The sequence below is a fragment of the Oreochromis aureus genome, linkage group 11 (genome assembly GCF_013358895.1).
Source record: "Oreochromis aureus strain Israel breed Guangdong linkage group 11, ZZ_aureus, whole genome shotgun sequence".
In the NCBI taxonomy this organism is placed as follows: Eukaryota; Metazoa; Chordata; class Actinopteri; order Cichliformes; family Cichlidae; genus Oreochromis; species Oreochromis aureus.
Genome location: NC_052952.1, coordinates 17,004,931 through 17,140,843, shown reverse-complemented (window position 1 = coordinate 17,140,843; position 135,913 = coordinate 17,004,931). Strand labels below are relative to the sequence as shown.

General features: G+C 39.4%; 13 protein-coding genes across 21 annotated transcripts; 1 reads left to right on the top strand and 12 right to left on the bottom strand.

Moving 5' to 3' along the window:
- Positions 1-2,342: 2,342 nt before the first annotated feature.
- Positions 2,343-4,364, bottom strand: LOC116309639 (C3a anaphylatoxin chemotactic receptor-like; the record flags this gene model as incomplete). The annotated part of the gene is made up of 2 exons (XM_039619513.1): positions 2,343-3,112; positions 4,142-4,364. Coding segments are annotated over 2 exons (993 nt in total), but the record flags the coding sequence as incomplete, so codon positions are not given.
- A 17,275-nt stretch (positions 4,365-21,639) lies between these two features.
- LOC116319801 (C3a anaphylatoxin chemotactic receptor-like) lies at positions 21,640-23,329 on the bottom strand. Its single transcript, XM_039619116.1, has 2 exons — positions 23,295-23,329; positions 21,640-23,195 (listed from the first exon to the last, which is right to left on the bottom strand). The coding sequence occupies exons 1-2, from the start codon at positions 23,302-23,304 to the stop codon at positions 22,135-22,137; spliced, it is 1,071 nt and encodes a 356-aa protein (XP_039475050.1). The 5' UTR covers positions 23,305-23,329; the 3' UTR covers positions 21,640-22,134.
- Positions 23,330-40,274: 16,945 nt separating this feature from the next.
- Positions 40,275-43,316, bottom strand: LOC116335478 (chemokine-like receptor 1). Of its 2 annotated transcripts, XM_039619153.1 has the most exons (3): positions 43,200-43,220; positions 42,816-42,883; positions 40,275-41,840 (listed from the first exon to the last, which is right to left on the bottom strand). In XM_039619153.1, the coding sequence occupies exons 2-3, from the start codon at positions 42,844-42,846 to the stop codon at positions 40,762-40,764; spliced, it is 1,110 nt and encodes a 369-aa protein (XP_039475087.1). In that variant the 5' UTR covers positions 42,847-42,883; positions 43,200-43,220; the 3' UTR covers positions 40,275-40,761. The 2 variants fall into 2 exon arrangements, with proteins under 2 accessions (XP_039475087.1, XP_031615040.2); XM_031759180.2 differs by lacking the exon at positions 42,816-42,883 and having other exon boundaries at positions 43,200-43,316.
- Positions 43,317-54,504: 11,188 nt separating this feature from the next.
- On the bottom strand, positions 54,505-56,616 carry LOC116335482 (formyl peptide receptor 2-like). The gene is made up of 2 exons (XM_039619978.1): positions 56,544-56,616; positions 54,505-56,178 (listed from the first exon to the last, which is right to left on the bottom strand). Exons 1-2 carry the CDS (start codon positions 56,551-56,553, stop codon positions 55,097-55,099), a joined length of 1,092 nt encoding a protein of 363 aa, XP_039475912.1. The 5' UTR covers positions 56,554-56,616; the 3' UTR covers positions 54,505-55,096.
- A 2,051-nt stretch (positions 56,617-58,667) lies between these two features.
- On the bottom strand, positions 58,668-61,038 carry LOC116335436 (formyl peptide receptor 2-like). The gene is made up of 2 exons (XM_031759128.2): positions 61,015-61,038; positions 58,668-60,616 (listed from the first exon to the last, which is right to left on the bottom strand). The coding sequence occupies exons 1-2, from the start codon at positions 61,022-61,024 to the stop codon at positions 59,535-59,537; spliced, it is 1,092 nt and encodes a 363-aa protein (XP_031614988.2). The 5' UTR covers positions 61,025-61,038; the 3' UTR covers positions 58,668-59,534.
- A 7,342-nt stretch (positions 61,039-68,380) lies between these two features.
- Positions 68,381-70,621, bottom strand: LOC116335473 (chemokine-like receptor 1). The gene is made up of 2 exons (XM_031759176.2): positions 70,471-70,621; positions 68,381-69,962 (listed from the first exon to the last, which is right to left on the bottom strand). Exons 1-2 carry the CDS (start codon positions 70,478-70,480, stop codon positions 68,959-68,961), a joined length of 1,014 nt encoding a protein of 337 aa, XP_031615036.1. The 5' UTR covers positions 70,481-70,621; the 3' UTR covers positions 68,381-68,958.
- Positions 70,622-73,620: 2,999 nt separating this feature from the next.
- On the bottom strand, positions 73,621-75,809 carry LOC116335437 (chemokine-like receptor 1). Its single transcript, XM_031759129.2, has 2 exons — positions 75,351-75,809; positions 73,621-75,048 (listed from the first exon to the last, which is right to left on the bottom strand). The coding sequence occupies exons 1-2, from the start codon at positions 75,358-75,360 to the stop codon at positions 74,006-74,008; spliced, it is 1,053 nt and encodes a 350-aa protein (XP_031614989.2). The 5' UTR covers positions 75,361-75,809; the 3' UTR covers positions 73,621-74,005.
- A 153-nt stretch (positions 75,810-75,962) lies between these two features.
- On the bottom strand, positions 75,963-77,812 carry LOC116335456 (chymotrypsin-like protease CTRL-1). The gene is made up of 7 exons (XM_031759151.2): positions 77,689-77,812; positions 77,324-77,427; positions 77,119-77,198; positions 76,956-77,037; positions 76,676-76,856; positions 76,353-76,483; positions 75,963-76,158 (listed from the first exon to the last, which is right to left on the bottom strand). Exons 1-7 carry the CDS (start codon positions 77,732-77,734, stop codon positions 75,997-75,999), a joined length of 786 nt encoding a protein of 261 aa, XP_031615011.1. The 5' UTR covers positions 77,735-77,812; the 3' UTR covers positions 75,963-75,996.
- A 474-nt stretch (positions 77,813-78,286) lies between these two features.
- On the bottom strand, positions 78,287-83,108 carry hsc70 (heat shock cognate 70). 2 transcript variants are annotated; one of them, XM_031759189.2, is made up of 9 exons: positions 82,652-83,108; positions 81,302-81,506; positions 80,936-81,141; positions 80,496-80,648; positions 79,868-80,423; positions 79,559-79,761; positions 79,238-79,436; positions 78,897-79,129; positions 78,287-78,708 (listed from the first exon to the last, which is right to left on the bottom strand). In XM_031759189.2, the coding sequence occupies exons 2-9, from the start codon at positions 81,504-81,506 to the stop codon at positions 78,526-78,528; spliced, it is 1,938 nt and encodes a 645-aa protein (XP_031615049.1). In that variant the 5' UTR covers positions 82,652-83,108; the 3' UTR covers positions 78,287-78,525. The 2 variants fall into 2 exon arrangements, with proteins under 2 accessions (XP_031615049.1, XP_039475162.1); XM_039619228.1 differs by lacking the exon at positions 82,652-83,108 and having other exon boundaries at positions 81,022-81,141; positions 81,302-81,443.
- A 229-nt stretch (positions 83,109-83,337) lies between these two features.
- On the bottom strand, positions 83,338-94,241 carry si:dkey-238d18.4 (GTPase-activating protein GYP7). 2 transcript variants are annotated; one of them, XM_031759191.2, is made up of 10 exons: positions 93,718-94,241; positions 92,355-92,540; positions 92,106-92,224; positions 91,720-91,823; positions 85,536-85,603; positions 85,264-85,410; positions 84,765-84,855; positions 84,461-84,609; positions 84,208-84,346; positions 83,338-84,119 (listed from the first exon to the last, which is right to left on the bottom strand). In XM_031759191.2, exons 1-10 carry the CDS (start codon positions 93,923-93,925, stop codon positions 83,951-83,953), a joined length of 1,380 nt encoding a protein of 459 aa, XP_031615051.1. In that variant the 5' UTR covers positions 93,926-94,241; the 3' UTR covers positions 83,338-83,950. The 2 variants fall into 2 exon arrangements, with proteins under 2 accessions (XP_031615051.1, XP_031615050.1); XM_031759190.2 differs by having other exon boundaries at positions 84,208-84,349; positions 93,718-94,238.
- LOC116335460 lies at positions 90,032-99,521 on the top strand. 3 transcript variants are annotated; one of them, XM_039619230.1, is made up of 10 exons: positions 90,032-91,007; positions 96,452-96,568; positions 96,704-96,764; positions 97,039-97,422; positions 97,522-97,542; positions 97,637-97,678; positions 97,762-97,882; positions 98,227-98,301; positions 98,560-98,638; positions 98,740-99,521. In XM_039619230.1, exons 3-10 carry the CDS (start codon positions 96,704-96,706, stop codon positions 98,812-98,814), a joined length of 858 nt encoding a protein of 285 aa, XP_039475164.1. In that variant the 5' UTR covers positions 90,032-91,007; positions 96,452-96,568; the 3' UTR covers positions 98,815-99,521. The 3 variants fall into 3 exon arrangements, with proteins under 3 accessions (XP_039475164.1, XP_039475165.1, XP_039475163.1); XM_039619229.1 differs by having other exon boundaries at positions 90,036-91,007; positions 97,033-97,422; XM_039619231.1 differs by lacking the exon at positions 97,637-97,678 and having other exon boundaries at positions 90,033-91,007; positions 97,033-97,422.
- A 13,718-nt stretch (positions 99,522-113,239) lies between these two features.
- LOC116335438 (myelin-associated glycoprotein-like) lies at positions 113,240-120,068 on the bottom strand. Of its 2 annotated transcripts, none has more exons than XM_039619072.1 (9): positions 119,998-120,068; positions 119,830-119,885; positions 119,279-119,638; positions 118,642-118,923; positions 114,765-115,025; positions 114,597-114,651; positions 114,291-114,383; positions 114,115-114,178; positions 113,240-114,025 (listed from the first exon to the last, which is right to left on the bottom strand). In XM_039619072.1, exons 1-9 carry the CDS (start codon positions 120,006-120,008, stop codon positions 113,990-113,992), a joined length of 1,218 nt encoding a protein of 405 aa, XP_039475006.1. In that variant the 5' UTR covers positions 120,009-120,068; the 3' UTR covers positions 113,240-113,989. The 2 variants fall into 2 exon arrangements, with proteins under 2 accessions (XP_039475006.1, XP_039475005.1); XM_039619071.1 differs by having other exon boundaries at positions 114,597-114,687; positions 119,998-120,064.
- Positions 120,069-128,100: 8,032 nt separating this feature from the next.
- LOC116335486 (myelin-associated glycoprotein-like) lies at positions 128,101-134,731 on the bottom strand. Of its 3 annotated transcripts, none has more exons than XM_039619069.1 (9): positions 134,411-134,731; positions 132,886-133,248; positions 131,927-132,217; positions 130,003-130,251; positions 129,275-129,535; positions 129,070-129,160; positions 128,492-128,584; positions 128,323-128,386; positions 128,101-128,233 (listed from the first exon to the last, which is right to left on the bottom strand). In XM_039619069.1, exons 2-9 carry the CDS (start codon positions 132,995-132,997, stop codon positions 128,198-128,200), a joined length of 1,197 nt encoding a protein of 398 aa, XP_039475003.1. In that variant the 5' UTR covers positions 132,998-133,248; positions 134,411-134,731; the 3' UTR covers positions 128,101-128,197. The 3 variants fall into 3 exon arrangements, with proteins under 3 accessions (XP_039475003.1, XP_039475001.1, XP_039475002.1); XM_039619067.1 differs by lacking the exon at positions 134,411-134,731 and adding an exon at positions 133,361-133,442; XM_039619068.1 differs by lacking the exon at positions 134,411-134,731 and adding an exon at positions 133,361-133,442 and having other exon boundaries at positions 128,492-128,581.
- Between the last annotated feature and the right edge of the window lie 1,182 nt (positions 134,732-135,913).

Here is a 135,913-nt window from a genome sequence, read left to right as displayed (position 1 = left end):
TGATATTTAAGGTCCAGCAGGTGTCAGTATGGAGCAAAACAGCAACACTGTGTCGACACAGTATCGATACAGTTTGGGGGAATGTGCTGAAACGCTTCACGAGGCCTCATCTACCCATCACTACTTTCTTGTATCCAGGTTCTTCCTTTTTGCTGCCATCCTCCTCTCCTCCTTGCAGGGCCTCGCAGCGCAGACTTGCTGCTAAAACTAAACAGAGCTCCCTGAAAGGCACAGCCAATCACATTGGCCACATTTGTCACATGAGGTAGGAGAGAACATAATTTAACTCTTTCTGCACCGGTGGGTGAATGAGACGTTGACAGATCGGGGTTTTTCTTTTCTTTCTATCGGTTTTGTTTTTCTTTACTCGCAGAGATCAAATTATTGGTGGGGACAATTCAATAATCGCTGGGTATTGGTGGGGACATGTCCCTTCCGTCCATGCCAAATCTACGCCCTTGTTGTGAATATTAATCATCAGGGTAAACGGCCCTGTACACCACGGAGCGAGGTCAGCATATCCACGATATCTTCAGCTCTCTGAGTTAACCCAGTTTCCCAGCTGACTAATCAAACTGTCATCTACGAATAATTCACGGGTCATATCAATATGATTTTCATCGTTCATTCCTTATTACTGCCAACTATTCCAGAGATGTGAAAATCTGAAGCATAAAGAACAAAAAAATAGCAGTCTAGCAACACTGTAACAGAGATGAACGCATCAGTTTGTCACGAATCAAAGTGGAATGAAAGTGATTGGTTGAACAGGTGTTCGTGATCTGTGTTATCTGCGTTTTCATCAGCGTAAGAGACTCAGCAGCAGATTAGAATAACATTTTGGTGATTTAACAAATCACCAAATTAATACACGCAAGAAACGATCAAACCTGTTCTGACAATTTGAGTTTCTATTCCTTCAGCTGGAGACTCGCTGCTGTTTAAATGTTTGAGAGCGAAGATTAGATAGAAAACAAACGTCAAACATAGACACAGTCTGCGTTCACATTTGATATGAGGCCAGCACGTATAGTGGCTGTGTCCTGTTTTAAGATCATATATGTAAAATTGTTGTCTGACCCACTCAGAGTCCGTGGTTACCATGGTTACTGCACAAGCAGCTGTAATTTAAACAGCTGGCACAGCGGAAACTTACCAGCGACATGAGTGTTTATATTTGTCATTGCAAAAGAACTGTCTGAATGGTTAACTGAAGTTAACTTGGATAAATTATAGTTAAGGAGTATCACAGATAACGCCCACGTGAGCTGTGTGACTGTTCACCACTACACTGCAATAAGTAGGCTATTACTGAAATACACGTGCTATATCATAAACTATGATATAAATAGGGAGGTCCTATTAACATGTTTAGTTTTAAAGGACACCTTCCTGCCTTTAGTCTCATTCATGAGCAGTATTAGTTTTCTCCTAACATCCAGAAGTTTGCACGATGTGTTTCATAGTTTGTAACAAGCGTTTGACAGTTAAACATAACATGACCGAAAAAGCAAATAAAAAAAAAAAGAAAAAAAAGAAAAGAAAAGAAAAGAAAAAGAAAAGAAAAGAAAAAAAACCCCAGGATGCATGCAGGTAAACTGAGGGCCTGTTGAGCTGATCGCTGGTGACCTGAGGAAAATGTCAGCTCGTTCTTTATGTTACAGAAGCACAGAGACAGAAGACCAGGCGTAAAGAGACGATCGTTCGGTGAAAATGAAAATCTGCGAATGCAACATGTGAAACACGGAGAGTGGAATACGTAAACAAACCGGTTAACATAACCCCCCCAAGCTGGAACAGCTGCCCCAAGTCCACACAAGCAATCGATTATCTAGGATCGACCTGTCTTGACTTACTTTGCACAGCAACCAATCAAATGTTAGAGAAGCTGCATGGGCAGCGTTAACCCCGCCTACTTAGTTTGATGGGTGAGGCTGACAGATAAAATTATTTCAAGGAGTGAGATGAAGGGGACAAAAGTGCCAAAATGAATTAAATAAATAAATCATTAAATAATTAATTAAAACTGCCAATAATTATTTAAATGTGTTATTAATTATTGCCACATTTAATTAATTATTTAATGGTGTATTTAATTAATTCATTATGGCAGTCACTAAGATTGATCAGAGAGAAATATTAACTTTTCTTTCTTACACTTGAAGAGAGTACTGTGGGACACTCCCTGAAATAATAAGAGCAGTTAAAAGTAAATCTGTGCTTTAACATGAAGTAACATATTAACTCATTAACACAGTTCTGTGCATGAGTGCACTATTTAACTCAGTTTGATTTAGTTAAAAAAAAATTTATTTCAGTTTACATTGCCTGATGTTGAAATCTTAGTCAGTGTTCAGTGTCTCCTCTGTGATCACTTTGCTTTCTGTGAAGGATTTCAAATCAGCCGTGTTCGTCCTGTTTGAAGTTGCAGCAGCGTCTGACTTTCGGAAAGTCTTAAACAACGTTAATGACATGGAGTGAGTGGACATAAATGATATGTGGTCCTCTGCCAGGGCACTCTCAAGTACAAAACATATGGACTGCTGAAGCTTCTTCATGAATTCTTCACACATGAAAACATAGAGGATGGGGTTCAGGCAGCTGTTCAGAAAAGCCAGACTCACAGTCAGAGGACCCATGATTCTAACAATGTTCCTGAGATCTGGGTTATCTTTTAATTCTATAAAGTTGAAAACATGGAAGGGCAACCAGCAGATGAAGAATGTAAAAATGATGGCGAAAATGATTCGACAAGATCTCTGTCGCCTTGTTCTCGGCATGCGCATTGCACGGATGCCAATGGCCACATAAGTCACAAGTATTACCAGGAATGGAATCACAAAGCCCATAAGAAAGCGAAAAGTATATAGACTCCATGTTGATTCCTTGCTTGTAAAATTGTAGTGGCAGGAATGACTCCCATTGCTTTCTGAAACAGTGCAAATAGTGGCATAAGGAGCGCCAAAGACCGCGGCGACGAGCCAGATACCAACACATACAAGCTGAGCTTTGCAGACTGTGCGTTTGTTGTGTGCACACACCACCACCCAGATGGACAAATAACGATCCAAACTCATGGCTGTCAGAGTAAAGATGCTGGCAAACATGTTGACTACATTCACAAAGGTGTTGAGCAGAGATGGGCAGTAACGCGTTACTTGTAACGCGTTACTGTAATCTGATTACTTTTTTCAAGTAACGAGTAATGTAAGGGATTACTATTGCAAAAACGGTAATTAGATTACCGTTACTTTCACGTAGAGAACGCTGCGTTACTGCGTTACTAAAACCGTGATTTTTTTTGCGAGAACGTCTCATGACAGTGACGTGGCGAGTGCGACGTTCGTGACAACAGCTGTCTGCAGATCATAATATATCGAAAAGGGACAGAGTGTAGCATGCAGCATTTAAAGCGTGGAAGTACTGACCTTATTTTGAGTTTGAGTCCATAAAAGTGACAAAAACATTAGTGTCCGTTGTGCGTGGAAGAAAACTTCTTTTTACAGCGAAAAAACCCCTAAACTTCCAAGCAAGCACCGAGTGTACTACGACGTAATGTGAAATTCACAGAGAAACTCATGATTCTTCCACTGACCGCTGCAGCACACCTGCACCAGGGTAAACCTCCTCCGCTTACCCCCAGTCCTGCTTTACAGGTGAAAATAGAGCAACAGGACCGCTAGTCTTTGATTTTATTTATTTTCTGCTGTGTTTTACTTGCATCTATTTGAAAGAGTGAGTGTAAACACAAAAAAATATTTTATGTGCTGGAATGTGCAGAAAATAGGTTTAAATGTTAAACAAATTTCTTCCAGTCAGAGAATGTTGCATATAATTTAATTTTTGCTTGATGCATAAAGTTAAAAGATTAAAACTAATAAAACAAGTTTTAAAAAGAGACTTTTCCATTTGATTACATTTTGTATGATGAATTATGCAGAAAAAGTAGAATTGGGCTGAAAGATCTATCGCTTTATCACCTATTCAGGTTGTAAATCGTGTTTTTAAAAAGTAACTAAGTAACTAAGTAACTAAGTAATTGATTACTTTTGAAAATAAGTAATCAGTAAAGTAACGGGATTACTTTTTGGGGGAAGTAATCAGTAATTAGTAACTGATTACTTTTTTCAAGTAACTTGACCAACACTGGTGTTGAGCTTGCACATGAATTGTCCAAAAGGCCATTGGTGACTCTGAGAGAGAGAAATGATTGAGAAAACCAGGAAGGCCGTGAAGAGAAAATCAGCTATGGCCAAGTTGAGAAACCAAACTTTCTGCATTTTGAAGCCCGTCACGTAGATGACCAAACCATTGCCCAGAGTTCCAACTATAAAAATCACACAGTAGATGACAATGGAGGCTGTTTGTATGTGTGCGGAAGCTGCTTCCAGCCCAGAGGATTGATTTGCAGCTGAACTGATGTTACCTAAAACCAAAGCAAAAAAATGTTTAAGTCTATGAAATCGTATCACCTTTGACCTGATGAAGTTTAAAAGAAATGCTAATATATGTTTAAATGATCTCACCATTCCCCATGTTCCTTTTAGCTGAGAGAGTCTGTCTTCATTCCACGTTGAACTCGATCTTTTGCTGCTTTTATTTGCTCTTGTTACTCCTCCCCCTCAGACTATGCACCAGAGAACAGAAACACCTTTATGTTTCTCTACCTGAATCATCATTTTCTAATTACACTAAAAAGGTTGGACAAACCTTAAAAGAGTAGCATTTATTACAGTGCATTGTGTCTATGTTACATTTTCATTTAGTAACTCTTTGAGGATTTCAAAAATCCTCACAGACACTTTGTCACTCTGAATTATGGATATGAAAAACAAAAAACCAGCACTAGCTGTTTATAACTTGAGTGCTCGATTTATCGAAAATGCAGTAAACAGCAGCATACTGAGAGGCTGCCACCATGAAATATCAAAACAGATCAGGTGAAATATCAATGCTGTGTGGAAGGTGAGAAACTTGTAATCATGTGTTTTCGTCTTTTATAGGATCCCCATTAGCTGTGCTCTAAAGTACAGTAATCCTTCTTGCATGCATGTGCTGCAGATTTTACATGTGTTTGCACATTAGTGATAAGCAACAGTTTCGTTTATCCAGTTTTGCAGGTAGGACTCACTGATGGATCAGCATGGATCGGCTTGCTGGGACTGTGATGAAAAAAAATTCTAGTTTATTCTCACATTTAGATTTAGGGTGTTTGAAATTCACCGCAGAGTTTTGGATAGTCTTTATTTGAATGTCAATATGACATGGTATAGCATGCTCAACTATGTTATCTGCTGACTGTATGAAAATTCCCAGAGAGGCCAGCGCCAGGTGCTTCTTGGAGAAAGATAGTGGGAGTGGCTCTCTGCCCAGCAACAAGGCGGGTGGGAAAGAAACTCTAAGGTACAGGAGTTGCGTGTGTGTGTGTGTGTGTGTGTGTGTGTGTGTGTGTGTGTGTGTGTGTGTGTGTGAAGGTATAAAAGACAAGCTGAGTTGAGTTGTGTGGGTTAGAGGCCACCATCAGACACACTGCTCACCATCAGGCGAGGCAGGCAAATGCTTGGTGCCCCAGACCACTGACAGGTCCTCGAGGGCTGATAAACTTTAAAGTACAGCAATGACCGTCATCGAGGACCTGTCAGTGGTCTGTAGCCCCAGGCAGGTCCTCAAGGGCAGCATTTTACTGCCTTGCCTGAGGGCAGGTACTTCAGGGTTGACAAACTTTAAAGTACAGCATTGGCAGAATGCACGTTGTTCTGAAGAACGCGTTCTTCACATGAACACATTCGACAAAAGTAACCCAAAGGTAATTGTGTATTTTGTGTTTCAATTTTAGGATCCCCGTTAGCTGTGCTGAGTGCTACAGATTTGTTTGCACATTAGTTGTAAGCAGTGTTGGTCAAGTTACTTGAAAAAAGTAATCAGTTACTAATTACTGATTACTTCCCCCCAAAAGTAATCCCGTTACTTTACTGATTACTTATTTTCAAAAGTAATTAATTACTTAGTTACTTAGTTACTTTTTAAAAACACGATTTACAACCTGAATAGGTGATAAAGCGATAGATCTTTCAGCCCAATTCTACTTTTTCTGCATAATCCATCATACAAAATGTAATCAAATGGAAAAGTCTCTTTTTAAACCTTTAAACTTTAAATCTTTTAACTTTATGCATCAAGCAAAAACTTAATTATATGCAACATTCTCTGACTGGAAGAAATTTGTTTAACATTTAAACCTATTTTCTGCACATTCCAGCACATAAAATAAAATATTTATGTGTGTTTACACTCACTCTTTCAAATAGATGCAAGTAAAACACAGCAGAAAATAAATAAAATCAAAGACTAGCGGTCCTGTTGCTCTATTTTCACCTGTAAAGCAGGACTGGGATAGGCGGAGGTTTACCCTGGTGCAGGTGTGCCGCAGTGGTCATTGAGAATCCGCGAGTTTCTCTGTGAATTTCACATTATGTCATAGCGCACTCGGTGCTTGCTCGGAAGTTTAGGGGTTTTTTCGCTGTAAAAAGAAGTTTTCTTCCCACGCACAACGGACACTAATGTTTTTGTCACTTTTTATGGAATCAAACTCAAAATAAGGTCAGTACTTCCACGCTTTAAACACTGCATGCTCATACTCTCTCCGCACTCGATCTATTGTTGATCTGCACACAGCTGTTGTCAGAATGTCGCACTCGCTTACGTCACTGTCATGACACGTTCTCGCAAAAAATCACGGTTTTAGTAACGCAGTAACGCAGCGTTCCTACGTGAAAGTAACGGTAATCTATTTACCGTTTTTGCAATAGTAATCTCTTACATTACTCGTTACTTGAAAAAAGTAATCAGATTACAGTAACGCTGCCCATCTCTGGTTGTAAGCAACAGGACCCGTGTTTCCCTTGGGCAATAGGCCTTGGTATGAGTTCCAACTGCAAATTGGTCCCAGCAGTGACCATACTAAAACCCATTCAGACAGCTGTGATGAAATGGAAGATTGGAGCTGTATAACCTCACTTGGAATGGGAAACCTGGCCCCTCCCCTTGAGGCAGCCCTAGGAGAGAAACTCAAAGACAATTATCGTTTGTTAGGGCTAGAGGGACTTCATTGGGCATAACTAGACAGTAAAATGACCTGGTGACCTACCAATTACTGGGAAAAGCATCGGGCTTAGCTGCATGGGAGGTGTGGTGCAGTGTGCTCAAGGGGCGGAGCTCAGGTGGAGATGATCGGACTAATGAAGTTTTTCCTTTCTAATAGCGAGGCAGGAGAACAGAACAAAGGAGTGTGTGCAGCTGGCTGGAAAGTTGGCTGTCGTGGATGCCGATGCTGCTGTTGGACGAGAGTAGACAAACAGGTGAAGCACAGTATAGCTGTGCGGGGTAGGACAGCTTTAGAAGTGTGATGACATTGTTACACTTCTGGGAGTTGCAGTAGGGATCAAAGATAGATAGATAGAGTTGAGGATAAACCACACATAAACCAGTCCTGTACTCTGATACATAAATGCATATAATTTGTGGTAATGACATTATTGATAAACAGAGCTTTGTGTTGCATTGTTGTTTACCCTGAAAATGTCCTTGATCTGAACTGAATTTGATGTTTTAAAGTGCATTTCAAGTGTACTGTAGAAGTTCACCTCAAGTTTTAGACTTTGTTCACAAGGTGGCAGCACTGTAAAAGAGAGTGGGTACATGTGCACACCGCTCTATGTTAACTTCACGTTTGCTATAAGTATAAGAGCTTGTGTTTGCTTTGGGTAAAGCTGCAGATGGTGGTGAAGTAAGATTGCTGTGTAAAGTAACTAAATATGAATATAACTTTATGAATATAAATTTTATACATATCTCTGTACATTTTTATTTAGGCATATGAATTTCGGTTGCTTATATTTATAGGACCACTTTATGTCTATATTCCTCTTGCTATTAGAGCTGTGTAACACCCAAATTTCTCATTTGTGGGATAACTATTCTATAGTTTCCTGATATCAATTTTAAGAAAAGTGCATAATTTAACAAGATTTTTTTGAGCTCCTGTTGCTAATACACTGCATTTGACACTTGTACTAGAGTCCTGCCATTTCCTCACATGTGCATCAATATGATATAAGTGAACTGAATTCCTCAAAAAAAGGAGCAGCAATAACTGTATTACTGGAAAACTGTGCACAAAATATAGAAAGTAAAAAAGAATTATTCTGTGGAAAAAAGTATCCTATTTGCACTAAATTGATTAATATTATTACTCCATATATTTAAGATGGAACTCCTTTTAAATACTTTATATTCTGTTTGACATCAAGCACAATACTCTGTAAATCATATGCTTGTAGTGGCCTTTCTGTGAGGATTACTTACCTCTGAAAAAAAGCACATTAAAAATAATTATAATAATTATAACAAAACAATAAAAGACTCAACAAACTAATCTGAAAGTTCTGCTGAGTCTTCTCCGTGTCTGTTTTAACAGACTGAACATGCTCCAAGCTGTCGACCCCTCTTCATCATCATCACCCCTTTCCTTGTTAATGTAGTAGAAGTTTTAGAAATGTTTTCACGCTCCATCTTCTCTCCATCTAAGATGTTGGCCATCGTGGTTAGCAAGAGAAAACTCATCTGTTAAATTATAAATCACTGAAATGTTTTTACTTATTAGTGGTAGCTGTTTTCACACGAAGCACAATTCCCAGCTGATCCCAGAGCAGTGAAAGCAGAGCCAGCTTGCCCGTCAGTTACCATCAAGGGCCTGCGGTTTATCCACAATGTGCATGCACAAACTACCAGAAGCTGCTGTCCTCTCCACTCACCCAGATCCAGCCGTTGTTATTGGCACGCCCTAAAAAAAAAAGGAGAGCTGCAGATTGAAAGTCTAGCTGTCAGCCACAAGATGGCAGTAATGTAAAGGCTACATGCACATAACTGACTGACAAGGAGCTTTGTGACAGTACTGTCTGAGATGAAAATCTATCAATATATCACATGACATTTGACCCTTGACCTCTACCTAAAGATCAGTAGATTGATCTGAAGGCAAATGTGATGATAATGTTATTTAGAGATATTTAAAGCCATGTTTCTACTGCATATGAAGCAGAACCAGCTGGGGGACTCTGTGGTTCATTTCTGCTCTCCATACTTTAATAACCTACAAATACATTTTTCAAGGAGTTATTTTCCTTTTTGCTTTTAATTTCAAAGAGATACTTTGTTATGTAGTCAGATTTACATAGTGTGTTCCATTGTGCAAATGGAACAAGTCTATAGTGTATATAGCGTTGTGATATTCTGTTAGATCAACAGGGTGTAAGTCAGGTGTGTAATGCAGACTAACAAATGCAGCATGTTTTTATTCACAGCTTTAAAAATGCATAAAGATCAATAAATGTAAAAGAATAGGTATAAAAATAGAAAATTTATCAAATACAAAATTTCAGATCACATTACATGTTAAGTGTATTGTTTTATTCAAGAAATCAGTAATTGCACAGCTGCAGCACAGCCACATACACTACTAGTCAAAAGTAGTGTATAATGTTTCTATACATTTAGAAAGCACCATGTTCTTTTAAGGTGACTTACCTCATACACACAGTTTAAGTTCATTCAGGTCGTTCAGGTCGTATGTCTATGTATGGTATAGCTGGAAACACACACACACACATGGACAGGCGTATACATTGCTCACACACACATGCTTGCCTTAAAACTGTCATGTGGTTAACTGAACTATGTGTAACCTCTGTTGTCAATAAAAGAGTGAAGCGGGCGCAGAGGTGTTGGAGTTGCTTGGACAGGCGAGTCGCAGCACTGCTCTCCAACACTCCCCTTGCAAGTAAAATGTACACTGGTGTCTGTGTGGTTGCTTTCAGTAACAGGTTCTGTTTACCAGCAGGGTTGACTTAAACCCAACAGATACACAAATTCATAGGGACAATACAGGATAGATAGGAAACCAAAATTTGGGAATATAAATATAAAGAAACAAACGAGGAAACAAATCACTCAATCAAAACACTGGACCCAGAGACCATAATAAAAACCAGTTTAGTAGTTTGTATCGTTGTTGCATTGCTACATCTGCCATTTTGTGCAAGTTAATGCTCACAGTTAGTTAATCTTAAGCAAACAAAAACATACAGTGGTATGCAAAAGTTTGGGCACCCTTGATCATTTTCATGATTTTCCTTCATAAATCATTGGTTGTTTGGATCAGCAATTTCATTTAAATATATCATGTAGCAGATGAACACAACGATATTTGAGAAGTGAAATGAAGTTTATAGGATTTACAGAAAGTGTGCAATAGTTACTTAAACTAAATTAGGGAGGTGCATAAATTTGGGCACCCGTGTTGTTTTATTGATTTGAATACCTTCAGCACTAATTTTTGGAACATAAAATTTGTTTGGTAAGCTCACTGACCCTTGACCTACATACACAGGTGAATCCAGTCATGAGAAAAAGTATTTAAGGTGGTCAACTGCAAGTTTTTCTCCTCTTTGCGTCTTCTCTCGAGAGTGGCTACATGGGAGCCTCAAAACAACTCTCAAATGACCTGAAAACAAAGACTGTTCAACATCATGGTTTAGGGGAAGGATACAAAAAGCTACCTCAGAGATTTCAGCTGTCAGTTTCCACTGTGAGGAACATATTGAGGAAATGGAAGACCACAGGCACAGCTCTAGTTAAGGCCGGAAGTGACAGGTCAAAGAAAATCTTAGATAAGCAGAGGCGGAGGATGGTGAGAACAGTCATAGGCTGCATCCCAATTCAGGGTCTGCAGCCTTAAAGTACGCAGCCTTAATGGTCCACAAGGGCCGCGTGCTCAAAGACCGCTAAGGCCCGGTGCGAGGCTTCTGAAATGGGACGGTCTAGCCTCCGGCCCTCCGTCACATGCTGCCCAGGTTGCCTAGCAACTATGATACTAACCACTGGAAAGGTTTCATACAGCATCGTTTGACAGGAATGAAGGAGAAAATTTGTTTGTTTGCTTTTACATGAGCTTTGTGTGATTTGTTAAGTATCTGAGGCTGAGACCACGGGACTGTAAAATTGTTGGGCTTCATTTCTGTACTGAACAGTCATTCAAAAATTAGTTAGTAAATAACAATTAGCTAATGTTGTTCATTAGACTAAAGTCATCTCACTTTGGCAATGTAAATATAATATGGCCAATATTAAAGTTATTATATTTATCATGATTAGTTATTACAGCAGTGAGCTTGAACTCTGTGTCAAATACTGAGCTTCAGTAAAGATTCAAGTTGCAGTTATTTATATTTCCTATCACCTTAAATCTTCACTCAAAGACAAGTATCTTTGACAGTGTATATATAGATGTATTATATATAAGAGTCAAATATTGTTCTTTTAATATGTTGGCATTACTAAATTTGGCTCAATGCTTACATATATGTGTAAAAAGAAAATGTACGAGCTGTGATAACTGTTTCTAAAATGAAGAGTGGACTGATATATGAAATATCCCTTTATTGGGTGAGAAAATCAGAGCATGTCATAACTGCTTTAAGTCACACAGAATAGATATCAGAGCCTTAAACAGGCTGACTTCTGCTAAATGGGTCAAACTGGGCAGAAAGTATACAAACACATAATATCCTTATAGAATATGATGTAACACTATTAGATCAACTTACCTCAGAATATATAAAGCATATAAACAATTACAGCAATATGATGCAACAAACACAGCAGTACTACTAATCCAAAATACTCAAAGCTTCATAGAACTGAAACAAACATTTATTTTTAGCTCCATTCTGCTGCTGATACATACTTTAGGTTTCTGAATATTAAACTTGTTTCTGCCTTTCATAGTGTGTAACCTGAAGGCCCTGAGTACTTTCTCCCACACTGAAAACACTGGAATGATAACATTATTTGAACATTACCTAATAAGACTGATTCAGGACAGACAGTTAGTTATTGTAAACTTTTCTAGCAGTCCTTCACAAACAGGGAACAGTCTGTCTATTCTCTCCATCTGTCAGCTGCTGCTGGCTCTTCCTCCTCCTCTTCCTCACACACTGCTGAGTTTGTCCTGGTGGATCATCAGGGGTGCAAAGCCTCACAGATGATGTGCAGCAGTGGGTCCCTCAGTCTGTCCTCACTCTGGACACTTGCAGTTGTCACACATGGAAATCAAATGTGTGATAAGCTGCAGGATTCAAACACAAGTGTAACTTATAAATACATGTTCATACTTTTATTCCACAATCAGAGAGAAAGAAACAGAGAGAGAGTGCAGGACAGACAGACAGGTGACAGTCTCAGGTGTACACACTGCTACAAAACAGCACAAGAGAAGGAGGATTTAGTGTTTGTGTTATTAGGAGTGCTAAACAAGAAGAGTTCCCAGATGGTACAGTGGACACATGTGTGACTCCTGTGATTAAAGCATCTTTCTTTCAGCTTAACGAGTGAACCGTCAGCTCGTTCAAACACACGTTAAAGTCCGTTTGGCTCGACACCACCGAACAGAGGCAGCAATATAACCAGGGGTGCACATAAGTGGTCCGCAGGTGCGCATTCGCTGTCAAAATAAAAGACGTGCACCAGATAAGAAGTTGCAACGCGCGTTTGCGTACATAAGATTTTCTGGAGGAGGACGTACATTTGTTCAGAACTCTTAAAGATTTCAAAGAAGCAAGCTCCGTAAGCAATTACTTTGGTGTTCCTCCACCACAAAAGAAGCGCGTATTCTCGGAATTTATCGGAATTTCCGGGAATACACGCTTCTTTTGCACATTAACACTACAGTGAATCCTGCTTGTGCCGTGATATTCAGGAGTGCAAACCGAGCAGCATCACTGACTTTCAGCTTGTTGTGTTTGTGGATATATGACTGACTTTAATTATCCATAAAATCATCACATTCTCTGTAAGATTAAGGTCGACTATTGAACTGCGTATATTTTACAGTAAAGGCTTTAAAACCAAGTTAACGCACAAAGTACTAACGTTGCTAATGGCACATAACTTTGCCGACATATGGCCAACAGTAATGTTTTAATGTTCTTCATTATTAAACATTTGCACATAAGTGACATAATATTCAGTACTTACTTTTAAGAGTTTACTCTTCGGCCGCTCCACTTCAACCGTCTGCCGTTTTTTGGGGCAAAATTATCCACACCCACCGCCACGCTATGAAGTCTGGGATATGTTGGGCCATGAAGTCTACACCGACCCATCCTTCAAATCCGGGGAAATGAAGGACGCATTTGAGGGCCGCATTTCAAGCAGCCTTTGAATTGGGACAGCCTTCGTCAAGTCGCTGTGACGTAATCGGCCTTAAAATGCGGCCTTTAAGGTTGCAGACCCTGAATTGGGATACAGCCATAGTCAACCCACAGACCAGCTCCAAAGACCTGCAACATCATCTGCTGCAGATGGTGTCACTGTGCATCATTCAACTATTAAGCGCACTTTGCACGAGGAGATGCTGTATGGGACAGTAATGCAGAAGAAGCCTTTTCTGTGCACATGCCATAAACAGAGTCGTTTGAGGTATGCTAAAGCACATTTGGATAAGCAAGCTTAAGTTGCTTGAAGACGTTTCACCTCTCATCCGAGAAGCTTCTTCAGTTCTAGGGTCAGCTTACTAGTTTCCATCTAAATATAATATACCATATTTAGACTGAGAGATTTCTGAAACAAATTAAGATACACAGCTCTGCTATCACTTCCGACATAAATGAAGACAGAAAACTAAACAGTGGTGACATTTGTCGGGTTACTGAAGTTGGGCTAGCTGGTATATAATGACGTGATCGCTAGCGACACAGCTATGTTAGCATAACATAAACACAGTGAAGCTGAAGGATGAACTTTTTTCCACTCGATAAGAATTAACATGAGGGTTCTCGATATTTAGGGACAAATGCAACTGCATGGCATGATGCTGTAAACAGACAGACAAACAGACGTCAGTGAGGAGAACAACTGAGATAATCCATCCACAATACGAGGTTAGTCATTAATATGCTGCTGCATGGGCTGGGATGTAGTTGCATCATGAGGTTTTAATAACTCAGCTTTAAAATGAATAGTGGTAATAAAAACCGAGAGAGGCCGACAGTGATCACTGACTGTTTTAAGGGGCTTGTTGAGATTAAATAGAACAAGATACAAAGCATTAAAACATGTTAAAAACACAACAGCCTTAATAAATGCAGAGTTGTTTGGGCCTGGAAGCAGGATTCATCACGTCATCTCTTAAAGACCGGATTACTGTATGATTTATTACTATTACTGAAGGCTACTCACCACCGAGCTAACATTGTTAGCTGGCATTAGCTGAGGTTAGTTCATATATGTGTAGACTGTTAGACAACCTGCTTGCTACAAATAATCATGTTCAGTTCAGTAATAGTAATAAATCACACAAAATAGTACATTCATGTAGTTGACAGCATGACAATATATTAAGCAATCCAAAGTATTCAGAATACGTTACTCACATTGAGTAACTTAAAGGAATATGTTACAAACTACATTTTGGGGCATATACTCTGTAATCTGTAGTGGAATACATTTGAAAAGTTACCTTCCCAACACTTTTCACAAAGGTGTTGAGCCTGCTCATGAATTTCCCCAAATCTCACTGGTGACTTTGAGGGAAAGAAATGATCAAGAAAGTTAGGAAGGCTGTGAAGAGGAAGTCAGCTATGGCCAGGCTGAGAAACCAAACTGTTTCTACTGTTTTTTTGAAGGCCATCACGTAAATAACCAGTGCATTGCCCAGAGTTCCAACTATAAATATCACACAGTAGATGCCAGTGGAGGCTGTTTGTATGTATCTAAAAGCTGCTTCCAGTGCAGGTGATGGATTTGCAGGTGAAGTGATGTTACCTAAACACAAAATGACTTTATTTAGTCTTTTAAGAAATCATATCACCTTTTACCTGATGCAGTTTAAAAGAATATTTGTTCTAAGGTATCTCAACAGGCCCCATGTTCCTTTTAGCTGAGAGAGTTTGTCTTTAATTTGCGATCGTGGCTCAAGAGTTGGGAGTTCGCCTCGTAATTGGAAGGTTGCCGGTTCGAGCCCTGGCTTGGACAGTCTCGGTCGTTGTGTCCTTGGGCAAGACACTTCACCCGTTGCCTACTGGTGGCGCCAGTGTCCGGCAGTGCGCCCCAGGGTGGCTGTGGCTAAAATGTAGCATGCCATCACCAGTGTGTGAATGGGTGGATGACTGGATGTGTAAAGCGCTTTGGGGTCCTTAGGGACTAGTAAAGCGCTATACAAATACAAGCCATTTACATTGGCCTCTGCCTTTTCCTCTTTTATTTATTAATTTTTTATTTTGTCACTGCTCTCTGTAATGAGTTTATGCAACAGAGAACAGAAACACCTCAGAATATGCTCATGCAGCAACTTTCACACCTCCCTAGAAGTGTGAAAGTGGCTCTCTGTTTTATCAGATTAACAAAGAAGTAGATTAAAAAAAACTACGCAGCACTTGCTACTTATGAGCTCAGTTTATCAAAGCACACTGTGAGGCTTTTACTATAAAATATCAATAAAAATTTTAACATCCAATAAAATACTGATTCTGCATGAAGGAACTAATAAATGGAAAATAGGAAACATGTATTCACATGTTTTTGTTTCATTGTTAGGATCCCTTTGCTGGGCTGTAAAGCACAATAAACCTTGCATGCATGTGCTGCAGATTCTGTATGTGTTTGTAGATTAGTTTTAAGAAATATTCATATTGGTTCACCCTTTCTTGCAGGTAGTACACACTGATAGTGGTATGCTAAAGTTTGGGCACCCTTGATAATTTTCATGATTTTCTTTCATAAATCATTGGTTGTTTGGATCAGCAATTTCATTTAAATATATCATATAGCAGATGAACACAATGATATTTGAGAAGTGAAATGAAGTTTATAGGATTTACAGAAAGTGTGCAATAGTTACTTAAACTAAATTAGGCAGGTGCATAAATTTGGGCACCCCAACAGAAAAATTACATCAACATTTAGTAGATCCTCCTTTTGCAGAAACAACAGCCTCCATCACTTCCTATAGCTTCCAAGGAGAGTCTGGATTCTGGTTGAAGGTATTTTGGACCTTTCGTCTTTACAAAACATCTCCAGTTCAGTCACTTCACTTCACTTCACAGTCATTTCACTTCTCAAATACCATTGTGTTTCATGTGCCTTTTGTATTATGTTATAACTTTTATAGTTTAAGCTTTAGTTAGTTTGGTTTGTCTGCTTAGGTTCCTCCCATGTCTGTCTCCCCATTGTGTTGTTTATAGTGTCATGTCCTCGGTGTTTAAGTCTCCCTCGCCCTTTGTGTGTCTCAGTGATGTTTCGTCTCCCTTTGTGTCCCTCTAGCTCTCGTTCCTTGTGTCTCATGTCCCCACTTCCTCTCTCTCACTGTTTTCATCTCCTCCTCTTCTTTACATGTTTCCCCTTGTTTCTCATGCCAGGTCTCCCCTATTTGTCATGTGTGTTCTCCCCAGTCCATCATGTCTTCTTTATGTGTTCCATAGTTATGTCTGTGTCATGTCTCCCATTGTCACTTCCCTGTCCCCTTGTTAAGTCAGAGTGTCTTAGCCTGCTTTTTTCCTGTTTTATTTTGATAGTCTCGTGGTCTATGTTCAGTGTGTTTAGTTTTGCTTCCCCTTTGCCGTCATGTTCGTTTGTATCAGTTCTGTTCCCCATGTGTTTCCACTTCCCCTGATCACCTCGGGTCTGTATATATTGTTTGAATTTCCCCCTGACCTCTGTTGTCACATCTGCTTTTCCCCCGTGGCTCTTTTGAGTTCCTCCTGTGTTTCCAAGGTTTTTCCTAGTATTCTGGGTTTTGTCTAGTTTTTTTTAGTTTCCCCAGTACCTCTGTTTATTTTGTTATTTATGTTTTCCCCCGTTTGGTGTATCTGCCTTAATAAATGACACGCTTTCAGTCAATTCCCGTGTTCATCTCGCTCTGGTCTGCATTTGGGTCCTTGCATAAAATAATCCACACGATCTGCCTCTGCATATCTTGCAGATGGACTGATGAAAACAAAAAAAAAACAAGAGACACTTGTTGGTGTCAATTTTTTGTGAATATAGTAATGTTAAAAAGTATTTTGTCTTTTTTTAAAAATTATTTTGCGCATTTGTCACACTTACATATTTACACTTCAATTACTTACATTTACACTTACACACCCAGCTGAGAGTCAGAGTGGGAACTTAACTTGTTAGCATAATGTAACTTGTTAGTATGAATGTTGTCTGTAGTGTTTCTATAGAAATGCTCTACCACTCGTTCTGCTTTTGTTTGTGGTTTCAGGTTATTTGTGAATTCAGTGCTGTGAAAAAGTATTTCCTTCCTTGACTTCTATTAAATGTTTTTTTTTTTTTTTTCATTTTTGGCACACTTACATTTTTATATTGGCATTTTGTTAACTCACACGTGAATGTTCCAGATGTGCAAAATGCAAAGACTTCTGCTTTTGCAAAGATGCTTTCTGAAAATCAAGTAATCAAGTACATTTGGTTATCAGCATCTTGCCACAATTTTTCTTTTTAACTCCCTTGAAATGAGTACTTAGTTTTTCACACATTGTGTCTGTATTTTGAACGACCTTTGAATGACCTTCTTTACAGCCAATGTCATTATTTTATTTTAATCAGACCCACGAATAAAACCTGTGGATCCCTGGGAACTTCATATTTCAGAAGTATATGAATGATTCCATTAACTTCTAACCAGAATGGTTGTATTTTATCACATGACAATAAGACATGTAGATAATTGGCATTAATCTCTCCAGCACGGTTGTTGTGTTCTAATTTGTTTTCTTTTAATATAAGGTGTAGTAAAGTTTCAGATTAGAGTTTTCCATCCAAATCCTATCCAGCTTCTTGAGCTAGTGGAGCTGAACTGTGTTTTGGACATCAAATGCCAATCACTCTCTGGGATTTCCTTTGCATTTTTTTTTCCCATTTTGAGACTTTTCAAATGTCTCAAAAATATATCTGTTGGTCAAAATACCTCTTGCTGTTATGCCTCTCTCAGTCCACCTGGTGAACGTCTGGTCAGTTTATCCTGATCTGAAGAGGCTGGTGCGTGAAGGCCACAGCAGTAGAGGGCGGTCTTCCTCCAGTTTCCATCTCCTTAATATCTCTGTCCATACTGCTAGTGTTTCTGCTACAGTGATGTTATCCTCTTCCTGGGTTCCGAGCTGTTTCTCTCCCAATCTGGCTTGAGGTGGGACTCTGCTGTGGGTCACTCTACCTCCTTCCATTTAGCAGCATTGTCTGAAGAGCACCAGTAAAAATATTATTCTAAATTCGCTTGAGAAAATTCTCCTGCTCCGTCTCTAACTGCAGTGATTTGAATTTGACCTTTGGCCTGCCTGCCCATAAGAACCTTGATATTTGCTTGTTCCAGCCCATGAACTATGAGTCTGGGATTCAGATTGGTAGAGAGACTGGGGAATATATTCATTGTAATAGCCAGTGGACTGGCCTTGTTTTTTCATTGCCTGTCTCCTTCAGGTATGTAGTAGGTGGAGCTGACCCAATTTCAGATGCAGCACACCTGAGAAGGCCAGTCCCAGTGTATTATAAAGCAACCTGTGTGCGCTCCTTCTGAGTCTTGTTAGGCTCCCTTGGTTTTGTCCTGATATGGTGCATTCAGTCATGTCTGTGTATCATTTAATCTGTTTTTGGGTTTCTTTATGTTATTTCATTAAAATATCTTAAAGCATTTAAGCCTGTGTGTGGCCTCCCACTTCCTACTCACAGCCTTTGGGCCAGGTTGTGACCTCATATTAATCACTTTGATTCTTGAACTCTAAACCACATTTATTGTCAGCCACTTGGATAACTCCCTATTTAAGTTACTGTTAATAGTGGAGTAGTTTGCCACATAAAGTTTGTTCAAGTCTTTTGCATTATTTTATAAATATTTTATATTTTCTAGATCCCACTTTAGTTTATACTTTTGTTTAAGTGATCTGTTTGGAGCACAATTGACACGTACCTGTGTTGTTGTAATGTTAAGTTTACAGCCAGACTTCTGACCAAATTCAGCGAGGACTGTAAAACATTTAGGAACTGCTGAGTCCAGATTTTGGATGTATGTGATGATATCATCAATGAAAAATCCTGTTTTATGTTCTTGTGGTGCTATTCTAATTCCTTTAAGGTCATTGTTTTGTCTGATTTCTTGTGCTAAAGGCTCAGTGACCAAAAAAAAAGGAGAGGGGCATAGGCAATCTATCTGAGAGGGTGCCGTTAATCTTTCCTCCTATTACCCAACAATGGATAGTGAGAACAGCTGAGAAGATCATTGGAGTCTCTTCCCTCCATCACAAACACCTATCACACCATCTTGCATCAGTAAAGCCACCAGCATTGTGGAGGACCCCACACACCCTTCACACACACTCTTCACCCTACTGCCTTCTGACAAGAGGTACCAGAGGATTCGGGGCCTCACTGTCACACTGTGAAACAGGTTTTTCCCCAAGCCGTCAGACTCCTGAACACTCGGTGACTGAACTAACATGCAAACACAAACACACATATTCGTACACGTCACTATCTCAAGCACTTATCTGCACAATCTCATACACAACCGCCCAAAATATGGTACCAATAGAAAGCGCAGGATGTCCCCTTGATCATACAGCAGAACTCGTAAAGATTAGATAATTGCTGCTTGGTGTAGCGGTCTCAGAGTCAGACAGAGGTCAAAATCTAATTGCTGGTTTTAGGAGGATATAAGGTACTAAATCTCACGTTTCGTGGGACTTTTGACTTTTTTTATCAAGGTCAATTAAGATCAAACTCATATTCTTTTATTTTTATTCCACAACAAACTCTATAAAGTAGGCTACGTTTAAAGAACAAAGAAAACAAAATGAATATTTAAAAATTACAGCACTATTTCCTTAAAAGTAAATGCTGCCCAGAGAGTGAGCTGCGTTGGTGAAAGTGTGTGTTCTTTAAGTGCTCCTTGTGTTTCTCTTCCAAGGAATCTGACTTTCTTGTAATGTTTTGCTATTTTTGCCGTTGACCGAGGGATCTTGAGCAATAGGTCTTCAGCCTTCCTGAAAGTCTTTCTTTTGAAATCGGTTGCTTTTTCATTCATTTTAGTTCAGCTGATCATTTTCAGAGGATTTTTAAAGCCATTTAACACTGACTTATGAATCACTAAAGTATAAAAAGGCATCTAGCTCAAGGGATGAATGAGTGTTGTGTCAACACATAACAGACAACTTAGCAACTCATTTTAAATTGTTCCTTTCAGTTTGCAATTTGTTATTCGCAGACTGTCACAAAAATATAATTTGTTTTTATTTCTTTTGTTGGTTCTATGAAAATGTCAATGATGACACAGTTTGACATTCATAAAATTGTATTTTTGTGTGCTTAAAAAATGAGGAACCTGGCTAAATATAGAAAAAAAAGAAGTAGCAGGCCTACAGACTATTTGCAGTCAAATAGTGTTGTACTCTCTTTCAGTGAAAAGTATCTGAAAGTCATGTCCTTAAGAGTTAGGGGAAAAAACAAGCAAAAATCTGACACAAGACATTAGAGATGCATCTGGCCCTTCAGCTGATCATCTATTGTTCACGCTGAAGGCTCATCAGAAACGGTCTCTGTGGAAAGGTGGCTGTCAAGAAGCCACTTTGAAGGTAGGGAAACAGGGAAAAATAGCTGAGGAATGCTGAATTACACAAGAACTGGACTGAAAAATCCATCAAGAACCATACCTCATTAAAACCACTGAAGAACTGTGCATCGCATTGTTACAGGAATGTGTGCATTAATTTGGTGATTTATAAAATGTATAAAAATGTCTTTTACACTGCTAGAATTGCAGCTAGTAGAAGAAAGGGCACAAATGACGAAGACCTGTTCATGTATGTTAAGTGCAGAATGTAGTGTAGGCAAAGTGATAAATATATCAGATACAAAACAGGAATTGTATTTTACAGTTCTGCAGAATCGAAAGGATATGAAACATAGAAAGTTTTGATGATGCTGACTTGCCAAGTGACCTTGTTTACCTCTGGAGATCCTTAGTAACCTTAGTAACCAAACATTACTGATATTTACTATTGCTTTTACAGTTCAATATCTATCCTCATGAAAGGCAAACTTTTAGCAACTTTTTTAAGTAAAAACATTTAGAGTGAATAGTGTAATTGGTACTGCTGCCATATTGAGTCCCAGTGTGAGAAAGGCCTGCACAGTATATGCGTGCAGCAAGATACCTAGAACCAGCTGAGTGACTCTGTGGTTCATTTCCTGCACTTCATAGTGATTTAAATAGTGTGTTCCAAGTCAGATATAGAACACTGTGACATCCTGTTAGATCAGCGGTGAAGCAGGGTGCACATCAGGTTTGTCATGGAGACAGGCAAAAGCATTTGATCAGCATGTTTTTATTCACAGATTAAAAATACATAGATATCAATAAATGTGTAATGACAAATGGCCTGTATTTATATAGCCCTTTACTAGTCCCGCCTAGGGACCCCAAAGCGCTTTACACATCCAGTCATCCACCCATTCACACACTGGTGGAGGCAAGCTACAGTTGTAGCCACAGCTGCCCTGGGGCAGGCTGACAGAAGCGAGGCTGCCATATCGCGCCATCGGCCCTTCTGGCCAACACCAGTAGGCAGTAGGTGAAGTGTCTTGCCCAAGGACACAACGACCGAGACTGTCCGAGCCAGGGCTCGAACCGGCAACCTTCCGATTACAAGGCGAACTTATCGCCCTGGACCCGCCAATGTAATAGATGCAGATACTAATAAATATGGTGTAACAAGATTGAAGATGAAAAAGTAATGTACACAAATAGAAATCTTATTAAATGTAATCTCGAAAAGCCTTAAAAAAATCACACTTTATGTCACATTGATTGTTTTAATAAGTAAATCAATAATTGCATCTTAAAGCTGAAGCACAGCCAGAAAGAGTTTCTGTTACTGTTACTGTGGGATAATTTGCTTTAACATCAAGTAACAAATTAACACACTTTGTAATAGCTGTGCATGAGTGCACTGTTTCAGTCAATTTGACAAGAACGTTTAAAAAATAATGTATTTCAGTTTACATTGCCGGATGTTGAAATCTTATTCAGTGGTCGATGTCGATCACTTTGCTTTCTGTGTAGGATTTCAAATTGGCCGTGTCAGTCCTCTTTGAAGTTGCAGCAGCGTCTGACTTTTGGGCGGCACTGGAAAAGGTTGACATGGAGCGAGTGGACAAAAATGACACATGGTCCTCTGCCAGAGCACTCTCAAGTACAAAGCATATGGACTGCCGAAGCTTCTTCATGAATTCTTCACACATGAAAACATAGAGGATGGGGTTCAGGCAGCTGTTCAGAAAAGCCAGACTCACAGTCAGAGGACCCATGATTCTAACAATGGTCCAGAGGTCTGGATTATTCGCAGCCTTTATTTCTATAAAATTGAAAACATGGAGGGGCAACCAGCAGATGAAGAATGCAAAAATGATGGAGAAAATGATTCGGCGAGATCTCTGTCGCCTTGTTCTTGACATGCGCATTGTACGTATGCCTATGGCCACATAAGACACAAATATGACCAGGAATGGGATCACAAAGCCCATAAGAAAGCGAAAAATGTGGAGACTCCATTTCTGTTCAGGTGTCACAGGATAACCACAGTAATGTGCCCCATGATTCTCCACAAGAGTGCGAAAAGTGGCATAAGGAGTGCTGCAGACCACAGCAATGACCCAGATACCAACACATATGAGCCGAGCTTTGCAGACTGTGCGCTTGTTGTGTGCCCACACCACCACCCAGATGGACAAATAACGATCCAAACTCATGGCTGTCAGAGTGAAGATACTGGCAAACATGTTGACTACAGTCACAAAGGTGTTGAGCTGGCACATGAGTTCTCCAAAAGGCCATCGGTGACCCTGAGAGAGAGAAATGATTGCGAAAATCAGGAAGGCCGTGAAGAGGAAGTCAGCTATGGCCAAGTTGAGAAACCAAACTGTTTCCACTGTTTTCTTCATTTTGAAGCCCGTCACGTAGATAACCAGAGCATTGCCCAGAGTCCCAACTATAAAAATCACACAGTAGATGACAATGGAGGCTGTTTGTATGTGTCTGGAAGCTGCTTCCAGTCCAGATGATGGATTTGCAGCCGAACTGATGTTACCTAAAACAAAATCACTTTATTCAGTTTATCAAAAGGTCATATTATCTTTTAGCTGACATAGTTTAAAAGAAATGCTAATATATGTTGAAAGTTTCTCACCAGACCCCATGTTCCTTTTAGCTGAGAGAGTCTGTCTTTAATCTGCACTGGTCTCTGTCTTTTCCTGCTTATATTTGCTGGCATTACTCCTCCCTCTCAGTTTATGCAACACAGAACAGAAACACTTCAGAATATGCTCATGCACCAGGAAAGGCTGAGTGATATATTTGCTGGATACTATTTACCATTTCTATGATTAAACTGAAAGGTTCAACAAGTCTTAGAAGAGCAGTATTTATTTCACTAAGAGTGTTATCATATTTCACTGAGAAATTATTTGTAATTACACATATATTATATTAATGTTTTCCTTTTGCTGGAAAGTACCCGCTTTCACACCTTTTAGAGGTGTGAAATTAAGAGGTGTGAATGTGGGAAGTCACTGACTGATCAACTTTAACAGTCATGTGTACTAAGAAGTCAAGACAGTGCAGTCAACTGCTGCTTTTCCCACTCTGACTCCCAGTTTGGTGCACCTGACTCAGTAACAACAGACTCTGGTGTGCCTAGCAAGACACACTAAGGTGCTAGCTAAGATAACTATTGTTAAATGTCAAAGTATGGCATTGGGCTCCAAGCATCTGCCTACCTTTGATGGTGGCCTATAGGCACTAAGCAAGTATAAGACATTAGCACCAACAGGTCAATAAAAAATAAATAAATAAATAAATACAAAACATAGATCATAAGTAAATATGGACGGGTAACTCCTTAAAAGTTCACATAAGCAGACACACATTTACCAAGAACTTTACACAGCATTATGACATCATTATTCTCTATGCATGTCAAGCTTCACCCAGAGAAATGCAAACACAGCTTCACAGAAAGGTGGAAGTGAAACAGACAAGATGACCAGTACTATTTTGCTAAAAGTATTCACTCACCCATCCAGATCATTGAATTTAGGTGATCACTTCCATGGCAACAGTGTATATAAGATAAAATAAGATAACCTTTATTAGTCCCACACGTGGGAAATTTGTTTTGAATCAAGCATGTAGCCATGCAGACTGCTTCAGCAAGCTTTCAGGAGCTCAGGGAATTCCAGCGTGGTACCAGACTAGAATGCTACAAACTACTAACAAGTTCAGTCATGAAATTTCCTCATTACTAAACATTCCAGAGTCAGCTGTTTGCGGTATTATAATAAAGTTTAAGCGACAACAGCAACTCAGCCATAAAGTTGTAGGCAACGGAAAATCACACAGTGGGGTCAGTGTATGCTGAGGCAGTTGGTGTGTAGAAGTCACTTTCTGCAGAATCAGTTGCGGCAGACCACAGTCTGCAGCAACTTCAGATGAGCTCAAAAACAGCCTATAGAGAGCTTCATGGAATTTCCATGGCTGAGCAGCTGCTTCCAGGCCTTAGATCACCAAGCACAATGGAAAGCATCAGATGCAGTGCGGTAAAGTAGGCTGGCACTAGATTCTAAAGCAGTGAAGAGTTGTTCTCTGTAGTGACCAATCACACCTCTCCATCTGGAAATTCCACTGACAAATCTGGGTTTGGTGGTTCCCATGTGAATGCTACTTGTCTAATTGCATTGTGGCAAGTGTAAAGTTTGGTGTGAGCCAGGATTTCTCATCCTAATAAATGTGCTTCGGGAAGAATGGCAAAAACTTCCCATAAACACACTCCTAAACCTTGTGGATAGCTTTCCCCGAAGATTTGTAGGGTGGACCTACTTCAAATTAAACCTTATAGTTTGAAGAATGTGATGTCACTCAAGTTAGGGGTTTACAGAGAATACTTTTGGCATTGTAATGTTTCAAAATCTTTACAGCTTAGCCATCACCTTTCTCAATTCTGCCACCTTGTGACCAAAGTCCATAATGTCACGTGAACCTCTGCAGCACACTTGAAATGTACCTTACAACATCAAATTCACTACCAACTTTGAACCCGAGAGAACAAATGTTTCACTTAACTAGAAACTACAATAAACTGTCATTCATACCATCATCGATCCCTACTGCAACTCCCAGAACTGTAACAATAACATCACAATTTTAAAGCGCTCCTCCCAGCACCTTCCTCTCTGGTATGAAATGTGTGATCACTGGACACGTCATCAGGCACTTGGTGAGTGGACTCAAAGGCAGGGCTCACAAAAGAAGTTGAAAGAGTTTATTTACAGATAGATGATGATTGTGAATACACAGACTGGATGGGGACATCCAGGAAGGGGGTCTCGGGGGTCCAAACAGTTTTTGATGTCCTAACATTTGCACATTTGCCACACATATTTCAGATCATTAAACAAATTTTAATATTACATAAAGACAATGTGAGGAAATCATTTTTTATGATTTTACTTTTCAAGGGGGAAATAAAGCCAAATAAACCAACCTAGTCCTGTGTAAAAAAGTAATAACTGGCTTGACACCAAGAACTGTAAGTGTTTCTGAGCATGACTGACTATGCCAAAACATCTCGATCGTATCTAAGTCCAGACTTTGACTAGGCCACTCGAAAACCTTCATTTCCTGTTTTTTAACCACTCACAGATGGGTTTGCTGGTGTGTTTTGTTGTCCTAATGCTACATAACACAAGTGTGTTTGAGCTCCAGGGCATAAACTGATGGTTGAACATTCTCATTCAGGATATTTGGGTGGAGAGCAGAATAAACATTTTCATCTATTGTGCCATGTTTTCCAGATCATGAAGCAACAAAGTCTTACCAGGCAATAACAGTATCAGCTGCTGGTATGGTATTAGTTTTATGGCAGATGTAATGGGATTGAATACTTTCGAAAGGCTCAACTTTTGTCCCATCAGTCCGCAGAATATTTTCTGAGGTCCTAAACAGTGTGACTTAGGCTCTGGCTGTTTAGCTGCATGGAGGTGAGTCCTGGCTCTGCCCGTAATGCAACAAGGAGATAACTGCCCTGGCAAGGGAAAAACAGAAACTGCACCTTGATAAAGGCGGTCAGCTGTACACGAAAACACCCAGCGGAACATAGCGACTCCTCCCCAAGCTTGTTTATAAAGAACTACATGAAGACATTGATCATTTGAGAGCAGAGAGAGTTTTGACCCTCATTCGGGATCACTTTTATTGGCCTCACATGCAGAAGCACATGGAACACTACATAACATAGGCGTGTAGCTGTTTAAAAAACAAGCGGCCCAACAAGCCAACCAGAAGTCCCCTGATCAACATCACTACAGCGTACAGTGTTTGAGATGGTCTCCATTTGTTTATTGCATCTAGAGAAAAGTAAGGGAGGGTATGAATATATCCTTGTGGCAATGGACCACTTTACGTGATTTGCTCAGACTTACCCCTGCAGAAATAAAAGTGCCAAAACAGCTGTAGAAAAAATATTTGGAGATTTCATCTTGAAATTTGGTTTTCCAATACGGCTCCATCAGGACCAGGAAAGAGAGTTTTTAAACAAACTCTTTGCCAAGCTGGGAGAATACAGTTGAGTTAAGGGATCCAGAACCACACTATACCACCCCTGGGGAAATGGCCAGATAGAAAGATTCAGTAGAATACTGCTGGCCATGCTTTGCAACCTCCCAGAGGGAGCAAAGCAGATTGGAAAGCATCTGTGGTAAAGGCGATCCATGCTTATAACTGTATGCGCAGTGAGGCCAGGTTGCTTACTGTTGGTGCTTACAAGTTACCGCTTACTTCCTCTTGTTTTGGCGAAACACCAGACTCCCCATTCACATGATTTGTGGTCTCACAGCTAAAGCCCAAAGCCGTTCCCATGAAGACTATACTGAGAAGTGGAAGGCTTGCATGAAGAATGGTTACAAACTGGCCTCAGGAACAGCCTATAAGGTGAGTCGACCAGGGAAAATTTTCTATGGCAGTGAAATGCTTGGTACAGCGCTATACCCACAGTGCAGATTACTGGTCTGAAATTTCAGTGAGAAGATAGCCCTCCCAGAATGAGCTGAATTTCCATGGTCTTCTAAGTGTTTTGGGTGACACAAAGGAAACATAAGGATAGCCCAGTATATGAAATCAAGCCAGAAAATATCAAGGGGCATATCAGTGTTCCAATCCAATCCAATCCAACTTTATTTATATAGCACTTTTAAAAACAACAAAGTTGACCAAAGTGCTTTCCAAAACATGAGTAAAATAAACAATAAGATATACAATAAATAAGATTAAGAAAGTAAAAAGATTAAGAATGACCAACAGCTGACTAAAAACTGACTACAAACTGACTCTGATAATACTCCTAGAAAGCCTTTGAAAAAAAATGTGTTTTTAAAAATGATTTAAACCTTTCAAGTGTTGGGGCTGACCTAATATGGAGGGGCAGTTTGTTCCAAAGTTTGGGGGCCACAACAGCGAAAGCTCGGTCCCCTCGGTGTTTCAGTCTCGACATGGGGACAGCAAGGAGTGACTGGTCAGATGATCTGAGAGACCTTTGTGGAGTGTATCGATGTAGAAGGTCTGATAGGTAAGAAGGAGCCAGGCCATTTAAGACTTTAAAAGCAAGCAGTAAAATTTTAAAATGGATTCTAAAATGGACAGGCAACCAGTGTAAGGAGGCAAGAACAGGGGTAATGTGCTCACGTTTACGTGTCCCTGTCAACAGGCGCGCAGCAGCATTCTGGACCATCTGCAAGCGTGATAGTGAGGCCTGATCAATACCAATATAAAGCCCATTACAATAATCAAGACGAGTAGTCACAAATGCGTGCAGAACTCTCTCCAAGTCACAAAAAGAAATAAAAGGTTTTACTTTAGAGAGCTGCCTCAACTGAAAAAAGCTATTCCTCACCACTGTATTTACTTGTTTGTCCATTTTAAGCGCTGTGTCAAATTTTACTCCGAGGTTGGTGAGAATTGATTTGACACACGATGCAAGAGGACCCAAGTCAGATGGAGGGACACCAGGTCCATTCGGCCCAAATATAATGACTTCAGTCTTCTTTTCATTGAAGTTTAAAAAATTCAGAGCCAGCCATGCTCTGATATCCTTAAGGCATTCTAAAATAGGCCTGAGGGGGTTAAGGTCATTGTGTTTCAGCGGTAGATAAATTTGACAATCATCTGCATAAAAATGAAATGAAACTTTATGTTTTTTAATAATATGGCCAAGGGGAAGTAAATAAACACTAAAAAGAAGGGGCCCAAGGATGGATCCTTGAGGTACACCACATGGGAGAAGGGCGGAAGATGAATGAAATTCACCAAGTGAGACGGAAAAACTTCTATCAGAGAGGTTTGACCTAAACCAATCCAAGGCAGTGCCTCCAATTACAACATGATGTTCTAGACGGTAAATCAAAATATTGTGATCTACTGTGTCAAAAGCTGCTGTGAGATCCAAAAGCACAAGTAAGACAGACTTCCCAGAGTCAGCAGTTAGTAAGATATCATTAAAAACTCTCAAAAGTGCAGACTCTGTGCTGTGAAGTGCTTTATAACCAGATTGAAATATCTCAAAAATGTTTTGACTCTGTAAAAAAGTCTGCAGCTGTGAGCACACTTCTTTTTCTAAGATTTTAGAAACAAAAGGAAGCTTTGAAATAGGTCTAAAATTACTGAGCAAAGAGGCATCCAAGCCAGGGCGCTTCAGCAGAGGCTGGACCACTGCCTGCTTAAAAATTGCAGGTACATGGCCTAAAGTCAGGCTGCTGTTTATAAGCCTTTGAATATAAGGTCCAATAGTGCCCCAAACTTCTTTAAAAAAGCGAGGGGGAAGGACATCACTGGGAGAGCCAGACTTAATTTGGGTGACAATTTTACCCAGTTTAGATAGAGACACAGGTTCAAAATGGCTAAAAATTGCTAAAGGCGTAAAAGTAACAGAAGGGTCATAAGAAGGGGGTAAAATATGTGCTCTAATAGATAAAATCTTCTCCACAAAAAATTTAAAAAGCTTCACAAGTTTCAGCAGAAGCTTCTGTACAGTTGGATTGGGGAGGGTTAAGAACAGAGCTTAAAATACTAAATAAGACACGGGGCTTATGGCAGTTGTCATTAATAACACCTGCAAAATAGGCCGATTTCTGGTTCTTAACAATTTTTTGATATTTATGCCAGCTATCTCTTAAGATATCATAAGACACTTGTAGCTTGTCTTTTTCCCATTTGCGTTCTGCTTTTCTGCACTCTCTTCGAGCAGCCCGAGTGATGTTGTTCAGCCATGGCTCAGACTTCAATTTAGGCCGCCTAAGCTTCAGAGGAGCAACAGTATCCAGAATGTTTTGACAAGCAGATAGAAATTTTGCAGTCAGCTCCTCAGTGTCGGCACAGGTTGAGAGCTCTGAGTCAACATAAAAGGCCTTATTAAAGGTGGTAGAAAACTGGACGGCACTTGATGGCTTAAACATGCGAGAAGCAGTAGGAGGGCCACAGGTGGTGATATTACAGGGAAGAGAAGTTTCGAACAATACAGGCATGTGATCAGAAAAGATGGCATCATAAATTTGAAGATTATAAACAGGTAAACCATAAGACAAAACCAGATCCAGAGTGTGTCCATATTTATGAGTAGGACCAGTGACAGACTGCAAAACATTAAAAGCATCAAGTAGGTTTAAAAAGTCCTTTGCCAATGGTTTAGTAGGACAACACACATGAATATTCATATCACCGAGGATTAAGACCTGGTCTGAGTTCAGTCAGAATGCATTGGGAAACTAATCTGTTACTGCCAGATGAAGGAGCCAAATATGATTTCAGTTTCACGAGTAGCCCGCTGCGTTTTCCCCGACGTTTAAAGCGCTTCCTCTTATGAGATGGGGTAGGGGTGTAATCCAGGTGATGCGATACTCCAGATAATAGTGGAGGTGGAAAAAAGTCCTGTCCATCAACGTTAGTCTTTCCCAAATTCTCTGTGACAAGTCGAATATTTAACAGAGTTTCACGATCGTAGGTCAATAGAGAGTCAGCGTGGTTCATTAGAAGTGACAAAAACAATAAAAACACGCAGAGCAAAAGTGGATCCGACAGCCGTGGACGACGAGCCATGCACACCGGCGCCGTGTAAGATGGCGCCGGTGTGCGCCGTGTTGTCCACAGAAACCTCCTGCAGTCATGTCACTTCTTGCCAGTGGAAAAATTCAACTGACATGCAGAACTGAGAAAAAAAACCAACAGAAAAACAACATGAACATAAGCAAGAGCACAGTTCAGAGGATGAGGATGAATGGAGAGGAATCAGAGGACCTCCGACAGAACAGGGGGAAAATTTTAAAAAGCCATGGTGGACAGAGGCATCAGAGTTCAATCCAGAAAGTGGAACAGTGATACTAGAGCAACCAACATGAAGAGGATATAGAGACACAAGAGAACAATAAAGACACAGAACACACACCCCAACTTGAGACTGAATGCAGTGACCAAGAGGACACTGACCAGTGTTGTGGAAGTTTTCCATTAAATAAAGCCTGCAGATGAGCGGTGAGCAGTAGCTAACATTCTTTAATCAAAACACAGAACAGAAAACCAAGCTTGTGGAGAGCCTGCATGACCACGGGGCAGGGTCAGCAGAGTCTCACTGAGCCTAACATGGCTCTCAGTTAAATACCTTCTCCAGGAACAAAAGGCAGTACACAGCTGTTTCACATCTTAAGGTTCACACTCCCTTGCTACCTCCCAGAGTCCTCGAAGAGACAAAAGACTCTCCCTCCTGTGGAGTTGTCTGCTTCCCCCAACTTCCTTCTTACAGTATGGGTGTCAGACATGTTAAAATCCAATGGCACCAAGGCATTATACAATAAAATAATGTGATTAGTACATAAGTAAAAGAAATTCCATTACAATCCCACCCTTTGATTCTTAAATCAAGAATCACATTAAAACCAGAATTTCTTTCCTGACATTCTGTATATCACATCAACATTATTTTACACTTAAAGGAGTTTCACACTGTGTATCCTAACTTCACTGTTCGCCCACCACCCTTTGTTCATCTTTAATCATTCCCACAATCTAAGCTCTCACATGCAAATGGCTACAACAATGATACAGAGGAAAGGCCTTCTCCAGAGTGTCAAAGTACTTTGCATGGCAAAGTGAAACAGCATTCAGTGGTCATTCTCAGTCCCAGTCATGGGTCCTAGTGTCTGTGCCATTTACAGAGTCATAATTCCAACGCTGGTCTCCCTTTGCGCTGTCACTTTTGGAGCTTGGCATGCTCTCTTCATCCCTCGATTTCTGTTCCAACGCGGCTGTAGATTTAAGGCAGAGCACGTCGTACACTCCTGTAGTCTTCCTCAATGTCAACGTAGAAATCTCTTTCATTTTATTTAAGATTTTGCTGTTCAAAATCTTCTCGTGACAATCCTTTGGAAGCCCAGTGGTGCAGCCCACTGTCATTTATCTGCTGTCCTGCAGATGGTCCCTGCTTCTCACTGGTCCTCTTGAAGCCTTCTCTCCTGGTCATGGTCTGCATCTGTACCTCAGTCAATCCTTCCATATCCCTCATGTCACGGTCTCTGCAATTTAAAAATGAAAGCTTCCCCGGAAAACCCTCTTTTGCCCTATGTCAGCTTATCACACTTAGACATGCACAATGAAGTTGTACATTGTCTCTTAAAAATTCACAGGGCTTCTCCCCTGGAGTAGTTTCACTCCAGGCCCTGTCTTAAGAAAAGGTAAAACATTAGCCAGCGGTGTGTCCTGCTGTAAATCATGTGATTGGATCATATGATTAACCCTCTGCTGTGGAAAAATAGGTGTTAGCGCAGCGCATCTGTATGCACACTTTCTCACAGTGACCTCTGCACTGTAAACAATACAAGGTCATGAATAACACACCGCTGGTAAATTCAAAGACACAGAAAGTGGCAATTAAGGTTAAGTCAGCATGGCCCAAAAGCCCATGCAACCTGTTGCTGTCACCTTTCTGCTCCTGTAAAAAGAAACATACATACATACATCCACCCTTTTGTCAGGTCAAGGTGGAGGTGCAATCTTGCATACTGGTGTCAAGTCAGTCAAAGCTTTTGTCAGTCCCCACAGTCAGTCCCCATTTTTATTTGCTGACAGTAGAACCTCGTGACGCAATAAGTTTCTACTGCCAGCAATGACGTCATTTCAAAAAAAGAAAAACAGAATTTAGACTGGATTACCTCGCTGAATCCTTTTTGGCAGGGACTTGTTTTCTGATTGTCCCAAATAAGTGGCTTTCTCCCGAGCCCATTTTAATTTTTGGAGAAGCTCACTTGCGATTGTTCAACATGTTGTGTAGCGCTTTCGATCCGGATATTGCAGGCCTGCTTGAAAAAGAGAAAACTGCCAAACAAAAATCTCAGTGCACTGTTAAAAATCAAAAAATATGAAGGCCTCTTTTTAGAAGTTGTCTAAGCATACTCTCTCAGAATGACAGATCAAAACAACTAATTGGTAGGTTAAAAGTGGTACCAAAAGAAAATGCATCAGCCAAGCAAATCCCCAAAACTTTCATCCACCAGTCACACACCTCACACAACAATATTCTATTAGATAATGAGTTTTGTTTTCCCCCATGTACCCAGATGTGTGTTATGATAAGACCTCCCCCACACATCAGAAACCAGAAACTCAATAATCTATTAGTCTCCACTCATCTGACCCCCCTGCAGCATTCTGTTCACCCCTGCAATAATTCAATCATCCTTCCCCAAAATAATACTAGTTCACTAGTCTATGTATCACTTCTTAACCCACTAAGTGAACCGGACAAGATGATGGTAACAGCAATGCATGCTTAAAATGCTATTTGGTCTTCATGAGCTTCATTGCATGTGTGTTTGTGTTAGTAGGATTAATGCATTTTTCTGTTTGTGTAATTTTTGTGTACCTCTCCTCTTTGCGGTGCTCCAGACACTTTTCAATTCTCCACGCAAGGCAGTCATTTTTCTTCCCAGTTTCCTAAACCCAAATTTCATTTCCCACACTAAAACAGCCATGTTCTCCCCTGCTCCTTCCACTGTGGTCTCATCTCATCTCCCCCCCTTGCAGCAGTCCAGTGAGAGTCAGTTGTCTTTCAGCTTTGTCCTGTGTTTTCCACTGTCTCATCTTGCCATTTTGCTCCAAAAGTGGCAAATGTCCAACTCAGACAGTCTTTTCAAAGGTCCATTCACACACAGTGAAGTTGCAGCTCGTTGGAAATGCACATCCATCCATCCAGTCATGATGATGCCATTTTCTCCTTGCTGTCACTGTCTTGCACAGCTGCTGCTGCAACTTTTCTTCACTGCTCAGGATACTGCTGTGAGCTCCTGATATCCATCTCGTTGTTCTGGAACTGCATTTCTTGTCTTCAGGGAGAGAATCTTGGAGCTTGTGTTCTCAGGGTGACAAACACATGGAAGTTAAGCTGTAAAACAATTCAGCCAAAACTTGGCTTGAGTGTTTCTAAATGATGTTAACCTATAATTTTCTTCCGACTGCTGCACGTGAAAAATTGATCAGGGTCTGCTCTTCACCTGCAAGTGACACACTGAGACATTTTGATCATTCTTATCACTGCTTAAAGAAACACGTCTCCCCTCTCTGGTTCTGAAGTCCCCTTTCTTAAAAACCCAGAGAGATTGTAGTTGTTCTACATTGAAAATCACCAAACCCTCTTCCTATTTTTTTTTACTTATTTTCATCAACAATTCTGCTAATTTTGTGTGTGTCCACCCTAGGGGAGCTGGTGGCCTGCAGTACCACCGTCTCCCGCTAGTTGGAAACAACCTTTACGCACATTTCTACACTCCTCTCTTTTTTTTTTTTTTCTTGTTTTTGTTCCCTATTTTCAACATTTTGAACCCCATTTTTCACTGTTTTTTTTTTTTTTTTTTCCACACAACAACTTTTCCCACACATCCATTCTCTGCAATCTTACACACCACACATTTCCTCAGTTCTTAACATACAGTCACACATTGAGTTTTGTCTCTGGCCGCTCGGCGCAACGTCCGCTGCTACTGGATCTAGATCCTACATTTACATTCAGAGCGTCCTCTGCAATGGCCTTCTTCCCTTACCGGCAGAAAAGTGCTAAAATACCGTCACTCCACACACTGTATTGTGCAGACGTGATTATCAACGGTGGACTCGAAACACCGTTCCCTGTGATGGACCGGTGTTTCTGCAATTACTCTGGCAGACAACTGCTTTTCTTTTGCACAACACTGGAACCGAACACAAGCCTGGGGACTCGAACCCCAGGATTTTCCCTCCGGAGACTCGAACTCCGGAGCAGCAAGCACTTCACCGCTCGGCCAGACAAAAAAAAAACTCTCCATGACTGTATACAAAGTTAGCTACAACTCACCCATCTGCAGGAGTCCCCTCAAAGTTGATGGTCTCTGTGGTGACTGAAACACACGGCTCCGTGACTCCTCCATTTCCTTTGCTTCAACAGCCGGTAGGACAAAGGTACCTTTTCCCTCAGGGGTGATCAGCCCGTCCACGGAACCATTGTTCAGCGACCACACGGACCACCCTGCTCGCAGCGCCATTCTGTTGTGGAAGTTTTCCACTTAAATAAAGCCTGCAGATGAGCGGTGAGCAGTAGCTAACATTCTTTAATCAAAACACACAGAACAGAAAACCAAGCTTGTGGAGAGCCTGCATGTCCGCGGGACAGACGGTCAGCAGAGTCTCACTGAGCCTAGTGTGGCTCTCAGTTAAATACCTTCTCCAGGAACAAAAGGCAGTACCCAGCTGTTTCACACCTTAAGATTCACACTCCCTTGCTACCTCCTAGAGTCCTCGAAGAGACAAAAGACTGGTCCTCTGGAGTTCCTGTTTCCCCCAACATCCTTACTACACCCCCTACCATTTGTCTTAAGTATGAGTGTCAGACATGTTAAAATCACCAAGGCATTACAATAACGTGATTAATACATAAGTGAAAGAAATTCCATTACAATCCCACCCTTTGATTCTTAAATCAAGAATCACAATAATACCAGAATTTCTTTCCCGACATTCTGTACATCACATCAACATTATTTTACACTTAAAGGAGTTTCACACTGTGTATTCTCACTGCACTGTTCTCCCACCACCCTTTGTTCATCTTTAATCTTCCCCACAATCTAAGCTCTCACATGCAAATGGCAACAACAATGATACAGAGGAAAGGTCTTCTCCAGAGTGTCAAAGTACTTTGCATGGCAAAGTGAAACAGCATTAGGTGGTTATATGGTCATGGCTCCTGGTGTCTGTGCCATTTACAGAGTCATAATTCCAACGCTGATCTGCCTCTGTGCTGTCACCTTTGGAGCTTGGCACGCTCTCTCCATCCCTTGATTTCTGTTCCAACGCAGCTGTAGATTTAAGGCAGAGCACGTCGTACACCTTAGTTGTCTTCCTCAACGTCAACGGCGAAACTCTTTCATTTTAGCTGTTCAAAATCTCCTCGTGACAATCATTTGGAAGCCCAGTGGTGCAGCCCACTGTCGTTTGTCTGCTGTCCTGCAGATGGTCCCTGCTTCTCACTGGTCCTGTTGAAGCGTTCTCTCCCAGTCGTGGTCTGGATCTGCACTTCAGTCTCTTCTTCCATATCTCTCATGTCACGGTCTCTGCAATTTAAAATGAAAGCTTCCCTGGAAAACCCTCTTTTGCCCTATGTCAGCTTAGCACAATTAGACATGCACAATGAAGTTGTACATTGTCTCTTAAAAATTCACAGGGATTCTCCCCTGGAGTAGTTTCACTCCAGGCCCTGTCATAAGAGAAAACATTAGCCAGTGGTGTGTCCTGCTGTAAATCATGTGATTAGATCCCAAGATTAACCCTCTTTTGTGGAAAAAATAGATGTTAGCGCAGCGCATCTGTATGCACACTTTCTCACAGTGACCTCTGCACTGTAAACAATACAAGGTCATGAATAGCACACCCCTGGTAAATTCACAAAGACACAGAAAGTGGCAATTAAAAGGTTAAGTCAGCACGGCACAAAAGCTCATGCAACCTGTTGCTGTCACCTTTCTGCTCCTGTAAAAGAAACATACATACATCCACCCTTTTGTCAGGTCAAGGTGGAGGTGCAATCTTGCATACTGGTGTCAAGTCAGTCAAGCTTTTGTCAGTCCAGTCAGTCCCCATTTTTTATTTGCTGACAGTAGAACCTCGTGACGCAATAAGTTTCTACTGCCAGCAATGACATCATTTCAAAAAAGAAAAAGAATTTAGACTGGATTACCTCGCTGAATCCTTTTTGACAGGGACTTGTTTTCTGATTGTCCCAAATAAGTGGCTTTCTCCCGAGCCCATTTTAATTTTTGGAGAAACTCACTTGCGATTGTTCAACATGTTGTGTAGCGCTTTCGATCCCGATCTTGCAGGCCTGCTTCAAAAGAGAAAATTGCCAAACAAAAATCTCAGTGCACTGTTAAAAATCAAAAAATATGAAGGCCTCTTTTTAGAAGTTGTCTAAGCATACTCTCTCAGAATGATAGATCAAAACAACTAATTGGTAGGTTAGAAGTGGTACCAAAAGAAAATGCATCAGCCAAGTAAATCCCCAAAACTTTCATCCACCAGTCACACACCTCACACAACAATATTCTATTAGATAATGAGTTTTGTTTTCCCCCATGTACCCAGATGTGTGTTATGATAAGACCTCCCCCACACATCAGAAACAAGAAACTCAATAATCTATTAGTCCCCACTCATCTGACCCCCCTGCAGCATTCTGTTCACCCCTGCAATAATTCAATCATCCTTCCCCAAAATAATACTAGTTCACTAGTCTATGTATCACTTCTTAACCCACTAAGTGAACCGGACAAGATGATGGTAACAGCAATGCATGCTTAAAATACTGTTTGGTCCTCATGAGCTTCATTGCATGTGTGTTTGTGTTAGTAGGATTAATGCATTTTTCTGTTTGTGTAATTTTTGTGTACCTCTCCTCTTTGTGGTGCTCCAGACACTTTTCAATTCTCCACGCAAGGCAGTCATTTTTCTTCCCAGTTTCCTAAACCCAAATTTCAGTTCCCACACTAAAACAGCCATGTTCTCTCCTGCTCCTTCCACTGTGGTCTCATCTCATCTCTCCCCCCTTGCAGCAGTCCAGTGAGTCAGTTGTCTTTCAGCTTCGTCCTGTGTTTTCCACTGTCTCATTTTGCCATTTTGCTCCAAGAGTGGCAAATGTCCAACTCAGACAGTCTTTTCAAAGGTCCATTCACACACAGTGAAGTTGCAGCTCGTTCTAAATGCACATCCATCCATCCAGTCATGATGATGCCATTTTTCTCCTTGCTGTCACTGTCTTGCACAGCTGCTGCTGCTGGACCTTTTCTTCACTGCTCAGGACACTGCTGTGAGCTCCTGATATCCATCTCGTTGTTCTGGAACTGCATTTCTTGTCTTCAGGGAGAGATTCTTGGAGCTTGTGTTCTCAGGGTGACAAACACATGGAAGTTAAGCTGTAAAACAATTCAGCCAAAACTTGGCTTGAGTGTTTCTAATGATGTTAACCTATAATTTTCTTCCGACTGCTGCACGTGGAAAATTGATCCGGGTCTGCTCTTCACCTGCAAGTGACACACTGAGACATTTTGTTCATTGTTCTCATTGCCTAAAACAACACATCTCCCTTCTCTGGCTCTGAACTCCCCTTTCTTAAAACCCAGAAAGATTGTAGTTGTTCTACATTGAAAATCACCAAACCCTCTTCCTATTTTTATTGCTTATTTTTATCAACAATTCTGGTAAAAAGAAATTTTGTGTGTCCACCCTAGCGGAGCTGGTGGCCTGCAGTACCACCTTCTTCTGCTAGTTGGAAACAATTTTTACACACATTTCTACACTCCTCTCTTTTTTTTTTCTTCTTTTCTTGTTTTTGTTCCCCATTTTCATTTTTTTTTTTACACACACATCAACTTTTCCCACACAACCATTCTCTGCAATCTTACACACCACACATTTACTCAGTTCTTACCATACAGTCAAACATTGAGTTTTGTCCCTGGCCGCCTGGTGGAACGTCTGCCGCAGTCGCCTCTCGAGCCGCTTATCCGGCTCCGCTGACTGCCCCTGGAATCTAGATTCTCTTCCTACTACACGAGGCGTCCCCCGTGAGGTTCCTTGCCTTCTACGGACCAAGGAACGAACACCGCCACCCCCAGTCTCCTTTGAAGAAGTTAGGATCTTTTAGAAGACGCTAGGGATGTCACTCCGTGATTCTACACGAAGACTCTCCGTGATTCTACACGAAGACTCCCTCGGAGCTCTTGCCCTGGAAGGTCGTAACACACCTTCTTGGGCTCCCCGAAGGCTGCAACACGCTCACCTCCTCGGCCAGACACAAAACTCTCGTGACTTGTTACAAGTTAGCTATCACTCACCCATCTGCAGGAGTCCCCTCAAAATCGATGGTCTCGGTGGTTGCTGAGTGTAAACACAAAAAAATATTTTATTTTATGTGCTGGAATGTGCAGAAAATAGGTTTAAATGTTAAACAAATTTCTTCCAGTCAGAGAATGTTGTATATAATTTAATTTTTGCTTGATGCATAAAGTTAAAAGATTAAAACTAATAAAACAAGTTTTAAAAAGAGACTTTTCCATTTGATTACATTTTGTATGATGGATTATGCAGAAAAAGTAGAACTGGGCTGAAAGTTCTATCGCTTTATTACCTATTCAGGTTGTAAATCGTATTTTTAAAAAGTAACTAAGTAACTAAGTAATTAATTACTTTTGAAAATAAGTAATCAGTAAAGTAACGGGATTACTTTTTGGGGGAAGTAATCAGTTACTTTTTTCAAGTAACTTGACCAACACTGCTTAACATAAATTAGAATCAGAATCAATGTCCAAAACAAATTTACAGTATAATTAATGACAATAAGAATGGGGGTTTAACACAGTATAAATATGCGAGTGAAGAAGAACATTCTCAAAGTGTTAAAAATATCTATGACAAAGTTATATCTGAAAACTTATCTCTGTTGGGCAACTTCCTGTCAGAGCAGTGGATCAGTGGTGCTTTTATGTTACCACAAAGAAATAGCCCATGCTACACTGTGATGAAGAGGACTTTGGACCAATTAATTTTAAATTGCTACAGAACAACAGAGATAAAAAATGGCTACTGCGGGTTTTGAGATTGATAACAATCTAAAATCTGTAAGGTATGGTTTATTATGAATTTTTAAAGAAACAAGACAATTATTGTGGTTAATTATGTGCCTAATTAATACCCACAACTGGAAAACAAGAGCTAAAGTCGTTACTGAACAAAGATTAATTAATAGTGATGTTGTTTTTAAAAAACATTGTCACTAATCTGAGGAGGAAAATGATTGGACAGATGAATAACAGTCCTTTTCCCTGGAACCTTTTTTGTATATAAATGGTTTTCACCATGTGTTTCACTGTGGCTAGCAGTGATGCTGAACTCTGACTCCTAAAGAGATGTACCTGCCCTACAGGCAATGAATAGTTGCCACATAAGGACTGATAGTGTCAGAATGTCGGGACGCCATTAAATTTTGGAGGGAAGAGTGAAAATACAAGAAATGCATTATTGATAAAAACAAGGCATCTCCCATATTTTTTTTATTTAAAATATTGTATTTTGTTAAAAGGTTCTGAATGTTATAAAATAAAATATGGTATTTTCTTTAGTGATTTTAAAACAATGTATGCCCCAGTCTCCATTGAGATGTAGCGCTGGAAGAGTAGTTATTCCCCCATTGCACCACAAGAGAGAGTATCTCCTAAAATGAGCAGCTCTAGTGGGAGTAAACAAGCCAGGCCACTCACCGTAGTGCAGTGTGCCTAGCAAAAGCTGTGTGAGACTGTGCACAAATGTGTAACAATGTACTATGTCTATGTATTGCAGAATATACAGTGAAGTCAGACTCACAAAGTTACACGGGTTTCAGTTCCTTTTAATCTAAGTGTGCAACACTTATTTTTTTCTTCTGCTTCTGTTTTGAATTGATATCATGTGGTTTTTGGTATACCATGTTTTGAATGCCACGTTTTGTACTATGAAATGCAACAAGTCCGGGATACAGCATTGATCCTGTGAGATAAGACAAAAACAAGGTGTAAGTCAGGTTTATCATGCAGGCAGACAAATGTACTTGTTCAGCACGTTTTTATTCACAGGTTGAAAAATGCAAAAAGCTCAAAGTTTAGTCTCTGGTTACAGTTCAGTGGATGCTGATATTAATAAACATGAAATAATCTACTCAAATACACAAATATAAAGCTGTTCTTAAGTGAAAAATTTTAATATGACTGTATGGATTACATAATTAATTTTAACAAATTAAATACCACAATTCAAAGCTTCAGCACAACCACATAGGTTTTCTATTATTATGGCTAGTTTAGTTTTCTTACTACTGCATGGAGCATAGTGAGATTTCCCCTGGAATAGTTAGAAAAATCTAAAGAAAACAGTAGGGGTCACAAAACAAAACAAGAAAACATGTGGACATTTTAGATTTTTTTGCACAAATTTACAATCTGAATCATCCTGAGATTAAATTTTACATTAGAAAATTAATTCAAATTTATATTGCCAACGGCGAGTTTTTATTCGGGGTTTGGTGTCTCCTCAGTGATGACTACTTTGTTTTCTGTGCAGGGTTCAAAAGCAGCTGGGTCGATCTTCTCTAAAGTTGCAGCAGCATCTGACTTCCGGGAAATCCTTGATAAGGTTGATGACACAGAGCGAGTGGACATAAACGATAAATGGTCCTCTGCCAGAGCACTCTCGAGTACAAAACATATGGACTGTCGAAGCTTTTTTATGAATTCTTCACACATGAAGACATAGAGGATGGGGTTCAAGCAGCTGTTCAGAAAAGCCAGACTCACAGTCAGAGGACCCACGATTGTAACAATGGCCAAGGTTTTAGGGTTAGTCATATGCTTTACTTCAATAAAATTAAAAACATGGAAGGGCAACCAACAGATGAAGAATGCAAAAATGATGGAGAAAATGATTCGGCGAGATCTGCGTCTCCTTGTCCTTGACATGCGCATTGCACGTATGCCTATGGCCACATAAGACACAAATATGACCAGGAATGGGATCACAAAGCCCATAAGAAAGCGAAAAATGTTGAGACTCCATTTCTGTTCAGGTGTCATAGAATAACCACAGACATGTGCCCCATTATGTTCCAACAAAGTGCGAAAAGTGGCATAAGGAGTGCTGCAGACCGCAGCAATCACCCAGATACCAACACATATGAGCCGAGCTTTGCAGACTGTGCGTTTGTTGTGTGCCCACACCACCACCCAGATGGACAAACAACGATCCAGACTCATGGCTGTTAAAATGAAGACACTGGCAAACATGTTGACTACACTCACAAAGGTGTTGAACTTGCACATGAGTTCTCCAAAAGGCCATCGGTGACTCTGAGAGAGAGAAATGACTAAGAAAATCAGGAAGGCTGTAAAGAGGAAGTCAGCTATGGCCAGGTTGAGAAACCAAACTGAGTCAACTGTTTTCTTCATTTTGAAGCCTGTCACGTAGATAACCAGAGCATTGCCCAGAGTTCCAACTATAATTATCAAGCAGTAGATGACAATGGAGGCTGTTTGTATGTGTCTCACAGCTGCTTCCAGTGCAGATGATTGATCTGTTGTGGAACTGATGTTACCTGAACACGAGAAGGAAAGTATTTTAAGAAAGATTATTATTTAACACATTATATAGCATGCACAGAAAAAAAGGGCAAAAGAACAAAAAATAATATTTGATTACATGCATTATATATATATATGTGTGTGTGTGTAATCAAGAGTTTTATAACATCCCAATTTTTTCTGTTTTTATTGAAAATTATGCAGTTTAATGTCTCATTGCATTCTGAAATGAAAGCATAGTACAAATAAGAGATAATGGAATCAATTTACAGACCAAAATGTTTTCTAAACTTTTGACTCATCAAAGCAGCCACCTTTGGCAGATATAACAGGTGAACACACCCGTGGCATTCTTTCTACAATAGAAATCAAAATTTCTTCAGAAAGTTCTTCCCATATCTGTTAAAGAATTTCCCATAAACATGTGGCACTTGAAGGTTAGTTTGCTTTCACTGTTCTGTCCAGTTTATCCCAAACCAGCTCGATGGTCTGGAGACTGTGCTGGCAACTCCATGTTTCCAAGCTTACCATCTTGTTCTTTATTCCTGAGGTACTTCTGGCATAGTTTGGACTTATGTTTTGAAAAAGTACTCACTGACACCTTGACTTTCTTTGCAATTTCTCTGTAGGAAAGACCTACATTTTTAAGTGTTACAAGGGTCTGTCACTCTTCCATTCCTAATTGCCTTTTTTTCAGCATTTTTGTAGCAACGCACTACTTTCTGCAGTACAACAGTGCTCAACTGATGCTCACGAGGTTATGGTACCACAGTGTGTTCCAACACTGCTTTTATGCAGACAGAGCGGGTTGTAAGTACTCCAAAAAGGTTGGAACACCTGTAGGAATTAGTGGTACCAGCTTTGAAGGCTTGACAACGTCCATTGCTGCAAAGCAGCTTTAAATTGTTAACCCATTTTGTGTTTCCTGAAAAAGGTCTTTTTGTATAATTTTGAAATATACACTATTTCTCAGTTTTGGGTAACCTTACCTTTTTTTTTTAACCTGCGGCAGTCAACCATTTACCTATGCACCACTTCAAGCTTGATCTGAACTGAACTGCAATAAATAACTGGAAAAATTAGGGTGTTCTACAACTTTTGACTGGTAGTGCATATATATGCATATGCAATGCAGTTAATTAAAAAAACTAAGTGCTTGACCATGTCACATCCTCTATGCAACCCTTACTTCCAATATACTACCAGATTATGTCAAGTACTTTATGCAAGCTGAAATTTTGAATTTGTTTAAGTTAATTTATGTTGTAATCAGAAATGATAACAGGCATGCATCATCATCTAAATCACTTTAGCAGGAATTCATATCAGTATTCAATGCTAATACATTTTATATTTAAAGTAAATCATCTTACCCCCACTCATGTTTCTTTTAGCTGACAGACTTTATTCTAAGTTGATCTCTATCTGTTGCTGCTTATACTTGCTCTCTATCTTTGATTACTCCTCCCTCTGAGTTGCTGGAGATGAGGCAATACTCAGACAGAAATGAAAAGACAAAATAACAGAAATGCCTCAATATACACTGATGAAGCAACAGAGAAGTGCATGACATTTGGTGAACCTAAATGAATATTTTTTGATTACTTTTAAAAGGTTGTACAAGTCTTACTAGAGTAGTATTTATTGCAGTGTGTTGTATTTGTGTTTTGCATATTATATTGTATAAGAGTCATTGCTTGTGGTTAAGTATATTTTTTCTGCTACAATGTGCTAACTTTCATACTTCCTCATACACTTTTACAACTCTCTGACCTATCAAACACTCACTAGCTGTCTGAGTTTATGTTTCACAGATTCACCAAACAGCAGTACAGTGGCTGTTTGGCAGAGACTATTATTAATTGTCAGTACAAGTAGTAAAATCCAGTAAAATATCGATGCTATATGGAAGTACTCAATGATGCTGGGATGAGAAACATATGAAGGTGTTTTGGTTTCTTTGTTAAAATATTCATTAGCTGTGCTCTAAACTAATCCTTCCTGCATGTGTTGCAGCAGCTTTTATAAAGACAAAGACACCAGAGCTTGACAGACACACAGAAGGGATGGCACCAAGGCAAGACAGGAGGGATAGAAAGGGAATACAAAAGGGGATAAATAAACCCAACAGAAAACGCAATCAGGAAACTATAGGTACAGAACATAGCATCTTCCTAAGCCTGGGAATGTAAATATAATTTCATAACCAGAAGACTAAATAAGGAATACAGAACCAAAATACAAAAACAGAAATTCAGGAGAAGATACCCGTGTTATGGAAAACATCCTGTCTTGTTTCTGTACTGAATAATCCAACACCATCAGAACTGAATGACTATAATCCAGTTGCCCCCACATCACATGTGATGAAGGCACTGGAGAGACTCCTCTGCAATTTGCATACAGACTAAATCCGGGAGGGGATCATCTAAATGCTGCAGTGAGCTTACAGCTGCCTTGTGAGGATTACCTTCTGTGATTTCTGTGCTTTTAAAATGACTCAGCAACATGAAGCTACAGGAAATGTCAGTAAAAACAGCAACACATCAGACTTTCAGTGCAATAACTGCTACTGAAACTGAATAACACCTTAGATGGTGATTGACTTCTTAAGGGAAAGGATGGCTATGTGACCTGTGTCTGTTCAGGGGCAAGATGTTGAAGTGGATTGTTGTGGTGGACAAATACGAGTCCCTGGGTTCGCATATTCTTCAAAGACTCAGCAATTCATTTTTGCCAGGGACATGAGTGTGAGACCTTTACATAAGGCACCATTCCTGTAATTCATATATGTCCTACTGCAATATCCTGTAAGAGGACATCCTGAGCTATTGATTGACATCTATTGATGCCACTAGTGATGGGAATTCCAGCTCTTTTTAGAGAATCGGCTCTTTCGGCTCCCAAGCAGCATTTCAGGTTGTTTTGTTGCTTTAATTAATTTATTATCAACAACAATATAAAATTATGCACAAAATGAATAATTTTTTATGCTTGTGACACAGGACCCCGGAACACTCACACGCACACACTATGTTTGGGCAGCAGCCCTTTTATTTATGGCAACACAAGATGTGGTTTTGTTAGCCTTTCAGCTCAGGATGCAGACAATCCTGGTTTGTTGCCACCTCACTTCTGCCCAGCCGTCACTAGAACAGAATACACAGACTCATCATCAATCAACCTGCCCAGACACACCTGTTCCCACCACGCTTCCGTGTCTTCCCTCCGAGCTCACTGCGCAAGGGCGTAGATTTGGTTTTGGCATTGGTGGGGACGGATGATTCAACCACCGAACCCTGCCCCGTTTCTTTTTTTTTTTCCGTTTTGTCTTTGCTTCTTGATTTAAAAAAAAAAAGAAAAAAAAAGAAAGAGAAATATACTTGCCAACATATGCTATTCTACATGCTTTTAAACCATTTAAAATTACAATTCATAGTTTTATATGTGAATTATATAATGTTAAATTACTATTAAACAAATGACTAAGTATTTTAGACTTTAGTTTACTTCATATTCCATATAAATCAGGTATCATACAAAAATAAAAATAGCTTTAAATACAGTCATGACAATAAAAGAATATGACTTTAAGGACTTAACAACATTACTTCAGTTATAGTACACCAACATCTCTGATACATTAGTACTAAGGGAACACTGAATGACCTGGTGGTTTTTGTCCATAAAACTACTCATCTAAGATTACCACAAAATAAAAGATCTCTCAGCAAAATTATGCAACATTTTAGGCACTATTGTCCCGATCAAATCAGTGAGCTGGGACTTTTTATTCTAAACATGAACTACTGTTACAGCAACACACATGGAGTACTGGTGCCCCACACAACAACTCAATGTCCACTATGTGAAGGAGTCTATACTATACTGTCTATACTAAACTGTCCTGGTGGACATGGCAACACTTTTTTCATGGTTACATACAGTTTTAGACTGATGTGGGCCAAAGCACATACTTGCCAACATTGAGACCTCAGAATTAGGGAGACATTCAAAGGGGTTTTTACAGTGTTTACTTATCGGAAAAAAATAAGTTAAATGTCACCGGCCGGGGGTGTCCAAATTCAGAGGCTGCGTCCACCTGAGGACCCGGCCTTCGCGGTCTAAGTGGGCCGGGTCCTCCGAAAGCCGGGTAGACCGGAAATGAGCGACTGTGAAATTGGGGGGTCTAGCCTTCATAATTACGTCACCTCTGCCGTCTGCTCCTTGCTGTCTAAATAAAATAAAATATAACCGGACGCTTGCGTAGATTCTCGACCACCTCACACTTCTGTTTGAAAACCCCGGAGGAACCCTCCCGAGGGATTAATAAAGTTTTATTTAATCTAATCTAATAACTTTAATCTCAGCCAAACCGATTTACTCACGAACAAATAAAACACTGAAAAAGGCCAAACAATAACATGTTTAAGTTATTTGAAGTTTACACAACTACATTCTCGCCTGAAAATATGTTAGTTTATTTCGCGACCCAGAAAGAGTAATAAGAATAATATTAATACTAAGTAGCTGCAGTAGTAGTAGCCATTGTTGGAAACTGTTATTGGCTGGGCCAATCTAGGATATGGTTTTTCAATTTTGTTGTCCGGGTGGAAAATCGGGAGAAATTGGGGAGAATGGTGGCTCCGGGAGATTTTCGGGAGGGGCACTGAAATTCGGGATTCTCCCGGAAAAATCGGGAGGGTTGGCATTTATGGCCTGGTATTGCCTGTAACGTTATTGTGACGGACACATTTTATGAGTGAACTTGACTTTATGTGACTTACAGGTTTCTTTGAAAAATACTTTCCTATATCCAGGTTCTTCCTTTTTGCTGCCATCCTCCTCTCCTCCTTGTAGGTCCTCACAGTGCAGGATTGCCGCTGCTAAAACTAAACAGAGCTCCCTGAAAGGCACAGCCAATCACATTGGCCATATTTGTCACATGAGGTAGGACTCCAGTAGAGAACGTAATTTAACTCTTTCTGCACCGCTGGGCGAATGAGACGTTGACAGATCTTTTTTTCCCCTTCTATCGGGTTTGTATTTCTTTACTCGAAGAGATCAAATTATTGGTGGGGACAATTCAATAATCGCTGGATATTGGTGGGGACATGTCCCTTCTGTCCATGCCAAATCGACGCCCTTGTCACTGCGTCACCCCTCCTCTGCAGCAGACACAAGACCACACCTCCGCCACAGTGCTTTTATTTATTCACTCCACATAAAATGTAAAAAATAAATAAATTATAAAATACAAAAACCAACTATTTACAAATCAACAAGATATTATAATTATGCTGGTAAAAATCAAATTGGGGCTTCAGTTTGAGAACCTTAACTTTGATTTGGTAAGATTTCAGTAATGTTTAGTAATTTTACCCCTTCTGAAACAAAACATTTTAGTGTCCTCTGCAGTCTGATGAAGGGTGAAGTTGAAAAGATGCTACTGAAAATTGTGGAAGGGGAGTTGGTCTTATTTCTGTCAGGAGACATTAGACCATTAAATATGAAAACAAGATAATGCTACCCCCAAACAGCCGGTCCTCTGATTACATCCAACAGAAAATAGGTGACCAGGTTTTTGTCATGATATGCTGTGTGGTAGGCAGGCCGGAAATGTGGACCCAAGAACAGGACTCTGAAAACGCACCTTTATTGCTGGAAAAATCTCCTCATAAATAAAACTCACAAAAACAAAAGAAAACTCTGAACAGAGGAACTAAGGACTGAATGGTAACAGAGAAATTAAACAGGAGTACAAGACAAACACACAGCTAACAGAGAGCAAAGGAAAACACAGCGCGTATATACAATCGGAGCATGACCAAAACAGAGTCCACAGAGACAGTTCAGGAGGGCGACCCGGGGGTCGACAGCACAGAAATCCGAGCAGTTCAGGTGGCCGCAGAGAAAGTCCAGTCAGCGGCCTGGAAGGTGGACGCCGACGCCGAGCCAGATGTGGATGAGGCGGTGGCGTGGCACCAGGACCAGACGAGGCAGGAACAGGTGAGGCAGGACGCAAACAATGGAGCCGGTGGTGGCACTGCAGGCTGGATGGTTCCCTTGGACCCTCCAGCGGAGGCAGGCTGCTGGACGGGCCCCTCGGACCCCCCCCCCCACACACACACACAAAACATATTAAGGATTATACATTAACATAAAACTGTTGTCGGAACCATACTGAATTTTGCCAGAGAAACACACGTACACACACACACACACACACACACATATGAAGAGAGAGAGAGTATGCATTGTATGCAAACAGCTACCAAACAGCCATCATAATTCATCATACAATGAGAACAGGACAAATTAACAATTGACACTGACTAATTAATATTAAAATCTGTAACATAATGTATTGTTTGGAATTTAGTTTGTTACTGTTACTATTTTTACCATTTCTTATTGGAGCAACTGTAATCCACATAATTTCCTTAGGGATTAATAAAGTATGATTCTGATTCTTTCAGGATGACCTGCCATTATCCAATCACACATCTACTTATCTGTATCTTTTGCTCGTTTCTCCTCCTCTTCTTTTCTCTTTTTTCTAAACTGAGCACCTGATGGCTTTGAACTTTTCTTGTCCATCTTCCATTGGTTTTAATTTTGCACTCCAGTAGGAACACAAATCCCCCAACCCGAGGATCACCACAACATAACCTAATAGACCTACATCTTAGTTCACAGATTCACTTTGTCTAAGGTGTATTTCTGGGATTTCACACAACCCAGGATTCAAATCATGAATACATAATGGGCTTGGATTTACATCATTATGAATGAAATGTGCTCTATTTGGAAGCAGCCGCCCCCCCCTCCCCTTTCAACAGATTGTGTGTGAGACTTTAAATCATCAAACTGTAAATTATAAATTTTAAATTGTTATTGATCCCTTTACCCCGAGTCCTAAAGTGTATATTTGTTTTCTTACTCTTCTTATATTTATTGTTTGTTTACTTGCACTGCTGTAACTGGAGCCTCGTCGTCTCGTCTCTCTATATACTGTACTGTATGTAGCGGAGATGACAATAAAGTTTACTTTGACTTCAGCGGCAAGCAGGCGCACCGAGGGCTCTCGCGCTCACTTTTAATAATAATAATGATGGATTGGATTTATATAGCGCTTTTCAAGGCACCCAAAGCGCTTTACAATGCCATTATTCATTCACGCTCACATTCATACACTGGTGGTACACTTTTCGCGTATTGAATTTCGAAAAAACACCAGTGCAAATTATAAGTCTGTATCATGATGTCTGGTGTTTTCGTGTTTGTTGGTTTGTTTTTATTTTGTTTTATTTTGCGAGTTGGTTATTAAATGCTGCAACAGCCAGCCAGAGAATCCCCCGCCGCCCCGCCCTCTCCTCCCTGTGCAGCAAGCAGCAGGCGCATCTCGCAAACGGAGGGCGCTCTTACTCCCAGCAAATGGGCGATAGAAAACCGATAGGTGCCTGTGCCATTCCCAATATGCGCTGGCTGATGTCGGGGCAGCATGAGTACAAGCAATTTTTTTTTTTTTTTTTTTTGCCGATGCCCGTGATGCCGCCCCGGGCAACCGCCCGTGTCGCCCGTATAAAAAAAAACTGTTTTGAAGCCTGTCACATAGATCCCCAGGCCATTGCCCAGAGTTCCAACTATAAATATCACACAGTAGATGACAATGGAGGTCGTTTGTATGTGTGTGGAAGCTGCATCCTGTTCAGATGATTGATCTGTTGTGGAATTGATGTTACCTAAAACAAGAAGGAAAGTATTCAACATAATATAGAATATGCATATAAAAAAAAACAGGATTTGATTAGGTTAGACAGTTACATATAAACAGTATCTCACAAAAGTGAGTACACCTCTCACATTTTTGTAAATATTTTACATATATCTTTTCATGGAACAACATTGACGATATGACACTTTGATACAATGTAAAGTAGTCAGTGTGCAGCTTGTATAACAGTGTAAATTGGCTGTCATCTCAAAATAACGCAACATACAGCCATTAACATCTAAACCGCTGGCAACAAAAGTGAGTACACCCCTAAGTGAAAATGTCCAAAATGTGCCCAATGTGTCAAAATTTTGTGCAGCCACAATTATTTTCCAACACTGCCTTACCTGTGTTGGGCATGGAGTTCACTAGTGCTTCACGGGGTACCACTGGAATCTTCTTCCACTCCTCCATGATGACATCATGGAGCTGGTGGATGTTAGAGACCTTGTGCTCCTCCACCTTCAATTTGAGCATGCCCCACAGATACTCAATAGGGTGTAAATCTGGAGATATGCTTGGCCAGTCAAGTACCTTTACCCTCAGTTTCTTTTCTTTTTCTTTTATCAGGGCACTGTTCTTTTTTTGGAGGTGTATTTGGGGTTGTTATCATGTTGGAGTACTTATCTTGGTCTCATCAGACCGCAGGATGTGGTTCCAGTAATCCATATCCTTAGTCTGTTTGTCTTCAGCAAACTGTTTCTTGTGCATTATCTTTAGAAGACGCTTCCTTCTGGGACGATAGCCATGTGATGCAGTGTGTGTGTATGGTCTGAGCACTGACAGGCGCAGTCTCCACACCTTCAGCCTCTGCAGCAATGCTGGCAGCACTCATACGTCTATTTTCAAAAGACAAGCTCTGAGGTTTGTTTTGAGTGGAACCTGTCCTGTTAAACTGCTGTATGGTCTTGACCACCGTGCTGCAGCTCAGTTTCAGGGTGTTGGCAATATTCTTATAGCCTAGGCCATCTTTATGTAGAGTAACAATCCTTTTTTTCAGTTCCTCAGAGAATTCTTTGCCATGATGTGTCATGTTAGACTTCCAGTCACCAGTATGAGACAGTGTGAGAGCAATAACACCAAATTCAACACACCTGTTCCCCATTTGCACCTGAGACCTTGTAACACTAACGACTCACATAACACCAGTGAGGGAAAATGACTAATTGGGCACAATTTGGACATTTAGGGGTGTACTCACTTTTGTTGCCAGCAGTTTAGGCAATGATGGCTGTATGATGAGTTATTTAGAGGGGACAGCAAATTTACACTGTTATACAAGCTGTACACTGACTACTTTACATTGTATCAAAGTGGCAAATCTTCAGTGTTGTCCCATGAAAAGATATAACAAAATATTAACAAAAATGTAAGGGTTGTACTCACCTTTGTGAGATACTGTATGTATATTTGTCTGCATATGGATATATAGTTTTATAAAAACTGAACATGGAAAAAAAACAACATATATATACAGGGACATTTACACTTCAGGACCATTTCAATCCAGGGATTGATTTACATCATTTGTCAGAAACATCTACTACTTCAGCTAAATGTGCTGTGACATCTTCTCAGTGAGCTGTACTAGCTTAACTGTTTGAGCTACTGTAGCCAACCTGTTCGTCGCTCCGGCCGGCTTGGCTCTTTCGCCTTTACATCGTCTAAGATGTGGGCCAAGATGTTCTTGTGCTGGTTGGCACTATTCTGGATTCTCCTGATGCTCATCTACCATTGTACGGCTGGACTGCTTCACTATATGGCCGCTGAGCTCCTGCGCCTTTGCGGTCAGCTGTCGCTCCGATCGCCGGCGGAGCTTCACTACCACCCTGACATTGCTTTCCAGCCTCGCCGGAGATATATCCATTGTGGGTCCCGCAGGATTTTTCACAGCGCCAATGGAATGAAATCGTGTTGGTCTGCTACTCGCTGCCCTCACAGGAACCCTGATCAGGCTGTCAACCACCAGTCTCTAGTCCATCTACCCAGGGCACCCACCGCGATTAGCAAAAAAGAAAATACTCCACTCAACTTCCGTCTTCTAAACATCCGTTCACTAACAAATAAGGGACCTCTCATCCAAGACCTCCTATCTGACTGTAAGTTTGACTTTTTCTGTTTAACTAAAACCTGGCAACAACCTGATGACTTTTCTCAACTGAATGAATCTACTACTCCGGGGTTTGTTTACTTTTTGAAACCTCTCTGCTCAGGTATTGCGGGTGGTCTCACGATCATTCTTCGCCAGCACTTGAAAGTCCTGCCAGTTAATGTTGACACCTTTAGTCCCCTTGAGTGCCTTGCATGTGAGCTGACTGGAGCTATTCCCTCCATCAAAACTACTGTATACCGCCCCCCCCAAATCTAACTCTGTCTTCCTCAGTGACTTTGCTAACCTACTAACCCACCTTTCAACCCCCTCCCCAAATGTTATTTTGATGGGAGATTTCAACATTCATATGGATAATACTAACCTTCTGCTCACCAGAGACTTTTCTCCTATCTCGAGGGCTTTGAATTCAAACAGTTTATCGACTTTCCCACTCACTCCAAAGGACACACCTTGGACTTGATCTGCTGTTCTGGTCTTACACCCTTACTCCCTTACTCTCCTACTTTCCCCAAAACTGACCACTTCCTCCTTTCATTTAACCTGCTGCGCTTCTACCAAGCCAACCCGCCTAATTTCGTTCCGCAACATCAAGAACATTGATATGGACATTCTTACTACCAGATTGGACAATATTCAGATTCCGGACCACTATTCTACCCCTGATGATTTGAAGTTATATTATAATAATTGTTTACTCAATGTCCTTGATTCTCTCGCTCCTGTAAAAACTCACTCTGTTTCCTTCACTCGCTCTGCTTCCTCAGTCTCACTGAGCCTAACATGGCTCTCAGTTAAAATCCAGTGGCATCAAGGCATTATACAATAAAATAATGTGAATAATACATAAATAAAAGAAATTCCTATACAACCTCCAAGCATTGAAGGCCAAAGCTCGGCAGCTAGAGCGTAGGTATAAGAAATCTGGTTCAACTGTTTATGCAGAAATCTATAAATATCATGTACTCCAATATAAAGACTCCATCAACCAGGCTAAACAAAGCTTCTACTCTGGTATTATCACTTCTTGTGAGGATAACTCCAGGACTCTGTTTTCACTTCTCAACAAACTTCTTCAGCCCCCCAACACTTTACCACCACACTTCTATTCTTCTGAAACCTGTAACTCCTTGATGCTGTTCTTCACTACAAAAATTAATAACATTCACCAGCAACTCAGTTCGAATGTTGTGTCTACTCCCTCTCCAGAACCGTTTCTCCAGTTTGAGCCCTTTTCCACCTTTCATCTTCCTGATTTATCTGATATTTCTGAGTTCATATGTAAATCAAAGCTCGCCACATGTCATCTCGATCCTATGCCTACAGGGCTTGTGAAATCCTGCCTAACTTCCTTACTCCCACTCATCTCTGCTATCATTGACTCTTCACTCACCACTGGCATTGTTTGCTCCTTATTCGAGATTGCTTCAGTCACTCCAGTATGAAAAAACCTTCCTTGGATCCTAACAACGTTAACAACCTCCATCCGATTTCTAATCTACCTTTCATCTCTAAAATACTTCAAAAAGTAGTGGCAGCTCAACTTCATTCACACCTGGTCAATTATAACATCTACGAGAGATTTCAATCTGGTTTTCGCTTATGTCACAGTACAGAAACTGCTGTACTTAAAGTAATCTTTTACTCAGAGCTGACTCTGGTCTTCTCAACATTCTAATCCTTTTGGTGAGCTCAGCCTTCGACACCATCTCTCACTCCGTCCTTCTAAGCAGACTTTCCTGTCTTGGTATCTCTGACACACCCCTAGCCTGGTTCAAATCATATCTCCTTGACCGTTCCCAGTTTATTCAACTCAAATCATTCCACTCTCGTCTATTCCCAGTCACTTCTGGTGTACCCCAAGGTTCAGTCTTCGACCCTCTTCTCTTCATAATTTACATCCTCCCTCTTGATACTTGAAGAAAGAAAGAAAGAAAATAAGACAGCACTCCACAACCCAAGGCCTAATGACGTATTTAAAAAAAAAATCCTGAAAAAGGTTATTTGCATACTTAAAAAATATACTTGAATATAAAGTAACTGAAATCAAGGCTTTTAAATGTTGCTAAATGTCAAGGATGTACATCTTTTCTAATCTCAGACCTTAATATCATAATTCAATTAAAAAAAAGGAAAAAGAAAATAAACTACATTTTCATACTAACTTCAGCACACTGCTCCTTGAACTGTAACTATTGCATCTTTTTGTTTACATACTGAATAGTAAATGTAACAAAACTGACTGTCCAGCATGTTTTCTTTATACATTTCTTTATATTTTGTTTCCAAGGTGTCAGAATTCGTTACTTAATTTTTGAAGGGGTCTTGACCAATAGTTTTCTTTAGAAATGGGCTGTTTTTTCACTCATTAAGTCTCTAACCATTTTCAGAGTAATGTTTTTTGTAACACACTTAACACTGATATATAATGCGTGGCAATCATGGCTCAAGAGTTGGGAGCTCGCCTTGCAATCGGAAGGTTGCAAGGCAGCCTTGCCTCTGTCAGTGCGCCCCAGGGTGGCTGTTGCTACAACGTAGCTTGCCATCACCAGTGTGTGAATGGGTGGATGACTGGATGTGTAAAGCGCTTTGGGGTCCTTAGGGACTAGTAAAGCGCTATATAAATACAGGCCATTTACCATAATAAAGCACAAAAATTGCAACTAACTTAAGGGACAGACCAGTTCGGTGTCTACACATAACAGCCAACCAAGCAAATAAACTATTGTAATTCATGAATTTTGGCACCTTTTTTCATAAGCATTATTTGTTCCCATTTATTTATCGATGAAAAAATGCCAAGGATAACAGCTTGAAAGGCATAAAATTGTATTTTTGTTACAGCTAGATGTTTCCCAAAGAGTAGCCAAACAACAGATGAACAGTATCTTAAGGGCATGACATGAAGAACTAGGAAAGAATTGATGTATTATATTGTATTGTTTTGCTTTGCTACATCTACCTTCTAACATAAAAGTCACTTAAAATTAAATTTAATGATGAAAATCCAAATCATGGAAAAATGACAGCATCAAAGTAAAAAAAAACCCAGACCAAACAACACAAAAACCTCTTCATTTGTTAAACTGTTTTAGTGAATTTTAATGCAGAGATGCAGCATGCATAGGTTTTAATGTATTCTGGCTAAATAAAGTTGTAACTCCTCTTTCTTACTATTGTAAGTAAACATTGTGTAAGCATAGTGGGATATTCCCTGTATGTGCAACAATAGACAAGTACCATACTAACATGCTGACATTTTATATTTCTGTGCAAGAGTTTAAAATTTGTAAAAAAACAAAAAACCAAAAAAACCCAAAACAAAACAAAAACATTCAATTCAATAAAATTCATTTCAATATTCATTGTCTGGTGGTGCACTCTTATTCAGTCCTAGGAATCCCCTCAGTGATGATTACTGTGCTTTCTGGGATGTTTTCATAAATGGTTGGGTCGATCCGATCTAAAGTGGCAGCAGTGTCTGACTTTTGGGAAGCTTTTGAAAATGTTGATGACATGGAGCGGGTGGACAGAAATGACAAATGGTCTTCTGCCAGTGCACTCTCGAGTACAAAACAAATGGACTGTCGAAATTTCTTCTGGAATTCTTCACACATGAAAACATAGAGGATGGGGTTCAAGCAGCTGTTCAGAAAAGCCAGACTCACAGTCAAAGGACCCACGATTCTAACAATGGTCCAGAGTTCTGGGTTAGTCACAGCCTTTATTTCTATAAAACTGCAAACATGGAAGGGTAACCAGCAGATGAAGAATGCAAAAATGATGGAGAAAATGACTCGGCGAGATCTGCGTCTCCTTGTTCTCGGCATGCGCATTGCACGGATACCAATGGACACATAAGACATCACTATTATCAGGAATGGGATCACAAAGCCCATAACAAAGCGAAAAGTGTAGAGAGTCCATTTTGATTCATTAGTTTTAAACTCATAATAACAGGTCATATTCCCAGTACTTGCTGAAACAGTACGAAAAGTGGCATAAGGAGTGCTGAAGACGCCAGCGATCACCCAGATCCCAGCTGATATAAGCTGAGCTTTGATGACTGTGCGTTTGTTGTGTGCCCACACCACCACCCAGATACACAAACAACGATCCAGACTCATGGCTGTTAAAAACAAAATACTGGCAAACATGTTGACTACACTCACAAAGGTGTTGAGCTTGCACATGAATGCTCCAAAAGGCCATCGGTGACTCTGAGAGAGAGAAATGATCGAGAAAATTAGGAAGGCCGTGAAGAGGAAGTCAGCTATGGCCAAGTTGAGAAACCAAATTGAATCGACTGTCTTCTGCATTTTGAAGCCCGTCACATAGATAACCAGGCCATTGCCCAGAGTTCCAGCTATAAATATCACACAGTAGATGACAATGGAGGCTGTTTGTATGTGTGTGGAAGCTGCGCCTTGTTCAGGTGACTGAGTTGCATTGAAAGTGCTGTTATCTAAAAGCAAAAAAGAAAGTGTTGTAATACCCACATAATTTTTTCCTAAATTTATCATATGGACAGATAAAATAAGAGGATTTCATTACTTCTGTTGCCAAATTGTGTATTAATGGGCTTGACACCTGCACGTTCTATGCAATACTAACTTCTACTCTTTTAATAGATTTTGTGATGCACATACAGAATTCTGTGTCCAAGTTGGCATTTGCATTTATCTAACTCATTTTCTTTTGTGATTAATAACAAAATTAATAACAAGTATTTGCCCTCATTTTGAACCGTTTAACAAGAACTCAAATAACCTTTCACATAATGCAGTTTAAAGAGAAATAGTAATATATGTCTAGACTAAATTAACTTACCCGTCCCCATGTTCCTTTCAGCTGAGAGAGTCTGTCTTGGTTGTAAGTTGATCTCTATCAGTTACTGCTTCTACTTGCGCTCGGTCTTTGATTACACCGCCCTCTCAGTTTTTGCAGCTGCAGATGAAGCAATATGCATATACAGAAATGAGCAGATAATTTAATAGTAACGCCTCAAAATACACTAATGCAACAACATTTGCCTGAACTGAATGAACATTTTTGTGATGACACTCAAAATGTTGGACAAATCTTACAAGAGTATTATTTCTAGCTGTATGTTGTGCCAATGTTGTACATATATCACTGTAGACAATCACCGACTGTGGTTAGCTACATTGTTCTTGTGCTGCACTGTACTCACATTCATGCACCCTTGCAGACAGTCTTTGGCTCATCAGATGAACACAAAAGACAAACAAGAGCTAAAAATTTAAGAGCTTATTGCATAAAGATTCACCAAATAACATTACAGTGGCTGCTTGGCAAAGACTGTTGTTATTATGTGTCAATGCTGTTAGCATTAGCTGTGCTTTAAAAACACAGTAGTCCTTCCTGCATGTATGTGTTGGAGAGTTTCTGTGTGTTTGCACATTAGCTGTAATTATCTGGTTGATCTAGATGTTCAATAGAACTAAGTAGAGGCGCCCAAGGACACTTTTCAAATAATAGAATACCATCTGTCTCAAGCAGTTGATTTTTCTCAGTGGTCATGCATTTAACAGTGTATACCACTACTATGAGCATCATTACTTTCTGCACATGGCACTGGGTAATCATTTGCATTAATAGTGGTTTGTTTATAATTTATTTAAATGATATTGCTATTTCTTTTGTAATTTCTGAACTCTCCACTGAATACTTGACTTCAGTAAGATCATTGAAAAATATGAAATAAATTGTCATATATCAAAATCATTGCCACAAATGTCTCTTTCAGGATTCTACTACCACAGTGCCATCCTAAATGACAGCTTGTTGCAGGTGTGCGTTTTTATTATGTTCTTCTGTTTATTTATTAATTTATTAGTTTTGCTTTTTTCTTAATCACACATTCAGTTATTCTTATTTCCTAGTAAATTTGTTACTTTATACCAGGGGCATTGTTAGGGTTTTGAAACACTGAGCTCTAAGCCCAGCCCTGAAATGTTTTGGATTTTCATTTGATAACAGCACCTCTTTAAACTTTTTTTAAAATGACATTTTATAGTAAAATTTATATAACATATCAAACATTATGAACACTAAAGGTTGAATTCTTAGAATGATGCGGAAATAAACAGTAAACAATAAACAGTTCAATTTGAGTTCTTCTTGTTTGATGCAATTTAAAAAAAAAAAATTTAAGTAGCAGGAATAAAACTTTAAAAAAAATGTTAAAATGTTGATGAAGTATTCATTTGTGACAGTATTTATCTAGTTCAGTTTTTAAACTTTACCAGCCCTGGTCTCATAACTTCTTTCCTGTTCTTTTGGTATCTCACTGTTCAGCTCCTCTGCTCGCCGCACCTTCTCTTCTCTCCTCTGTCCTGGTTATAAGAAGAAAGTAATATAAACCGTATACTAAACAGGTTTTCTTTCAATGGATGGGAGGAGCTGTCAATGAGGATATGACAAAAGTAAACAAAAACAAGCCCACCAAACAATAACAAGGCCAGAGCATCATACCTGTTATAAATTTTTTGCTTTGCAGTTCTACATCTATCCTTGTGTAAGAAAAATGTGTTTTGGAGCCATTTTTAAAACATTCTTGACTTAATTGTATTTTTAGTCTAAGAACGAATAATGAGGCGATACCATTTTGATTTTGCAACAACCACAAGTCCTAATTGAGAAGGGCACAGCACATTTGTTCAATAACAAACCTATAATAAGCTGAGGCAATCCTTAGTTCTTTGACTGTATTTCATAGTTTAATAGCCTACAAAAAATCGAATGTGTTAATCTGCTGGTTATGTTTTAAAGGATTTATATATATAAGGATTCCTTTTATTTTTCAATTTCCATAGTGTGTTCAATACTACACTGTGACATAAAGTATACAGCCTTATAAATATCCCGTGAAATAAAATAAGAGTAAGCAGAGTGTAAGCCAGTTTTTTCATGCAGACAACATCAGCATGTTTTTATTCACAGGTTAATAAAAAAGGCCTTAATGATCAATAAAAAAAACATCACTCTCTTGTGAGAGTATGATGCCTGTTGGTTAAACATGGTTAGAAACTTACATACAAAAAAGTGAACGTAATTTAAAATGAAATGTCACAATGGTATTTCAAATCATGGAAACTGACAGCATGAAAACAAAAAAGGAAACTCTCTGGAGTTTGTTTGATGGTTCTCTGGAGTTATGAAACATGCTTCTCAGTCTGGAAATCTGATGGATAAGTCTGGGTTTGGTGGTTGACAGGAGAATGGTAATTGTCTGACTGCATTGTGCCGAGTGTAAAATTTGGGGGATTATGGTGTGGGGTTGTTTTTCAAGATTGTAGCTTAACCCCTTGTTTCCAGTGAAAGGAACTGTAAATGCTTCAGCATACCAAGACATTTTACAATATTTAATCCTCCCAACTGTTTAGAAACAATTTGGGGATGGCCCCTGCCTGTTCCAATATGACTGTGCGAGAGTGCACAAAGCACTGTGTCCATAAAGACATGGATAAACGAGTTTGGTGTTGAAGAACTTGACTGGCCTGCACAGATTCCTGACCTCAATAGAACATCTTTGCCCAGACTGCGAGTCAGGGCTTCTCATCCAACATTGGTGTCTAATCTCACAAATGCGCTTCTGGAAGAATGGTCAACACACTCCTAAACTTCTCAGATGAGTTAAAGGGCGGGCTAACATCATATTAAACACTATACATTAGAATGGGATTTCATTCAAGTTCATATACATGTGAAGGCAGACGAGCAAATTATTAAAATGTGCTTGTTTGTAAAACAAAAAACAATTATTCATTTCAATATTCATTGTCTGCTGGTGCACTCTTATTCAGTCCTACGAATCCCCTCAGTGATGATTACTGTGCTTTCTGGGATGTTTTCATAAATGGCTGGGTCAATCCGATCTAAAGTGGCAGCAGTGTCTGACTTTTGGGAAGCTTTTGAAAAGGTGGATGACATGGAGCGGGTGGACAGAAATGACAAATGGTCTTCTGCCAGTGCACTCTCGAGTACAAAACAAATGGACTGTCGAAATTTCTTCTGGAATTCTTCACACATGAAAACATAAAGGATGGGGTTCAAACAGCTGTTCAGAAATGCCAGACTCACAGTCAGAGGACCATACATTCTAACAATCCCCAGGATCTCTAAGTTAGTACTAAACCTTAATTCTATAAAATTGAAAATGTGGAAAGGCAACCAAGAGATGAAGAATGCAAAAATGATGGAGAAAATGATTCGGCGAGATCTGCGTCTCCTTGTTCTCGGCATGCGCATTGCACGGATACCAATGGACACATAAGACATCACTATTATCAGGAATGGGATCACAAAGCCCATAACAAAGCGAAAAATGTCCAGAGTCCATTTGTGTGTGATTTTTGCAGAATAACTACAGGAACTTTCCCCACTGCTCCTCACTGATGCAGTGCGAAAAGTGGCATAAGGAGTGCTGAAGACGCCAGCGATCACCCAGATCCCAGCTGATATAAGCTGAGCTTTGATGACTGTGCGTTTGTTGTGCGCCCACACCACCACCCAGATACACAAACACCGATCCAGACTCATGGCTGTCAGAGTAAAGATGCTGACAAACATGTTGACTACACTCACAAAGGTGTTGAGCTTGCACATGAATGCTCCAAAAGGCCATTGTTGACTCTGAGAGAGAGAAATGATGGAGAAAATCAGGAAGGCCGTGAAGAGGAAGTCAGCTATGGCCAAGTTGAGAAACCAAACTGAGTCAACTGTTTTCTTCATTTTGAAGCTTGTCACATAGATAACCAGGCCATTGCCCAGAGTTCCAACTATAAATATCACACAGTAGATGACAATGGAGGCTGTGTGTATGTGTGTGGAAGCTGCGCCTTGTTCAGGTGACTGAGTTGCATTGAAAGTGCTGTTATCTAAAAGCAAAAAAGAAAAAATGTTGTATTATACAAATCATGTTTCCACAATATATTATATGAACAGATAAAATAAGAGAATTTCATTACTTTTGTTGCCAAATTATACAAATTTTATTTTTAATTAACAAAATATAGCTATGCATTTTCATAGTTGGCTCCAACACATATTCTATGCAATCCTAGCTTCTACTTTTGTGATGCACATACAGAATTCTGGGTGCAAGTTGGCATTTGCATTTATCTAACTCAGTTTCTTTTGTGGTTAATAACAGGATAAATAACAGGTATGAGTGCTCATTTTGAACCGTTTAACAAGAACTCAAATAACCTTGCAAAGATCACATATTGCAGTTTAAAGAGAAATAGTAATATATGTCTAGACTAAATTAACTTACCCGTCCCCATGTTCTTTTTAGCTGAGAGAGTCTGTCTTGGTTGGAAGTTGATCTCTATCAGTTACTGCTTCTACTTGCGCTTTGTCTTTGATTTCTCCTCCCTCTCAGTTTTTGCAGCTGCAGATGAAGCAGTATGCACATACAGAAATGAGCAGATAACATAACAGTAATTCCTCAGAATATGCTAATGCAGCAACATTTGCCTGAACTGAATGAACATTTTTGTGATGACAAGTCTTAAAAGAGTATTATTTTATAGCTATGTATTGTACCCATCTTGCATATTTTGCTGTAGAGAGTCACCGTTTGTGGTTACCTACATTGTGCTTCTGCAAAAAGTCACTTGACTTATCAGATGGACATGAAAGACACACACATGCTACTAGTTTTAGAGTTCATTTCAAAATTTTACATAGATGTACCAATTAACATTATAGTGGCTGTTTGGCAAAGGTTGTTGTTAACAAGTGCCAATACAAATAATAAAATTCAGTAAAAAAATGATGCTGTTCAGTTCAGTCTTAATTTTATTGTCAAAGCTGAGTGGCCGGTGCATGGATTGGACCCTAACACAGACAAAATGAGGTATGAAAACAAACTTAATTTTAACTAAAAGCAAGCCGTATTATTAAGGTTGAAATAAACAAAGTAAACAAAACGCAAAAGGAGCTAAACAACAACTAAACTGGGAAAACTAACATGAACGCTTCAATTCTGCAAGTGAAAAGTTCTGCAAGTTGTAGTAGGATTAGGTGATGGCCACGAGAAGAGGTGAGAATGAATCACACATAAATATAATACAGAGAAAGGATTTGATGAATTGATCTGATGTGTTGTGTCGTTCCTTACACTAAAAGTGTGCTTTGCTCCCATTTGAAATGATAATCATATTCCTTACTACAATAATACTAAAATGATCAATAAGTGATATAATGGACTGAAGGAAACAAAGAAGATAGGAGAGTTACAGATTCCTGGAAGATTTTTTTTGTCTTGCTATGGGACAGATTAAGAGCCAACTGCTTGATCAGTGAATCTCCACAGAAGCGTAATACACTTCCAGAAACAAAACAAAGCAAAAAACCCCATTAATTTTCTTTTCAGAATTGATTGTGTAGCCCAATTGATATTTTTAAATAAATCTTCCACTTTAGCTTCACCATGCGTCAACATTAATTACCTAAGAGCACCCTACAGATAAAGAGATATATTTCATGACTCATTCCTGGTTTCTCACTCATACTGAGTATCTTGTCAGTTTTTTTATTAGTCAGAGGTGAAGCCCTAATACCTGAAGATGTATCACAATTTGCATTTCACATTATCAAGCTGCTTAGTGTACATAGTAAAATACATGAATCGAGAAAATGACTTGGCGACTCAATACATCTATGTTGTCTTGATGCATGCTCAATCATCCAGGTAAGTAAATCCCAAAGGTTGATTCTGTTTATCTGGACGTAACGTTTTCAGTGGGAGAAACATTTAATCACTCATCCAAGTGACTTCTTCAGTCTCAGCTGACTGCAGGTTTCCACAACCTTGTAAACAGTACATTTGCACAATGACTGAAACTAGCCCACTGAAGGAACAATGGGCTGTGAGGTTGGTTCCTTGATCATTAACACTAGAATTACTGAGCGTTTTTTTCCCTGGTGCAAGTCCCTACTACTAGATTTACTAGCCCTGCGCAAATTTGCGTAAATTCCCCCGACCCTAACACCTCTTGGCACGCCGCTGAGATTTTCACAGGTCTTCAACTCCATCGTTCTCCTGCTTTTGTTGTGCAAACACACCCTCCCCCAACCCCCAACCATGAGAGATTCAGGTCTTTCCTTTCCTTCAAGGCTACTTTCCTTCCTTACCTGCATCGTACAATACACCATGGCAGTTTCTATGTGCAATATTTCTCATATGCAATATTAGTTCTTGTCAATCCTTGTCACTAGATTGCATGCCTGTCCATAAACATATATATACACAGAGTTGTACATATATTTATATAGCCACACCTTACATAATATGCATAAAGTCTATTTATACACACACACACACACACACACACACACACATCTATCTATCTATCTATCTATCTATCTATCTATCTATCTATCTATCTATCTATCTATCTATCTATCTATCTATCTATCTATCTATCTGTGTGTGTGTATATATATGTAGATATAGATGTGAGATATTGTGAGATAGATATTTTTGAATACACCTGTCCATATTTATGTTTGCAGATTGTTTGTATAGTGCACTTTCTATACCGTGCTCTTTGTACAGTTTTTATTTAGCTGCTTTTGTCCTGCACTGTCCACTTTTTTGCAATGACAATGCAGATTTTCCACTTGTGGGACAAATAAATGCAGATTTGCTGTGTGTGTGTGTGTGTGTGTGTGTGTGTGTGTGTGTGTGTGTGTGTGTGTGTGTGTGTGTGTGTGTGTGTGTGTGTGTGTGTGTGCAACATTGGCATTTGTTTACTCAGATCCAAGGCAGGCCAAACCTCGGTGTTACAACCTACATACAAAAGACACACATTCACAATATATGGGTACATAAGTCTGTTTTATTTCAAAGTGTTTCAAACTTTACAGCGTTTGCAGACCCAGTGTCCATCATCCCTGCATTTGGTACAGGTGAATTTCTGACACGTTGCACAGGTAAACCTGCTGCGATTCCTGTTGCAGCTCTCTTGCACCTGGCACTGTGTTGTCTTTACACTCCCTGGCACAGCAGCTGCAGCAGCTGCAGCAGCCTGCCTCTGTGCTAATATTTCCTTGTGCTGCATGAATCGGCAACGAAGTTGCTGAGCTAAAAGACTCAGAAACAATCTTCTTTTGCCTGTCCACCCTGTACATGCCTTGTACAAAATGTAGGCATTCACCGCCGCCAGGTCCAGCATAATATAGAAAACCGCTACTGGCCACCTGCGTGTTGCTGATCTTACGGAATACATCCGTGCCATTTGGTTCAACACGTCTACACCACACTGTAAAAGCAGAGAGAGAGAGTCATGAGTATATGTTTTTTTTCTATAGGCTGTATAGCACACATCAGAAAACATTGTAGCACTGGTGTAAAATTGTACACACATTCACATACCTTCATGTGGTTATAGTCTGTTATCGTGTTGGGTTTCCTCTTTCTGCCGTCACCGATCGTCACGTCTTGGTGCATGGAACTTAGAACACACACGGTCTTGTTTTTTTTAGGTGCATAAATTGTCAAGGAGACACTGCCACTTCTAAGCACTGAAGTGGAGAATACCTCTCGCTTTGCAGTATCTTTTGCAAGTTGAGGAAGTTCACGCCGGACTTTATTCACCGTGCCCAGTAACGTTGTTTTGCGACAGTGACAGTGAAGTAAAGAAATTGTCCGTTGTGACATTTCTCCCATCATCCAAAAACGGCTCCATCAGTTTCATGACCACGTTCTCTGCCAGCCTCTCTCCTTCTGACGACTGGGGTCTTTTTCCCAAGAAAGGAGATGCACTGCAGACATATTTGGTGTCCAAATCCGTGGCCATCCAGAACTTGATCCCAAATTTGTCTGGCTTGGTTGCAATATACTGTGTGAATGGACAACGAACCTTGGTAGGGAACAGCTGCTCCCTACCAAGCATTTCTTGCAGCTGGCAACAATGGTCGTGCATTCAGTATAGCTCTGACTTCCGCAAGAAATGTGGTCAAAATCTCATGAGTAAGTTGAAGCATTTCTACCAGGCATTTCTGAAAGTTGTAACACAGAGGTTTGGCCTGCCTTGGATCTGAGCAACTCTGAGTGAGCAAATGCAAATGTGCCAGGCCTCAAGGATAATGGGTGGTTTGCACAACAAAAGCTGGAGGAGAAACGAGCTGACGACCTGTGAAAATCTCAGCAGGGGTGATTAACACCTCGGGACTTGCACCAGAAAATAAAAAAGCCAGTAATTCTAGGGGGTGTTGGGTTTAGGGAGGTTACGCAAATTTGCGCAGGTTTATGCAAATTGTCATGACCATTGACCAACAACCACTGATCAAAGACCACTGATCATTGGCCATGAGTACCATTCACAGAGTGTTGGTGGGGAATGGCTGCAATCACAGCATTGTAAGATGGCGAAAGATGTACCCTTAGTCCTCTTCCTCAATTCAGAGATGGTCTTTCCCTTTTCATGTAAATGGCCTCCTTGACTCCGTGCTCAAACTAGCATTCCTCCCTGTCCAGGATGTGTACATCCTCATCATAGAAAGAGTGTCCACTGGCCTGTAGGTGTAAATAGACTGTGGAGTCCTGGCCTGACGAGTTAGGTCTTCTGTGTTGTGCCATCCGCTCAGTGTTGGGAAGGTTACTTTGAAAGTGTATTCCACTACAGGTTACAGAATACATGCCTCAAAATGTATTTTGTAATGTATTCTGTTACGTTACTCAATGAGAGTAACTGTCATGGTCCTGGGTCGGTGACCCAGCGTTTTGAGTTTTTTGGTATTATTTTCTAGTTTCTTCTGATTTTGAATTAGTTCTTAGGGTTTGGTTCTGGTGTTCAGTGTTTTATTATTCCTACCTGTGTTCTTCCCCCTTGTGCTCTGTTCGTGTCCCTGAGTTTGTGTTTGTAGAACAGTTTGTGAGTTTCCTATTTTATTTTGAAGGTCTGTGTCTAATTAGGTTCAGCTGTGTTCCCCTCTGGTGTGTCATTCCCTCATTACCTTGTGTGCACTTATAGTGTGTGCCTGCCTGTGTTCCTCATTGCTCCGTCTGTGTGATTTGGTATTCCCCGCGTCTCCCTGCTCTCCTTTCTCCGTGTCTTCCCTGCATGTCTCCCCGTGCCCTTATGTTTTCAGGTTTGTTTATTAGTTTTCCCAGTCTAGGTTTTATTTGCTCCCTGTTCCTTTTGTACTTTGCTTTCACTACAAATAAACGCTCACTCGCACCCCAGCCAGTACCTGCATTTTGGATCCTTTTCTCACTACACCACACGACTGCTGCCCCAGCCGTGACAGTAACGTATTCTGAACGTACTGGCTGCAGTGGTTATTATTATATTTACATACTTCGATCTCCCGTTTCTCGTCGGTGGCATCTCGTACTTTTTGACTCTCCTCTTTTATTTATTTATTTATTTTTTTGCACATAACTGGTATAGGGCAATGCCTGTAACACTCTTCTCATATTGCCTTCATATTAGATAATTTTTTGAATAATAATTTTAAACAATATTTCTTAACGTCATTATGTGGGCCGCTTGTAGAGGTGGCATGGGCTGTGAGACTGAGACCCAGGCATTAGAGCCTCTTAATGCATATGAAACAGGAAAAGACCGCCGTGTAATCCATTCCACCTTTTTAAACGGTAACTGTAACGGAATACAGTTACTCATATTTTGTATTTTAAATACGTAATGCCTGTACAAGTACTCCCCAACACTGCATTAGCTTCACTAAAGGTTGTTTGGTTGTTTACCCGATGTATAAATCAAGACAATCCTCCTGGCACTTAACAACCTACACTACATTACTCTGTTTGTGCCGGGGGACCTGATCCTTGCGGTGGATCAGTTTTTGTTTTGGGGTTTAAAAGCCACAGAGACATGGTGCTGTCTGATCTCCTGTCTGTCCTGTCTTAAAGAAGTAACCACGCCCCATGACTAAAGTGGATTCATACCCGATACATATGAAATACATAACAGAGTGAAGAGATAGTCTCTCACTCAGAGAACCAAGGTTACAAAGTAACCAATAGTTACATGTCATATCAGATGTCTGTGAAGGTTCTCAGTCATCCAGGTCATCGTAGTCAAAGGAGTTTGCAAAGAAAAGCGTCTGGACTTCTTTGAGTTGCTTGAAGACGTTTCACCTCTCATCCGAGAAGCTTCTTCAGTTCTAAGGTCAAATGGCCGAGAGTCCCAGATTTAAACCCAGTGGGAGTATCCCCAAGGAGGGACAAAGGACCCCTGGTGATCCTCTAATCACATGCGCCAAGGTGTGAAAGTGGGTGTGGGACCTAATCAGCCAGGGTTTCGGGTGAGCTCATTGTGAAACCTGCCCCCACCCTATCATGTGATTTCCTGAGGTCAGATGGCCCAGGATGTGAGTGGGCGTTAAGGCAACTGGGGAGGGAACTCAAACGCCCACTTAACGCCCACTCACATCCTGGGCCATCTGACCTCAGGAAATCACATGATAGGGTGGGGCCAGGTTTCACAATGAGCTCACCAAACCCTGGCTGATTAGGTCCCACACCCACTTTCACACCTTGGCGCATGTGATTAGAGGATCACCAGGGGTCCTTTGTCCTCCTTGGGGGATACTCCCACTGGGTTTAAATCTGGGACTCTCGGCCATTTGACCTTAGAACTGAAGAAGCTTCTCGGATGAGAGGTGAAACATCTTCAAGCAACTCAAAGAAGTCCAGACGCTTTTCTTTGCAAACTCCTTTGACAATGTCATATCAGACTATCAACAAGAATGCTCAGAGAACACAATTTTCCCTGATGGCCAAGGCCTATACTAAAACTCTGATATTTTATGATGTTCTTATTATAATATGCTGTTACAGTATCATTGTGATGTCATAGAGTAACATATTGAAAAAAAAGTGTGTTTTACAGCTCTTTCTATGCCCTTTCGTATGATATATTACACAATGTAGTTTCTGGAATTTTTGTTCAACAACAATTTTGACCTTGGGCAAGGTCAAATGCTTAGCCTGCCTAGGTACTCATGTCCTCAAAGGCTTAGTATATTATTGTGAAGTTTGAAGACAATTCATAAAAACTGGGTAATATAAAATTTTTTACTGATTTTCACATTTGGTGTTACATCGACCTGATTGTCACCAAAATGAAATCAGCTTGAGCTGTTATTGATATTTTGAAATCTCTAGACACTAGACTGCTAACTAACAGATAAACAAACTTAAACAGTTACATACTTCCTCCCTTCAAGGGGAGAAAAATTATGATAAACACATGTTTTGAAGAAGTCTTCATACAATAAAAACAAAAACTGAGATTGTTAAAGACTGTGAGCTATGACTGTGATGTATCAGCCAATACTATTTCCTCCTATTGTGCCAACATACGTGAGGCTCTTTCAATTGTTCATCAATGGCAATTCACAATTAATAAATAAAATATTGGGAAAAAACTGCTACTTTTATGGTGATAACAACATAGGTTTTGTTGATTTTATTATTTCTTCCTTTGACATTCAAAGTAATCACATGGGCCTTGTGCACTGGGCCTCTCTTGGATCTAAATGCTCATTCTCTTTTCACATAAAAGGGGTTCCTTGACTCTAATTTTAGAGTTTTGGAGGATCCATTGGATAGACAGTTCAGAGTCAGTAATTTAAGCCAGGTTTGTTATGCAGAGAGACAAATACACTTCGTCAGAATGTTTTTATTCTTTTATTTTATATACAAGTGTAACAAAATCATAAAGCACAATTAAAGTTCAGTGTCTTCTGACATTATTATGAATTCTGATCATTTAAAAAAATGGTTGATAAGCAGGGGTATTAAAAGCTTACTTAGAAACATATATAACTGTTCTCAAAGGAAATTTAATGATGGCAATCCAATTTCTAGCAACAATATAAAGTAAAAAAAAAGAAACAAAAACAACCCCTCCTCCCCAAAGAATGAAAAAACAAAAAATGCTTCATGTAATACTTTGTTTTAATCAAGAACTCAATAGCTATAACTCAAAGCTGCAGCACAATAACATAGGTTTTCAGTTACTCTGACTCTTTCTTGCTCGTCTAATAGTATGACAAGACAAAAACATGTGCTTTGTGTTTCTGTGCATGAATGTACTTTATGTTATAATCTGATGTGAAAGTTTTGCATTAAAAATCCATTAATTCCTTTTTACATTGCCTTTTGTTACATTGTTTTTTGTTGCTGGGTGTTGATCTTACTTGGAGACTGGAATCTCCTCAGTGATGATCATGTTGCTTACTATGATTTGTTCATAAACGGCTGGTCAATTCTTTTTAAAGCTGGAGCTGGATCTGACTTTTGAGACATTTTTGAAATGGTTGATGACATAGAGTGACTGGACACATGGTCCTCTGCCAGGGCACTTGCAAGTGTAAAACATATGGACTGCCGAAGCTTCTTGAGAAATTCTTCACACATGAAAACATAGAGGATGGGGTTCAGGCAGCTGTTCAGAAAAGCCAGACTCACAGTCAAAGGACCCATGATTCTAACAATGGTCCAGAGGTCTGGGTTATTCATAGCCTTTAATTCTATAAAGTTGAAAACATGGAGGGGCAACCAGCAGATGAAGAATGCAAAAATGATGGCGAAAATGATTCTGCGAGATCTGTGATTGCTTGTTCTCTGCATGCGGATTGCACGGATCCCTATGGCCACATAAGACATCACTATTACCAGGAAAGGGATCACAAAGCCCACAACAAAGCGAAAAATGTGGAGACTCCATTTTTGCTCAGGTGTCATAGAATAACCACAGTAATGTGTCCCATTATGTTCCAACACAGTGCGAAAAGTGGCATAAGGAGTGCTGCAGATCGCAGCAGTCACCCAGATACCAACACATATGAGCCGAGCTTTGCAGACTGTGCGCTTGTTCTGTGCCCACACCACCACCCAGATGGACAAACAACGATCCAAACTTATAGCTGTCAGAGTGAAGATACTGGCAAACATGTTGACTACACTCACAAAGGTGTTGAGCTTGCACACAAATTGTCCAAAAGGCCATCGGTGACTCTGAGAGAGAGAAATGATCGAGAAAATCAGGAAGGCCGTGAAGAGGAAGTCAGCTATGGCCAAGTTGAGAAACCAAACTGAGTTGACTGTTTTCTTCATTTTGAATCCTGTCACGTAGATGACCAGAGCATTGCCCAGAGTTCCAACTATAAATATCACACAGTAGATGACAATGACAGCTCTTTGTATGTGTGTGGAAGCTGCTTCAAGCCCAGATGACTGACCTGTTGCGAAACATAAAAAAAAAGAAAGCAATGCATCACAGACATTAGTTCAAACTTATAAAAAATGCATCTTTAATTAAGTGCACATGGCTATGTAGTTTTTATAGTTGTATATTATAGTGCTTGATTCTAGCACATATTCTGTGCAATACTAGCTTCTAGTATAGTATCCAGAATATGTGACATACATACTTCTTTTATGATCATAAAAAAATCACATAAAATATCAGAAAAACAAGATAAAAAAAGAAACAAAACAACAAAAAAGATTCGATTGTGCTATCAGGTTAAAAACATTATGTATGTATACAGTACCAGATTATGTGAAGTACTTACAGATTTCCTTGTGAAATTTCACATTTTTATTTATTAATTTCTTATTAATTTATTAATTTCAGAACTAATAACAAGCAGGCATACTCATATTAATCAGTTTATCAAGAAATCCCGTTATCATTCACCTAATGCAGTTTAAAAGAAATGCTCATAGATGTTTAAATGATCTTACCTGTCCCCATGGTTCTTTAGCTGAGAGAGTCTGTCTTTGCTCCAAGTGGATTTTGTCTTTTTTTTTTTGCTTGCTCTTTGTCTTTGTTTAACCCTCCCTCTCAGATTATGCAGCTATAAATGAGGCAGTATGCACATGCAGAAAAGGGTTGGGAAAAGAAAACAGGAACACTCTAGAACGTGCTAATTCAGCAAAAAGGAAAAGCAAACTTAAAACAACAAAAGAATTCAACAGATTGAATAAGCCTTACAAAGGTAGTATTTATATCAAAGCAATCAAACCAATGTGGTAATGTTGTTTACTTCATACTGAGTAACTTTTTGTAGCAAGGTCTTGAAGACCTGACCTGAGTATTTCAGAAACTACTGATCTACATGGATTTTCCCACACAGCCATCTTTAGGATTTACAGAGAATCATCTGAAAAAAATGTAACGTGAGCGTTCATTATGTGGTTCGGAATCACCAAGATAGAGACGGATAACATTCTCAGCAGCACCTTTACTCTCTGCACCTCAACAACAAAAGCAGTTTCTGTGTACAGCCTTCATGATACTTCACTGGCCACTCAGAAGAGTGGCCAGATGACAAAGAGGTGTTACATCTAACAAATACTGAAATTACTGAACAGCTGCAGATATATCCCAACAGGACAGCTCCAATACCACAGTTGCAAATGTGTCTGCATTCATTTTTAATATTTGTGCTTTTCTTTGTTGTCTTTTATTGTGGAATTTTGTAAATAAGGTCTGCAACACTGAAAGAGCTGTGATCAAACTATTTGTTACTGCGCAGGAGAACACACATACACACTCCCAAACATGACAGGTTCATGGTAATGAGCGTTCTAACCTCGGGACGTCGCAGCGCCCCTTTTATAACATCGCACAAACTCTGTGTATCTTTTCAGTTACAACAGTCTTTTGTCCAACCTGGGCTGTTGCTGCACAAAGAAGACTCCCACTATCCTTTCCCAGGCCACCACCTGGTGCTGGCCATGCATATCATCCTTCTGAGCAAAACAGTTAGCAGATAACATAGTGAAACAAGGTCATGCTGACACATACTTACTTCATCTTAAGCAGGTTATACAAAAAGTTATACAGAAATCATACAGTGAAATTTTAACCACCTAAATCTAAATGTGAGGGTTAACTAGAATTTTCCTATTACACTTTCCTTGTGTCAGCCTATTGTGTCATATGTACCAAAAGCAGCATTAGAACTTGTGAAGCTTCAGATACTTTAGACACAAAAGCCTGCAGAGACCTGGCCTGATGAAATAGCTCGTCAGAATCACAATCACAAACAGAATTACATTTATCACCAAGGTTTTACCCAAATGAGGAATTTGTCTGCTTGTCATGGTGCAAACAGTGGTACAAAACTGAATAAATGTCTATATATATATATGTCCTCAAATTCTTGTAACATTTTTTCCTATACTGACAAAGGCCCAGTCAGCATTTACTCACATTTGCACAGAGGCCTTTGATATGGTGTTGTTTTGCTTCCATGGCCATTGTGTCTATGGAGATGGTGTTTGCTCAGTATTGCAGTTCTATGTGTCAGTGCATATTGAATCCTTAGCCGGTTTCTAGGCAGTACCAAACATTACAGCAATTTGCTGTCATGTGATTGACTGGTTAGAAATTTGCCTTAACATACAGTTGAACAGGCGTGCCCTATAAAGTGGCTGATGAGTCTAAGTTGTTGGCTTTCCAAAATCTAATTTTACTGATACTTCAAATCCTCCATGAATGCCACCCGTTAACTAACTTATATAGAATTAAAGAAACATTAGACAAAGAAAATTGCAGTCTTTGACGTTTCGAGTTTTTATATACACCTGTTTCATTTCTAAACAGCTTAACAAAGGGAGTGATCACTGATGACCAGTTTTGGGACAATGTGTTCAGAAGGATGGGTTGTCAGGGTTGAGCTTGTTAGCCAACTCTGAGTACACTGCTTGTCCTTCTTCTAACATTTTCACACTGGAGAATGGAAAACTGAGTGTGAGGATTGAGTTAGAAACTGGGAAATGCTTGTTTCATTATGAGTTATTGGTATAAAACTAGCTTAAGGTATCAAAGTCTTTATGCATGTTTTCAACAAATATAATTTATATAAAAATAAATTAATAAATCAAGTAAATCTTCCATTTTTAGTTTTACATTTTTTATTTTGGTATGTATTAACAATGAGTCCCTAAGAGTATCGTACTAAGTAATAAGGTATATTATGACTCATTTTGGCATGTTCATGGTTGTAACTTTTCCCTCTTTTTTTCATGGTTGTAACTTAAAACTAGTTTTCTTTATTAGTCAGAGGTGAAACCCCAATACCTGCACGTGTATCACAATTTGCATGCATTCATAGTAAATAAAGGAGGCAGATTGAATGTAGCATTTGTGGAATTGTTTTTCTTGAGCAATATTGGATTTATTTGGAATTTTAACAATGACTTGGTTTAATGTGCTAAAGGGACAGATAAATATTGTATAATTTTACAGTTTTGGAGAATCTAATGGATGTAATTCAGAGACAGTTTAGATGCTGCTGACTTAGCACGTGACCATGTTTACTTCTGGAGTCTAATAATGTAAATCATACAGCCGCCATTGTAGGATTGCAGTTTTGCGTTTAGCGATATTGCAAAATGTTTCTCAGCAACATTGTGGTAAAAAAAAAATGTAACAATGTTTTTATTGCTACTGAGTTCCACTTTTAGTCTTAGCGTGAATAGTGAAGCAGGTGTTGCTCTGGTTATAAAAAAACCACAAGAAAAAAGAAGCGAGCACAGCACATCTGTGCAGCAAGATAAGACAGACGCAACTGTTTAAATGTCAGGTTCATGTACCACACTTCATAGTTTAATAGCTTACAAATAATATTAATGTTGGTAATGTTTGGGACCTGTTTTCATTTTTGTTTTGTTTTAAAACTGATGTTTTTATGGTTTGTGGTGTACTTTGATTTACGCAATGTGTTCCATTTTGCAAATGCAAGAAGTCAGGTATACAACACCATGATATCCTGTAAGATAAAACAGCGGTTACCAGGGCGCAAGTCAGGTTTGTCAGACAAATGCACCCTTTTATCATGTTTTTTTTTCACCAGACAAAAGAAAAATGCAAAAAACTCACTCACTGTTCAGTCACTTGTCACAGTTTTATACATGTTGATAGTAATTTACATGGATAAAGAAGCTGTATATAGATATACAAATATAAAAATGACACAAAAATTTTGACATTCAAATGATGGAAATCCAATATCTTCAAAACAACAGCATAGAAGTCTTATTTTCTTTTTAAAAAAAATTGGGTTATATGTTACATTAATTGATCATCCAAGAACTTAATCTGACTGAATTGATTTGATTATTGTTTCATGCATAATTATATTATGCCTTACCCCAACAGACTTATAGGACACCCATAATAATCAGAGCCAGGGTACCAACATTATATGTTTCAAAGAGATGAGATGAACATCTTGCATTACTGATTTATTTCATCATTGGTGAGATCTTATTAAATGCTCAGTGTCTTTTCAGTGATGACCACTTTGCTTTCTGTGCAGGATTCAAAAGCAGCTGGGTCGATCTTCTCTAAAGTTGTGGCAGCATCTGACTTTCGTGAAATTCTTGAAAATGTTGATGACATGGAGCGAGCGGACATAAATGACACATGGTCCTCTGCCAGAGCACTCTCAAGTACAAAACATATGGACTGTCGAAGCTTCTTCATGAATTCTTCACACATGAAAACATAGAGGATGGGGTTCAGGCAGCTGTTCAGAAAAGCCAGACTCACAGTCAGAGGACCCAAGATTGTAACAATGTTCCTGAGATCTGGGTTAGATGTATCTATAAAGCTGAAAACATGGAAGGGCAACCAGCAGATGAAAAATGCAAAAATGATGGCGAAAATGATTCTGCGAGATCTCCTTCTCCTTGTTCTCTGCATGCGCATTGCACGGATCCCTATGGCCACATAAGAGATGACTATTACCAGGAAAGGGATCACAAAGCCCATAAGAAAGCGAAAAATGTGGAGACTCCATTTTTGTTCAGGTGTCATAGAATAACCACAGTAATATGTCCCATTATCTCCTACCACAGTGCGAAAAGTGGCATAAGGAGTGCTGCAGACCGCAGCGATCACCCAGATACCAACACATATGATCTGAGCTTTGCAGACTGTGCGTTTGTTCTGTGCCCACACCACCACCCAGATGGACAAACAACGATCCAAACTTATAGCTGTCAGAGTAAAGATGCTGGCAAACATGTTGACTACACTCACAAAGGTGTTGAGCTTGCACACAAATTGTCCAAAAGGCCATCGGTGACTCTGAGAGAGAGAAATGACTGAGAACATCAGGAAGGCTGTAAAGAGGAAGTCAGCTATGGCCAAGTTGAGAAACCAAATTGAGTTGACTGTTTTCTTCATTTTGAATCCTGTCACGTAGATGACCAGAGCATTGCCCAGAGTTCCAACTATAATTATCAAGCAGTACATGATAATGGCAGCTCTTTGTATGTGTGTCGAAGCTGCTTCCAGTGTAGATTGACCTGTGAAGTATTGTATTATTATTTTAACACATAATATAATATAATATAATATAATATACACACACACACACACACACACACAAAATAGCTGCTTTGTAGATTTTATAGATGTATATTAAAGTATTGGCACATGATCTAGGCACTATATTACAAGGTCATGTGAAGTACTTCTTTGTGTAACTTAACATTTGCACAACTTTAACTAAATTTCTGTTTTAGTGAGAACTGACAACAGGCATGCATAATTTGTTCATCAAGAATCACATCACCTGTAAAGTCAATGTCTGTTTAAAGTATCTTACCAGTCCCCATGTTTCTTTTAGCTGAGAGATTCTGTCTTTACTCTAAGTTGGTCTGAGTCTCCTGCTGCCTCTTCTAGAAGTCTTTGATTACTCTTCCCTTTTAGTTTACGCAGTAGCAAATGAAGCAACGCACGCAGAAATGAGCTGATAAAAAAACAGGAACACCCCAGAATATGCTAATGCTACAACACTTTTGTAATTATGCTTCAAAAGTAGGAGACGCCTTACATGTAAAATAGTGTACAAGGTCTGTCTTGTATAGTGTGTGTGGTTTCCTACATTTTAGTTCTGCTATGCCGCATATAGTAACCACTTTCACTATCCTACCCAATCACCCTCACTCTCTGGCTTATCAGATGGGCATGAAAAACAACAAACCAACAGTAGCTGTTTTAGAAATCTATTGCTCTGTTTGTCACAAATTCACTAAACATCAGTACCATGTGATTTGCTAACATCAAATGTCAGTTGTAATAGTAATAACTAGTAAAATACTAATGCAATTGTGATTCATTTACCGATCATATTGTAATCATTGATGGAAAGATGGGAAACGTGGTGTGCTCTTATTTATTTTGCTAGCAGTATATTAAAGGGAAGCCTACACATGTGTGTGTTGCTGATTTATTTATTTTTGTCTTAAGCTTCAGTTATTAGCAATCGTTTGGTCGATCCAGCTGCGCAGGTAGGACACACGGGAATACACAGCAGGGGCGTAGACATTGCAGTTAGAGGTTCCCCAGGACACAATACCAGTGAGGTACCATACACCACTGCTCTCACAGACCAGAGGGCCACCAGAGTCACCCTAAAGCAGACAAAGGGGATGTTTTTACTTAGTTGATATAAGAGAAAAAACATATTTTTATCAAGCTCTTGATATTATTCAGCAGTGATGCATTTAATTTCTGCATTTTCTGAAAATTCTGAGCTACCCACTAAAATTTTGACTTCTAAGAGTATTTCTGATCATTGTCATAATCATTACGAAGTGGTTATTACCTGACAGGAAGACACTCCAGAAGCACCAGCACAGATCATGGCATCAGTGATTCTGTTATAACCCCAGTAGCTCTTGCACTGATCAGGGCTGATCAGAGGCAGGGCAGTCTGCTGGAGGAAGCGAGGGCTTGCTGAGAAAAACAAAAAAGGAATAGGAAGAAAAAGAATGAGTCAAATTGCAAAGCAAGCCTTTTGCTTTTTTCTCCAGGAACTATGCAGCAGTGTGTATTATTTATTTATTTTTGCATTAACTTTGTGTAAGTTTTTTACCCCTGTGTATTGTGAAATGATTATCTCAATTTACCCTTTGGAAATAAACTCACATGTTACTCCAGTCCGGCCCCATCCAGTGGTGACACATTTGGTTCCAGAGGGGATGCTGCTGGTGGAGGACATCAGGCACACAGGTGACACACGGGAAGTATACTGTGCTGGGGAGGACAGCCTCAGAAGAGTGATATCATTGTTAAAGTTCTGGGAGTTGTAGTAGGGGTGAGTGATGGCCTAGATGAAGAGGGGAGGATAAACCACACACAAATATAATACGATTCAGGCAAGGGCTTTGATGAAGACTTCTTTCATTTGCGTTGTATTATAGCTCACCCTAGAAATGTACATGACCTGAATTGGCTCACTATTGTACTGGCGATCATATTCTCCCAGGATCACACGGTGGTATGATGGACTAAAAAAAAAGAAATAAATCAGGAGGATGATCAAAGTGTTGGAAGACTTTTTGTCTTGTTACAGCACTCAAGTGACTTACTTCACACCGCAGTGAGCAGCAGTGACAACCCAGTACTGGTTGACCAGTGAACCTCCACAGAAGTGGAATCCAGTGCTATCCTGCAATAAAGAAAACACATATCTGTAATAAATGTCTAAATTTTAATTTAAAATAAAATAAGTTGTTGTAAATTGTGACTGTAGCAAAACCACATTGTTTGTGAATAGTAAATAACTGAAACTACCTGAAGTGAAACCTGCCAAGGCCAGGAGCCAGACACAGCATTTTCCCCATTCACAATCTTGTTGTATCCACTCACTTGGGGCTTGATAGCAGGCACTCCACACCCTGAGACCCAGTGACATAAAAAAAGCTATTTGACAAAAAGTGTCAGAGTTCATTTTGTGTGTGTTTTTGTTATTGTCTTTTTTAGTGGTGCACAAAACCCTTCACTGTGTTTCCCATTTACACACACAGCTGACCAGTGGCAAAGTGTTTACTTTCCTTTTGTGCAGCTAGTCAAACAACAAGAGTAAAATCCACAACTGCCACCACAGATCTCAGAGTGTGGTAGCAGATTTCTTTGTCACAAAATCACAAATAACTCACCTAATGCAGAGGCCACAAGAGCAAAGCAACTGATGATCAAGAACATGTCTGTGTTTTGGTCGTGATTCCTGAGTTTCAGATGTGGGGCACACTTGCTTTTATAAGCACATCCAATACGCTTGACCCTGAACTGCATGTGTAGGTCTCCATGCCCCACCCACAATCCCCCCCCTTCATCTGCCCACAGTATGGGAAAATGGCATCTGGTGATAAAAAAAAGTTTTTGCTGAATTCTAAATGAATTTTGCTAAAAGGCAAAAGCAACAAGTTGTCATGTTATAGACAGGAAAACCTTTTTTTGACCTTTGATCAAGATGTTCCAAGGTACATACTCTTGCTTGCATCTTATCTTTCAAACTCATTTGCAGTCAACATCTCACCTTTTTTAACACAGAGAAATAAAGCTTCTTTCAGTGTGGCTATATTTCCTGTAAATATTTCTTGTTAATAGGCAGGAAAAAGATATTGATCACATCACATGTGGTCTGTTAACAGGAACCAGTTTTATCTGAACTTTTCTACAGCTGCAAGTTGAGTGTCTCTGTGCATACCTTAGTTTCACCATGAATGAGAGGAAACACACGTTACAGTTTTCAAATCAGAATTTTACTGTTGACATTTATTGATTTTTTGCATAAAAAGCATTGATACAAAGGTGTGACTTTTAAAGCATCTAAATATGCATCTGGATATTGAAATTGTTGTGTGCTTAGATATTCCAAAACATTTGATATAAACCTGACTAGATATTTATTAGATGTATACTAGGTAAGAACATTTGAAGTGATACCTTAAAAACAGTAAATATCTATTGGCAAATAGTAAAAAACACTGAGTTCAGTCAACTTCCTCGATAGTTGGGCCAGAAGAGGAGCCACCTGCTGCACCACCAGGGAAGCCACCGGGCATTCCTCCTGGCATTCCTCCTGGCATGCCCCCTTGATATAGTTTGGAAATGATAGGGTTGCACACCTTCTCCAGTTCCTTCTGCTGGTGATCATACTCCTCCTTCTCTGCCATCTGGGGAAAGAAAAGAGCAAATATACTCTATGACAGAAGGCTTGGTGGGTCAGGAGTTGACATGAAGCATATGACAGGAAAAGGAAGAAGGATATTGATTCATAACTTTGATACAATGTAATGCTCACTGCTTTCACAATTTTAGATAAAGAGGAACCTCTGTCTGCTTTTTAGGCATGGCTTTTTACCTGGTTTCTGTCCAGCCAAGCAATGACTTCGTTGCACTTGTCCACAATAGTCTTCTTGTCCTCTGGGCTGATCTTGTCTTGGAGTTTCTCATCCTCTACGGTGCTTTTCATGTTAAAGGCGAGAGATTCAAGGGAATTCTTGGCTGTCACTTTCTCCCTCTGGACTTCATCCTCAGCCCTGAACTGCTCTGCTTCCTGCACCATGCGCTCAATGTCTTCTTTGCTCAACCGGCCTGTGACAGAATGACATTTTTTTTCCTGCATTCATGTATAGGATTTGATTTTTTTATGCTACATTTGCTGCTGGATATAAGAATTAGTATGTATTTTTGTAATTGTACCTTTGTCATTGGTGATAGTTATCTTGTTCTCCTTTCCAGTGCTTTTGTCCACTGCAGACACATTGAGAATGCCATTGGCATCAATGTCAAAGGTCACCTCGATCTGAGGGACTCCTCTGGGAGCAGGTGGAATACCAGTCAGTTCAAACTTCCCAAGGATGTTATTGTCCTTAGTCATGGCTCTCTCACCTTCATACACCTGAAAACAATTATTCATATTGTAGCTTAATGTATCAGAGTCCGTTTTCAGTGTACACAAATACCTAGAATGCAGCTGAGCAAAAAGGGTTGAACAGTTGCACAACTTTAACCCTGATGTACCTGAATGAGCACACCAGGTTGGTTGTCTGAATAGGTGGTAAAGGTCTGGGTTTGCTTAGTGGGGATGGTGGTGTTTCTCTTGATAAGGACAGTCATTACTCCTCCAGCTGTCTCGATTCCCAGGGAAAGGGGTGTGACATCCAGCAGAAGTAGGTCCTGTACATTCTCAGACTTATCCCCAGCCAAGATGGCGGCCTGCACAGCTGTGGAGATTTTCCATAAAGTTAAACTGATGATGGTTTCAGTCAGCAGCTCTGTTTTATTGAGCCACAGCTGAAATATATAGTGATAAATGCTGCAGAGACCCACCTGCACCATAGGCGACGGCCTCATCAGGGTTAATGCTCTTATTGAGGTCACGGCCATTGAAAAAGTCTTGGAGCAGCTTTTGAATCTTAGGGATACGTGTGGAGCCACCCACCAAGACAATGTCATGGATTTGCGACTTGTCCATCTTGGCATCCCTCAGGGCCTTCTCTACAGGCTCGAGGGTTCCACGGAACAGGTCTGCATTGAGTTCTTCGAAACGGGCCCTGGTGATGGAAGTGTAGAAATCTGTACCTTCGTAGAGCGAGTCGATCTCGATGCTGGCCTGGGTGCTGCTGGAAAGGGTACGCTTTGCGCGTTCACAGGCTGTGCGGAGGCGACGCACGGCTCGCTTGTTGCTGATGATGTCCTTTTTGAACTTGCGCTTAAACTCAGCGATGAAATGGTTCACCATGCGGTTGTCAAAGTCCTCACCGCCCAAGTGTGTGTCACCAGCAGTGGCCTTCACCTCAAAGATACCGTCCTCAATAGTCAAGATTGACACATCAAAAGTACCACCTCCGAGGTCAAAGATAAGCACATTGCGCTCTCCACCAACCTAAATTAACAGGAGAGAATTACGAAGAGGAAGCCAAAATAGCAAAAGATGAACATTTTAAGGTTAGCTTACCTTCTTGTCCAGTCCATAAGCAATAGCTGCAGCAGTAGGCTCATTGATGATGCGCAGTACATTAAGGCCAGAGATGGCCCCAGCATCTTTGGTGGCTTGACGCTGGGAATCGTTGAAGTAAGCTGGAACTGTGACAACTGCATTGGTCACAGGCTGTAAAGATAATAAGGCACTAAGTTAATATTGCTTTTCTTTGGAGATCTGAAAATGCAAACATGAAAACTGTAAGGAACCACTTTATCTAACTATATTTTACTATACAGACACCACAGACACTAGATAACCTGGGGAACCTCAGTGCTATTATATTTTCGAGAAGTGTTCATATTTAGAAAGATTAGCCAGTTTAGTTTGCTGATAGTTGCAGGGTTTTTTCTGCATAAAACCCAACTTTTCCACCTATATTTCAATGATCCTGTTATCCATTCACTTTTATCTACCTTGCCAAGATATGCTTCAGAAATCTCCTTCATTTTGGTGAGGACCATTGAGGATATCTCCTCTGCGTAGAAGGTTTTGATCTCACCCTTATATTCAACCTCCACTTTAGGTTTGGATGACTCATTAATGACTTTGAAGGGCCAGTGCTTCATGTCAGATTGTACCACGGGATCATCAAACTTACGACCAATCAGACGCTTTGCATCTGGAAATAGATTTAATGGAAGAAATTAGAATTGGTTAATGTAATGTTCAGTTTGGAGTGTATCAACAAGATTTACGTGGTAATAAACTGAGGACACAAAGAATACTTTTATTTGATCACTGTTTCAAGCGATTTGTTGGTTGGGTATTGAAGTTCTTACCAAATACAGTGTTGGCTGGGTTCATAGCCACCTGGTTCTTGGCAGCATCTCCAATAAGTCTCTCCGTGTCTGTGAAAGCCACATAACTGGGTGTCGTCCTGTTTCCTTGGTCATTAGCAATGATCTCCACTTTGCCATGCTGGAAGATTCCCACACAGGAATATGTGGTACCCAGATCAATACCCACTGCTGGTCCTTTAGACATCTGTGACACAGAAGAGAAACGTAGTACTGCAATCCCACATTTTTGCACATACTCATCATTATTGAGCCAAGGATTATTACCCGTTTGTATTTTTATAGTTCTAACATTTTCTGCGTGAAAATGTTATTTAAAATGTTACTGTAAGCATCTAGAAAGGTGAACCTGGTGCTGTTACATAAGTCCAGACACCACTACCACCACCACGTGAGGTCCGGTTTGCAGTGGCGTGCTGTCACAGTACCACAGTGACTTAAATGACCACCTGACACTTCAAACATATGCTACTGCTCTTCTGCCTTGGCAACATAATATTAGAGTGTCTTACTCAAGCTTTTAAATGTGCTACACTAATCCTGCAGTAGTGACCAGTGTATCTATTTTCCGACAGCTGGCTCTAAATAGCTTTCACTTACTATATAGGGTATCATCATGTCTGCATAGTAATGAATGGACTGTGACAAAAATTTTCAGGGATCAGTTAATCAGAGACTCGAACCTGGCCTGGTTCCTTTTAAAACAAATGATGTGAAAGAAAAAAGGACAGCATTGACATTCAGAAGCAAAAGTACTGGATTAGCAAAGTATTCCTCTTATTATCACAGTTCTTGGAGTCGTGTTTTGAATTAACTGCCAAACTAAGGGAGCAAGACCCTTTCAGGAGCTGTGAAAATCACAAACACCCAGCTGATTATTACACTAAATCACAGAGCATAACGTTTCTTGGCTTATCTCCTGTTTTTTTCTGTAAATGTGTCAAGCGTTGTTCCTCCAAGGCCCCAGATCTGTTGCAAACAGAACTTGTTATTGAATTATCACTTGTTATCCAGTTGGGTAACACAGAGCAGAAAATGCTGACAAACTGTTTTGGCAGCACCGTACCAACATCTGAAACTTGTCGCAAGACCGTTTTTACATGGAAATTAACCACCCACACAAAAACCACCCATGACCTTTTTGGAAATTTGAGAAATGCGAGCACTTTTCTTCATAAAGAACTTGATTTATTTTGTCATGCGATTGTTTGAAAGGAACCATGCAAGCCTCACTTGTGAATTTGACTTCTGCCAGTTAGACGTTGAAAGCAGTAAGCAAGACAGACTATGAAGCCAGGCCAGAAAGCAATATCTGCTTTTTATTCTTGTTACCTTTGCTGTTGAATTTTCAGCGCTTAACAGTTTACAGAATTAAAATGATTCTTTTTTTTCGCTCAACACCCAACACAGCCGTCTGAGCTTCTCTCCAGCACTCCTTTCCCCTCTCCTGGCAGGCGGACTAAGAGGACGAGTGTCAGTTCCCCAGTGTATAAGGAGGACTGTGCAAAGGAGAGAGGGTGTCAGGTGATCCCATCGAGGAAAGTTCTCGACCCACGTCTTCTCTCTCCGAATCTCCAAATAGATTTCCATGCAAAAGCCTCTATTTTTAACTCTGTGGTTCTCTCCCAGTTTTACAGAACATAGGCATTACAGAACATGCTCTGTAATGAAGAAAGGTAGTTCCTGAACATTGATAATTAGGTTCACATACTCTATAAATGGTAAAGAATGAGGACACTGTTTTTATTAAAAATAGCTTGTAAATATTGCAGAACTCCCTCAGCTATTAGTCAGTTAAATCAGAAGCAAATGGCGCACATTAACTCACTTTAGCATAACTATTTTTTATAGCACTGACCTCATTTGCTATAATCGTCTGTAAAGTCCATCTTTTTTATGTGTCTGAAGTTGCACAGTTATTCACATTTGATGTTAAGGCATCTTAGAGGATCTTCTTTTGCATTCCTACATGACAAATGACTTTAATTCAGCTCAATCAATTCACATAGTAAAACAGGTTCTTTCAAAACACAAGGTCATCTTTTATTTTAAAAGATTCAAAAATTAAAATGAAACAGCCTTATTCACCATCAGAATAAAAATCTTCAACACTTTTACTGAGGTACATTTTTTTCCCAAACATTCATAGTGTGCATGTTTGTCATTCTCTATTTAGGGCAGTTATGAAATGTGGTTTCTTGGACACTTGGACACTGTGGTACACATACTGTAGGCCCCTCTGACACATGTGTCATCCAGCATTAAATATAACTGCCAGCGAAGAGACCGGGCTTATTTATAAACTGATAACCTGGAAAAAAATAAAACAAAGCTCCTACTGTGAAGTAATAAAAGATTAGGCCTTACATTAAAAAAAAATCAAAAAAAAAAAAAAATCACCGCACAACAACTCACACCCAGTGTTGGTCAACTATAAGACAATAAATAGTGTACACGTACTCATAGTGATAAGTGAGCAAATTTAAAGTGAGCAAATTTAAAGTGAGCAGCAACCAGCAGTACATTAGTGTATTTCCCTCAGACAAAAAAGTAAGTGGCATCAAAAAGTGCATGTAGGGATCATTTGTCAGCTACAGATTACAACCTCTAAGATCATTAAAAAAAATAAAATCATTTTAAAACAAATAAACTACGGAGATGATAAAAAAAGTCCTCGTGTTTGCTCCGATCAGGCCTGCAGCGACCATTCGTATAATCCCAAGCACAGCGCTTGCAGTAGTTGTAGAAATGATTCTCTGCTTTCTTCAGTATACTGTTCAGGTCCAGTGTCCCCTGAAGGCTGCACAAAACACACACACACACACACACATTAACTAACCTGCACATCTTATTTGTGATGAGCCGTGTGATGCAGCACAAAAACAAACCCGTTAGTATATTGGAGGAGCTGAACGTCATCTGGGCACTGCAACAGAGACTCTCTGTGCTCTAAAAGGATGGCTGCGCAGATGAAGAGCTCAAAGGTGAAGTCAGTGTTGATCGCCTGCAGCTCTGACTCTGAACCGTCTTCTGGCAATATCACAAGGCAAGGGCATAATAAGAATTAGCAAAGAGGCAACCCCTTGCAGGTTTTTTTTGTGGGTTTTTTCCTACTTTTTCTTTTGTGTTTCCGGGTTTTACCTGTGCTGAATTTCTGAGCTACTCTTTCCTGGTAACGAGCTCGGTCGACTTGCTGTGAGATGAGCTCCAGGTGGTCACAGCTCAGGATCTCGAACAAGCGTAGTGCTTCGCTGTGTTCAAACTCCCTCTGGAAACCAAGCAGCAGCCACCTTAAAGGAGGGGCAACACGTACTTACATGTAAATAAGACGTTTGTGTGGGGGGGGAAAAAAACAGAAACAAAACAAACAAAAACAAAAACCCATGCAAAACAAAACTTGAAAAACTGCAATTGAGTACAGAAAAACAAAGCTTTGCAGATCTACCTGTGACAAAATGTAAACCTCTCCATGTTGTCTTTCACCAGATGAGCATAAAGCGGAGGGTCCAGTTCCTTCAGCAGAGCTGCCTCCAACTCTAGATGTTAAAAAAAACTTTTATTCTTTAGCTAAACTAATTTATACAAAACATTTTTTTTTGTTTTTATAGAGACTTAATTCTATTTTAATTTGATTTTTGGTCCAATATGATTTTGTTCTGTATATCCGACCTACCATCAAACTTCTACTCTGGAAGCAAAGTTACAGTGTCTTTGTTTGACCACTAGGGGTCATAAAGTAACAGGCAGTGCTTGACTAAACTATTAAAACAAGGGTGCATATGAGCACTACGGTGCATAAGCTGAATGAAATGTATTATCTAAAACAGAAAAGGAAAGTTCAATTTACAGATCTTACACTGTGACAACAGTGGGTGTGGCAGATATAAACAAAACACTTTTTGGTGTCAAAGTAATTTTTAAAATATCTGTTTTGTTATCACTACCTATTTTCCTGTGTAGACCATCGGCCCTGAAGTCCCTGGAGAATTTCTCCATGTAGCATGAAAAACTCCAGAAAGTGTCAACCTCACAGTCGAGGACCTCCAGGAATCGGCTGCACAGGTCATTCATCCCCTGGGCATAACTGACCTCTGGATTTACAGCAAAGGGAGCAATGCATAAACAGTTAGCCTCTTTTTATGGCTCAACAAACAACCTTTAAATCCATCTGATCCAGACCGAGTCAGCATCAGCAAACCTGACTCAGGTCTTTTACCTGGATGAAAAGCAGCATAAGTGATGAGGATTTCTCGCAGAACCAACAGATTGCCTAAGCCTTCATTCCTGCAAACACGCACAGACACAAACAATATTAGTATGTTATAAATAAGCAGAATTAGTTTAACACAGCTGCCAAAACATGTTTTGATGCATAACACTGGTGATGCTTTATGCCCCAAATTAAACCTTCACTCGTGAAGAAATTGTCAGATGTGACATTTAACTACAGTCTTCAGTTGAAAGTCAGTTAAATAATTTTAAGTTAGGCTAAGAAAACAAAGTGAGGGGTTTTTATTCAGTGTTGTCCACTTAGTCATCATTTACTCAACTTCAATTGTCCTTAATAGAGCAAGCTGGAATCCTAACCAAAATTTAAATGTTTAAAATTATTAAGCTTGTCAAGAGCAAAATGCAGGTGACAGAAACTGCAAAAAAAAAAAAAAAAAAAAAAAAAGGCAGTTTATTATGAACATTAAATGTTATTCATACCCAGTAACACTGATTTGGGTCATTTGCATAGAAAAGAGGTAAAACTTTGTCAAAATGCATTACAAATGTAGTAGAACTACTTTAAAAAAAATCATCTATTGGTTAACAGCATTTATTGGCTGTATTTAAAAGTGGGAACACAAATATCTTATTAATGAAAGGCCTTCAGAATATCTCCTTTTCTCCCTCTTCCCACCCACTTTTCCAGTTCAGTGTCACACTGGCCTTGGAGCTTCCCCCAGCTCCCTCAGATATCTGCAGCCTTGATTCAAAAAGGCCACAGTTAGTCCAAATTTAGAATCTGAAATGTATTTAAGACTTAAGAATCTACACATCATCACCTCTAACATGATGCCAATACATGAGGCATTTTCCAATCAGTGAAGAAATGATTATTCATTGACCATTGTGTCATGTGTCTAAATGTTGTGGTACAATAGCTGCACTGAAGCAGAGAGGAGGCTACAGCACATCAATTAATACAGCTCAGAAGATCACCAGGTCCTCTCTGCCCTATTTGACTTGTTCACTTTCTGCTGCCTCAACAATGTGTAAAATATTTTTAATTCAATTCTGTTTATATAGTGCCAAATCACAACAATAGCTGCCAAGGTGCTTTATTTTTGTAATGTAAAGACCCTCCCATCACAGACCGAAAAACAGAAAACCCCAATAATTGAACAACTCCCGATGAGCAAGCACTTTGGTGACTGTGGGAAGGAAAAACTCAGTTTTAATAGGAAGAAACCTGCGGCAGAACCAGGCTCAGGGAGGGGTGGCTATCTGCTGCAATTGGTTGGGGGTGATGGGACTAAGGACATGCTGTGGAAGAGAGACAGAGGCAACTGTTGTAATTTGGCCCTACATAAATAGATTGGAATTAAACTGAATTAAATGCAGAGTGGTGAATTAAACACATAGTGAGTGAGAAAAGGTGAGTAAAGAAGAAATACTGCATCATGGGAAGCCCAAAGCAGTGTGGGCCTATTGCAGTGGCATAACTAAGGGATGATTCAGGGTCCCCTGATCCAGCCCCAACTATATACTTTGTGAAAAGAAAAACAAACAAAAAAAATGGAACATTTTAAGCCTAATCTTAAAAGTATAGAGAGCGTCTGTCTCCCAAATCCAAACTGCAGTGGTTCCACAGACGAAGGACCTTAAAGCTGAACACTCAGCCTCTAATTCTACTTTTAAATATTCTAGAAACCACAAGTAAACCAAAAGTCTGAGAGTGCAGTGCTCTAATGGGGTGATATGGTACTATCAGGTCTTTAAGATAACATGGGGCATGATTATTCAAGACCTTGTATGTGAGGAGAAGGATTTTAAATTCAATTCTGGATTTAACAGGGAAGCCAAAAATAGGAGAAATATGCTTTTTCTAGTCCTGGCAGTACTCTTGCTGTAGCATTTTGGAACAACTGAAGGCTTTTCAGGGAGTTTTAGGAAAACCTGAAAATGAATTACAGCGTCAATTTGAGACAGGATATTTATAATTTTGGAGATATTGCCCAAATGGAAGAAAGCAGTCCTACATATTTGTTCATCATGTCCATTGAAGGACATGGCCTAGTTAAAAAAGACTCAAAGATTCCTCACAGTGTTACTGGAGATCATGGTAAATGCCATCCAGAGTAAGAATCTGGTTAGACATCACATTTCTAAGATTTTAAGGGCTGAACACAAAAACCTGAGTTTTATCTGAATTCAGAAGCAAGAAATTAGAGGTCATTAGAGGCAGATTGTTATGTGCGTCATCTGGTTTCATGGAGACCTGGGTATCATCTGCAGAACAGGGAAAATGTATGCTATGCCTTCTATGTAAACAGAATGTACAACGTAAACAGAACTGGTTCTAACATAGAACCCTGTGGAACTCCATAATTAACCTTAGTGTTTGAAGAAGACTCCATTTACATGAACAAATTTCAATCTGTTAGATAGATGTGACTCATACTACTGCACAGCGCATTATCTTTAATACCTACAGGATTCTTTAAGCATTGTAATAAAATATTATGGTGAACAGTATTGAATGTTGCACTAAGGTCTACTGCAGGGGTGGTGAACTCCAGGCCTCAAGGGCCGGTGTGCTGCAGGTTTTAGATATCACCCTGGGTCTACACACCTGAATCAAATGATTAATTCATTACGAGGCCTCTGGAGAATTCAAGACATGTTGAGGAGGATTTTTAGCCATTTAAATCAGCTGTGTTGGCTCAAGGACTCATCTAAAACCTACAGTGCACTGGAGTTCCTCACTCCTGGTCTAGCAGGACAAGCAGATGTATGAGTCCACTGTCAGAGGTCATAAGAATATAACTTGTAACCCTCACTAATACTGTTTTTGTACTGTAATGAGCTCAGAAACCTGACTGAAAAACATTCTCTGCAGATGATCTGTTTTACTACTTTTGCAAGAATTTTTTTTAGATAAAAGGAAGGTTGGAGATTGGCTTATATTTTAGAGGATCCATCACATCCTTGTTCTGACTGATTCAACTTGCTCACTTCTGGCATCAGCTACAGCGACTTGTTGACCAAAGGGGACCAAAAAGAAACAGTTTCTTCTCAAGCACCAGTACAACGGTGAACTTTGCACTGACTCCCCTCTCTACCACCGTTACCACATCCTCTTTGATCAATAGTCTTCCTGTTTGTGCAATAAGTTCTCTCCTGTACAGTACCACAATGAGTGGTATCTTAAATTTTTAGAATACCCCGTATAATCTTTATCTATACTCTGTGTAATATTGTATTGTTATTTATTAAGTCACTGTGAAATTACAAAATACTTAGCTCTACAACTCTTAAATGTACAACTCCATAACTCTGTACCATAACTACTTTACCTCATGATCATACCTCAGTTATTGTCATTCTGATGGTAAGCATAATTACTCAAAAGGATTTCTTTTGAGTAAGGACAAGCATGTTTTGTATTGTCAAAATAAAGAATTTATCATATAAAGATTTAAAATATGTTAGATTTAAACTCTTACCTCTCCTTCAAAGTCAGACTGATTTGAAGGTCAGCGTGATGATAATAATGCTGTATAGAGTTATTTAAAACTGTTTTTCTTAATGCCATTGTTTGTATTGCCAACATACATAGGCATATAACTAATGATATATGGGAATTCTAAATATCACATTAGTTTGGACCTCTTCTTCCAGGTCAAATAAGGTCAAACTTTTATAAAAACAAATTTTATCACAAAAAAGAAGCTTAAAATTCCAGCATCTTTGTTCATATTGGTAACATTTTGTACTGCTATACTGCTCTATGGGGATTCTAAATATCAAGTTATAGCTTGCATCCAAATATCATGTCACATTTCACCTCTGACCTCACTTTTATATTTCCCCTCTGTCTTCATATCATGCTGAAATTAAAAAGCGTTTTATCTTTAAAGAAAGTGTTGCTTTTTTATGCTTATATAAAGGGGAATTAGTATGCGTGTTGACCTATATACCCCATTTGTGTTGGCCTACATGCACAGGTTTTGTCTATATTTACATCATATGTTTAACTACTTATGCTTGAACACCTGTTGATGCACACCTGTTATTTTTCAACCTAATAATGGATCACTTTTGGGTCACTGTGACAGTTTTGTGTTCCATTTTGACAGCAGCTTGCTGTATAATGATGATGAAAGGCCTCTAATTCAAAAGCTTTATACAGTTTTACTTCATTTTAACAGCAATCGGTACAGTAATATGCAACAGATCTATGTAAAATTGAAATCTCAACAAATTTCAGTGCAGGTGAACGTGTGGACAACCTGATAGCTGTCTCACTGCCGACAAAGTATCAGTGTTAGAAAGATGGAGACTACAGACTTACAGATTCTGAACTCAAAATAAATATGTGATGTCCAGCAGTGGGTGTCTCTGAGATTACACTGATGAGTCAATGTTAGTAAAACCCTTATTTTAAACACACACACACACACACACACACACACACACACACACACACACACACACACACACACACACACGCACACACGCACACGAGCAGATAAATAAGTTAAACAGGACTGTAATGTTTGATTATAATGTTTGGGGGGGTTGAAGTTATTCTGTGTTAATTGTGACACTCGGTATTGTATCAGAAGAACATTTTTACAGGAATGTTTTAGCTGCTTCAAACTTTTCAGCAGCTAAAAGTGCTGAGATAATCAGATGATCAGAAGTGTAAACAACAACTGCCATGATGCCTTACCACCACTCAAACCTATTTCCAAGGTGCTCCAGGGAACATTTAACCGCATACTTTATGAAGGTTTCCAGTGTTGGTTTCAGAACCTATATGGCTCCAAAATGTTAAAATGCTTTGCTGCCTACCCAACATGGATAATGTGACAGACCCCCCCCCCCAAAAAAAATCTCATATCCCGATATAAAACATTTCTCATCCTGATAACGATCCCAATATATCACAACAATTTTACATTGTCTGTAATTTCAGTGAATCTCGGGCAACTCGACTTGTGTCGAGTGTTTTCAGCTAGTTGTCATGTACCTGGAGTCGAGTGTTTTGACCGATGCATAAAAATATATATTTTTTGGACATAAGTTGTAACAGCCAACATGTTTTTGTAAGTATTTATTACATGGCGCGCTGTGGAGAAAAGCCTGTTCTAATGTTTAAGTGTAAGGTTTATTTTTTAGCATATGATAGCTCTTTTTGGCTTCTCATCCGTAAACTCTCTCCATACTCTTTCACATGATTCTTGCGTAAGTATTAGAGGAAGTTTGTTGTGTTTGAGTCTGTGGTTGGAACCTGTTTGCGGTCTGTGTCAGACTTTTCATAACCAAACCATTTCCATACTACAGAGGTAGCCCCTCGTTTAGGAATAGGGTCCTCGATTAGTTTTGACTGGTCCTTCCGTTTGGAGCTACCTGGTTCTGCCTCATCTTCACTGGCCATGCTGGTATTTTCTGTGCCTGCGTCCACGTGTTGACTGTAAGCGCCATTTATAGTTACTTCATATTTTTATTTGAGATAAATTTTTTTAATGCATATTCTGAAATTGGATCTTTGCGAATAATGTATTTTCCCATCATTTCAGTTTATTTTGAAAAGTTTTAACAGGATCTTGAGCTTTATTGTGAAAGGTTTATGTGGTAAATAAACAAGCAGACGGCAGAGCTACACGATGGTTTTACCGTTGTTGTTGCTAATGAACCGATGCATAAAAACAGCCGCTTGTCCGCCCGTAGTGTGGTTATTTTAAATAAGAGAAAGCGAAAACTTTAAGAAATTAATATTGCCACTACAGTGACCATCAAAACGATGAAAAAATATTGCCGTAACCAGCTTATTTTGCGACACAACGAAACAAATGACAGCGTATAATATGAAACGATAGATGTTTTCATATCGTCATCCGATATATATCATCATATCGAACAGCTCTAACTGTGGTGTTCTTTTTTTTTTATCGTCTTGCCCCGAACCTTTTATAGAGTAGAAACTTACTTTGTCCTTCAATTTAAACAGTTGGATATTGGGATTTTTATTTTTTCTGCTGGCTGCTGTGAAAGACATCTGGTACTTGATCAGTGGTGAGAGACAGACAAAATAAGTGATTGCACACCTCTTTAAACAACTATCAAAGTTAGTAAAAAAAAAAAAAAATAAATAAAAAAAAATACCATAACTGACAATGACTTACTGGTAATAGCTCAGGTCTCTGTTGGTTCGGGGCACATCTTTATCAATGATTCGAATGGCTTCCTGCAGCTCCTCACGATCAAATGTGACCCGCTCAAACAATATCTGTTTATAACAAGGAAAAGTTAGTACAAAGAGGTAGTAGGTAAATGGCAAACCCTTTAACTAATTTAGATCCTGTTGTTTCATTTGAATAAATACACTGCATTTACTACTTTAAACTGTTCTTATGTTCTATAAAGAAAAACCAAAAGGAACATTTTAAATATAACTTAACAAAAAACAATGCAGAAAAATAGCACGTAGAGAAAAGTATCTGTAAAAGAAGCAAAAAGCCAGATATCAGACAGGTCACAATAATACTCACGGATGTTTAGTTGAACTGACCTGTGCCTGAAGCTCCAAAAAAGCCATTCTAACTCTGACTGCCTCTGACCTGTCCTGAGATTGTTGCTGGGTCTGTGCCTGTCTCTGGTCAAAGTACCTGACGGCTGCCAGCAACTCAGCTTGATCACATGGAAGATATTTAGGAAAAAGAGTGAGAAATCAGGGCAGTTAAAAACAAACAAGAATAGTAACAAAAATTTGAAAAAGAAGGAAGATACGTGGCTTTCAGTTGACAGCTATATAACTTACCATCAGTGCCATTGAGGTGCATTCGCATGGCTGAGGGGAGGAAGTGCTGCCACTTTCTCTTCATCACCTGATAACGTACGACCAACTGCTCCTGCAGCAACGAGCGCTCTAAAGCTGTTGAACCGCATGGATACATCCCGAACAAAAACCGCCACGCGAGGCCACGCTCAGATGGACACACCCCACCTGGACAGAGAGTGCAGACCTTTCAATCATTGTCAGTGGACAGTTGTGCATTGAAGACAAATCATTACATGACCTCCTAACATTCAGTTAAACCAGTCACCACTGGTCTGAAAGAGAGCATGGGAAGATCAAACCTGAAAGGAACAAACTTTAGATTTAAATCAAAGAGCAAAGAGACTGCAAATACATATTTTAGTGAGCTTGAGCCTGCTGAGACAAATATTTAAGAGGCCATTTGTAACGTCTTATTCTGGAGGTCATTTAGTCTCTGGTGGAGTTCAACATTCCTCCACAAAGAGGACAGATTGAACAGGATTGCTGAAGTGCGGATAAGTTCTGGCATGAGATGACAGTCTTCTTGCATTTAAAACACAGCTAGAACACAGACGTATTCTCTTCGTCTTTGCTCCTTCCAGTTCACAGCATATGTTTATGGAGCCATTGACACTCATGTGATCTCACTCCTAGAAAACCTACCAACCCTATAAATGGAGCCGCTTTATCACAGTAGTCACGCTGGAGTTCTTTGCTCCAGGGGGTCTGGTGAACAGTGAAATGTTGGACTTTAGAGAATCGTCTGATTGTGCTTATCCCCAGAGGCAAAGCGTCACCTGACTTAATCCTTAGGAATGAAAACCATAAAAAAAAAAAAAAAAAAAGTTCGTGTTAAATATTTTCACCGTACACCAAAACGGTGCTAAAATGGACACATGTATATTTTCTCAAAACACTATAGCCTATTTTTATTTTTCCGAAGAGTCAAATTTAATTTTTCTAAAAACACACATTGAGCGAATGCAGTCACGCCTTTTATCAGCAGGTGCGGTCCCTTCAGGATTGTTCAGAACAACCTGAGGCCTCAGCAGCAGTCGGTGTGAGAAACTACAGCTTCAAATCCAGCTGCTTCATGGACTGCGCTGATTGCCAGCCCCTGTCCTGTTATACTGTATCAATGCAGAAAAACGCAATTATCTCTCAAACCTATAATTAACAAGATGAGAAAAGACTTTTCTAAACGTGGATAATTAGATATTTTAAGCTTTTTGCTTGGCCTTCCGTACTCAAAGTATTAAAACGGAAGTGCGGACAAACAGTCCTACTTCATGTCTCCTGCAAAACTGCACGAATCAAGTTTACATTAAAAACTACTTGCAAGTAAGTTGTGCGTTTTAGAAACCGTTTTTGAAGATATGCATCCTCAGTCTTGACTCGTCGACCCTCCCCTCGGCGTCCATGACTCTGGGTAAAGTGAGGCGCGCTACAGCCAGAGCAGGAGAGCTGATCGCTGCTACTCTCCTCTGAGAGCCTCCATGCAGCTGGTGGCTGCTGGCTGTCGACTGTTCCTCTGAGGTCTGCCTTGGATTTCCTGTGTTTAGAGCTTCCATGTGTGCCTGCGGTTTTAAACCACGCAGGGGTGAAGTTTGTCATTCGCGCTGCATCCACATAACAGGCAACATAATCATCCTCCTATGGCCCACCGCTTCCTAAACAACACAGCTCGTCTCCCTCCGTGAGCTACAACTGAAATCATTCAAGACTCATTTCCAGCAGCGTGGTCGAGTCGTTTTAACTTTGCTAAACCCGTCGGAATGACTTTCAGGAAACCATATCCAGGGAGAATAACTCTCATTCAGCCATCTGGGAGTCATATGACTGCACCTTTAAGATCCCAGTTTGCCCCACATTCCAGGTGGAGTCCAAACCCATGTGCTAAAGTTCACAGTGGACTTGTGCGTATATCTCGCTCCATCTAGTGGTTGGATTTAGCAAATGTCCCCCAGAAGAGGGATTTCGCTAACTTGTTTTTTCTTATTGCTTTATTGCTTATGCCAGCCTGGCTGATCTGAGTATTTCCAAACCGTTGATCACTGGGGCTTTCACGCATAACCATCTCTAAGGTTTGCAGAGAATGGCCTGGGGAAAAAAAGAACATATCCAGTGAGTAGCAGTTCATATCAGCTACTTCTTCGAAGTTATAGGAAGTCTGCGGTAACTCCAATAATCACTTTACAGCCAAGGAATACAGAAGAGCATCTCTGAACACACAACAAGTTAAGTCTTCAAGCACATGAACTGCAGCAGCAGCAGAAGACCAAATTTTTCATTACAATAGAAAACTATAAAAATGTCTGGTCAGAATTTGGAGAAGACAACATAAACGCATGAATCCATCGTGTCTTGTATAAGTAGTTCAGGCTGCTGCTGGTAGCAAAATGGCGGGGGAAATGTTTTATGACATAAAAAAAACAAACAATTTATGATTATTTAGATTTGAAAGCTAACTTGAATATTGATGAGGACCATTTTATCCCCCTGTGACCACAGTGTACCCATCTTGACTGCTACCAGCAGGTTAGCATACTATGTCAAAGAGCTCTAATCATATCATAACTGGTTTCTTAAACATAAGTTAATTCATATGAAGTCATTGTTATGTTTAATGACCTCTGCAGTCACCAGATCTCAATCTAATAGAGCACTGTTGGGAGGTGGTCGGCTGGGAGATTCTCATCATGGATGTCTAGCTGACAAATGTGCAGCAACTGCGTGATGCTGTCATGTCAACATGGACCAAAATCTCTGAAGAATGTTTCCAGTATCTTGTTAAATCTATACCATAAAGAATTAAAGCAGTTCTGGAGGCAAAAGGAGGTCCAACTCAGTATCAGCAAAGTGAACCTAATAAAGTGGCCAGTGAATGTGGCTACCACATATATTTTGTGCATAATCAAGCCACTCCACACACCAAATAGTACCTAGCTTATAGTAAGAAAGCTATCAGTCTCTCCAAAAGTTGATTCTGTTCATCTGGACGTAGCGTCTTCAGTGGGAGAAACGCTTCGTCACCCATGCAAGTGACTTCTTCAGTCTCAGCTGACTGCAGGTTTCCCCAATCTTATAAACAGTATGACTGAAACCAGCCCACTGAAGGAACAATGGGCTGGGAGGTCAGTTCCTTCAACATAATTATAGAAATTCTAATGACCATTGATAAACAACCACTGATCAAAGACCACTGATCAATGGCCATGAGTACCATTCACAGAGAGTTGGGGAATGGCTGCAATCACAGCATTGTAAGATGGTGACAGATGTACCCTTAGGCCCCCTCCTCGATTCAGAGATGGTCTTTCCCTTTTCACGGTAATGGCCTCCTTGACTCCGCGCTCAAACCAGCGTTCCTCCTTGTCCAGGATGTGTACATCCTCATCACTGAAACAGTGTCCACTGGCCTGTAGGTGTAAATAGACTGCAGAGTCCTGGCCTGACGAGGACTCTGCAGTCTGCTACCACTCATTCACAAGGGGTCACCAGAGTAGGTGGGTCCATATATTTGATTTGACCTCTACGCTGTGCAATTTTTGACATCAATACAAATATTTGTCTAGCTATAATTACTTCTTGTAACAAAAAGTACAACATTTCAAATTCACAGAATCTCTTCTGTGTGATAAGGAAAAACACACACAAGGTCTAATCCAACTTACAACTCAGTCTTTTTATTCTCAATAACATAATAGCATCTATCTTTTGTTCACGTGCCATATAGTCAGGTGTAAAGCTCAATCCTCCTCAATTAATAGAAATTATAGTCTGGTTTAATATTTTTGACAGGGTTGGGTTGGGTTAGAAAAGACAGTTTTGCAAACACTTCTCAGCTGTTGTGACACTGACCTGATGTGTTTTTCACAAATGTTAATCAAAGAAAAGAAAAAGGGAGGAGTTCAGCAAAGTGCGACTTTTACACTTTGGTTAATATGTAAAAATTAAATGATATAAGAGAAGGAAGAGGGTGTTTCTGATATACAGTATATGTGCTTAAAATTTGCCCGCAAAGTTGAACATAGTTACTGTGGGGACGGCGTTCACTTTTCTTTCCCAACTTCCTTTTTTTTTTTTTTTTTTTCAAGTGATCATTAGAGTGCAACAGGAAACAGACCCATGTCATTTCACATCAGTGCAGAGATCTAATACATACTGAGAAAGCACAAAGGAACATCATTTTCTTACACCTCCCTCCTCTCACAGTGAGTATTTACTATGTGCTAAATAGTAGACTATAGGCAATTTGCTGTACAGTATGTTGGCTACATGTGATGAGGATTCTGTAAAACTGAATCAGGATTGTGTCTACTAACCTGTGACTGTCTTGCTTTGGCTAGATGCAGCTGCCAGGCCTTATTGGTTTCATTTCAGTATTGATTCTGGCTTGTAATTCAAAAGGTGAGTGAGATAATGAGCTCATGTGTTTGTTTTAAGTTGGAAATGCACTTTCACTATGTAGTAAATATAGTACTTGGAGCACTTTACATGCTTCTTATTCATCCATTTACACAGATTCATACACTAATGATGGTGAAGCTGTCATATAATGTGCTGTTTTAATGCTGGCCTTGCTTTTGTAATAAACAGTTTGTCCTACAATCTAAATTATAGCGTTAAAATTTGCCTTTGAAAAATAAATGCAATTTCTGACTTGCTTTGTTTTTAGTTGCAGATAAAGAATGGAAAATAAATGTCGAAAGAACGATCACAGCACAACCTGAATCAACCGTTACCATACACTGCAACTTTAGCTATCCACAGGAATACCACACTAATAATGTTACAGTTTTATGGAAAATGTCATCAGTAAAGGACCAAAGTAAGTGCAAGGAGGCCAATGACAAGAGGGCATTTGTTTTTCACCCAAATAATGACTGTGTGCATGAGGAGTACCGAAACAAGACTAAGCTCGTCGGAGACCGGAACAAGGGCAACTGTTCTCTCCAGATCACCAACATCAGACATAGTGTGCAAAAGATCTATGTGAGAATTTATGTGGAGGATGAAAAATACAGTTTCATCAAGGACCTTGTCAGTGTCTCATTTTCCATAAATGGTCAGAATCTAAATAAATTATTTTAAAATTTTGATTTAAACTATGCATTTATCAAAAAAAAAAAAAAAGAAATTAATAGCTTGCATGTTTCCTCCACAGGGACAGAGGCTTCTAACCCAGGTATTAACTTCATTTCTGCATTATTTATATCTACATTGAACAGAGCCTTTTTTAAAAAAATTTGCCATCATGCTGTGTAATATTTTTCCAACAGGTACCAATTCATATACCCTTTTAACCACTGAACCAACAATAAGTAAGTTTAATATTCACACAGTTTGTTGAGTATGTCACACTCTGTACTTCAGCTTTCTTTACTGAACGTATTATTTTTTGCAGCAAAAGCAAATGAAAACGACACGAGCCTTGCAACAATACTGTCTGTAGCCATCCCTGTAGCAGTTCTTGTGGTGATTATTCTTCTTGTTGCTGGGATATTTATTTTTATAAAATACAAGAGGTAACTTTTTCATCATTTGTAAACTGAATGTGTGGCCTACAAGCAGCAAACATGAATGAGCTTTATTTCTCAGATTGATATACTTGATGTACATAGTTTATCATCTGGATACTTTTCAGGCAAATGTGTGGTATGTAAAGCAAAGCATATATGTAATTAAAAGACATTTAAATGTGGAAATTTAACTTTCTGTGAAGCATATCTACAGTACGAGAGAGAAATAACCCAAAGCAGATTATATTCATTTATCATAAACATACCAGAGTGCTTCGAATGTTAACTTTATTGTTTAAATTTTAGTTATGTACAAACAACCACAATAACAGTAATCATAATTTTCTCAGGTCACGCAGTGTCACCAGGGAGGACTCTGGATACTATGCAAACTTTAGCAGAGCACTATCAAACCCACCCAAAAGGTTTGCATTAATGGAAAAAGTATACCATACATGTGTACCCATCTAAGAAGCTTGACATTTCTTTTATTTTTAATTGAATGTGCCATTATGATGAATCCAAAAGTAATTATTGTAATTTGGTTTTGTATCATTTGATACATTTGTGTTATCAGGATATAATTATGCATTTATTTGATGCACAGTGACAAAATTCTGATGACCTTTTCCTCAACCTGGCATCTTTAATTTCTTGCTCTCTTTCTTTTTTTGTTTTTTTAGAGAAGTCACTTGTGACACACAAGCTAAGAAGCTGCCTGAAGGGAAAGCTATTGATGATCCTGTTTACATCAATGTCAAGGTACAATACCCGCACTGATACAAGTTTTACTGTCCCAAGAAGTTAACAGCAAAGATGAAAATAACTAAAGCCAACTTTTATGTAACCTCTTGTCTCTGCAGGCCCCAACAGGTCACATGGCTCCAAACAGCAGTTCTGCAGACAATATATATGCAAATGTGGATTACAGAACTTAGAAGGAAAGCTGCATGTCATTAGTGTATGATGCTTTCTACACATGTTCATGTGTATGTATTACTATGTGCCTCTGTACATTTCAGGCAGGTCTTAATATTTTTTGTCTTTTTTGAGAGTGTTCACATATGCACAAAAAAATCCTGACTAGTTGCTGTGGGTTCAACTGAAGGATGAAAGTGTGACAACACGCTAAATGACCAAAAAAAACCAAAAACCTGCACAGCATTGCAAAACAATGATAATTCCTTTTTTGCGTACTTGGGATTGCAGACCTTCAGATGGTCAGACAAAAATGTTGTTTCAAAACATGAATTTATGTAACAATGATATAGCATAAAATCAGAAGTGAGATGTCAGTGTTAGAGATGGGGAACAGTAGGCACACAGTAACAATAATCTTTCTCCAACCCTAGCCACGTTAGTTTTGTCAGAAAGAGTCTTCTCCTAGCCTTACTTGTGGCATATTGTGGAATGGGAGAATACAAACCTGTTGGGATTGAAAATTAGGAAGGATTTCATTTTTTTTCAAATGCTTTGTTTTTTTTGTTTTTTTTTAAAGAAATCTCCCATTGCAATGTTCTTGCCCGGTTTGCCTAACACAGGCAATATACGTTGGTGAGCATAACAAAATGTAACCAATACAGATGACAGCAACTTTGCCAAATAGTTTGTAACAATAAATAAAAACAGCAACTTTATTAATATACTTGATCTTATGCAGTTCTTTTTTTTTTTGCTTTACATCAGTGTCTTTGACCTTGGTAAATAAACCTGCCAGTGTTACACCACCAAGTAACAAAGGAAATGAAATCAAGCATCAGTTTTGCAACTTCGCTGCAATATCTCTTGAGTGGAGTTCTCTTTTCTTTGGAATTTACCCATTTTAACTAAACTAGTTAAAATACAGAAGTGAGGGGTGAAAATTACATTCACTTTGGGTACATCCTGTGTCATGTCTGCTGGAACTTATTTAAAGGGTTGAAAAAGAAATTTGCGAAAATATGTAGAGGTTATTTGTAATTTAAACTGAGTGAAACTGTAAATGCTGCTAATACCTTTTGCTTTCTGTTCTAACTTTGATGGACAATGCTTACTGAGAGGCAGAAGTCCTGGAACGTTGCATTACTTAAGAAGCGTAGTGAAAACTATTATCCACATGAAATGACTATTCAGATAATGTGAAGAAAATACAGTCATGACGGAGTGTACATTATTTTAGTATCACTGAAAGCATTTAATTGCATTTAGGAGCAAAATGTAATGTTTGGATGTTCTTGGACTCAAAACCAAGTTTAAGACAAACAACATGTGTCCTTGGGGCATTAAAAATGAAATACTGGTTGATGTTCAAATTTTTCAAGGTAATCTTGCCACAAGCAGAAGTAAGATCTCATCATTGAAACAAACCAAGTCCATTCACTGATATTTTCATGTAAACCGACATTGAAAGTAAATACAAGGAGCCTGACAAGATTGTGCTGACGACTCAATGTTCTCGACCTTGGCCGTATCAGTGCCCTGATTACTGGCACTGGCTTATCGTCATAGCTGGGAATCTGTTTTCTTCCCACAGCTTGTCTTTTAGGCTGTTTTCATGCACTAAACTACAGAAATGTACAGGTCAGTATTATCTTCAAATGTAGAAAAGTGAGTTACATTCATTATTAACTTGTTTACTTTATAAACACTAACCAGAAAACGGTGTCCAGAGATAGAGAAACATACTTAATTGGCCATCAATGAAAAATACTTACAATAAAGAAACATTCTACATCTTCTATGAGAAAGTTATATTATGTGGAATGTTGACTTAAAAATGTAACACAATGCATACAACAAAGAAGGCTAGGACAAGAAACGCTTACTTCCTCTGATTTAAATGTGGTAAATTTATCTTTTCCAATACCACATTTACATGTGGTAACATTATAAATGAACAGTTCATTACATCATTATGCAGCTTTTATGTAAGAGGCTTTCAGTTTAGTTTTAAAAAGGCCTGCAGTAACATCACATGAGAGCCTTTTTTTAAACAACATGTGTTTGTATGCACATCTTTGTAATTTGTCACATGCTATTTTTCATGAAACTGTAGCTTTTGTGCACTCCTGGGTCTCAGCGTTCTCTGAAATGTTCATTTGCCTGCAAAAAGACTAACCAAAATGTAACAAGTTAAATGCCAGACTGCTGGCCACATATTGCAACTTTCTCGGTATCAAAGGCATCTGCTGGTAAACACATGGTATAAGCAATCAAAATACAAAAATGGTAACACAGCTTTTGAGCGTAAAACTAGACTACAAATATGGCATCCAAATCTCACACGACTCCAAATCTCACAAGGACTACAAGTGAAGATCAGTCAGTGATTAAAACGGATTCAGAGGTGAGTGAATGAAATATTTGCAAAAAGTACAGCAGTGGAAATCTGTTTTTAATACACCTATGTGTATTTTTTTCCTCACTCCTTTATGCTTTTTAACTCTTTTATTTTCAGGTTCTCATCAGTGATGAAACTAAAGTTGTTCCTTTCATTTCTGATGTTTTTTGGTGAGTATCTAACTTTAATGTGGTGGCACAGCACATTACCTTCTACATATGAAAGTAATTCAATGCTATCTTTTTTATTAGTGATTCATGATGTCCAGTCAGCCAAAAGTCAGTGGATGGCACTCGTACCATCAACCATTCCAGCTGTGCAGGGCTCCTGTGTGGTTATTCCCTGCACCTATAATTACCCCAGACCTAGCTCCAAAAAGATCATAAACAGCTGGTTAGGATTCTGGAAGAAAGGGAACAAGGTTTTGGCAACCTCTATCCAAAAATGGAAACTGCCTGTGGAGTACAAAAAACGAACTCAATTTCTGGCAAAACTGAGAACACGGAACTGCACGATGCTACTGGATAGTGTCCGGAGCACTGATGTCGGACCTTTTTACTTCAGGATTGAAATGCCACAATACAAAAGCTTCTCATACACACAAAACTCTGTGTCCATTGATGTTATACGTAAGTAATTTATAAAGTAATTATAAAGAAAATGCAAATTTAAAAAAAAAGTTGTTCTTTTTTGAGTAATAGTGGTATCATATTACAACTCTGCAGGCAACCCCCCACCGCCAACTCTGTCTGTGGAGGTGAATGATCAGGTATATGCCACCTGCTCTGTTTTTCACTCCTGCCCATCTATTCCTCCTCAATTCTCCTGGAGTCACACTGGAGTCATCAAAAGCCAGTCGAAGAAAGTGAATGCATGGAACTGGCAAACAGTGTCAACTCTGACCTTTCCGCCTTTAGCCACCGATTTCAACAAGCCTTTAAACTGCACAGTGCGACACAGAGGGGGGAAGGAGGCACAAAGCTCCATTATTCTTCTAATATGAACCCAGTGCATGATCTAAGTACAACTTCTTACTCTACACAGTAAATTAATTGAAGGTTTTAATTTAGCATTTGGGGTATATATCGTGTTTAAACTACTTAAAGTGAATCTTAAAACAGATAGCTTTGCTATTTGTGAAGCCCAAAGGGGTTTTGTGATTGTTTGGTTTGAGTGGACGTCACAGAGTGTGTCTGCACTAAAAACACATGTTTTAGTGTATCATCTATGGTGGATGATAAGTGATCAACCGTTTTATTTCTCCAAATGTTTACGTTAAAATGCAGTTAAAAAATTTGATACATATATATTCTTAAATAATATTCTTAGAAAGAGGTGTTGTTATGTGACATGTAATAAGACAAAAATAATAAGGTAGTTATGAAACATATTTTGCAATTCAGAAACTTTGCGGCCGCAAGAGTACTGGCAGGGACTAGAAAGAGAGCACATTTTGCCCAAATCTGTAAAGATCTGTATAGAAATTCACTTTTTTCATGTATGATTTAAAGTAAATCAAATGAATGCAAAATGGCATCAGTATAAATGCCTTGGATCAGACTGTCACGGTCCTGGGTCGGTGACCCAGTGTTTTGTGTATTTTTATTTTATGATTTTCTTGTAGTTTGAGATTTCTAGTGTTTAGTATTGGTTTTGTTCTGTGGCAGTTTGTTTCCTGCTTTGCTTTGACAGTCTGTGCCCTACGTTAGCGTTTCTAGTTTGGTGTCTCCCTGTTCTGTCTGCTAATTGATGTCAGCTGCGTCTTCCAGGTGTTTTCCTTTTGCCCTGCTTTCCTCTTGCATTTAATGTCTGTGTCTGCTCCTGCTCTTTGTCGCGCCGTACCCTCATTCTGGCCTATGTAGTTCAGTTTCATGCCCTCATCGTTCTGTTCCATTTCCTAATTTATGCCTGCAATAAAGCAGTGGATTTTGAGCTTAATTCCGCCTCCACCAGTCTGCATTTTGGGTCCTTTTTCCTGCTTGCCCGCACACAGCCATGACACAGAGCTGTTTCACTAAAACTAAAATACTCAGAAATGCCAAACAAGTCAAACATCAAACATGATGAAAAACACAGTTGTTGAGGTCTCCCAGCACCTTTCTCAGTTCCAGAGTTTTAGATGACTTGATTATGGACATTTTTACAAATCCCTCTGAGTTTTCTGACCTTCCCCTCTGGTTCTGGTAGTTATATGAGCAGAGAATCACAACTAATCAACCCAAAAGACCTTTCACTGAGAATGGCACATCAACTGTCTAAGATGAGCTTTCTGTTTGGGGATCTGTGATAAAGTGCACAATGAAATATGATAAAGTGAAACACAGAAATAAAACAGCCAATAAGACAAGAAGAGCCTACATGATTGGCAAAATACAGAAAAGCTGAACTAATACTGAAAATATTTTGGACAAGACCTATGAACAGGACAAAAACAGACTGTTTAAGTCTACATCTCATGAGAAGATGACTCCTAAATATATTCACTAGCCTTAGCTTTAAAGTAAATGCACATGAAGAGCAAAGACCATTGCAATACCATCTTTCATTCTCAGTGACAGGCAAGCAAATGAAGTAACAAACATGGTGTGGCTGCTTTTATTTCCTTCAGATAAAAGGTGACTTGTACGGTTTACATTCTGCTTTTAATATTCACTGCATCCACTTTATCACAAACAAAATCTCTCTTTTGTCTCATATGCTGCAGAGTGCAGATGAATTACATTATTTTCAGTATTTTTGAATTTGCAAATTAGTATCTAAATATTTTTCTGTGAGATCACTATTGTGGCTTTATCGCGGGGTGGGCCTATCTGCTGCTTTTGCTTCCATCTTTATTCTCTTAAAGATCTCAGGCAGGTAGCTATTAGATTCATGCTGACAATTATAAACTTTTCCTCCATTTGGTTATGCTAAATTTCTCCAGTGCAAATTTTGTGAGGTATATTAGGCATGCTGTTAAGTCTAGACCACCACCACTAACATTGTGCATTCATTTTTATTTTATTTTTTTACTTATGTGGCTCCAATTTGGGTTATTCTTTTTTTTACTTTCTTTTTTTTCTTTAACATTTTCTAAACAGTAAAACAACTGACATCACCTGCTTTGCTAATCAAGCACGAAGGCAAAAGAAATGTGCCGTTTGTCATGACCTCTAAAGATGCTATAATAATGGTGCAGAAAAACAGGTGCTTGTATTTTGTGTTTATCTGTCTTTCTTCTTATACAAAGCACTTGAAAAGATTAGTTACATGTGTTGGACGAGGCTAATAAAAAGAATGTACATGTGCCTTTATTTCTCCAAAACTCGAGACACTACAGTGTCCTATTATTATTATTATTTTGGCTGCACTCTTTAGGGGTCTCCCCAACAGACAGCTCATCTGCCCCCATCTCATCTCATCCTTTACTTTCCTCCTTCACTACATGCATTACAGTCTTCCTCTTTTACTCCTGCTTCAACATCCTTTGTCCAGTATATCCACTATCTCTATTGCTTCCCTTCCATCTGTTGTTTTTCATGCACTATATATCTATTTTCCTCCTGTCCATCATATCAGCCAGCTAGATTCATTTACTAGTCATAGTCCTAATATTCAAAGTCCCTAGGCTCACCTCCACAATCATGCCATTCCTTCTCTCTGACTACTTCTCATTCTTACTGCTCTGGCTCCTCCTCACCTCTCGCATGAACTTACTTTGAACTTGGCTTTAGAGTTTATTGGACTGTAGCTCAAAGTTAAGGCTACTTTCAACTTTTGTGAAAAAATGTTTAGATTTTGTTCTTTATCTTTGCAAAAAAAAAAAAAAAAAAAAAAATTGTGGTAACACATTTATCTCTCATGTTCTGCTCATTTGTTTGTTTGTTTCTGCTCAGCAGTAGTGGTGACATGTAAGAGACACACATTGGTGTGATACTGCCATGACTGGGTTAACTATACTTGAACAAAGTCTGCAGCTAATAAAGTCACACGATGTTCTATTTCTGCTTTTATCTGAACTTTTTATTACCAGGATAAGCCTGAAGCAATTAAAATATTGTAGTTTATAGAATTATTTCACTGGACATGCACATTGCCAAAAGAAAGACATTTTATCTTTGAGCTCATTTAAAAAAAAGGAAGAAAAAAAGGTGATCCAGCTTATCTGGTTTCAGTTCCTCCTCAGTGTTTATGCCGAGAGAATCTCTTTGCATATGAACTCTGTGTTGTTCACACATGCCTCCCATCCATCTTCCTACACAAACCATTTCACATATGTGCCTCATGTTGATGCACTACTTGGCTAGTTTGCGAATTAAAGTGAGAAACTAGTGTTCAGGCTTAACTTCTATTGTTCTTGCAAGATTGTTCACTGTTCTTAGCCTCAGTCACATAATCCTGCATTAGCCACAGCCTCCATTTAGCCATACCCTGACTGCCCTTTGCTGCAACTTATTCCCATTCTGACCTTTGGTTGCAAATTATATTGATTATATTGTGAATATGTTTTAATATTGTGCTACAGATGATTGTATTTTTTTTTTAGAATCACCTCCACTCTAATATAAGCAGCAGCGTCACATTCTAGCTGAAATGTTAATCAATGAAGACTTCCCATTGTTGACACACAAAAGGTGAAATTTAGCACACAGTTCTAAAAAAGAGACTTTCATGTATCATCAACATGACTCCAAACTGCTAAATTCGGTTCCACAATTCCTTTGGTCTCACTCAGATATTCTAAACCAAATTTTCATATTTCTGAACACAAATTGCATCATTTAGTGCACTTTGTTCACATGTGTACAAAATCCAACACACCGACTACCATCTAGTCTTACTCATGTTGTACCTGTTGAAACTTTTTGTTGGCACCCTCGTCACTGCTGGCAGGATGAAGTACCTGCAGTCCATTAAGCCAACATACAGCTTTTCCAGCGTGGCACACCCATAGGTGCCGTCATGAGAAGGTTTGGAGCGTCTTCAAACACAGTTTCAAAAGTGGAGGAGGAGATAGCAGCACAGAGGTCGTTACACAAGCAGAGGTGGGCAGGGTTATAGAAGGGCATCAGCCTCACAGTGGGACAGGTATCTGTTCATTGGTGCAAAGAAGAAGAGTGTCGTCATGTATTGTTGTTCACTGTATCTACACTTATCCCATATTGAGCTCCAGAAAAAGCTCTACAAAATTTCCTTCCGTGGGCTATTGATATGCACATTTGTGATAAAAGCATGGTCAAAAGTTCCCAGTGTCCTTTAGTGTGATGTTTGCTCAAAGACCATCATTATGCAGTTTGACTACTGTGGTATTTGATTACCCACAGCAACCCATAAAAAAACAAAAAAACAAAACATAAAATAAAACAATATTACTGAACACAAATAATGAACAAAATAGATGTCAAACATATTTATAACCGGGTCATCATCATTTTTACAGCATATTACCAATGACAGAAATATTGGATAAACCTGGAAACTGAGGACGTTTAAATGAGAAAGAAAAAAATTGAAGAAATATGTGATAAACTTGCACAAGGATGTTTTTCGTGATTCATATCAGACGACACAAACATTGCAGGTAGTTATAAGAGCAAGGGGTCACCACACATGAGCCAAGGAGACCTTTCACTGAGGATGGCACCTTTACAGTCCAAGATGAAGCTTCACTTTGAGTAACTGTAATTAATTTGACAGTAAAATGAGATGAAATGAAGTACAAAAACAGAAACACCAATCGAGAAGAAGAGAGATTAAATATATCACTTCACGTTGACTGAGGACCCAGGTGTGGACAAAGGCGAGAAGACAAAACTAAACTTGAACACAAGGCGAGCCTTTATTTTGGAGCTGATACTCACAAGCATGAAACAAGGCAGAATGAGGGAAAACCAAAACATATACTAAGAAGACTAAACTGTGAGAGAACTGAAAAAAACTGCAACTATGACTCTATAACAAAACAATAACCATAACTTAGAACTATGACTTTAACTCTGAGAATAACTAGGATCACGGCCAGGATAACTGTGATGTGACGTGGGGTTCGTAGCACAGACGACATGACAATGAACAAAGGAAGGCACACGGACTAAATACGTGACCAGGGGACGGGAAACAATTGGGGATACAGCTGATACAAATTAGCATGGCAACGCCACCAGGTAAAGTGAAACTACAACAATGAACACAGAACACATGACCTCTTTCAAAATAAAACAGGAAACATGGAGACTTAGACATTACACCATGAGCTTAACAGACCTGAAACACATGACAGACTAGACAAGAAACCAAACACAGAAAATAAGGACACAGATGATAAGTAATGGCTAACCTTAACCTCCACTAAAACCTAAATAAAAATAACACACTAACTTATAATCACCAGCATAACAAGATAACCTCCAAAATACAAAATAAAACCCTGTGACAATGGGAAAGGAAAAAAAGAATTATTTGCCTTTGAGATTAAGATACAACCACCCAACAACAACAACAAAAAACCCAACAAAAAACACTGACTGTTTAATACAAGAAATCATACAATATACAGAACTCATATACCTTTAGTGCAAATGCACACGAAGAACAAAACCCACTGTAGAGTATTCATCTCCTCTTCTTCTCACTGCCACATCATCAAATACAGCAGTGAATATTCGAAAAGCTGCTTTTAGTTCTTTTTGGAGAAACTTGACTTGTGTGGTTTCTACTCTCCTTTTAATGCTCATTGCTTCAATTTGATCAAACACTCAATCTCACCTTTTTCACATATACTGTAGAGTAATGTCATACTATGGTGCTTATTTAAATGTGCATTTTCTTCTGCTTTTACTTTCTTCTTTAACTTTTTAAAGCCACTACTTTGATGCTAACTATGAAATGTTATAAACTTTTTCTGTTTGGTTATGCCAGTAATTCTCAAAGTGTGTGGCGCGCCCCACTGGTGGGAGGCAGAGTTCTGACAGGTGGGGCGCAAGTTACCTGGCAGAAAAGTCATGTGGAAGTCATGTTTAGCATTGGAATCACTTTTAAAGCCGAACAAAGAAATTCACGGCAGTCATGTTAATAATATGGGCATCCGCTGCATCTGCCGAAAAACTGCAGCCGCGCGTGTAAGTCGACAGCCGCAATAAAGAAGTGTACTGAAAAGTGTGAACGTGTGGTCGGGACTGTCGTGCATTTGTTTACAGTGGTGCCGAAACCAGGATTGGGGCACGACAGACCTGACCACATGTACTGTATTGCTCTTTCATTGTCATTTCTTGTGTTTCAGTCATTTTTTGCAGGTTTTTAGTTTGTTTCTTGTCTATTCGGGAGCTGACACAGTCTCTAAGGGGATGGGGTTCTGGGGGATAACAGGACGAGAGAAGCTGCAGAGAGGCATGTAAGACTGCAACCAGTGGCGGTCCTAGCCTGTTTGGCGCCCTGGGCGAACACTCCCTCTGGCGCCCCCCCCCACACACACACACACACACACACATGAAGACAGAGAAAATATAGTATGCAAACGGCTACTAAACAGACATCATAATTCGTCATACAATGAGAACAGGACAAATCAACAATTGACAATGACTAATTAATATTATATTAATATTATATTATTGTATATATTGTTTGGAGTTTAGTCTGTTACTGTAACTATTTTTACCATTTCTTCTTGGAGGAGCTGTAACCCACATAATTAAGAAAGTATTCTGAAAGTTTTAGGATACATGACCTGCCTTTATCCAATGACACATCTGCTTACCTGTATCTTTTGCTCGTTTCTCCTTGTAGGAGCCATAATTAAATATTGAATTTTAATGATCACTGGGTTTTCATTTGTTTGGTTGCTATGGTGATGTGTAACAGGAGTCACGTGGGTGGTAGCGGTGACATTAGGAGGGCGTTGTCAGTCTGTCATTCACTGGTTTGATTTTGACAGAGGAGGGCTGGGTAGCCGTAGTTTTTGTTGACCGCAGCACAACGAGTTTCCTCTTGTTGCATTAGAGCTGTGATGTTTTAAGAGTTTGAATCGCGAGCCGATCACATTGCTCTGTAAACTTTTCAAGCACTTTAATAAACAAGCAAGCAATTCCACCTCTCGCATTATTGCGTAAAGTTGACAGCGTCAGGCAAATAGGCAGGCTCAGTCCCCGGCCTCTAGCGACTGTGGAAGTCGCTACACTCTCTTCTTTTCTCTTTTTAAACTTTAAAACGGGTTGTGTGTGAGACTTTAAATCAACAAAATATAAAATATACATTTTAAATTGTTATTGATCCCTTTACCCCGAGTCCTAAAGTGTATATTTATTTTCTTACTCTTAAATATTTATTGTTCGCTTTACTTGCACTGCTGTAACTGGAGCCTCGTCGTCTCGCTCTCTATATACTGAACTGTATGTAGCGGAGATGACAATAAAGTTTACTTTGACTTCAGCAGCGAGCAGGCGCACCGAGGGCTCTCGCGCTCACTTTTCGTGTACTGATTGATTGATTGATTGATTATGCTTTATTCATCCCGAGGGAAATATAGAAAAACATCGGTGCAAATTATAAGTCTTTATCATAATGTCTGGTGTTTTCGTGTTGTTGGTTTGTTTTTATTTTGTTTTATTTTGCGAGTTGGTTATTAGATGCTGCTCCAGCCAGCCAGAGAATCCCCGCCGCCCGCCCTCTCCTCCCTGTGCATAAGCAGCAGGCGCACCTCGCAAACGGAGGGCGCCCTTACTCCCAGCAAATGGGCGATAGAAAACCGATCGGTGCCTATGCCATCCCCAATATGCGCTGGCATGATGTCGGGGCAGCATGAGTACGAGCAATTTTTTATTTTTTTTTGCCGATGCCCGTGATGCCGCCCCCCACCACGATGCCGCCCCGGGCAACCGCCCGTGTCGCCCGTATCTAAAACCGCTACTGACTGCAACTCTGCTTCCTCGTCTCAACTCTGGATAGTCACGTTTAGGGGTTTTTGATAAATTTGGCCAGATTTCTAAACATGAGACCTGCTCTATCCAAAGTGGGATGGATGCAGTCTCTCCTAATAAGACCAGGTTTCCTCCAGAAAGTTTCCCAATTATCTATCAAGCCCACATCATTTGTGGGACACCACTCAGACAGACAGCAATTTAAGGAGAACATGCAGCTAAACTTGTCATTCGTGGTCCGATTGGGGAGGGGACCAGAAAAAACTACATTGTTTTGGCAAAGTTACACACCCTTTCAATATTGATTTCAGTGTCCTCTGATTAATGTAACCAGGTGCCATTACTGCTGGGAATCATGATTTTAGTGAATTTACATTTACCCTTAGCCAGCAGTTTTAAATTTCCCTCAGTATGATGGAATTAGGTATTTTCTGTTCTGCAGATTGCCCTCGAGTGGTTGTTTTGTGTTTTTACTCTGCACGATCTAGTCAGGGGCAGTTTCACCTGTGTTAATCTGTTACCATCCATGCCTTCACTGTTGATAAACAGCATTGTCTATAATTAATATAGTTTGTTACCATTGAAACAACTTGTGTGTGTTATTATTTGTTGTGAAAGAGTGATATAGTTTGTGGTTTGAATCTAATATGTGCATTGAAGGCTCTGGCCTCTGGAAGACAATTGGCTATGGTTGCTGGTGTTTCTAGCTTCACGTCTCAGAACAGAATCGCCAATTACTAGAATTTAATCCTTGGCTGGTGTGTCGCCCAGTGGGGAAGACACATGAACATGTTGGTGCTGCATCTGGGGCTTCTGTTTAAGATTATGCTTCCTCATCACCGTCACCCAGCGATCCTGTTTCCCCGGATGCTTGGGACAGTTTGCCAGGGGACAGCAAGCGTTACATTCAGCTACAGGGGCCTGGCTAGCTAGGGGTTTTTCAAGGGTTTGAAGCAAACTCTCCAATTCAGTGATACTGGCCTCCAGAGCTGCAAATATTTATCAAAAGTTTATCTGTATGTTTTAGCTAATAGTAAATCATATTTATTTTTAATCGAATATGTAAATAAAGTGTAAGTCTGATTAAAAAGATACGATCCATGCTTTATTACTGATGAAATTAATGATGATGATACAGGCAGCACTGTAAGCTCTATGTGCAGGCAAATACCATTGCCGCCCATGCTTTGAAACGTATTGCACACCGCTATGTACTGCCCCCTTGTGGTCATCTTACAATCACTGTAGCATGCAGAAGCTGCGTGTTGCATGTAGTGATACAATGAGAATCTTCCATAGGATACCTAGAAGGTAGTAGTGCCAGTCACACATTCACACTCCAATGAACACATCGGAGGGCAACTTGGGGTTAGTATCTTGCCCAAGGATATTTGGCATGCAGACTGGGGAAGCCAATGATTGAACCACCAACCTTCCAATTAATAGCTGATCTGCTCTACCACCTGAGCCACAGCCACCCCACCCAGACATGGAAACAAGACTTTCAGAATAAACAGGAAACATGACGAGACGCGGACATGCCATGAACTTGACAACAAGAACCACACAGACAAGAACCATGATAGGTAGACACACGAACCAGGGAGACTTACTACAGCGGGAGATGACACAAAAGGATCTAAAAAACGAAGGACTAAAATGGCAGAAATTAACTAGATAAGCTAAACTGAAACTAGAACACAAATGAATAACAAAATACAATGAAACTCAAAAACACTGGGTCACATGACCCAGTACCGTGAAACAACTCATCATTATACGTGATTGTGAATAAGAGAAATGGTATTAGGTATTTTTTCTGATAGTCAGTTATGCTTAATTGCTTAATACTGATCAGAATATAATCAGGTATGTTTAACCCTTTCAGGCATAGTGGTCACTACAGTGGACAGCTATTCAAGGGCTATTTTCTTGTATTTGTGTCAGTGTCGATGGTATACTTGCACATAAACCACTACATTGGACATTGATGTCTCACTATAGAGTACACATAAATTGTCCACCTAAGTCGACATGTAAAAAACTCTTTTAAAAGTACATGTTTAAAAAATGAAGTTCAAAAATATTCTTTTCATGCCTAAAGATGAATAAAAAATGCTTAAATATGTATCTAGAATATGAAAATATCAGAAAAAAATTTAAACAAAAAAGGATTTTTTTTTTTTTTTACTTAACTTTTTGTACTATTCTTCATAGTGTTCTTCTTCCCCTTAACTCTGATTTCCAGCTTCCTGAATTCCTGAAAGTTGTGGTGTTAATTTCTGATGTTTTCAGTTTCAAATTAAAATGTAGTTGCACAACACACCATGTCATGAAAACAAAACAAAACAAAAAACAGTTGTTTTCTGGACTGATGATGTCCGTTAGTTTACATCACCTTCATATGACTTCAAATATTAATCACTTTTTTTTCCTTTTTTTTCACACACATGCTTTACTCTGTGACTTTTGAGCATGTTTTTCTTGGTTTTATTTTGTGCTTTGTAATGTTTAATGAAGAATAAACCATATTTCAGTTTATCTATTGTTGCATGTTCATGTTTTTTAATATTTGAAATTCAAATTTTTTGCTGAACCTTTTCAGGAACTGCTACATTTAAATTTTGGTTAACAGCCCCATCTTCTGACCAGTATTAATATTTTCATTGACTACTGAGTCACAGTCTGTTTAAATATCTTTGATATAAAGGTCTGTGTTAACTTGAGTTGAAAGCAAGCTGTCTCTGGCCCAGATGATTGTTGTAAGTCTTCGAATTAAACTTTTTCCACACATTTCTAACAACAGAAAGATCAAACTAATAAAATCTGAGCAATTCCACTAGTATTGATCAAATATTCAAAATCAGTTTTTCAAAGCAGCATTTACTACATTTGTTCACCTTGGCATGCTGGCCTTCAAAATCCAGACCTGATTACCAATTAGTCTCACTCGTGTTGCACTTCTTGAAATTGAATTGCAAGAACTTTGGTCATGTATCAAAATATAAAACAGGCCTTGAGTAAATTGCACTGGTCCTAGGAAACAGAAGGAAATTAGCATAGAATGTGTAACATGGCTTCATGAAGCAAAAACATACATGAACAATTCTGATGGTAGTTTTTTTTATTTTTTATTTTGAAACATCACTGTGTAAACGATTGTGTAAGACATGAAATATGGTTGAATAACACACTTTTTTTGTTCTTTATTTCATTTTGCATAAATGCCCAGGACTACTCTATAGTTATTCTCCACAAATACCCTTACCCCATGAAGGTCAAACATCCTTCAACTAGACCTGTGCTGATAGACCAATATCATATAACTTGACTGATGTTGTATTTGATAACCCATAACAGCTCTTAACAAAGGTAATAATAAAGAAAAATGATATTGAGTATAAATAATGAACAACACAGTTTCAAAACATTTTTAATAATTTGACAAGTTTATACATAATTTAATCAGACAATATGTTGCGATAATTTTGAACATGAGTACATTCTTACTGTAGGTTTGTAAAAATCTACAGTAAGAATGTACAAATGTGAATTACACATTTGTGAAAAAAAGAATGTCATATGTTATATACTTCATAATAATAATTCGGCGATTGAATTTTTTAAAATCTGCAACCTTTGCAACCTAGCAACTTAAAGAATTTTACAATACGTTATTGGTAATTTTTTAAAGAATATCATTTGATAAGCCAAAGGAAATGTTGTCTCAAATCAGATGAGATTAACAAGAGCATTTTAACAAATACTATTTACTTACTCTATTTTCCAAAGAAAGTGTGAAAAACCTATGATAGAAATATGCAATAAAGTTGCGCAAGGATGTTTTTCTTGATTCATATCAGAAGACACAAACATGGACTGCAGCTGGTTTTCCACATGCTACACATTGTTGTATATTGACTCATCGCAGTCAGTCTGCACAGAGAAACAAGATTAATTCACTCCCCCTTTTCATGCATGCACAAAATGAATGAACTAATGAAGAAAACATTACTTATCCCTACGTTGCCATAGACAGGAGAGTTGTTGTGCATGTCAGGGCAAGGGATGTCCTTACAGCTGTTTTTTCTGGAGAAAGAATGCAAGAGGTAAAGATTAAATCTAATTGCATATCTTCTTAAATCATATTTAATCATCAGTAAGATTTGTTTGTTTTCAAACAGAAGTGAAGACGTAAAACCTTTTTGGTGGGGCACTATGAGGGAACCCCACAGGTCTGTCTGACATCATGGTGCTCAAGTTAGTGGTTGTTGTGTCTCTTGATCTCCCCCTGCTGGCAGTAAAATGTTTTTAATTAAATGAGAAAGGAAACTGACACTTGTCACAGCATCTGACCAAAAAGACTAGATAGATAGATGGATAGATAGATGTGCACACACACACATACATTCTGGTGTTCATTTGGTCTTAATTATGACTATTATTTCACAAATGATGCAATAATAACAAACACTTATTTTCAATGATTATGTTCATATCAACTTACCATTTTTTAACAACTCCCACTCCACTTCCTATCAGAATAATCAGCAAAATCACACCTGCTCCAGACGAGATAAGAATATTCTGCATGTTGACTGTCCAGATAGAAACCATAATGAGTGTTTTTGCCATGTAAAAACAGAGAGATCAGTGCATCATAAGTCTTTCTTACCATTAACAGGTAAAGAGAGTAAGATGTTGTCATATCCCAGCATGTTGTTTGCCAGGCACTGCACACGCCTGAAGGACCCAAAGTCTGTCTGCAGAGTCCCAGTAGTAACAGAGCCATTTATGTCTACTTTGCTGCTTTGCAGGACTCTGTCACCAAGAATAAAATAGACCATGCTGGGAGGCTCGGACTCAACGATACAGTCACACTTTATGATGCCGTTCTCGGAGGAGCACTTTGAGGAAGTCTTGATGTCAGGGGCAGCTTTAAGGACAAGAAATATAATTAGTGGGGATTTATCATATCCTGTTAGCATCACTGGAGAACTTCAGGTGTACAGATTCTCCCTCATTTACATCTGACTTGTACTCAAACTTTAAATTAAAGCTTTAAGATCTAAATCAAATCAAAATGTATTTCTATACCATGTTTAAAAGCAACACAGTTGACCAAAGTGCTTCACAAATAATTAAGAACAAGAGAAAACAATAGAAAAACAAATAATGCATTAACAAACATAAAACAAGCCTGATGCTACTCAAACTAAACTTGAATTAAAGGCCAACGTTAAAAAAGTGAGTTTTAAGATGCAATTTAAAAAGATTGAATAGACTCTGAAGTACGAATATCATCTGGCAGATTATTCCAGAGTCTAGGCGCTGCAACTGCAAAGGCCCGATCTCCTCTATGCTTCAATCGAGACCTTGGCTGTAGTAAGAGCATCTGGCTTGACGATCTCAGTGCTCTTTTGGGGTTATACATGTTGAGGAGTTCGCTTAAATAACTGGGCGCCATATCATTTAACTTTAAAAGTAAGTGAAAGAATCTTAAAATCAATACGATATTTGACAGGGAGCCAGTGTAAATTTACTAAAACTGGAGTGATGTGTTCATACATTCTAACACCTGTTAAAAGACGTGCAGCAGCATTTTGCTCTAACTGCAAGCGATGGAGAGATGAGTGTTGAAGACTCAAATAGAGAGAATTGCAGTAGTCCAGTCCAGAGGTGATGAAGGCATAAAAAAGTTTTTCTAGGTCTTTTGGAGGAAAATAAGGCTTCGCTCTGGCAATTTCACATAACTGATAAAAACGGGTTTTCACAATTGTTATCACAAAGAGCTACACGGTGGCCCTGAGAGGCCAAACAGACTGCAACTTAAGAAAACACCAGCAATAAGAAAAACGCTGCAAAAGCACACAAAACACAATTGAAACAGGAAAAAACAAAGCAGAAATAGGAAAAAACAGATTTCCAAAAGCACAAGGGAAGTGTTTCCGGGGAGACAATAACCTGACGGACCAGTTGTAGGAACCCAAAACATGGTAGGTGTGTTTTATCATGATTCATACTGATGACGGATTTTTAGGCTAATAGTTAGGCTAACACACTTACCTCTCATCTTTTCTTTCCTCACAAAACCTATAGATCCTCCACTTCTTTTAAGTGTCTCCCAGCGCAATTCTTAGCATATTTTTACAGTAAAGTATTAGTGGGATACAGGTTTTAGATGTGTTTGATCCATCACAGCTGATTTAAATGGCTAAATTACCTCCTCAACATTTCTTGAAGTTCTCCAGAGGCCTGGTAATGAACTAATCATTTGATTCAGGTGTGTTGACCCAGGCTGATATCTAAAACCTGCAGGACACCAGCTCTCGAGGCCTCGAGTTGGCCACCCCTGATGTAGACAAATGGGGACAGAGACATCCAGTCTCAAGAGGAAGTAAATTTGGATGTTATCAGCATAACAGTGAATGGGGATGTTTTATTTCCTAAAAATAGATCCCAAAGTCAGCATATATAAGGAGAACAGAGTGGGACCCAAAACAGACCCTTTTGGCACACCACAACAAATAGGGCAGAGGAAGAGGAGTATTTCCCAATAGCAACAGAAAAAGACATCTCTGATAGTTATGATTTAAACCATTATAAAACTGCAGTTTTAAGACCGAAATTATGCTCAAGTCTCGATAAAAGAATGTCATGATCAACTATGTCAAATGCGGCAGTCAAATCTAAAACAACTAAAACAACAGAACAACCTGAGTCAACAGTTAAAAGAATATCATTAAAAACTCTGCCGTCTCAGCACTGTGACAAGATTTAAAACCACACTGGGACTCTATCATACCTTCTAGGTTACAAGGCTTTTTGTAAGTTTTTAAACAGTCTATCATTAAGTCGACCTTGACGTTGACTCCTACAAAGCTTTATCAGAATTATTCAACACTTTTCAAGTTATCATGTTTATACACACAAGGACCCCCACACGACCACTACCAAAAACAAAACCTTCCTGGCACAGCTAAAAATTAAAAGGAAACACACACACACACAATTAAAACAGATTTGATTATCTGCACTGGTAGAATTATCTGCTATTAGCAGGGCTCTAGAGTGCGACCAATTTGGTCGCAAATGCGACCAAATTTTTCAGTGGTGCGACTAAAAAAAAATATTTGGTCGCACCGGTGCGACCAAATATTTTCGGGTAACAAAAAAAAAAAAAAAAAAAAAATCTGCAACTCCCCGTGTGGTCAACAACAGACACACATTATGCCCCTATCGTGGACTAAACCAATCAGAGATAGTCAGGGGCGGGACCTCTCTGATTGGCCGTGGTCCAGTTGAAAGTGCAGGTGGAAGAGAAAAGGTTTAATAAGGCGATATCAATTCATTAACGGATTCCACACAAAGACGTAAACACAGAGCGGACCCGACGCATCAGAATCAGCTTTGTCTTTCTCGGCTTTCTCACCCCACGGCCCGAACACGGACACGCTGTCGGAGCTTAGCGATTCTGATGCGTCGGGTCCGCGCTGTGTTTCCGTCTTTTTTGCGCTAGATTCTGAGCTGCTGTCTCAAATCTCTGTTTTCTGCATTATTCATTCGCTTATTACCCACCAGTCTACCGTTGTTTACAGCGCTGTTGGCCGCTGTCTTTTTCTTTTCTTTTTCTTTTTTCACTTAAATGACCTCGGACAAGAAAGCCTAATTTCTGCTGTTCAATACTGAAGAAATTTAAACTTCTTAAAATTATGCAAAATTGCAGAATATTGCAGAATATTTTTAAGGTTATCTGCTATAAAACCCCAGACCAGGAAAATCTCCTTCATGTTTTTCTGTGTTTTATTCTCAGTTACTTTGACACAAAGGCATCTGCTGTGATGTTCACAATTCTGATGAAGTCTCATGTGTATCAGTACTGATAAATGATCCGAATTATAATATTTCTGACTGTCTGAGGCTAAATTGAATCGAATCAGGACTTTGAGAACTGGAATCGAATGGATTATAGAAATCAGTGATGATCCCCAGCCCTAGTGAACAGCCTAGGACTGACAGAAGTGGATGTATCTGCGGCTAATAAGAAACGATGAAAAGAACTATTGATAACTTTTGTGTTAAGTTAAGGACTGATCCATCTGAAATTCATAGCCAGCTCTGACACGGTGCCATCAATCTTTGAATGCTGAAAAAACAGCAGTGTATCCAGAAAACACATTATATGCTTCAATAAATGCACTGCCCAAGTGTCCCCTCTCCCCACTGCCTTTCAGCAGCAGGCAGCAGCAAACAGGTCGTCAGAGGAGCCAAGATGATGATTAAGTTTAACATTTTCTACAATATTGACAAAGCAATTTAAGCACAAGTTAGTTAGTTAATAATTTAGAAATGAATATTGTCTGTATGGACTCCCCCCCCCAAAGAAAGTGCACATGTAAAACTGCGGTGTTAAGCGATGCGGTTGAAAAATTTGAGTGCGCCTAACTTTTGTGCCGGTACGCCTAAATTTTTAAAGTTAGGCGCACCGGTGCGCCCATGTCAAAAAGTTAGTCTAGAGCCCTGATTAGTATAAACTGATACAGTACACTTACATTTTACTTGAAGTATCTTAGATGTTTCCACGTACAGCCCTCTATGGTATGTTATTTTGCATTTTAAAGGCTTGTTGTGATCAGAGCGGTTTGGGCGAAAGGTCAAAGTAGATGTTGAGTTCCACTGGCCTTCGTGAAGCTGCTGTGTTTGATTTTGCTGCTCTCCAGAGTGACTCCAGATGAAAGAAGGTGGATATGTGGGGCAGGAGTGAAACACGGAGCAGGATGCAGACACATTCTCACCCTCCTTTACCTCCTCTTGCACAGATAAATCGGGTTGACCTGTGTTAACAAAAAAGATTATGATCATAAACCGAATGCAGTTGTGATGGTAAGTATACTGTATTGGAAATACAAATGCACTTAAGCAGTATAGCTGCTGATGTTGTGTTTTATGCAGCTTTCAATTTTGATCAAGTGAATTGATTTGATAAGTATTTAACTGTGAAAAGTAAAATAGATTAAAAACAGTGATGGGCATAGGGATTATTTAATGGAGAGATATTTCCTATTTTATTGCAAACAAAACAGTGAAAACATCCGTTGGATATTACTGATGTTATCTTTTCACAAACATAGTTATGCTAAGATTCACAACATGCTTACAATAATTTTTAAAATAAATTATTTTACTTACTGACTGAAATAGAGACTTTGTTATTTTTGTAGGAGTACTGGTCATAGCCTTTAATTTCAATCCGGAAATATAAAGTCCCTCCATCACTTTCTTGAAGATTATCTATCATCAGAGAACAAATCTTCTTGCTGAGGTCTCCCAGCAGCTTTGTCCTATTCCGAAACTGATCCAGAGTTTGAGATGCATCAGAATGACAGATGACTTGATTATTGTCATTGTACCAAATCCCTGTAAAGCCTGTGGTATTGGTTTTTGGATCTGGGTAGTTATAAGAGCAGGGGATCACCACACATGATCCAAGGAGACCTTTCACTGAGGATGGCACAGCAGCAGTCCAAGATGAAGCTTCAGGTTGAGTCACTGCAATAAATTTGAGAGCAAAACGTGATGAAGAAAAGAACAAAAACAACCAATGAGAGGAAGACAATGCACAGGACAAAATCTTAATAATGAAATTTTTTTCCTCGGCTAAATAAGATAAAAAAAACAAAACACATACTGTTTAACTCTGTATATTATAAGAATTTATACATTATACAGAACACACATACCTTTGGAGCAAATGCACATGGACAGCAAAAGCCACTGTAAAGCATTCATCTCTTCACTTCAGCAAATAAAGCGATAAAGCTGGTGTTATTTCTTTTTGTAAAAATATGACATCACAGTTTCTGTTCTGCTTTTGACACAGTACATTTAAGTCAAACACAAAATCTCACCTTTGTTTCATATATTGTATGTCTTTGAAAGGTCTCAGTGATCCAGGTCTAAGTAGCTTGGAAGAAAAGTGTCTGGACTTCTTTAAGTTGCTTTAAGACCTTTCACCTCTCATCCGAGAAGCTTCTTCAGTTCTAAGGTCAAATGGTGGAGAGTCCCAGATTTTAATCCCTGTGGGAGTGTCCCCAAGAGGGACGTGGACCCCCTATTTGTCCTCTACCTAATCACATGAGCAAAGGCGTGAAAACGGGTGTGGGTCACAATCAGCCAAGGTTTCAGGTGAACCCACCATGAAAGCTAGCCCCACCCTATCATGTGATTTCCTGAGGTCAAATGGCCCAGGATGTGGGTGGGCGTTAAGGTGTCTGGGAAGGGATCTCAAAACTGGATTATAGATGGCAGAGAATTGGTGTTGTAAGCCACTAACCTTGTTCAAAGATGGCCGTTCACAGAGGACATAGATGGCTTCTTTCACTCTTCTTTTAAACCATTTGTCTTCTCTTTCCAAAATGTGAACATTGGCATCCTTGAAAGAGTGACCTTTGTCCTTTAGGTGCAGATGAACAGCTGAGCCTTGTCCCGCCGAGGTGGCTTTTCTATGTTGTGCCATGTGGCTCTTCACCCTCCACATTTTCTGGAGCTTTTCTCTGAGCACTTGGTCCTTCTCCAGCTTCTTGTGTTCATTCTTCCTGATGTTGCTGTCATTCGGTATCACTATGTCTATCACTATGGCCATCTTACTCTGTCCAACACTACTATACACTACTATACAACCACTATACCTAAGATAATATAACTATATTTATTCACACACACATAAGCACATGAGTGGGGCACAGAAAGGAATTGGCAAGAATATCAGAGGAGCGAAACACCAGTAGAACAGTCACCTGAGACTGCAAGGCTAGGCTGACCAACCTGTGCACTGCCTGGACTGGTTACAACAGTGACTCCCAAACTTTTTTTGTTGGGCCCCACTTTGTTTTACAAGAAAAATGCCCCCCAACTCCTTTTTTGTGTTTACCTGTGGACGAGGAATACAGAGTTCATCACGCAACTTCAAAGGTACGTGCCTTTTTTCACGTCACGTTATTGTTTACATGAGATGAATTGCAGAATGGCAGATAGAGACAAAATACTGTTAATCTGACCATCTTCAGGTTTTACACGCTTACATATACACACGCAGTTACTGTCCCTCTATTTAGAAAGGCAGAGGCATTACGGTGTAATTATTTTACATGTAGTTGTTTTTTTCCTGTGTAATAATATTCAACATTGCTATCAATACATTTTTCAAAAAATGCCTCTCTGTGCAAAATGGGTTTAAAAACATAAACAACTGTGGGACAATGTTTGTCCCTGATTTAGACAGGGGGAACAAATTGTGTCAGGATCAGCCTGATATTATTTGTATCCCACTGTAACTTTACTCTATAAAGAGCTAACATCTCCAAAATGTCAGGAGTAGTTAGTCAAGAAGTGTTTGTGAACTAAAAATCAAGAATGTGGGATACTGTTTGTCCGTGATTTGAAGAGCCCAGCGGGTGCTCCCGACGAAGAGAAAACCAATTCTGCAGGGGAGACCTACCTTGGTACTTGTGCAGGTGAAACCAAAGGGAAGATATGCTTCACCATATTTTCTAGTCTTTGGCTTAGAATGAAGTTGGTTTGGAAACATGCTTCATCTCCTGCTTTGCGTTTGTGTGGGCGCCCCGTGCTAGCAGTGTCCAAGCGTTGTCCCCCCCCCCCCCCCTTTTCATACCGCGCACCCCCTGCAATGGCTCTGCGCCCCCCCACTTTGGGAAGGTCTGGGTTACAAGAAGGGCTATGAAATGCCTGGAATGCCTAGAACTGTACAAGATCAACAGGACCCTAAGAGCCTTCATCAGGAACTCAATGGGACTGTGGCGTACAACACTAGAGGCCAACTTCAAGCCCATAGCACAAGTCACCATCAAGCCAAGGAGATGCTCTGTCCCCAGCGCTGTTCTGCATAGGCCTGAACACCCCACCAGCCACGTGCTCAGTGAATACCCTAAGCAGAAACCCAAGAAAGAGGAGGAAGAGGAGGAACTACCATGGAAGGACAGACCCCTGCACTGTATGCATCACTGGCAGATAGAGGAGGTGGCTGACATCCAGAAATCCTACCAGTGGCTAGACAAAGCTGGACTGAAAGACAGCACAGAGGCACTAATTATGGCAGCACAGGAGCAAGCTCTGAGCACAAGATCCATAGAGGCTGGGGTCTATCACACCAGCCCAGACCCCAGCTAATATACTGCACTGGACCCTCAAGCTCCCAGGCCTCTGATAGAGGACCTGAGCCTGAAGGATAGACTGCAAAAGGGGAATTTTATTTTTTACATATATAAATCACGTGACCAAAGACAAATGAGGCCCCAATTCTCTGAAATGACACGACATCAGCTTTTTATGTTATTCGAACTGTTGAAAAGTTAGAATTAGTTTCTTTTGTGAACTGGATCTGAGGTGATTCTGAGGTTGAGAGGTTGGGATATTGTAACCCCATTATTGTGCCATCAAACAGGCTAAAAAACACACACATAAAAGCACTATTGAATGAGGCTTTGTGTGCCCTACCTTTTGGCAAAGCAATTGGCCGGCTGTGATGAGTGAGCACAAGGAGTATAAAAGTTTAACAGGAGAGAAGATCTTTCGGCAGGGAATGAGGCCATGAGCTGGTCCTTAAATGCTGAATCCTAACTGGAGATGATGGGATGCAGTTGTGTTGGGAAAAGAGTGGGAAGCTGGACTAACCAGGAGGAAGTAACCTGGATTTTGTGGCAGGAACAGAAAAAGACTGTCCCACAACTTGACACTCAGCCTGGACTTTGCTACAGCTGGGTTCATGCAGCGTTTTCTGCTTTTCAGAAACAAAGGCAATCTGTACTTAAGTCACAATCATTTAAAGATTAATTTCAAATTACTTGGGTTTTTTTGTTTTACTAGTTTATGTTTGTGGATTTGATGTATTCTATTATATGCTTATGATATGAAGATTAACTTCAGAAGAAATAGCTGTTTCCTATTAGTCCACAGATCTAGATTTGTCTACATAGAATAGGAAGAAATAATTAGTAGAAGACAAGTTTTTACTAAAGGTGTCTTTACTAAAGGAAAGTAACGAGAGAAAGCAAAAAGATATTTCTGTACGATGCTGTATTTTGGGTTGTGTATCTTACCGAGGGTGGCCTCAATGGTAAAGTGCAGGCAAGAACCCTGTAGGGGGTTCTTTACATCATGAATCTGAGTAAAACCTTTCTGTAGAGCTGATTGGAATTCAGCTTCAAGTCAATGGCACTTTTAACTGTTCTGTTAAAATGTTTAGATTCTTGTTTAAGCCCTGTTCGTTGTTTACTTATTTTTATTTGGGTACTAAATTTGTCTTCGGCTCATTTGTTTCTTAAACAGCAGCAGCAGCTGCTGTGGATGCGTAAAATACCCTCGCACGTCTTGTAGTCCCATTTCTCCTTTTATCGGAGTTTTAAATTACCAAGACGATGTTAAACCAATTAGATTTATGTGTTATTCACTAGACCATACACAACTGCGAAAGAAAATTTGCACATTCATTTCAGAATAGAAAAAAGTGACACAGCTCACAGTTTCAGTTCCTCTCCAGTGTTTATAGTGAGAGAAACTGTTCATGTATGAGCTCTGTCCTGGTTCACATGTGCCTCCTAAATGTCTCTCTACTTATTGAGCCATCTCTTGACTTTTTATCAGATAATTAAAGTGACAAAATTTGTGTTCAGGCTCAATATCTATTGTTCTTGAAAGTTAAAATATCAGTGAATCAAAATCAAACCTGTTCTCTTTCGGTGCACCTGACATGTAGTGTGGGTCAGCCAGTGGCAACTTTTAGCCTCAGTCACAAACTTCTGCATTAACACTTAGCTATACCTTGTCAGCCCTTTCCAGACCTTATTCCCCTCACCACATCCTGACCTTCCTTTCCAAGTGATATTGTGAGTATGTGTTAATATGGTGCTACGGCTAATTGTAGCCACATTTGTCACTGCAGCCATCTTCCTCTGCTTGTCCACCACTACTATGTCCGGTTGGTTAGCCAACACCAGTTTTGTATCTGGCCCCAGGATATTAGCTTGTTCATTCTCAACCACCCCAGGGGCTTTTCTTGTTTTGCCTTAGGGACTTCCAGGTCATATTCAGCACAGATGTGTCCGTATACTATGCTGGCCACTTGTTTATGGCGTTCCATGTATGACCTGCCTGCCAGCATCTTGCACCCTGCTGTCATGTGCTGGATTGTCTCAGGGGCATCTTTACACAGCCTGCACCTGATGTGGTAGACCCCAGCACCTCTGGATCTTGTGCTTAGAGATTGTTCCTGTGCTGCCATGATTAGTATGCCTGTGCTCTCTTTCAGTCCAGGAACTGGCAGGACCTCTGGATGTCAGCCAATTCTTTTATCTGCCTGTAGTACATACCATGCAAGGGCCTGTCCTTCCATAGTGGTTCCTCCTCTTGGTCCTCTGGTTTCTGCTGCCTGAAGTATTCACTAAGCATGTGATTGGTTGTGACCATTTACCCGATAGATATATAGATATATAGATATGTAGATGTATATGTATGTATCTACATATGTATATACACATATACATACATACATACATACACACACAACAAGGACTATTCAACAAAGGAGAAAGGAAGCACGGGACAATATGTACAAGAGGCAATGAGTGAAGTTGGAATGTGGTGCGTGGGGTGAAACAACATACCAAGAAGTAACATACAGTTCACTAGCTGAGACCACATCCTCATTTTAGGTTTGACAGCATTTCTAGTAGATAATGGCAGATGGCTTAAGCATGAATTGATGCTGCACTTTGGGGAAGGCCTCAGAAGGTTTTAGTTTCCAATCTTTTTATTTGATTATTTATGTTTGAGTTTCTGTAACTTTTTTGGGTGTATTTAATTAATTGTGTCCCATTCTGTTCCAGTCTCATCTCTGTATTTTGTGTTTCAGTGTCTCCTATCAAGTTAATCTTATTTCCTTGTTCAGTTGGAGATAATTTATCTGAATTTCTGGAGCAGGACCACACCTCCATAGACGTCCCTTCTAGTTCTCTGTCTATATACAGTGTAGTGTATACTACACTACAAGCTGTTTATTTTCATTTTCGTGCCCCACCCTCCCGGCCAAAATATTTTTTTCCTTTACTGTTTCACAAAGGGTTAAAAAGTTAATGTTCACTATTTAGTCTTTAATTTCAGGAAGTTTTATTACAGTAGCTTCAATGATATTAACATAATAATAATAATAATAATAATAATAATAACATAATAATCAAATCAAATCAATTACACCTATGTAATTAACGTAATGCTAATTTTTTTCTTCATCTTTGGGGGGGGGAGAAAAATTGGAGAGAATAAGTACAACTGGATCACAAGATGCACTTATTTTTCATCCTAGTTGATGATATTCCAACAAGGGAAAACATCCCCTGTGGGCATTCAGTGGAAATATGATGAAAATCCACGACCTTCTAAATGAATCATTCAACCCAGCAAAATGAACAGGAAAAGCCAAAAATACAGAACCAATTTGTCCACAGTTTTGGTGATGGTTTGATACCTCTTGTGTCTCTGCTGAAATTTCCAATGGTTGACTTCTGAGATCCAATCTTCTGAACTGCTCATCTCAAAGGTTATTTCATGTCTTCATTTTATGTTACTTTACTTAGATTTGTCCTTAGCACATTTTCACAAGAATTTTTATTTTAGCATTTGTTATTTATTGTATTCGCTTTTAAACCAGTTGTAGTAACATTTTGTCTTTAAAACTGTTTGTCTATCAGACTTTACTCAATACATTTATTAAATCATAGAAATTTTAAAAGTAGACATTCAGAGATCAGAGCGCCACACACACACCGAGCGCTACATACGCTTCGTCATATTTCCCGTCTTAGGTTTCAGGAGACTTTCGTTTGTCTCTTTATCTCCGTCTCTCTCCGCCTTTCTTTTCGTCACCGTTAAATATTTTTTCCATTTTTCTTGAGGGTTTGTTTACGGCACTTCATATCTCCTGCTCTGTGCTCTGTGTGTGTGGTCGCGCATGCTCGGTGCCAAAAACCCTGCCACCTACTGTAGTAGATGTGCAATTACACTTTATTCTAGGGAAAAAGAAGCATGTTCCCCGGGGTCACAGATGGTGCGCCCCACTATTTGAGAAGGACTGCTTGAATCTTTTGGACAGGTTAGTTATATTCTGATCAGTAGAAGCATAATTAACTATCAGCAAAATGTGATTCTTTGTTTGAGCATTACAACACTTAATGCTATTTCTCTCATTCAAAATCATCTATAATGATGGGCATGAATGGATTGGTGACACAGTTCCTATCTTCTCAGTCCCAGGTGTGAATATAAAAGCTGGATCATGTCCACACACAAAATCCAGACATTAGACCAGACATGTTCACTACTCCAACCACATTTCTCAGTTAAAATATTGATCAGGCTTATATTTTTGATTTTTCTTATGGTTTTGATTAAGATTAAAGATCTTAATCTACCATTAGGATATATGGAAAAATAATAAATGAAAATGGTTCTGTTTCAGCCTTCAGATCAACTTTTACACACGGGTGGGGCGACTTCAAGCATGACCCCACATCACACAACAATTTATATTAAGCCTGCACTTTTGCAGAACTGTTAAAGTCTGAAAGTTTTTGAGGGAAAAAAATGAACATTTTGATTTTTTGGTTCACCCGCTCTTTTGAAAAATGCATGAACAAAATTACCAAAAAAAAAAAAAAAAAAACAATGAAAAGAAATGCAAAGAAAAAAAAAGAAAAGAAAAAAAAGCAAACAAAGTCTTTCAAAACCAAAAAGAACAAGAACAAGAACAAATTAACAAGAAACTCAAAATCCTGGGTCCAAGACTCAGGAGACCCAGGAACCATTACTTTTAGTTCCAATCTTCAAAATAGCCAAATTTTTCAAGTCTATTATCAAATGTTCCCCATTTTATACACAAACATTGAAATTAGGCACACAGTTCTGAAAACACAAAGTCATGTATCAACATCATGACTCCAAACTGCTACACTCTCCACTGGTCTCACTCAAATAATATAAATCAGGCAAATAATATAGTTCAGGCAAATCTCTGAATACAATCATGGCTGATGTTACTGCTGCCTCTCCCAAGACAGCCTCAAGAATGAAGGAGGAGATACCAGAAGACAGGCTGTTACACAAAGAAAGCTAGGCAGGCCATAAAAGTAATACCAGCAAGATTGGTATCTCTTCCTTTCTATTCCACTTGGGCATATTTATGATCAAGTTATTAGAAACAGGCTCCAAAACGGTGGCATGAAGGCCAAACATCCTTTAGGAACCTGCGCTGACAGACCAGCATTATCCACCTTAACTGGTATTTGATAACCCATGACACAAATAATAAAAGACGTCATTGAACTCAAATAATGAAGAAAATAGTTATTGACTTACCTAACTTTATAAATCTTCTTAAGGGTAAATAATTGATAGCACACCATTGAGTCAGACACTATGCTGCAATAATAACTCATAATTATTAGTATTAGTTATTATTAAAAATGATCTATATCTTATATTTTGTTACATAAGAAATTATTTAGGGCAGCACTATGTAGGAGTGGCTAGCACTGTTGCCTCACCTCACAGCAAGAAAGTCCTGAGTCTCCACCACCTAGCTGGGCCTTTCTGTGTGGAGGTTGCATGTTCTCCCTGTGTTTGTATGGGTTCTCTCTGGCTTCCTCTCACAGTCCAAAGACATGCAGTTAGTGGGGTCGGTCTAAATTACCCGTAGGTGTGAATGTGAGTACGAATGGTTGTCTGTCTCTATGTGTCAGCCCCCCCTTTCTTATTATACTCATTTATATAATGAGTTAAATAAAAATCAAAGTTTAAATATGTTTAGTAACCAGACAACTTTGGTATTATTAGAGTACTTTATTGGTAATAATTTAAAGCACATCATTTGATAACAAATAAAGAAATCCTCTGAGAGCAACAAGCACAATTTTAAAGATTAGTATTTACTTGTTGTGTTTTAGAAAGAAAATGAAATGCAATTAATATTTCAAATTGTTTAAGGTTTTTCTTTTTTCTTGACTCACATAACAACATGGACTGAAGCTGGTCTTCCACACACTACACATTGTTGTATATTGACTCATCGCAGTCAGTCTGGACAGAGAAACAAGGTTCACTCACTCACTTTGTTTATGCATGCACATTATGAATGAATTATTGAAGAAATCATTACTTATCCCTACATTGCCATAGACATGATCATTGGCATAAATGTCAGAGCAAGACATATCCTTCCTGTCCTCTTTCCTGCAGAAAGAATGCAAAAACATTAAATTTAGTTACACATCTTTTAAAATCATATTTAATCACAAGTGAGATTGTTTGTTTAACATTAAGATGAAGAATTAAAACCTTTTTGTTGGGGCATAACGAGGGAGCTCCACAGGTCTCTCTGCTTTCATGGTGTCCAAGTCAGATGTTGGTGTCTCCCCTGATCTCCCCCTGCTGGCAGAAAACAATAAAATAAATAAGAACATGGGAAAGACAGCAGCAGCCTCTCTCTCTGTGCTGATACTCAGAAAGATGCAAATAACATCAGAGATGGATTTCACAAAAATATTGACTGTTATAACTCACCAAAGCAGAAGTAAGAAATGCATGTGTGTGACTTCTTCTTTCAAGCTACAGGATTGTGTCTGTGTTTTATTTGTAGCTCTGACTTCATAGTTAATCACCTCTGTACTTTCCAAGAGACATGGTGCTCTGCTTCTTCTTTTGCTACTCTGAATACTTTTTTTAAACTCCTGTGTTATGTGCTGCTTTTTCTATTGACTGAATAACAAAGGAAGAATTTGTCTTTAATATTGTTTGATTTGCATAGGCAAGATGCCTTGTTTAGGCTTTCTGGCTGTCAAAACCTAAAAATGTCTGTTATTGTGTAGATTTTTCTGCCCACCATTTCAGGAATACAAATATTTTCTAAAACTCACCATTTTTTAACAACTCCCACTCCAGTTGCTATCAGAATAATCAAAAAAATCACACCTGCTCCAGAGGCTATGAAAATATTCTGCATGTTGTCTGTTCAAAAAGAAAGCACATTGAATATTTTTGTTGTTGTTGTTGTTTTGCCATGTAAATATAAAGTGATAATAATTAATGCTTGAGATTCTTGAGATTGAAATTTTTTCTTACCATTAGCAGGTAACGATAGTGTGAGGTTAGCATTTCCCAGTGTGTTGTTTGCCAGGCAGTGAACAAAGTTAAAGGACCCAAAGTCTGTCTGCAGAGTCCCAGTAGTAACAGAGCCAACTGTCTCTACGTTGGTGCTTTGCAGGACTCTGTCCCCAAGAACAAAATGGACAATGCTGGGAGGCCTGGACTCCACGATGCACTCACACTTTACCACACCATCCTCTGAGAAACACTTAGAGGAAGTCTCAATATCAGGGGGATCTGTAAGGACAATAGAGAACTATAATTAGGAGATAAAAGATAGCTGTGCATTTATTATATACATTATATGGATAAAAGTAGCTGCTCAGCACTCTAAACTCATGCCATGTTGCCATGATGTTGACTTTTAAACACTATGTGCCTCAGTACTCGGTGACATTGATTTGTAACTTTATGTTAATTTTGAAATTTCTTCCTCCTAGATATTCCAAAAACTGGCTTCTCACAACAGTAACATCCTATTACAGTAGCACCCTGAAGTGAAATGAACGACCCATTCTTTCACAAATGCTTGCAAAGGCAGACTGCACGGCTGGGTGACTGATTTTATCCACCAGTGGCAATGGGACTGAAACCACCTGAATTTAAAGATTAATAGGTGTGGCCTAATATTTTTGCCAATAAGTTTATCTTTGACTCACACGAAAATCTATTTTGTTTTTATATTTCTTCCATTTTGTACTTACATAACACATTGAGCTTCACGGTGCTTGATCTGTTTCGTCCTTCTTCATTGACAGCAGTGCAGTACACGGCCTCTGAGTGTCTGGAGACATTTGACATTGTGTAGGTTTGTCCCTTATTCAGCAGAGCTCCAGTTTCATTGTGCCACTCATAGCTGCTGACAGGGTTTGCATCACTGGAGCACTTCAGGTGTGCAGTCTCTCCCTCATTCACATCTGACTGGTACTCAGCCTTTACATTCACTGGAGCATCTGCATATAAACATGTAGTCCTTTATGTTACTGTGCAGCATTTGATCCTATTTTACATACAGTCAGGTCAAGGTTGAGCTTATTTCAACATTCTGACATGATGGTGGCACCAAAGAAAAACTTCAGGAAGTCGATGAAAATCACCAATATTATGGAGATGACGAATATACTGACAAAATATCAAAGCAGTCAATCCAGTAGTTGTTAAGACTACATTGACTTTAAGTCAGTGATTCATTGTCATACCACTAGACTGACGTCGCTGTTCATTAAACCCCAATACTAGCTGAACAAAAAGGAAAGAAAAACTAATTCATAAATAATTCATAAACACATTTTAAAAAAGGATGCATATAGAATTGCATAGAATTTACAGTTCTTTGTGGCTAAAGCTCATCCAGTGTAATTACTGGCAACTGAAAGATGACTTATTGTCTCAGCAAGCAGAGGTTTTGGCAGTTTGCAGGTCTGTAGCATTTGGGTGTGTTTTAACCACAACACAAAGGAAGAAATACATTAGCCGTGAAATTAAAAAAGCGGTTGTTACTGCCCATCATTCTGAAATGGATTATATGGCCCTTTTTCAAATAAGTCTCTCATTCTACAGTGTGAAAGCTTATTCTCACTGTAGGAAACATTCAAGAGTGTTTGCAGTCTTTCCAGGAGTTGATGTCCCAGCAAATTCTACCCAAAGTCAGACTGCAATGCTAAAAAATGTTTTAAAAATGCAATGTTAAAAAAAAAATGCAAAAATCCCACAAAAATCTGGGCAGCATGGCTAATAATCCCAATGACATTACCCACCAAAGAATGACTAACAAAGAAAAGAATCGAGGTTTTGCAGTTGCCTCGTCAAAATTTAGATCTCAACCAGATTAAAATTGTGTGGTGACAATTTAAAAGAGAGCTGTGCATAAACAAGTGTCCACAAACCTCAATGAAATGAAGCAACCTTCTAAAGATGTGAAAGATGAAATTTCTTCAAAATGATGTGAGAAACGGCTACTTACTTTACAAGTTATTGTAGCCAAAGGTGGTTCTAAATGCGATTGAATCTTGGGTTGTGCTTAGTTTTCAAATTACTTTCGAGTTTTGTGTAAGCATTCTTTAACATGATTGCACATATAATATTTTTGTCATAAAAGTGAGTGCTTTTTACTGTAAATCACATGGACTCATCCACATACACAATCAAATGGCACTTTGTTCTATGCCAGCTTGTAATAAATATATATTTAAAGACAAACAGTTTCACATTCAGTGTAAAAAAAAAAATATATACAATTCATGAGTAACAAATTAAACTGTAAAATTTCTCACTTTTCCCCCTCAATTTTTCACTACACACTTTTTGTTTTAAATGTAATTCTCAGTATTTATGTTTCTTTTCCCTAATTTGTTCTAAATTTAACAATTTTCACTCATTGCGCACACATGGTAAAAAGCAACCATGCCTAGTATCAGAATACCCTTATTTTTTAGTATGTTGGTCTGTGCCATCTTTAGCCTGGTTTGTTGCAATTTCACTTTTCACTCGCTGTTTTTATGATTTCTACAGTCTTCTCTTTATAACCGCAAAGAACATTGTATTCTAGATTTTTAAAAAGTGATCATTTTTACAACACTTATAGGATTTTCTTCTATCATCTACAAGGATTTGTGAGTGCACACTTACACTTTACTTTAAGGGTCTTGGATTGTTCCTGATGTTTTCCACCGTGGTATGTAACTCTGCATTGTAAAGGTTGATTGTGATGAGTGCGGTTTGGGTGAAAGGTCAAAGTAGATGTTGCTTTCCACTGGTCATTCTGAAGCTGCTGTGTTTGATCGTGCTTCTCTCCAGAGTGACTCCAGATGAAAGAAGGTGGATATGTGGGGCAGGAGTGAGACACAGAGCAGGATGCAGACACATTCTCACCCTCCTTTACCTCGTCTTGCAGAAAGAAATCAATGGGATTTGGCTCATCTGTGTTAACAAGAAAGATCATGAATTTAAGACCCAAACTAACTGTGATTATTTTAAGTAGTGTCTATTGCAAATCCGAAGACTAACCCAAGTCAAAAGAGTTGTTGAACTTCCAAATACCGTAATTAGTAGAACTAATATAGGAAACAGATTAAGGTAAGGAGAAAGGAATAAGAGAAAAAAATAACCATTCTTATTAAAAAAATGTAACAATCTGATAATGTGGACTTTTTTTTTACTATAATTTGACTTTCTGCTGTGTGGCAGGTAAGGCAGGACCCAATCGCAGCACTCGGAAACCAAAGGGTAAACTAAAGAGGCAGCTTTGTTGCTGTACGTAAAAAAACAAATAAAAAATTCAAAAACTAAGCTAAGGAACTTGGAAACTAGAAGCAAAACACAGAACTCCAAAACACAAAGAGACGCAACAGAGGGAAATAGAGGGCATAAAAACACACAACAGGATAACGAGCAGGTGGAAACACAGCTGACACTAATTAGAAATCAACGTAGAACATTCAAATAACACTATTTAGTCCAGAAACATAGAAATAATGAACCAGTACCGTAATACTTTTTACAGAGTTGATCAAAAAATTCACTAATGAAACTATGAGTGGAAAATTTGAGTGTAACTGTATTTATTAGCATTCATTCATTTAACTTACCGATCACTGAAACAGAGATTTTGTTCTTTGAGTAGGAAAACAGCTCATAATCTTTTATTTCAATCCGGAAATGAAAGGTCCCTGCATCTCTTTTTGTAAATTTATCAATCATCAGAGAACAATTCTTCTTGCTGAGGTCTCCCAGCAGCTTTGTCCGATTCCGAAACTGACTCGAAGTTTTAGATGCATCAGAATGACAGATCACTTGATTATTGTCATTGTACCAAATCCCTGTGAAGGTTTTGGGGTATTTTTGTGGTTCTTTGTAGTTATAAGAGCAGGGGATCACCACACATGAGCCAAGGAGACCTTTCACTGAGGACGGCACAGCAGCAGTCCAAGATGAAGCTTCGGTTGGAGTAACTGTAATAAAGTGCAGAGTAAAATGTGATGAAACAAAACACAGGAATAAGACTACCAACATAAGAAGAATTAAAGATTACAGCTATACTTTAAAGGTATACACTATCCATACCTTTAATGCAAATGTACATGAAGAACAAAGACCACTGTAAGACCATCTTTTATTCTCACGGTCACGCCAACAAATATGGTGACAAGGACGTCTGTGTGTTTTTTAAAATTTCCTTCAGAAACACGTGACATGAAGTTGCCTCTTTACTTTTCACACAGTCTACAACCACTTTGTCACACTAATCTTACTTTTTTTTCATGTACTGTAAAATGGAGAAGAAAATGAACGTAATCATTGTATGTATTTTTTTCTTTGTTAGGTTTTATAAATGGTTTGTGCTTGATCACAGCGCGTGGTTTCCTGCTGGTTTCGCCTCCTTATTTACACATCAGTTTGACATGTTCAGAGTGAAATGTGGTCACACACACACACACACACACACACACACACACACACACACACACACACAGACAACAGAATTAGATTATCGGTAATGGCTGAACATGTTTACATGTTGAAGAGTATGAGTTATTGTAGATACACATTTTAGCATTTGCATTCCTTACACTGACCACCCCCAAAAATTCGCTGGTCCCCCCAGTGTAAACGTGAGCACAAGAGAGAGGAGGACACCCTAAAGTGTCCTCGCCTCTGTCAGTGTGCCCCAGGGTGGCTGTGGCTACAATGTAGCTTACCATCACCAGTGTGTGAATGTGTGTGTGAATGGGTGGATGACTGGATCTGTAAAGCGCTTTGGGGTCCTTAGGGACTAGTAAAAGCGCTATACAAATACAGGCCATTTGCAAAAAAACTCAGCCTAATTTAAATATTTCTCTGGTTGTTTGGATTTCAGCTCTATTAAATTTCTCATTAAATTAACAGCGAACCGGCTTCTTTGGTATATAGAATGACTACCAAAATATTAATGGATTATTTCTAATTTGACAGCAATGTTTCACTTCGCAGCTCTGTTTTAGTAAAGTGCAATGTCACATGACAGTGCAGCAAGACCTCACTCTTCATGTTGTGGCTTTTCTAAGTAATGTGGGCAACAACCTGTGAATATAACATTTTTAGCTCATGTGCCCAAGGGTGCCACCAGTTACTCACCCGTGTAGTCTCTCTGCAGTCCTCACTGCCATTCTCACTGCAACTTAAATGGTGCGTTATACTTGCTCCCCAGTGTGTACTTTCACATGCATAAAAGGGAACTCCACCACACCACCTCTCCCCAGCATCCTGCTCGCGAATCTCCAGTCTCTGGACAACAAACTTGACGAGCTGCGTGCACGGATTAAACACCAACAAGACATCAGGAACTGCTGCGTTCTGGCCTTCACAGAGACATGGCTGGAGCCCAGCGTCCCCGACTGCGCCATCACGCCGGATGGATTCACTGTTTACCGGGGAGACCGAACGAAGGACTCAGGCAAGAAAAGGGAGGAGGGTGTGCTTTATGGTTAACTCCTTGTGGGCTAGAGATGTGTGTATCTTAAAAACTTACTGCTCTCAGAGCCTCGAGCTGCTGACCATTAAAGTCAGGCCTTTTTACCTCCCGAGGGAGTTCAGCTCAGTTCTCCTCTCAGCTGTTTACATTCCACCACACGCTGATAAAGCTACGGCTATGGACGAACTGTATGACATCATTACTGGACTTGAGAACAAAAATCCAGAAGCTGCCTTTATTGTGCTGGGAGACTTCAACAGAGCCAACATGAAGAAGGTTCTCCCAAATACTATCAGCACATCTCCTTCCCCACAAGAGGTGATCAAACACTGGACCATTGTTACACTCCATTCAAAGAGTGCTACAAACCCCTCCCCCGCCCAGCTTTTGGTAAGGCAGACCACTGTTCCATACTGCTGCTGCCTGCATACAGACAAAGACTGAAACAGGAAAAACCAGCTTCCAGGGTTATTTACAAATGGGACAGTGAGGCTGAGGAGGTCCTGCAGGACTGCTTTGAGACAACTGACTGGCAGATATTTGTGGATGCAGCTGATGGCAACATCAATGAACTCACAGACTCTGTCATTGGATATATTGGAAAGTGCATGGATGATATCATCACAAAACCACTGTCCGCATATACCCAAATCAGAAACCCTGGGTAAATAAAGACGTTCATGGCAAGCTAAAAGTGCGGACCTCTGCCTTTAACTCCGGGATGCTGATGCATATAAAGCAGCCAGGTATGACCTCCGTAAGTCCATAAAAAAGGCCAGAAAGGACTACAGGGACAAAATGGAGTCCAGCTACCACAGCTTTGACACCAGGCGACTGTGGAATGGACTGCGCTGCATCACTGACTACAAGAAGGTCAACACAGTCAGTGTCCAGCCCACTGCATCTCTCGCAGACGAGCTTAACAACTTCTATGCTCATTTTGATGCAGACAACAGAGAGCAGATCCTCTACCCTCAGGAGGACAGTGAGGCTGCAACTTTAACTCTGAAAACAGAAGCTGTGAGATGGACCTTTAAAAAGGTCAATCCTCACAAAGCTCCAGGACCGGACGGCATCCCAGGCCGGCTACTCAGAGTGTGTGCAGACGAGCTGGCAGAGGTGTTCACCAACATCTTCAACCTCTCCCTGAGGCAGTCAGTGGTCCC

Bases quoted from the DNA above. Each gene is read 5' to 3' on its own strand.
- LOC116335478 (XM_039619153.1), bottom strand. From the start codon at position 42,846: ATGGTTGACTGCCGCAGGTTAAAAAAAAAAG. The intron at 41,841-42,815 runs GTAAGGTTACCC...TCTCGTGTTCAG, and splicing joins CCGCAGGTTAAAAAAAAAAG to GTAACATCAGTTCCACAACA.
- LOC116335456 (XM_031759151.2), bottom strand. From the start codon at position 77,734: ATGTTCTTGATCATCAGTTGCTTTGCTCTTGTGGCCTCTGCATTAG. The intron at 77,199-77,323 runs GTAGTTTCAGTT...TCTTTATTGCAG, and splicing joins CTTGGCAGGTTTCACTTCAG to GATAGCACTGGATTCCACTT. The intron at 77,038-77,118 runs GTAAGTCACTTG...CTTTTTTTTTAG, and splicing joins GCTGCTCACTGCGGTGTGAA to TCCATCATACCACCGTGTGA.
- hsc70 (XM_031759189.2), bottom strand. From the start codon at position 81,506: ATGTCTAAAGGACCAGCAGTGGGTATTGATCTGGGTACCACATATTCC. The intron at 80,649-80,935 runs GTAGATAAAAGT...TTATCTTTACAG, and splicing joins CTGAAGCATATCTTGGCAAG to CCTGTGACCAATGCAGTTGT. The intron at 78,709-78,896 runs GTAAAAAGCCAT...TTCTTTCCCCAG, and splicing joins CTTGGCTGGACAGAAACCAG to ATGGCAGAGAAGGAGGAGTA.
- si:dkey-238d18.4 (XM_031759190.2), bottom strand. From the start codon at position 93,925: ATGGAAGCTCTAAACACAGGAAATCCAAGGCAGACCTCAGAGGAACAG. The intron at 92,541-93,717 runs GTTTCTAAAACG...CTCTCTGTCCAG, and splicing joins GATGCATATCTTCAAAAACG to GTGGGGTGTGTCCATCTGAG. The intron at 85,604-91,719 runs GTAAGTCATTGT...GCGTGTTTGCAG, and splicing joins AGAGACCTGAGCTATTACCA to GAATGAAGGCTTAGGCAATC.
- LOC116335460 (XM_039619229.1), top strand. From the start codon at position 96,704: ATGCAGCTGCCAGGCCTTATTGGTTTCATTTCAGTATTGATTCTGGCT. The intron at 96,765-97,032 runs GTGAGTGAGATA...CTTTGTTTTTAG, and splicing joins TCTGGCTTGTAATTCAAAAG to TTGCAGATAAAGAATGGAAA. The intron at 97,679-97,761 runs GTAAGTTTAATA...TATTTTTTGCAG, and splicing joins AACCACTGAACCAACAATAA to CAAAAGCAAATGAAAACGAC.
- LOC116335438 (XM_039619071.1), bottom strand. The intron at 118,924-119,278 runs GTAAGTAAAATA...TTGTTAACACAG, and splicing joins CAAAGTCTCTATTTCAGTCA to GTCAACCCGATTTATCTGTG. The intron at 114,179-114,290 runs GTTTTACGTCTT...TTCTTTCTCCAG, and splicing joins CATAGTGCCCCACCAAAAAG to AAAAAACAGCTGTAAGGACA.
- LOC116335486 (XM_039619067.1), bottom strand. From the start codon at position 133,406: ATGGTCTTACAGTGGTCTTTGTTCTTCATGTACATTTGCATTAAAG. The intron at 129,161-129,274 runs GTAAGAAAAAAT...CTTTTTGAACAG, and splicing joins ACTATCGTTACCTGCTAATG to ACAACATGCAGAATATTTTC. The intron at 128,387-128,491 runs GTTTTAATTCTT...TTCTTTCTGCAG, and splicing joins CGTTATGCCCCAACAAAAAG to GAAAGAGGACAGGAAGGATA.